General features: G+C 39.2%; 2 protein-coding genes across 2 annotated transcripts; one reads left to right on the forward strand and one right to left on the reverse strand.

The window, feature by feature from the left end:
- Window positions 1-355: 355 nt before the first annotated feature.
- LOC117345324 (cationic amino acid transporter 2-like) lies at window positions 356-61,175 on the reverse strand. Its single transcript, XM_033908391.1, has 9 exons — window positions 61,063-61,175; window positions 59,904-60,103; window positions 34,345-34,467; window positions 29,916-30,035; window positions 26,906-27,101; window positions 16,384-16,498; window positions 15,634-15,771; window positions 5,439-6,603; window positions 356-2,877 (listed from the first exon to the last, which is right to left on the reverse strand). Exons 3-9 carry the CDS (start codon window positions 34,460-34,462, stop codon window positions 2,774-2,776), a joined length of 1,956 nt encoding a protein of 651 aa, XP_033764282.1. The 5' UTR covers window positions 34,463-34,467; window positions 59,904-60,103; window positions 61,063-61,175; the 3' UTR covers window positions 356-2,773.
- A 74,233-nt stretch (window positions 61,176-135,408) lies between these two features.
- On the forward strand, window positions 135,409-136,942 carry LOC117314786. Its single transcript, XM_033868890.1, has one exon. It carries the CDS (start codon window positions 135,420-135,422, stop codon window positions 136,578-136,580), a length of 1,161 nt encoding a protein of 386 aa, XP_033724781.1. The 5' UTR covers window positions 135,409-135,419; the 3' UTR covers window positions 136,581-136,942.
- Window positions 136,943-144,179: the final 7,237 nt, after the last annotated feature.

Genomic DNA, 144,179 nt, shown 5'->3' on the forward strand with positions numbered 1-144,179 from the left:
GTTAAAAAAAGAAGCTTTTAGCTAGTGTACGTTTTGAAACCTTCGAAAAATAACTAACGAGAGTCAAAGAAATACCATATACAACAACCACAAGTTTGTGTGACCTGTTTCTAACACAATCAAAAAAAAATCTATTTCGAGTATGAATTGTGTGTACTATGTCTGTAGAGCCAGGTAAGACGAAAATCATTTGTCACTTTCGGATACTGGAAATCTACGATGTGAGGTCATCGTTAATCAACTCAACCTAGACTTTCCATTCTGCGATGCCGGCCCGATGTAGGGTTTACAGTTGTCTTCTCCTGTTTACAAATTTGTAGGTTTGTGAATTTAAAAATAAAAACAAAACGTAGGATATTAGCTATCATCCGCTATTGTAGATTTTATTCAATGATATAGACAAATGGAATGAACATATTAACAATGTATGAATAGTACAAAGTTCTCGTTAATCCAACCACACCCGAGCATTAACGAATAGCTACGTAATCACCCCACAATGAAGTCTTCATACGCCATGGAATCTGGTTTATACTTAGTATATATGACATTTTTTCCCTCAACAAATTACCCTCGAGTTGCATTGCATTACAGAAAAGAAATAATTCAACGAAATGATATCAATGCATTGTTTTCACTGGAGTACCTTCCAAGTCCGTTAACAAACAGCAAAAAAAAAAGTGTGTTAAACCGCTTGATTTTCATTTAAACTCAACTGGAATAAAAGTTATCGGAGTGCTCTCCCTTTGAACACTTACTATATCATGTAGCAGCTAGTTTTGGTGGTGACAGTTTAACAAGCAATAAATGTCATAGCGTACATCTTGCTTAATTATTGACAGTATATAATAACGTATTGACATTGGTAACGATTGCTGTCGTGTTTACCTCTCCAATAAGACTTCAGGAAAACCAAAGTTACCATCAATTCATGTTTTACAAAATAAAACGATTCATCCTGAGATTTGTTACAGTTAGATTGGAGAGGATGCCAAACGGATATGACGACGTTTTCTGAACTTGTCTCGTCCATGATTATTTACACTGGAAAATAAAACAGAGGATAATGCTATTATTACAAGCTCTTGAAATATAATCATCCGGTAAGTATTGTTTAGAGTTGAACTATGGGATACTTCAGACAAAATTACAAAATTTTGCATGACTGAATAATTGCCGAAATTGTTGTACTTTAAAAGGTGTAATTTCCCTTTTGGATCCAGTATTACATGTTTTAATACATACAGTATGTAAATTCTATATATTCACCTGTAGTAAACGTATATTATGTTACAAAGCTGTCATCAGGTTTAAATACAATAAATATTTTATACGGGAAAAACACGGTGACAAACGTTCTACCCAAAAACAATACAATTAAAATTAGACTTGTAATTTCCGCTCTTCATGTCTAATTTCAATTAGATTGACACAGAAACGTCACGTGACGTCAGATTCGTCGATATTTCATGTTTGAAGTGTATATACATCTTAAACAAATATTCCAACATAAACCTTAGAATGTATTCTAATTGAATAGTGTTACTTTGTAACTATGAATTGTTGCGCCATCATCGCATACAAAAATAGATATATATGTATTTACACATTGTACAAATCACACTAGCCAAGCACAAGGCTGGTCAGTATCAATTTACAGATGAACTAGAAAAAACAAAATAATTAGTTAAACTACGACGTATACCGTCTCATTCTGTATGCAGAGGCCATGTCAAGTAGTCATCGTGACGTCATTATGGTGTTTCAAAAGTTACAAAGCTCATTTGCACGGCATCTGGTTGACACAAAAAGCACAACTCTTGCTCATATAACCCGTACAGGGGCGCGTGAAGAATATGAATGTGCCTGCTGTATCTCGCTGCCTGCTGTCATGTGCATGCACCCCCCCTCCACCCCCTCCCACATCCCAAACCAACTCCACCACACCCCACATCGGGGGTATAATTTCGCTATGTCCTGTTAAGGGGACACTGGACAACCAAATAATAAGGCCTGAATGTTCTAATGGTACAAGGCGATTACAGCAGGGTCGCTTCAGAATCTTATCCTGTGTTATGCAGTGGAATTTACTTAAAAACTTCAACATGACTAAGGCTTATTTCTATTTCTATCACTATGTTATCTAAGTTATTATATAAAAGCAGAGTTATGGTGAAAATAATCTCACAAATTAAACTGAAGTAGAAAACATCCAACCCATTCTCATATATCTTATTGCATATCCTTAAAGGGAACGGATGGTTCTTATAAATTGTCCGACCCATTTCCGATACCATGAACGGATGGTTCTTATAAATTGTCCGACCCTTTTCCGATTCCATTACGTAATTATTTAATTTAATTCTGTTTTCAATTGATGATAATATGATGTATGTAAAGCTAACGTCGTGAATTTTGTTACAAAATGGCACAGAAATAATAATAATAATAATAAAAGCCTGAGTCGAACTTAAAGTTTCTACTTTAGGTATAAAAAGTAAATAGAAGCAAAATACAAGAAATAATAAATTCCTTGAACCAGATCTTTGGCACAAAAATACTGTACTGTTACTGGTAATACCACCACTAAGTCTCTTTATCCATCCAAGTTTCGAAATTCATCAGTGTCTGTACCCTTCTGGAATTGGCCATTGTGGTATACAATACATTCTCTGTCCCCACACCTGCACGGATTGGTGTGATAGCGTATTCCGGTCCAGAATCATACCACGACAGGCGATCTACACTTCTCATCTCTCGTTAAACCAGTGGTTTAATTTTCCTCTTGCTCGCCTATTGCATATAATACTACTTCCTGTTCGTCCGTAATACCCTCCGCACTAGAATGGTAGCCGTGTACAAAGTAGAGAAATAAACCTGGAAATAAAGTAAATACACATATAAACATTGCATCCATTTTGAACAATTTGTACCAATACGATTAGAAAATATCACCATGTATTTCTGACGTACAGGTGTTATGATGTGTCGCACCTGTTGTGTACAGAAACAAAGAACTCAAAGAATGCATTGTCAACTATTCCACAGTGTCATTGCTTGCACGGGATATAAGTCATAGATCGTTTTGTCGTTTTGGTGGCAGTAACTTGAAATTGAAAAATCTCTACCTTCAAAATTCCAGAGGTATATTTTTTGGCATTGGACAGACATGAATTGTAACCATTCTCATGTTTGAATTACTTTAAGATGATATGATAATCTTAAACTATAAAGGTTATATTTTTTATGTAGAGGCAAATCCTGTATATGTACTATTCTATTCAATAGTGTGTTACGAAGTTAATTTCATCTTGCTAGGTACAGCAAAGTCGCCAAATAATTGATATACTGTAAACGTGAACATTTACGCGAGGGGGAATTTACGCTTATTACGTGGATCCCTCTTGATCGCGAACATTTCCACCACGTGTATTATTTTGATATTAATTTGAGTAAACTCGAACTACAAACGAAGGTGTGCCAATCGCGAAAATTACCCCCGCGCGTATAGTTTACGTATCGAAATCGCGAAATTAATCACCCGCGAAAATAACCACGTTTACAGTAAACTTTCCAAATGATTTCATGAATGCCCTTCGGGTTTAGCACTGCAACTTGTGCATCTGAAAAATCTCCCAATATGTTTATGACGTTGGTCTAGTATACCAATGCAATTCACAATTCACACATTAACTAACATGGCACCCAATTAAATATCGCAAGAACTCAGGTGAGTATTACCATATGTATAATCCTCAATATTTGTAAGAAAACGTCGTTCTCTGCGGTTTAACGTGTTTTAATCTTGCGATTATACTGTACATTTGACCTTATATCTTTAATGTATATGTAAATTAGAAATAATTAGTCATTGATAAGTCTTAATAACGCAATATGATGTTTGTCTGCAAATCTGGCATTTAAATCTACTATATGTACCACATCAAGACTGTTTAATGTTTATATTTACGTTCTCAGAGTATCTTTTAAAATGGAGTTATGGTTTAAAATCTCCACCATACCGGCAGCCCAAACATTTCAGTTCAACAAGTGAAACAGTTTGTAGTCTAGAGCAGAATGGGAAATATTACATTAAATGATAAAAATGAAATAAACATGGATAAATTCACTGTACACCGTCGACCCGCCATTTACATACGACCGTGTCGATTTTGGAATTAACAAAGAAACATGGCGATAATGTATTTACTACTACATAGAGACAGGAGTGCAGTTGATACAGGAACGCAATTTTAGACAATAAGTCAGGAACGCTGTACGAATGATCAGGGAGGTAGGCCTAAACGTTGCTAACGGGGCAGAACATGGGTACATCAACCGTATACTGTACATGTAATTCTATCAAATCGTGACATCATTCCACCAACATCCAATGTTTGAATGATCGACATTTCGAGACTCGACACAATACTTATATCCAAATACACACAAATAAATCTTCTCCTCGGCCATATAAGTTCGTATCACTGGGACACTCACTATCGCATGGCTGTAATTAATTATGTCACGATTTGATGGAATGATGTCACGATTGAGTAGCGATTTGATAGAATGATGTCACGATTTGTTAGAATGATTTCACGATTTGATGGAATGATGTCACGATTTGATGGAATGATATCACGATTTAATAAAATGACGTCACGACTTTGATGTCAGTTAGACTGTAGCTTCGCCATCCAAATGTATACAACGGACCATTCAGATATGCCTATTTTTGGGAAGCTGTTGGGAGTATACGATTGTTCATGTCATATTAAGTGTTAGGTTTTTATGGGGAAAAACAGTTGTCCAAAGATATATCTACAAGTCGGCCGTTTTCTTTCGTATCACGTTTGTATGTAACAACAGTTGTCCAAAGATATATCTACAAGTCGGCCGTTTTCTTTTGTATCACGTTTGTATATAACAACAGTTGTCCAAAGATATATCTACAAGTCGGCCGTTTTCTTTTGTATCACGTTTGTATATAACAACAGTTGTCCAAAGATATATCTACAAGTCGGCCGTTTTCTTTCGTATCACGTTTGTATATAACAACAGTTGTCCAAAGATATATCTACAAGTCGGCCGTTTTCTTTTGTATCACGTTTGTATATAACAACAGTTGTCCAAAAATATATCTACTTGTTTATCGCCCGTGTTCTTTCGTATCACGTTTTTAAGTTTCCATTTTCTAACACCAATACCACGTAATCAACTAGAAAGAACCGCAATATTCAGTCAAACATACATCCGGGTCTCGACAGTCATGGCACACTTGTTACCAGTAGGGATTGTCAGACCTGTATATTTCAGGAGGCTTTCTTTGAATATGTCGATATTCAGGCGAATTAGTCTTGATTACCACCATCGTTAATATATTCAGAGGGGCTTTAAGAAAATCAAATTTCAATCTATCATCTTTTCATACTTACCTAAAAGTAACCAGAGTGAAAAACGCATCCACACCGTATATGATAATGACGTCATCATGAAAATATTCAGCAGCAGTGACGTCAGTGGCACAAAGGGAACATAAGGGGCCCGATATATCAGTCGGGTCTGGTTCTGTGGCTGTTTGGTAATTAAAATTGTCGTTGTTATCAAGGAAACTGCACAACAAAGTATTACCATTAAAGCCCACCATGACACATTTGTGACGTAACATCCGGCAAGTTTAACAAACAAGGCTAGCACCAGGCACGATACTATATAAACAACAAGAGCTATGGAGGCTGTCCGTAGCGTCCGACTTGTCGGTTCCAGAGGAATATCGTTGGGAATCTGGAACAGACTACTGATGCTTCCGGACGGCGTTGTCTTGACGACGCTTTCCATTTTTTGATACGTCATACCTCTTTGCACACCGCCTGTGAGTGGCTGAGATTCTGTTCCTTCACATAAATTTTGTGGCGGACGATTTTTACGCTTGGGCGGCGTATCCGTGGAACAACTACCGGAAGTGTACGGTAAATCGTACACGAATTCTGTACACTGCATATATCGGCTGTCGTCCATGGAATCATACTCCTGGTACAAGCCGATATGTCCAGGCTGGTATCGCTGACATAACACACACAGGGACACCATAGAGAATGATAGCAGTGTGCCGATCGCCATCATCTCGATCAGAACTTCCAGACAAAAACACGTGGCGAATGCTGCCGACACTATTCCTCCAAACACTATACCGAAACAGGATATGCCCGTATTCCTTTTACAAACAGGATTGTGTCCGAGACACTTTGATATAACTTTGTCGTTTGACATTGCATAAAGAATTCTGGGAACGGCGAACAAACAGCCAAGTGTAGACGCTATGAGACCACATATCCCGCCTATTCCAATTACGTACTTAGATCCGTCTATGTTTCTAGCCTCAAAGGCCAATGGTAGTGCCACTTCGTCCGTGAGTTTGTTCCATGGGTAGGCCAAGGTCAGGGCGCACGTGACTCCAAAGTATGTGGCGAAGCAGACGGCCATTGTGGTAAATATTGCGCTGACTGTGACCTTGAGAGGTTCCCTTGTGTCCTCTGTGCTGCTCGCCACCACTTCGACGCCCGAGAAGGCCACGAATAGCGTCCCCGCCCCACTCACCACCTAAAAAACAAGAAATTCAAGTTTTGTCAAGACAATATACTAGGAACCATATTGATATACATTGTATCTATAATCTGCTCAGTTTTACTGATACCGTATATGAACGTGAATCGAGAACAATAGATTGATGATCGTGACTGTAACGAGATCTATAAACAGGAAATACATGAATGATAAATAGCGTTTCATTGTCAAATAAAACAATGAAAATTGAAATAAATATTGGAAAACGTTCCTGTCAGAATTACAATATTTCCAGTTTGTTGACAACCATAATGTCTTACGTATTCAGAAAAGAAATAACGACTACTCTTACAATAACTGTATTAGTCACAGACTAGACAATACTGTGTCTGTCTATTTTCAAATCTACTTTACCGCGTCGCGATTCAAAGCCGTTTTGGATGAAATATGGAATCGGAGTAAAATTCCATGTCTCGATGGTGTCATTGAGACGGGGATAAACTTTAACATTAATATGTGGCGCGGAAAATATGACCAGTGTTAACAATACACAAGACAATAGTAAGACACGTTTATCACATGGTAATGGGTTTGATGTTTATATTTAGAATGTCCGCTCCAGCATCATCAGATTGATAGAAGTCAGTAATACTGTACTCCCCGACCTTTATCTATGGTAACCAATGGTTCACGTGATACTAGACTGTACCCCCCCCCCCCCGACCTTTATCTATGGTAACCAATGGTTCACGTGATACTAGACTGTACTCCCCGACCTTTATCTATGGTAACCAATGGTTCACGTGATACTAGACTGTACTCCCCGACCTTTATCTATGGTAACCAATGGTTCACGTGATACTAGACTGTACTCCCCGACCTTTATCTATGGTAACCAATGGTTCACGTGATACTAGACTGTACTCCCCGACCTTTATCTATGGTAACCAATGGTTCACGTGATACTAGACTGTACTCCCCGACCTTTATCTATGGTAACGAATGGTTCACGTGATACTAGACTGTACTCCCCGACCTTTATCTATGGTAACCAATGGTTCACGTGATACTAGACTGTACTCCCCGATCTTTATCTATGGTAACTAATGGTTCACGTGATACTAGACTGTACTCCCCGACCTTTATCTATGGTAACCAATGGTTCACGTGATACTAGACTGTACTCCCCGACCTTTATCTATGGTAACCAATGGTTCACGTGATACTAGACTGTACTCCCCGACCTTTATCTATGGTAACCAATGGTTCACGTGATACTAGACTGTACTCCCCACCTTTATCTATGGTAGTCAGATATAGAATTGATATATTTGTTACTTGTGACTAGAGGAGTATTTGTACATTTTGTATGTAATTATAAGTTTGATGACTGTTAGTTAGAAAAATTCAGACAATCCAATTAGTATACAGTTAAAGTATGGGGTTGAGGGATATACAGCAAGTTTCTCATATTCCGAGACCAGGACTATTTCGTTAAGGAGGGATATTTTAACTCGGGAATATTGCAGATTCCGTCTCTTAGCTCGCAATGGGCTCTTATCTTTTTTTCTTCTTTCCAAACAACTTTATTCTTCTTAATGTCTCCTTTGATAATGTCTTACTTTTTGGCATTTAGTTGAGGGTTCGCCCCTGTGAGAAAGGCTTTGGCTTCTGTCAAAGATGGTAGCTACTACTCCTGCTTAGCGCCCTTAGGTCTATTACAACATACTAGCAATATTTGTTGAGCGAGAACGCTAATTTCTCACAACAAAACATTTTTCGGCATAGCCGTATAATATTCGTTTTGCCCCGGATATGACGCGACATGTGGCGTTACTGGTCAAGATGAAGTATGTGATTGGTCAATGTAGCGGTAAATGCAAAATGCAGATATGCAGTTAAAAAAGATTGAATGCAATAAGTGGATGTATCTTTTTAAATGACACATTAATAAAATTATTTTCCTGATTCAAATGCAGTCTTATTATCACCAAAAATGATTCAAACTGATATAATTTTGTCATCCGTGCTGAAACGCATTAGTTCGTTAATTTACTTCATTAGCAGTTTTACATTATAACCACCAGCATTAAAACTATGCCGTTTATCTTTTTTAAAGATATTTCTTGTTTTGTTATTGTTTAGGACAAGATGATATACAATTGTGTACTCCACTGAATCAGTCATGGGTGATAACTCAGTCTCCGTGAAATAGATGCACGTGTAAACACGACCTTTTGATTTCCGGAGAATTATAGAGACCGTTCAAATCAGAATTATACCATACCATAAATAAACAATAAATATGTGACTTGTTTCAAGTAAATTATCGTTAATAACAAATCCACAAGTCACATTAGCCTTTATATTAACCCGCCTTCACCATAATGCAGGTATCCGCTTCGCCGACTTAAAACATTGAGTCGTGGTCTCGCGTGGTCTCGCGTGGCCAGAACTGATGACCAACTATCTGTCATGTCCACCAGGTCCATGCATCGACTGGGGAAACCCTTTATCAACGTCAAATAAACAACGCCTTCGATTACCCATTGATCTATTTCAATTTCTTTAATTAACAGCAAATGCTCAATCAGCTTTATTGCCGTGATGTCGGGAGAGACGAGACATTTGTATAGCTGTTTGGTCATCAAACTAGTCGCTGTGGCGCCCTATACTGTAGGACTGACAGCTCTTTATACTATTGTAGGCTGGTCAGCTTTGAATCGGGATAAATAAACCGATACACACGTGTCGATTGCCTTTTATCCATCCCAGTGGATTTATCTGCACATGAAATCTGTATACCAGATCATATTAACGAGATTTGGTGAATTAAATTAAATCATCGTTGGTTTTTGAGTGCTAAAAATATGCAAATAAAAAAATGAATTTCAAAAATTAAAATTTCCGAAAAGGAAAGAAATGTACGTAAAATCACAAGTAAACTATTTATTGTACCGAAAATATATCCGAGGAATGAAGAACAGGTCGTATATATAATACGGTGTTTTTATATCACGTCAGCAAAGCGGCCGTATCATTTAGGCCTACTCATGAAAATGTCGTATTGACTGTGAAAATCACACACATCACACATGATTATCTCACTGAGAGAATGCTGCTCAGGGCTTCCGTTATACCGCTGTAAACCGGTCCTGACGGGAATTCTTAAATGACTTCCGGTTGACAGTTGTCACATGTCAGATGTCATAACCATCATTTCTCAGAATGCCTGCTTGATATTTAGTTTCTTGACGTCCCAAAGAAAGATTCCTCATTAGTAATAATTTTGACGATATGAAACATTTTTGCCTCATATTTCAAAGCTTGTGCACTTTTATTGTATCGGGAATCCTAGTTACAGAGAAGGAATACTCACGAGCTTATGATCCCTAGTTACAGAGAAGGAACACTCCCGAGGTTAGGATCCCTAGTTACAGAGAAGGAATACTCCCGAGCTTAGGATCCCTAGTTACAGAGAAGGAATACTCCCAAACTTAGGATCCCTAGTTACAGAGAAGGAATACTTCCCGAGGTTAGGATCCCTAGTTACAGAGAAGGAATACTCCCTAACTTAGGATCCCTAGTTACAGAGAAGGAATACTCCCGAGGTTAGGATCCCTAGTTACAGAGAAGGAATACTTCCCGAGGTTAGGATCCCTAGTTACAGAGAAGGAATACTTCCCGAGGTTAGGATCCCTAGTTACAGAGAAGGAATACTCCCTAACTTAGGATCCGTAGTTACAGAGAAGGAATACTCCCGAACTTAGGATCCGTAGTTACAGAGAAGGAATACTCCCTAACTTAGGATCCCTAGTTACAGAGAAGGAATACTTCCCGAGGTTAGGATCCCTAGTTACAGAGAAGGAATACTCCCGAACTTAGGATCCCTAGTTACAGAGAAAGAATACTCCCGAGCTTAGGATCCCTAGTTACAGAGAAGGAATACTCCCGAGGTTAGGATCCCTAGTTACAGAGAAGGAATACTCCCTAACTTAGGATCCCTAGTTACAGAGAAAGAATACTACCGAACTTAGGATCCGTAGTTACAGAGAAGGAATACTCCCGAACTTAGGATCCCTAGTTACAGAGAAGGAATACTTCCCGAGGTTAGGATCCCTAGTTACAGAGAAGGAATACTTCCCGAGGTTAGGATCCCTAGTTACAGAGAAGGAATACTCCCGAACTTAGGATCCCTAGTTACAGAGAAGGAATACTCCCGAACTTAGGATCCCTAGTTACAGAGAAGGAATACTCCCTAACTTATGATCCCTAGTTACAGAGAAGGAATACTCCCGAGCTTAGGATCCCTAGTTACAGAGAAGGAATACTCCCTAACTTATGATCCCTAGTTACAGAGAAGGAATACTCCGAACTTATGATCCCTAGTTACAGAGAAGGAATACTCCCGAACTTAGGATCCTAGTTACAGAGAAGGAATACTCCCGAACTTATGATCCCTAGTTACAGAGAAGGAATACTCCCGAACTTAGGATCCCTAGTTACAGAGAAGGGAATACTCCCGAGCTTATGATCCCTAGTTACAGAGAAGGAATACCCCCGAGGTTAGGATCCCTAGTTACAGAGAAGGAATACTCCCGAACTTAGGATCCCTAGTTACAGAGAAGGAATACCCCCGAGGTTAGGATCCCTAGTTACAGAGAAGGAATACTCCCGAACTTAGGATCCCTAGTTACAGAGAAGAATACTCCCGAACTTAGGATCCCTAGTTACAGAGAAGGAATACTCCCGAACTTAGGATCCCTAGTTATAGAGAAGGAATACTTCCCGAGGTTAGGATCCCTAGTTACAGAGAAGGAATACTTCCCGAGGTTAGGATCCCTAGTTACAGAGAAGGAATACTTCCCGAGGTTAGGATCCCTAGCTACAGAGAAGGGATACTGCCGAGGTTAGGATCCGTAGTTACAGAGAAGGAATACTCCCGAGGTTAGGATCCCTAGTTACAGAGAAGGAATACTCCCTAACTTAGGATCCCTAGTTACAGAGAAGGAATACTCCCTAACTTAGGATCCGTAGTTACAGAGAAGGAATACTCCCTAACTTAGGATCCCTAGTTACAGAGAAGGAATACTCCCTAACTTAGGATCCCTAGTTACAGAGAAGGAATACTCCCGAGGTTAGGATCCCTAGAAAGCGTTGCAAATGGGACTGTATATTAATTTTCAATATCATCAATGTTCCAGAAGTTATAGACAAGTTATAGAAGAATCCTTCGATCTATGTAGTTTCCGAGGTCTCTTACGATTTAGTCCCATACACAGAACAGGGTACACCTCTATTCGCCTCTTACGACATACTACATCAGATACAACATATATATATATCTACATCAGATAAAACATGTATATCTATTCTCCCGCATGGGCTTCCAATCAAGTCACGTGATCACTATATCATTCCGTATCTAGCTGGTTGAAGTAAAGCATACATCACTACCTTGATTTACAGATTAGTTTACCGATATCCATGACGGCTAAGGCTACAGCCATAACACAGTTAGTGGTAGAATGGGGAAACGATAAAATAACAAAGCTCCCTTTGTCTCCATTAGGTCGGTGTGACGGAGTATATCATATCCACTGAAATATAGAATAATATAACTTTAACTTGATGTAATTATTAAAGACGGGGACTCCTATTCAGCAAACGTATATATCTGAAGATAATTTTTAAAAGCCGATGTACTATTTACGACAGGGACAGCAGCGAAATATTAGCCTCGCGAAAAAAAAACAATCCTACAGTATGTCAGTTTTAACGCTGAAAGTATTTCTAATTCATGGTTACATTAATTGTAAGTTCTCCATTTGTTTCGTCATCATTGAACTTAAGTATTAGATTCAGTTCCGCGCCAAAACAGATAGTCTACTGACATACAACATTCTACCGTCGGTGCTTTAGTTTAAGGCTACGCTTTACTTGATAATCAAGAAGAACACTCCTACATATTACCTAATATTAAGACGAGATACTAACTAATCATGTCTCAGTTATACAGTATCAAAAAACACCTTTTGATGATAAGGATATGGACCTACCTCGTTTGTGTTGGATTCCTAAACTTATGATAAACGTTTTATTGCTTTTTGCAGACGTTGCTCAACTCAGTCTTTATCCAAACTTCTTACTACAATATATATTATTTAATTGTAGTCAGGGATACTTATGTATTGTTCTAGGTTATAGCCCAGATTAGTGGAATGAAAAAGAATCAATCTTAAACTCCCTCTCTTAAAAAATCTCTTCGTTAACAAGTTTAAAATTATATTTTCAAACAATTTATCTCAATACAAAAAAAAAAAAAAAAAAAAATACAAAAAATGTTTTGATGTTTTTATGCCAGTGTAAAATAGTAAAATAATTTTTCGGATTAATTTGAATATCCGTTTAATCTATTAGGTAATGTAACAGAACTTCCTTTTCATAAACCATTCCTGGAAACTATTCACCCTCCCACCCACCCGAAAATAGTTTCTTGCGCCAGTCTTTTTCATTTTGCAGATGAGGTGATTTCACTCTTTACGTCGTGGAGTTTTATTTGGTGATCATGAAGGAATACAGGAGGACTTGCTGGTTAAAGTTTTTCCTGGAGAATGGATTTCAGCTTCAGGACGGTTTGGCATAAATTTCTGATCACCTGTTTTCTTATAACATTTCTATGACAAATTGATGCATATCAATTTGATGAAAGTTTATTTGGGTGATTCTTTGTTCCCACTGTTTACTCCAAATTATTCTGATATTTATATACCACGACAATAATTTGCCAGGAAATTAGTATCAAAGATACATATTAATGGAAATTGTTTTTTGTTGTTGTTGTTATTTTTGGTTATTTGATAAACACAGACTAGCGCTAATGGTGAAAAAGTGAGATGGATTTTCTGGCTAACAACATCTTTTATTCAGATCTTCAAACAGACTATTGGCGTCCCCATAGAAACAATTTGAACCTCTCTTGGCGAACTAAGCTTTTGCAGAAGAGCACCTTGAGACAAAGATCTTACGAACTTTCACCTTTAGATATATTGATGGGTTGGGGTTTTCAGTAACATGTAAGAGATTGAAAACACAACCGGCAGAAAATGTTTCTAAAATAAAAGAAAAATAGTACCGCCGGCACTATTTGACGGTATCATTTGACGGTACTATGAAGGATTACTTAATCTATAATAACTTGTAGCCAATGTCCACTGTGGTATTTCTCCTTGGAAAGCTGACGAAAGAAATTAATCTACATCCGAAATACTAGAGTAATAACAGCTGCCGGAAGTGTCACTCATACACGTAAGGAATGATTTATAGACTCAACATCTTACGGGGAACACGTTTTGGATCAGTTATTTGTGCCGATGATTGAGACGTTGTTAAGATGCTGTTTAATTAGACTGTTATATAATAACAGCACATACATCTTAAGACGTATGATGATCAACGAAGGAAGATACATCCGCTATACCCTGTCAAAACGAATGAAGACTGCTTAGTCATCTTAAATTGTCTAGAACACTATTGTCAATATTCCGGTATTGATTGTTCATATCAATCAATACTTTTTTGAAGAATTTTATAGCGTATAAAAATAAAAACTCCATTTAATTATATCCTTTATATCGTTAACAACAATTGAGATGAATCACTATATATTAGCCATAGTCCACACAGAAACTCTTTTAATTAAGTTGCAGACATTGGCATATGTAGAGATCTGGATATAGATTTGTGTGTATATTTCCTCGAAATGAACATCAACAGTTTCCAGGATTTTTTTTATCAAAATATTGCCTGGTGATTATTAGAGTTTTCCAAACATTAATATCTCACTAGGCTATCACGTCCCGGACATCACGGACCCGTTCTGTAAGGAAGACCAGGTCGGCCTTTGTCTACACGACATACCTAAAGACTTCCATATGCTACTGTTTCTGCTACACCATTCCAGTGCCGGATCATTCTTTTCGTGACAACATAAGGATGTATCATGGTTTTCATTAGTTCTATCAATTTGTCTTTTCATTATTTCGTTTCGTTAGTTTCATCGAATTGTCATTAGTGCGTTTCGTTAGTTCTACCGAATGAATGCGTCTAGCATCAATCGAATAAACACGGAAAGGAGGGCGGATCAATGCGGATGTAAATGAAGTCATTGTGAGGCGACGGCGTAGGTAGACGAACGAGCCGCACCACACCCGCCTTTACTGAGCTACATCCGCCCAGTCTCTATCGCACTGCTAGCTATCGTCAGGTTAATTTGCATACCAGTTATCATTCATTGCACGCTTTGTCCTCGGTTCAATTGAACACACCGTAAATTGAATTTATATATATATAAGATCTCGGCTCCTTTATAGAGAATGTATGTTGGCCACTAGACATTAATTTCAACGTTATTGCAGATATCATTATATTATGATCATACTGCACCACGGATTACGTAACCTCGATTGTATTGTCGTATAAGAGAGCCTTCCGCGAACTACTGTATCGTAAATCATAGGCTTTGTGGTACGGAATTATCAAAGTGTTATATTTGACGTCGCCTAGATTAATCTTTGTAGTAATTTATTGATTCCATCAAATCCGCAGTCGTAACGTCTAAGTGAAGGCTAATTCTAATCTCGTTAATGATAGAGCACGGAGTACAATATGGCGGCGTGCGTAAAATAAAACGTTCTTATTATCAAAATCTATCTGAATTACGTCAGTTTCAAATACCAGGGCACGCGAAAATAATGAACAGGTATTGATTGCATCAGTTACTTCATTTTAAAGTAAGGAATGACCTTGACATTGATATGGTAATGACTTTGGATTGCAGTTACATCATCCCGGTTTGGTTCCGTGACCTTGGTGATATGGTAGGTCTATTGGTCCCGTGACCTTGGTGATATATTAGGTCTATTGGTCCCGTGACCTTGGTGATATGGTAGGTCGTTACGTTTGCGATATGTTATGTGACGTTGGTAATTTGTTAAACAATGTGAATGGCTATCCAACAAAGTGTTAATGTATTTTGAGGAAGAGATAATACCTATGTTAACTTACCCCTGAAAAGCCAAAGGGAAAGAATCCCGGGGGGTCCGTCCAATTCTCGTGTCGTACGTGGAAAAAGCCGACACACATCAAACACAAGATGACGAGTCCGTTAAGGAAGGTAAAGATGCAGCTCACTACAGCGGACACCTGTACGTAAAACATACAATAGGGACATGTAAGGACACCTGTACGTCAAACAAACAATAGAGACATGTAAGGACACCTGTACGTCAAACAAACAATAGAGACATGTAAGGACACCTGTACGTCAAACAAACAATAGAGACATGTAAGGACACCTGTACGTCAAACAAACAATAGAGACATGTAAGATTATCTCACTACAGCGGACACCTCACTACAGCGGACACCTCACTATAGCGGACACATATACGTCAAACAAACCCATGTCACCCTTTGAGAATTAGCATCAATTTGAATTGAATGGGTATCAAATTGACATTTGTTTTAACCTACATCAGAATTAGTATCAAATTGACGTTTGTCCCCCGTTGGAATTGGTATCAGATTGACGTTTGTCCACGTCAGTATTGGTGTTCAGGGAAGCTTGCATGTTTCATTATTTGTTTAATAGTTTGTTTTTAAAGCTCACAGGACCGAAAACGTGCCAAAACATACTGTACATCAGTAATTATTTCATTGTATATGACGGGACATTTAAATGGTTTAAAACAAAAAATGGTGACTACTTTCACATCTATAAAGGTGATGATTATAACATTGCAATGAAACGCTTACCTTGACATCAACAATAACTATACTTAGGGCGACAATGACGAGAGCACAGGCGACAACATCCGGACTATCTGACGCCCCTGGACCCAACGACCAGTGAAGTTGTTCCTCGAAATATCTATAAACAACAATGTTTATATCAAACTATATGAGCCTTACATCTCCGATAGGTATGTCATGTTTGAATGTAAAAGCTATCATATCATTCGGCATTTTTTAAATAATCATGATTCATCATGATGTCTCCAATGTCGTCTGATTCATTGCTGTGTTTGATCCAAACCCAATCTTAAATTTAGTCTGATTCATTGCTGTGTTTGATCCAAACCCAATCTTAAATTTAGTCTGATTCACTGCTGTGTTTGATCCAAACCCAATCTTAAATTTAGTCTGATTCATTGCTGTGTTTGATCCAACACAGTCTTAAATTTAGTCTGATTCACTGCTGTGTTTGATCCACACCGAGTCCCAAATATAGTCTAATTCACTTGTGCGCTTGTTCCACTAGTTCGCTAATCTATTATAAGTTACTTACATTCTGGTTGACCAATATCAGCGTTACACCAGACTTAATTCGACATATTTTAAATTATTAAGGTTCTGAGCTGTGAATCCATTTTGGGTCATATCCTATTAAGTCATTATAGAATGAATCGTTACCGCCTCATCTCCAACGTAATGGTGTTACCATCTTGTCTCCTAACCAGATCTAGGTCGACCTGTCACGCCCTCATCTCCTACCTAACACAGGACTACTCTCCATCCTACTTACCATTAATATACAAATGTTTTTATCGCAATAACGTTCCCAAAATATAAAAGAAAATACCACGAAATTGTAATAGATAAGAGATTGCACACTGAGAAATAGATCGAGTCGATCATGGTTGTGAAAGCAGGAATCGTATGTTGTAGTCCCACTTGTAGCCAAGGTGAAGGTCACAAGCGCATTCCTGCTCTATATTCCAACTTTTTTGCAATGGATTTGGCCAAATGGTAGTCTTTAGAAAGGTATTAGTATGAATATTTTATCTTGTCACAATGGTTCATTGACATTTTACAATATTCAGTGATTTAATTACGGAATAATGTTATGATGTTTGGTAATTTAGGATAAAGAACACGTATTTCTCAACAGGGCCACTGAGTGTTGCAGGATAACGAGATAGTCCATCTTCAGAATTAATTACCATAATAAACCTGTTTAAGTGACGTAGAATTACGTTAAACCTTTAACAAAATAAATGTGACATTTAATTTGGAACATGGTAATTTAAAAGCGACACGTGAGAAGTAGGAGTGTCAGAAGTTCCTTATTGTACACATCACATTCCAAGCGTGAAGGACTAGCTATTCTCTGATCACGTGTTAGAGTTCCACAGATTAACGTCTTTCTTATCATCACACATCATGACACAGTGTGATATGTCTTTAGAGATTCGCTGGACACTGATAGAGTTACGCATGCTCCACGAAGGTTAAACGGCTGTGTGTTAAATGATGTACGTGCGTAATCCCTGGAGCATGTTATCCTAATGTGATATGGTCACGCACTGTCCCCCCGCGTGCTGTGACGTCTACTCGTCCAATTCCATATCTTTGTTGGATTATTTCAATGAACGTGACTGGTGATCCGGTCCAACGTACTAGCGTTCAGCACACCACAACGACACTTCTACTACAGTCAGACAACACCGAGTATAATACCCCCCCCCCCCAAGTCATGTCATGGTACACGACACTTCTACTACAGTCAGACAACACCGAGTATAATACCCCCCCTCCTCCAAGTCATGTCGAGGTACACGACACTTCTACTACAGTCAGACAACACCGAGTATAATACCCCCCCCCCCAAGTCATGTCGAGGTACACGACACTTCTACTACAGTCAGACAACACCGAGTATAATACCCCCCCCCCCCCAAGTCATGTCGAGGTACACGACACTTATACTACAGTCAGACAACACCGAGTATAATACCCCCCCCCCCAAGTCATGTCGAGGTACACGACACTTCTACTACAGTCAGACAACACCGAGTATAATACCCCCCCCCCCAAGTCATGTCATTGTACACGACACTTCTACTACAGTCAGACAACACCGAGTATAATACCCCCCAAGTCATGTCGAGGTACACGACACTTCTACTACAGTCAGACAACACCGAGTATAATACCCACCCCCCCCCCCCCCAAGTCATGTCGAGGTACACGACACTTCTACTACAGTCAGACATCACCGAGTATAATACCCCCTCCCCCAAGTCATGTCGAGGTACACGGCACTTCTACTACAGTCAGACATCACCGAGTATAATACCCCCCCCCCCCCCCCCAAGTCATGTCGAGGTAAACGACGCTTCTACTACAGTCAGACAACACCGAGTATAATACCCCCCCCCAAGTCATGTCGAGGTACACGACACTTCTACTACAGTCAGACAACACCGAGTATAATACCCCCCCCCCCCCCAAGTCATGTCGGGGAAAAACGACCTTCTAAATACAGTCGACAACACCGGGGTTTTCATAACCCCCCCCCCCCCCCCCCCCCCCAATCCTTCGGGTAAAACGACACTTATACTACAGTCACCATCACCAGTATATGCCCCCCCTTTCCCCCCCAAATATGTCGAGGTAAAAACAGTTCTACCACTCCAAAAACACCGAGTATAAAACCCCCCCCCCCCCCCCCCCCCCCCCGGGACCACCCCCCCCCCAGCAAACCGGGAAAAACCCCCCCCCCGCTTTTGGCCCCCCCGAAAAAACAACCCCCCCCCCCCCCCCCCGGCCTTTTTCCCTTTCCCCCCCCGGGAAATTTCCCCCCCCCCCCCCCGCCCTTCCCCCTCCCCCCGCCCCCAGGCCGGGAAAACCAAAATTCCACCCCCCCCCCCCCGAAAAAATACATTTATCCCGAAAAAAACCCCTGTTTCCCCCGGGACGCCCTTCTACTACCCCAACAAACCCCCATATAATACCCCCCCCCCCAAATCCTGGGCAAGGGGAAAAACCCCCACTTCCCACTACCCGCCAACCCAACCCCCGGGGATAAAACCCCCCCCCCCACCACCCCCCCCCCCCCAAATCATGTCAGGTACCCCCTTCCCACCTAAAAAGTAAAAAAATCATCAATCACCGGTTGAAATCCCCAAAAAATAAAACCCCCCCCCCCCCAAATATTCGAGTAAAAGACACTTTCTACTAAAAACCGGTTTCCAAAACCCCCACCCTAAATAACCCCCCCCCCCCCCCAAGTCCTGTCGAGGGACACGACCTTCTACTTTCAGTCAACAAAACCGGGGATAATTACCCCCCCAAAACCAAAAACCCCCCCCCCCCCCCCTTTATGTCATGGTCCCCGACCTTCCAAAACCGTCAACAAAACCGAGTAAATACCCCCCCCCCCAAGGGCATTCAGGTTAAAAGACCTTCTACTACGTCAGACAAAACAACCCGAGTATAAAAACCCCCCCCCCAAGTCATGTCAGGTACCGGGCACTTCTACAAAAGTCAAAAAACAACCCAGTATAATACCCCCCCCCCCCAATTTTGTCGAGTTTAAACCCCTTTTACTACAGTCAGACCCAAACCGGGGTATAATACCCCCCCCCCAAGTCTGTCGAGGGACAAAACACTTTTTACTACAGTCAGAAAACCAAAAACCCAAACCCCCCCCCCCCCCCCCCCCCCAATACCCCCCCCCCCCCCCCCCCCCCAAATCCCTTTTTATGGTAAAAACGGCCCCTTCTCCAACATAAAACAACACCGATTAATACCCCCCCCCCAGTCAGGGCCCAGGTACAAAACACCCTTTTACACAGTCAACAACACCGAGTTAATACCCCCCCCTTAAAAACCCCCCCCCATAATAAACCCCCCCCCCCCCAAATCATGTCGGGGGCCGACCCCCTTTTAAATAAGTCAAAAAACAACCGGAAATTAACCCACCCCCTAACCCCCCCCCCCCCCAAACTGGGCCCAGGTAAACGACGCTTCTACTAAAGTCGACAACCCCGATATAATACCCCCCCCCCCAAATTTCCCTGTGAGGTAAACGAAAACCCTTTTTACTACAGGCAGAAAACCAAAAAAACCCCATTTTAAAACCCCCCCCCCCCCCCCCAAATCGTCGAGGGAAACACCTTTTTACACAGTCAGACAACCAAAACCGGGGTATAATAAACCCCCCCCCCCCCCAAATCCCTGTCGAGGGGAAAAAGGCCCCTTTTACTAAAAAGGGAGACCACCCATTAAAAATAACCCCCCCCCCCCCCAAGTTCCTTTTGAGGGAAACGAAAACCTTTTACTACTCGACAACACCGATATAAAAACCCCCCCCCAAGTCCAGTCAAGGGGGGGCCCCCCCCTTCCCACTACCGTCCAAAAAACCGATTTTTAATAAACCCCCCCCCCCCCCCAAATCATGTCGAGGTAACCACGCTTACAAGTCAACACCCCCGAGTATAATAACCCCCCCCCCAAATCATTCGGTCAAAGACCTTTTAAATACCTCAACCCCCGGTTAAAAAAATAAACCCCCCCCCCCCAAGTCATTTTGAGGACCCGACACCTACTACAGTCAGACAACCCCGATTTTAAAAAACCCCCCCCCCCCCCAAATCATTTCAGGTAAACCCACCCTTCTACTACAAATCCACAACCAGAGTAAAAATCCCCCCTCCCCCCCAAGTCAGGGCGAGGTACACACACTCCACTTTCAGTTTAGACCCAAAACCCAGTAAAAACCCCCCCCCAAAAACCCCCCCCCCCCCCTCCCAAATCATGTCATGGGAAAAACGACACTTCCCCCAATCAGACAACCCCCGAGTATAATACCCCCCGCCCCCCCCAAGTCTGGCGGGTAACGGGAAATTTTTAAATACGTCGACAACACCGGATTATAATAAACCCCCCCCCCCCCCCCCCAAATATGTCAGGGGAAAACCCACACTCTACTACGTCCCAAACACCTTAAATAACCCCCTCCCCCCCCAAGTCATGTCCGGGGACACGACACCTTTTTACTTTCATTTAACAACACCCCAGTATAAAACCCCCCCTCCCGTCAAAGTTTAGGTCCCCGGGCAAATTCCCACTACACAGACAACAAAACCCAGTATAAAAACCCCCCCCCCCCAATTCCCTGTCGGGTAAAACGAAAACTTTACCCACAGTTAGACACAAACCCAAAAATAATACCCCCCCCCCCCAAGTCATTTTCAGGTCCCCACACTTTTTACTACAGTCCCAAAAACAAAGAGTATAATAACCCCCCCCCCCAAATCATGTTCCCAGTACACGCCCCTTCCCCACTACAGTCTACACACCGATATAAACCCCAAACCCCCCCCCCCCCCCCCCCCCCCCCCAAAATATTCCCCCCGTCATTGGGGACAAAGAAAACCCTTTTACACAGTCAGACAAAACCGAGTATAATACCCCCCCCCCCCCCCCAATCAAAGTCATGGTTCAACACACCCCTTTTACAATTCCCGACAAAAACCGGGTATAATACCCCCCCCCCCCTCCCCCCAACCCTGTCGAGGTTCAAAAGGCACTTCTAAATAACCCGCAGACAAAACCCCCAGTTTAAAACCCCCCCCCCAATCATGTCGAGGGGACACCCCAAATTCTACTAAGTTTTTACAAAAAAAACCCAGTTTTAAACCCCCCCCCCCCCCAAGTCATTTCGAGGTAACCCACACTTCTAAATACAGCAGACACAACCGGATAATACCCCCCCCCCCCCCCCCAAATTCCCTGTGAGGTACAAAGACCCTTCACCCTCAGACAACCAAAAAACCCAGTATAAAATACCCCCCCCCCCCCAATCCTGTCAGTACACGACACTTCTCCCACCCGTCAACAACACCGATTTTAATAAACCCCCTCCCCCCAAAGTCATTCGAGGGACCCGGGGACCTTCACAAGTCAGACAACACCGAGGGATAAATACCCCCCCCCCCCCCCCCCCCCCCCCCTCCCCCCTTCCTGTCGGGGAAAACACACTTTTTAAATCAGTCCCGACAACACGGGATAAAACCCCCCCCCCCAAATCAAGGGCGAGGGACCCGGCCCCTTTACTACATCCCAAAAACAACCCAAAATACCCCCCCCCCCAAGTCCCTGTTTGGGTACACACACCCCTTCCCACTACATCAACAAAACCCCCAGTTTTAAAACCCCCCCCCCCAAGTCCTGTTTTGAGGTAAACGACACTCTACTAAAAGTCAACACCCGAGTTTAAAAACCCCCCCCCCCAAATACCCCCCCCCCCCGTCGTTCAGGTACACGGGCCCCTTTTAACCACTAAAAGTCGACAACACCGGTATAATAAAACCCCCCCCCCCCCAATCATGTCGAGGTACACGACACGGGGCTAAATACAATTTAACAACCCCGAGTTAATTAAACCCCCCCCCTTCCCCCAAATCTGTCGAAAGGGAAAACGGCCCCTTCATACATTTAAAACAAAAACCGAGTATAATAAAACCCCCCCCCCCCCCCCCCCCCATGTCGAGGTACACGACACTTCTAATACAGTCAGACACACCGAGGGATAAATACCCCCCCCCCAAATCATTTTGAGGTACAAAAACCCTTCTACTACAGTCAACCCCACCGAGGTTAAAAATACCCCCCCCCCCCAAATCTTTCGAGGACAAAACCACTTTTACTACAGTCAACAAAAACCGATTAATACCCCCCCCCCAAAATCCCCCCCGCATTGGGTACACGCCCTCCCACTACAGTCAACACCCGAGTAAAATACCCCCCCAAAACCCCCCCCCCCCAAACATGTTTAGGGCACGGCCTTTTAAAACAGTCCCAAAAAACACCGAGTTAAAAACCCCCCCCCCCAAGCATGTCGAGGTACACCCCCCCCCCGGACCCCCCTTCTACTTTCAAAAAAAGACCCAAACCCAGTTATAAACCCCCCCCCCCCCCAATTTATTTCAGGGAAAAACACTTCTCCCAAAATCATCCCTCCCCCCAGAAAAAACCCATTTCCGACCCCCCCCCCCCCCCCCTCATTTCGGGGCCCAAAAGACCTTCTTTAATTTAACCCACCCTTTCTCCCTACCCGCCCCCCCCCCCCCCGTCCCTTCCCGGGGACACCCCCCCCCTCCCCCTTCCATCCCCCCACCTTTTCCCTTCCCTCCCCCCCCCAAATCATTTCGATTTCACAAAAACCCTTTTTACTACATCGTAAAAAACACCGGTAAAAACCCCCCCCCAAATCAGGGCAGGTACCGACCCTCTACTACGTCGACAAAACCGAGAAAAAATACCCCCCCCCCCCCCCCAATCATTTCGAGGTCCCCCGGGACTTCTACTACAGTCAACAAAAACCCCCATAAAACCAAAAAACCCCCCCCCCCCCAAGTCCTTCGAGGGACCGAAATTCCCACTCAGTCGACAACCCCCGGTATAATAACCCCCCCCCAAGTTTATTCCCCAGGTACACACCTTCTAAAACAGCAGACACACCGATTTTAAAAAAACCCCCCCCCCCCCCCCAAACCCCCCCCCCCCCCAAATCTTCAGGGACACGACACTCTTACTAAATCAGACAACAACCCAGTATAAAACCCCCCCCCCCCCCTCATGTCAGGTCCAAAAGCCCTTTTACTACAGTCGACAACACCGAGTATAATACCCCAAACCCCCCCCCCCAAGTCAGTCGAGGTACAGCGCCTTCTACACCGTCAGACAAAAACCCAGTTTTAAAACCCCCCCCCCCCCCAAGTCAGTCCCGGGGACACGCCCTTTTCTACCGTCGACAACACCCGGGGTTAAAAATACCCCCTCCCCCCCTCATGTCGGGTCAAAGACAATTTTCTTTCCCACATCCGAAAACACCGAGTTTTAAAACCCCCCCCCCCCAAATCATGTCCCAAATTAAAACCCACACTTCTACTTAAAAGTCCCGAAAACCCCAGTTTTGATCCCCCTTTCCCCCCCCCCAAGTCCCGTCGATTTCAAAGACCTTTTTACTAAAAGTTTAACAACACCGGTATAATAAACCCCCCCCCCAATCCAAAAATTCCCCTTGTAAACGACACTTCTACACAGTCAGACAACCCCGATTTTAATACCACCCCCCCCCCAAGTCATGTTTGAGGTACACGAACCCCCTTTTACTTTCAATTCCCCAACCCCACCGAATAATCCCCCCCCCCCCCCCAAATCATGGGCGAGGGACAAAACCCTTCTACTAAAAAGTAGACAACACCGAGGTAATAACCCCCCCCCCCCCAATTTATTCGAGGTACACGACACTTTTTCCCACAGTCAACAACCCGAGGATAATAAACCCCCCCCCCCCCCCCAATCATGGGCGAGGTACACGAAAAACTTCTACACATCGACAACACCCGGTTTAAAACCCCCCCCCTCCAATTTATTTCGGGTAAAAAGACACTTTAACACAGTCCGGGCAAAACCCCATTTAATAAAAACCACCCCCCCCCCCAATATGTCCCAAGGGAAAAAGACCTTTACTCAAGTCAGACAACACCCGGAAAAAAATAAAACCCCCCCCCCCCCCAATCCTTCGAGGTAAAACGACACTTCTACTACATTCCCCGACCCACCCAGTATAAAACCCCCCCCCCCCCCAATCTTTCGAGGGAAAAAAAAACACACTTCTACTTCGTCAACAAACCAGTATAATACCCCCCCCCCCCCAAAAAAACCCCGGGGGGCCCCCCCCCCCCCAATTTTTTCCCAGGTTCACGACCCTTTTTCTACATTCCAAAAAACACCGAATAATACTACCCCCCCCCCCCCCCCCCCAAATTTTATGGCGAGGTACCACGACACTTCTACTACAGTCAACAACCCCCGAGTATAAAACCCCCCCCCCCAATCAGTCGAGGGACACGACCTTCCTTTAAAAAACCGGAGTTTTTTTAATTTTCCACCAACCCCCAACCCCCCCCTAATTGGTGAGGGGGACCCTAAAACCCCCTTATTGGGCCCAAATTTGAGAAAAAGTTTCAACCCCCCCCCAAGTTTTGGTCCAAGGGTTCCGAAACCCCTGGGCAATTAAACCAAGAAATAATAATTAAAACCCCCCCCCCCCCCCCAAAAAATTTTGGGTCCAAAACCCTTCTTTTTTAAGTTAAAAACCGATAAAAATCCACCCCCCCCCCAAATCAAATTCCCTTGTCCCCCCCCACTTTTAACCCCGAATCAGAAACACCGGTATAAACCCCCGGGGCCCTTTCCCCCCAAAAACATGGGCGGGGCCAAAAAAGGGCCCCTTTTTTCTAGTTATACCCAAAACCCCGGATTATAAATTCCCCCCCCCCCCCAAACCCTTACCCCCCCAAAACCCCCCCCCAACAGTGGGCCCCAGCCCCCCCGAGCACCCGTATTAAAACCCTTTTAAACCCGCCCCCCCCCCCCAACTTTTGGGTAACACAATTCTAAAAATAAAAAATTTTTTTCCCACAAACCGAAAAAAATTAAAAAATTCCCCCCCCAATTATTCCGGTTTTCAGCCCCTTTTTAAAGCCCCAAAAATTTTTTTTTTTTTTTTTTCCCAAAGGGGGGGTTTCGGGGGCCTGGGAAACCAATTTATTTTTGAGGGAGGCCCAAAAGGGAAAAATTGGAAAAATTTTAAACCATTTTGTTTTTTTAAAACCCAAAAATTCCAAAACCCTTTTTTCTTGTTATTTTAAGGGAAAATGTTTAGGGGTTTGGGCCCGCCTTGACATAGCAACTATACCCCCCCCCAAGTCATGTCGAGGTACACGACGCCTCTACTACAGTCAGACAACACCGAGTATAATACCCCCCCCCCCCCCCCAAGTCATGTCGAGGTACACGACACTTCTACTACAGTCAGACAACACCGAGTATAATACCCCCTCCCCCCCCAAGTCATGTCGAGGTACACGACACTTCTACTACAGTCAGACAACACCGAGTATAATACCCCCCCCCCTCCCCCAAGTCATGTCGAGGTACACGACACTTCTGTAAGAATCTCGTTCATTGTTGGATTTATCTATACTATTATCGCAGGACAGGGAGTTCTTAGATCAACATAATGGTGGATAGGAAAGATGGATTGTCTGCAATGGAACAGCATTTATTGGACCCATACTTACAGTATGTACATATTGTTCAGTCGTGTCCACGTGTACAACGTTCATGTAGATAATGTATGGTGGTTGCTCAGTAACCAGTGGACAATAGCAACCAAAGAAGTACAGTACACTCTGTCCAAACCGGATTCTGTCCAATCCGGACATTTGCCAAAACCGGCCAAATAATTTGGTCCTAAAAATTCCCTTCTTTATTTATAGTAAAAAACTCTGCATAATCCGGACTCTGTCTATTCTGTAATCCGGCCATATATTCCGGCCCCATTCCTTCTGTATACTAGTAAATCTACTCTGTATAAACCGGCGTCGGTCCCATTGAAACAAACAAATAAATATACACCTAAATATACAGTGTTACGTCAAAAAACGTACCCACATATCTTACTGTACTATTTACCTACCTATGGACTGTACCGTTCATTAGTACGTTCAGGTATTGGCCCCAAGCCTTGGCTGCAGCGGCTGCACCTATGATGTGTTCCAGAACCATGGTCCACCCAACAGTGAAGGCGCACAGCTCCCCGAGCACGGCGTACGTGTACAGGTAAGAGGCGCCTGCGCGAGGTAGGCGCATGGCGAACTCAGCGTAACAAATGGCTGAAACATGAAAAAATAGTTTACTTTTACGAACATACCTTCAAAACATATTGCAAATAATTACTCTTGCAAACTATTCTCGTTATCAGACAGTATTTTAATGCGACATAATGTTTTGTTTCCAGTTACAGACTGAACATATTTTGAGATGCAAGGGATTGATTGACATCGTGTACTACCAGTAAAACTCTTGTATGGAATGTTAGTTTGTCGCTGTTAATATTTGGTGTTTATTCGTCGTCCATATTCAGAAAAATCTGGAATTGAGGCTCTTCTCAAGAACCTGTTGAGATAATGGTGACTAATATGGGAGCAAACAGTCCGTGGTACAATGAAAATCCTGGCTAGAATTTAGAGTCCGTGAACTTCTTAGCCAGGTGAAACAGTCTCGGGGACAATGAAAATCATCGCTAGGTGAAACAGTCTCGGGGACAATGAAAATCATCGCTAGGTGAAACAGACTCGGTGACAATGAAAATCATCGCTAGGTGAAACAGTCTCGGGGACAATGAAAATCATCGCTAGGTGAAACAGTCTCGGGGACAATGAAAATCATCGCTAGATGAAACAGACTCGCAGACAACGAAAATCATCGCTAGATGAAACAGACTCGCAGACAATGAAAATCATCGCTAGATGAAACAGACTCGGGGACAATGAAAATCATCGCTAGATGAAACAGACTCGGTGACAATCAAAATCATCGCCGGTGAAACAGAATTGTAGACAACGACCATCCCTTGTAAACAAAACAATGTAGATTCAGCCCACCTCTCATTCAGTGTTAGAATGATAGCTGATCGGATAAAGTTGGATTGTGTTGTTCGGACCACGAGAAGGTGAAATCCTTCGGAGCCGTTCTAGTTAAGTCAATCAAATACAGCTATTATATCAGGAATCGAATCAGCACAAACAAACGATTGATGCTATGAACTCAAACTACCGACAATATCTGCCATAGCTGCTGACAACTAATTCGATGGTGAACTTTTGACAAACATCCACCAACAACAAATAGCAAGATCACTTCAATCCCGTTATCGAAATCCTGGGAGCTGAGCCCGCTTTCCACAATTTTACTGAATCAGTGTCTTAAAGCATTGCTCCTTTTAGATATCACATTCCCCGACTGTTTGAGTCAAGGCTCCACTGTGCTTCAAGAAGTCTGATGTTAGACCTCTGTTGAAGTAGCCTGGACCGAATAAAGAGAAATTGGGAACAAGTATCATCCGGTATCATTTCTATCGTTGATTCAATGGAGCAGATCGTGTCCCTGTGTCTAGAGACTTATCTCCATGGAAACAGTCCTTACGACATCCTGCTCTTGTTTACAAATTGTAATTCAGTCACAAAAACCAAGAATTCAGTTTTTTGATCGCTTTCCTCTTCACCGACACAATATCTATGATAATCTAACCATACGTATAGATTTCCATATTCTACACCAGGACACATTTGGTCTATATATACATATATATTTAATAGATTGATGTGTAACCGTATGTTACTGTTGTGTAGGTATATAATACACATGATATACCTGTACCACATATAAAAATAACTTTCGCTTAGTTTCATTATTTTAAACATTATCAGCATGCATCTCTTTGACATCATCACTTATTATGTACATGATACATAAGGGGATTATGTTAATAAGGTATAAGGGGAGATAACTAGACTTCAATAAATTACATCAAAACAATGTACATTTTGATACAATTTTGTTTGATATGCTTCAAACCGCCGGTTTGGTTGTCTGGTATTTTACCAGAATGGGGTTTGTATGGTAAACGAAATTTCCAAACTAATGACGAGAGCCTCTACCTTTTATTGCCATGACTTTTCCTAATCTCACCTAGTTCATTAAAATCTGGTATTGACCATGGCCTGCCACCTATATAAAGTTTACATAACATCACTAATCCATGTGTCTTTGCCTAACACTTTTCTTGACGATTTTCTTGTTTCCCATCCTGTCAACATGTCACCATTGCAAACTTTGTATATCAGCGATCAAGAGCTTTGATCGTGACCAATATTTGGTGGTATGATTGTGTCAGATCTGTATGTAATTTATAATGTTATAATTAATTTTTCTTTGTTTTCATGGTAAATACTCAAATGTGATTGGTCGAAAAATTCTTTTCATTCTTTCATGAAAGAAATTCCGAGAATGGCGCGAAAAATGTGACGTCACAATACGACAATTGACGTTGCGTATTGATTTGAAAAAAAGAATCCCATTTAAAACCAGTAAAATTGAACATAAAACATGTTTTAAATTAGAAAATCATTTTCCAAAAATAATTATAAGCGTTGATATCAATTTTTTTTTAGTTTCATCGGGGTATGAAACAAATTACGCGGATTCATACAGTTTGCAAACAAAATTTGTTTCATACCCCGATGAAACTAAAAAAAAAATGACATCAATGCTTAATAACATTACAAATTGGTTGTGAGAACCCATAATATGACACACTCTAACACCATTATTAGTCTCTAGGTCGTTTTATTCATGTAAGAACGCCAAAGATATCATTGTAGGTAGTACAAGTTCATTTTATCGGAGGTGATACATGTGCAAAAACGGGAGAATAAACGGACATACGGAAAATTCAAGAGCGGATGAAAGTAGGTAAATATAAGGTACACTTCTTACAGATGTGTTACATTTAGATTAAACTTTGAAATGATTTTCTTTCGAGAATAATAAAACAAAAAAAAATAAAAAATTAAAAAACTGAAAAATTGATAAATAAAAAACAAGAAGAAAGTATGATGATTGTTATGTATCATTGTATTCCTTACCTGATAAAAGGGCCGCCACACCGGAAAACAATACAGACAGCACAGTGGAAGGTCCGGTCTGATGTTTGACAACATGTGTGATTATGACGTATACTCCAATACCTAGAGACCCTCCAACGCCTACAACCAATCAAATAACACCCAGTTATAAGGCATCATCATCATCATCATCATCATGCTACAACACAAACAGTATCATCATCATCATCATCATCATCATCATCATCATCATCATCATCATCATCATCTCCCCAATCAGTCACCATATAAACAGACATCTCTCCAATCAGTCACCATATCAACAGACATCTCTCCAATCAGTCATCATATCAACAGACATCTCCCCAATCAGTCATCATATCAACAGACATCTCCCCAATCAGTCATCATATCAACAGACATCTCCCCAATCAGTCACCATATCAACATACATCTCTCCAATCAGTCACCATATCAACAGACATCTCTCCAATCAGTCACCATATAAACAGACATCTCTCCAATCAGTCACCATATAAACAGACATCTCCCCAATCAGTCACCATATAAACAGACATCTCTCCAATCAGTCACCATATCAACATACATCTCTCCAATCAGTCACCATATCAACATACATCTCTCCAATCAGTCACCATATAAACAGACATCTCTCCAATCAGTCACCATATAAACAGACATCTCTCCAATCAGTCACCATATAAACAGACATCTCTCCAATCAGTCACCATATCAACATACATCTCTCCAATCAGTCACCATATCAACAGACATCTCTCCAATCAGTCACCACATCAACAGACATCTCCCCAATCAGTCACCATATAAACAGACATCTCCCCAATCAGTCACCATATAAACAGACATCTCTCCAATCAGTCACCATATAAACAGACATCTCTCCAATCAGTCACCATATCGACAGACATCTCCCCAATCAGTCACCATATAAACAGACATATCCCCAATCAGTCACCATATCAACAAACATCTCTCCAATCAGTCACCATATCAACATACATCTCCCCAATCAGTCACCATATAAACATACATCTCCCCAATCAGTCACCATATAAACAGACATCTCTCCAATCAGTCACCATATAAACAGACATCTCTCCAATCAGTCACCATATCAACAAACATCTCTCCAATCAGTCACCATATAAACATACATCTCCCCAATCAGTCACCATATAAACAGACATCTCTCCAATCAGTCACCATATAAACAGACATCTCCCCAATCAGTCACCATATAAACAGACATCTCCCCAATCAGTCACCATATAAACAGACATCTCTCCAATCATTCACCATATCAACAGACATCTCTCCAATCAGTCACCATATCAACAGACATCTCTCCAATCAGTCACCACATCAACAGACATCTCCCCAATCAGTCACCATATCAATAGACATCTCTCCAATCAGTCATCATATCAACAGACATCTCCCCAATCAGTCACCATATCAACAGACATCTCCCAATCAGTCACCATATCAACAGACATCTCTCCAATCAGTCACCATATCAACAGACATCTCCCCAATCAGTCACCATATCAACAGACATCTCCCCAATCAGTCACCATATCAACAGACATCTCTCCAATCAGTCACCATATAAACAGACATCTCCCCAATCAGTCACCATATCAACAGACATCTCCCCAATCAGTCACCATATCAATAGACATCTCCCCAATCAGTCACCATATCAATAGACATCTCTCCAATCAGTCACCATATAACCAGACATCTCCCCAATCAGTCACCATATAAACAGACATCTCTCCAATCAGTCACCATATCAACAGACATCTCTCCAATCAGTCACCATATTAACAGAAAACTCTCCAATCAGTCACCATATCAACAGACATCTCTCCAATCAGTCACCATATCAACATACATCTCCCCAATCAGTCACCATATAAACATACATCTCCCCAATCAGTCACCATATCAACAGACATCTCCCCAATCAGTCACCATATAAACAGACATCTCTCCAATCAGTCACCATATCAACAGACATCTCCCCAATCAGTCACCATATCAACAGACATCTCTCCAATCAGTCACCATATAAACAGACATCTCCCCAATCAGTCACCATATCAACAGCCATCTCCCCAATCAGTCACCATATCAACAGACATCTCTCCAATCAATCACCATATCAACAGACATCTCTCCAATCAGTCACCATATCAACAGACATCTCCCCAATCAGTCACCATATAAACAGACATCTCCCCAATCAGTCACCATATCAACAGACATCTCCCCAATCAGTCACCATATCAATAGACATCTCCCCAATCAGTCACCATATCAATAGACATCTCTCCAATCAGTCACCATATAACCAGACATCTCCCCAATCAGTCACCATATCAACAGACATCTCTCCAATCAGTCACCATATCAACAGACATCTCTCCAATCAGTCACCATATCAACAGACATCTCCCCAATCAGTCACCATATAAACAGACATCTCCCCAATCAGTCACCATATCAACAGCCATCTCCCCAATCAGTCACCATATCAACAGACATCTCTCCAATCAGTCACCATATAAACAGACATCTCCCCAATCAGTCACCATATCAACATACAACTCCCCAATCAGTCCCCATATCAACAGACAACTCTCCAATCAGTCACCATATCAACAGACATCTCCCCAATCAGTCTCTACAGGACGTTTTTGCTGACTATTGACGATGTCAGTCTATAGAAATTCCAGTGACAGTCTGTATTATCAGCCGGTGATAAATATCGTGTGTTATACAACTGGACAAACAACATCACACAAGCAAAACGAACATCAGAAACTAATTACAAACCACTCTTCAATTCCATCGTTTAATGAAATTATCCAAGGGAGCAAAATCTAAATTTGATTATTGCGAATTTTGAATTACAACAATCGTGCACTCCAGCGCACGTAATCATATTACCGCTACCTAATTAGTGAATATCACGTGCAGTATACGTCACATGACAAACACCGGCAGTGTCGGGTAACGTCACTTAAGCAATTGCTGTCATACATGGACAAGGCCTGCCGAGTGTCGAGAGCAATCTACACTGAACATTTCTTCAGTATCACCAAAACCACATATGACCAGACAAAGGTTCTAGGTGTCTGATATATATGTGTGTTTGCGTGCCTCTCGGGACTTTCACGACCCTGACCCTTGCTAACGAGGCTTAATGGTAAAAATATCGACACATGCGTTTGGTTTATTTTGTTTAACGTCCTATTAACAGTCAGGGTCATTTAAGGACGAGCCAGGTTTTGGAGGTGGAGGAAAGCCGGAGTACCCGGAGATTTTTCCAGCGGCCTACGGTCAGTACCTGGCAACTGCCCCACGTAGGTTTCGAACTCGCAACCCAGTGGTGGAGGGCTAGTGATAAAGTGTCGGGACACCTTAACCACTTGGCCACCGCGGCCCCTCGACACATGCGGCGCCCTGTGTGTTCAATAATGATGGACCTCGTTATAGCGAGTCTGGGTCACGTCATACTTAAACTAAACTTGTACACAAATCACATTTTCGTTAAAAACTGCGTCCATGCACGTTCATCTTGTCATACTACAAAGCGTGTATGATATTTGTGATCACGGTTATCCTCCTAGACACAATCAACGAGTGACCTAAGTATTGATCGGACTGGTCTTTACTGACCGAGCTTTGCTCACCGTTTTGTGCCTTCAGGAATCTCGTAACTCAATTAGCGCGAGACCTTTACAGCGTTAGGCATATTTGTTTCACATCCGAACGGCTATAAAGATTGCATTAAGTTACTTTTATCGTGTATGCATGGTAAAATAGACCAACAAGTCACTGTACTCTTCAATGGACCATTCCAGGCTCGTCTTAAGACTTTTATTGAGAGTTTGTTGACGTTCAGAAATTCTATGAATACAGTCACGATGAAATCTTACCCAATGTTTCCTAATAAGATACTGTCACCTGAGATTAGGGAAATTACAACTAGCTCGTCCTACTTAGGTTTGGTTTGGTTTGTTTTTGTTTAACGTCCTATTAACTTGTCTGTTTAAGGACGTGCCAGGTTTTTGAGGTGGAGGAAAGCCGGAGTACCCGGAGAAAAACCACCGGCCTACAGTCCGTACCTGGCAACTGCCCCACGTAGGTTTCGAACTCGCAACCAAGAGGTGGAGGGCTAGTGATAAAGTGTCGGGACACCTTAACTACTCTGCCACCGCGGCCCCTAGCTCGTCCTACAGGTTGGTGACAAGCGACACATAACCACGCTTAATAAAGGTATTAGGTATTATTGTTAGCCATGAGAGAGTCTGTATATTATCAGTGATTATTTATACGATATATCGTGATACATTTCATTTTTATATCCTGTTGAATCACAAGTTGATCTCGTACTTACCTATCCCAACCAGGTCGAAGATGTTCAGTCCCCTTTTGAGTCGTGAATCTTTCAGGGTTTTGTTATCAATGGTTTTCCTCCTGACGATCGCGCGACAGAACCGGCCCAACATCTCCATGTTATCTGTAACACATACAGAAAGACATCAACACACTACAGAATTACCAAGACAAGCATTAGACACCAAACTTTCATTACCATTGGTGACAAAGTTCAAACAACTGTGGTTCACAAGGTCAAACAGTTGTGGTTCACAAGGTCAAACAGTTGTGGTTCACAAGGTCAACCAGTTACGATGACATGGCCGATCAAATAGTTGCGGTTCACAAGGTCAAACAGTTTTGGTTCACAAGGTCAAACAGTTGTGGTTCACAAGGTCAAACCGTTTTGGTTCACTTGATAAACTGTGTATATACGGATATGCGTTTTATTTGTTGCTATATTTGTCACACTATTACCACGTGATGTAATGGGTGTATTTAATGTATTACGTTATTTGATCTGTCCTGCAGGAAGGGCGTAAGAATTGTACCTACTGCCCCCATTGCATAATCGTAATGGGCGAAATAAGAGATTTTCTCTTCTCTCTAGTAACTATATTCTTCCTAATGTATCCCATAACACTGCCTCACTTTTGGCCTTAGTTGAGCGTTAGCCCCTCTGGGGAAGGATTTGGCCCCTGGCCCCTGGCCCCTGACCGAGACACAAAGGAGTCGATAAAAATGGCATTCGCAACTCCTGCTTAGCGCTCCGTATATTTGAGAGTGGGACGCTTGGTTTGCCCATCGTCAATATAATGTGACCAGAGGAGTGTCCTGCTGTGTGTATTCGGCAGTATGTTTCAGTGAGATAACACTATAAAGTCGACATCAGCTCCGCCCTATCACAAGGAGACATCACACATCACATACTTCACGCATGCATCTTGCACATAAGTGATGCTGTCCTTAAATGACCTTAGCTGTTGATAGGACGTTATAAACAATATCAAACCAAACAAAATGTCAAAAATTGACACTCATTTTGACATCATTTTGCATATGATCTTCATTGTGATTATGTATAAATTATTCACAAACGAAGGCAATACTGCTGATGTATACAACTTGTGACGGCCGAAGAAATTACGTTTTTGGCAAATCGCATTTCTCTTGGTACCAGAAAAAGTGATGTTTTGAGTTAAAAAAAAAAAAATAAAAAAAAATAGAGATTGTGTTTGATAGGTTAGATAGTTCTACGTTTATCTATCTAAATAAGGATTTTTTTTATTGCTAAAATTTTAATTTAAAAAAATCCCTTCATCTTCCCTAAATCATAATAAAAACAGTCATGGTTTTATGTCTTAAGGACCCTCTTCTCAGTGAACACAACAGACTGACGATAACAGGGATAGATATTGTCGTAAAAAAAAGAAATTCACTCAGTGTGACAGTCTTCGCCGTCCATTTATTATCAATCTCTGTAACATGAAATTGAAACCTGTTCAAAGTTTGGTATGGTGTGTATAATATAAGATCTCGTAACATCAAACACTTATGTAACATTTTTGTGAACTCGCGGTTAACTCTACCTCATGTTGGTACCCAAGTGATCCATTTTCGCATAACTCCGATCTGGACAGTTGCACAAAAAGTGTCGGATTCATTAATTGTTCATGAACCAAATCCATTAATCTGATTGGTTCCGACGGAATTTTATCGGAAAATCTTACCAACAAGAACGCCGTTTAAGCGCTCTGTGTTAATTTTGTTTGGAAAAATGGCGAAAATACACACTCTTTTGCCGTTATGTGGGCGCGGTCATTTTTGTTAGATTGTCTACCATTGTCAGTACCGTCATCTCGTTGGATGAGTTCCATTGAATAAAAAGCATTTTGATTGGTCGATAAAAATATTAATATTCATGTCAAACTGATAGTTTTCAAGACACTTCCCCCACGGGTTAATGCAGACTCAGCGTATCTATGTACAATCCAAAAATTCGAACAGACAGGTGATGTGTATTGTACACAGATATAACAATGTCACCGTATATACCACAGTTAACGAGAGGACGATACCGACAATGACTTGTGGTTAACGCTGGTCAGTTATTATAACCAGATTCAGTTATACATTAATTTGACTTATTCCATATTAATAAGTATTCAATACCAATAAGTATTCCATATCAATAAGTATTCCATATCAATAAGTATTCAATACCAATAAGTATTCCATATCAATAAGTATTCAATACCAATAAGTATTCCATATCAATAAGTATTCCATATCAATAAGTATTCCATATCAATAAGTATGCCATACCAATAAGTGTTCCATATCAATAAGTATTCCATATCAATAAGTATTCAATATCAATAAGTATTCAATATCAATAAGTATTCCATATCAATAAGTATTCAATACCAATAAGTATTCAATATCAATAAGTATTCCATATCAATAAGTATTCCATATCAATAAGTATTCAATACCAATAAGTATTCCATATCAATAAGTATTCCATATCAATAAGTATTTAATACCAATAAGTATTCCATATCAATAAGTATTCAATACCAATAAGTGTTCCATATCAATAAGTATTCCATATCAATAAGTATTCCATATCAATAAGTATTCCATATCAATAAGTATTCAATACCAATAAGTATTCCATATCAATAAGTATTCAATACCAATATGTATTCCATATCAATAAGTATCCCATACCAATAAGTGTTCCATATCAATAAGTATTCCATATCAATAAGTATTCAATACCAATAAGTATTCAATACCAATAAGTATTCCATATCAATAAGTATTCCATATCAATAAGTATCCCATACCAATAAGTGTTCCATATCAATAAGTATTCCATATCAATAAGTATTCAATACCAATAAGTATTCCATATCAATAAGTATTCCATATCAATAAGTATTCCATATCAATAAGTATTCAATTCCAATAAGTATTCCATATCAATAAGTATTCAATACCAATAAGTATTCCATATCAATAAGTATCCCATACCAATAAGTGTTCCATATCAATAAGTATCCCATACGAATAATTAGGTGTTCCAATTACTCGATCTGCATCTGGGCCCAGTTGTTCAAAAGGTGATTAGGCTAATCACATTTTAACAACGTTTTTCAAATCCTGATATAATAATTTCTGGTAGAACTAACTTGACAAAACTTAATGAAATTCTGTATTCTTAATTCTCTTCCAACTGGCATAATTTAAAGATGATATACTCACAGGTTTTGCAACAAATGAGAAATGATTTTTTCACTAATCAAGTGATTAAGCTAATCACCTTTTGAACAACTGGGTCCTGATGTCAGTCTGTATAATATCTGATTAAATTCTTTATTTCCTACCAGATGATACGAGTAGACTATCTAGTTATATTTCTCCAATGTCACACACAAACTTTGTATCTATATTTAGACATTGTGGCTACCATTGTTACCCACCTAGTCTATATACATACACGGTAACCCGTTGTTTAGTTTATTTTAAAATCTACGGAGACGTTCGGGCAAGCAGGTGAATTCTGTATAACGCCATATGAATGCCTAGTCGTAACTTTGCCCAAATCTTTACGCCATGTGTTGCTAGACAGCAGTAAGGATGAAGATGTGAGGATTTGACCTAATTAAGGACGACGTAGAGAAGATGATGCTGTGAATAGCTCCCGTCACCCATGGAAATATCTCGCATTCCCCACGGAGCTGGAGAAGATTTTATCATTCACCATCCGGTCACTGTGTCCCAGTCCATCACGTGACGTGATATATTACAAACTGTTGTCACGTGACATTCGCCATACCATGCCGACTCATTCACCAGGGAGGAGTTGTCTGGTCGCGGAGAACTAGATATGTAGTGACCAAATCTCATCCCTATCATTATGACATTTTACAGGATGTTGCACGGAGAAAAATTCAGCCGGCGCGGCAGATGTCGTAAGGTAGAGGACAAGTCTGTTCCTATGTCAATCGATATGCTATCAATTATTCATCTGTTGAGAGAATTATGTTTTCGCGCAAACGGATTTAGTGTGAATTCAATTTCTGACTAAAAGGACAATTCACAATGAAGAAATTAAGTGGTAAAAAAGATAAAAAGTAAAAAAAAAGTTATACAGCGAGACGGGAATCTCGGTAACGACACTTGTCCTTCTTTGCCCAATTACTGGGATCTTTTAACAGCCTTCTTAGCGATAATATCATGACTGTTATTGCCATGTTTGTACCATAAAACATTTAAACGTGGATGTTTGATAACCATTCCGCATAAAAATAAAACGAAGACGTCGTCAACATTCCACAAACAACAATACTCTCGATGGTGACAAAGCTACCTACCTGGAAGTGTAGCGTATTGTAAAACTGGCTACCATCCAGTTGTACATGATTTACAATCCGTTATATCGACAAATCATTCGATGATTATTTGTCTGTGACAATGATTCTGATGTTGATGACTGTCATTGACCCCTACATCGCGTCTCCTCGACATAATTGGTCATTTCCACCTACTTAAAGCGATCATAACTGTAAAAATCGTGTTGTAATATATTACATTGGTAATATTCTTCTACAATGTATAATAAAACTAAGACTTTCTCTTAATTACGAAAGTTCAGTGTCCGTAACCAAGTTTTGTAAATTAATGCGATACAATAACATTACATACCGCTCGTAGGACGAACGCTACGCACTGCGCATGCTTAAAAGCAGAATATTACCCCTCTTGGGCCCCGCAAAGCTTAAGGTTATCACATTTCGTTGAAGTGAACGAAACTTACAGCCCATTGCTATGTTATATTGTAAAACCCAATATTGATTACACAAAATACAATTATATTCTCCAATTAGAAATACATAGCAAGGCGGAAAAGCGAGTAGAATCTTCAAAACGTGTCTTTGTTAACACATTTATTAACCTCTTAATCCATTTCCATTTTTGAAAACTAACGGCGCGCGGACTCGTGATGGACCGCGGTGGCCGAGTGGTTAAGGTGTCCCGATACTTTATCACTAGCCCTCCACCTCTGGTTTGCGAGTTCGAAACCTACGTGGGGCAGTTGCGTGGTACTGACTAAAGGTCGGTGTTTTTCTCCGGGTATTCCGGCTTTCATCCACCTCCAAAACCAGACACGTCCTTAAATGACCATCGCCTTTCCAACTAATGACCTGTGGCTTATTTCATATTTCAATCCCAAGAACTGTTACATTATATAGTTTATTTATCTATGTCATAACGGAATTTACCAAATTTGTCTGTTTCCTATAATAGATGTGTAGAGGGGATTTAAAACTCCCCTCAAATTGATGAGCGGCAGCTGTGTGCTAATATATCAAATACGTTGACGATAAAAAGTAAACATCATATTATGCAATTACGGAAATGTGCTGAGTTAGCAGTTTTAATTCAGGCATGTTCACGTCCAATCAAGACAACAGCACTGCTTTCTTGTGTCGCAGTACGGTTGGGAATGGTGATAAGGTTGTCCTCAAATACAATTGTCAGAGACTTGATGCAAACACGAACAACACGGTTTGATATAGCGACTCATTATAAATGTTATAGTTATTTATAAATCTGTTAACCAATACAATAGTCTCTAACTTTGACAGCGCCATGTTCGTTCGGAAGCAGGTGTATTTTATACAGATACCATGGTTAGAGTAAGTTCTGATTGGAGTTTCTCCCATAAGCTTTGCCCTGTTGCACATTTTCTGTTGCTAATCAGACGTGCTATTTTTTAATCGTGGTTTCCATGGGTGGTGGACAACCTTCCATATGGTTGTTAACAGCCTGGGTATGTTCTCTAAATGACAACGACAGTGTCATTTTAAACAATGATGATTAATATGTTTAAATTCCAGTTGACAAGGTGGCATTTGGAACGAACTGTGCCCTTCTGTTGGCTACTGAACCAAACTCATCAGAGAATACCGGCATTTTAATGACACCGCAATTATTAATCACAGCCGATCAAAACAATGCAAAAGTACAAGCAATACTATAGATATGAAAGAAAACACAAAAGGAAAAGTAGACCAGGTGTCCCAAAGAGGAAGCGTCTTCTGCCTCATCGACGACAGCCGTCATACAGATATAGGTCACGACGACACCCGCAATACAGATCTAGGTCAAATCGACGACACCCGTCATGCAAATCTAGGTCACGACGACAGCCATCATACAGATCTAGGTCAAATCTGGGTTAGGCCACATTCTCAAAATAAGAAATAGGTTGGTGGCAAATATAGCGAATAGCTTTCGAGAACTGATGAAGACCCTGCCAAATAGTTTCATTTCTCTCTCAGACATAATATATTTTTAATTTAATGTATTAAAGAACAGTCAGCTATTCATCATTTTGATCGTGGATACACTTCTGAAATTGTAATCATAAGCACTGCTCTTCTACATCTTTGGTAGTAGGTGTCCATCACAACACTACGGTTCTCCTCGCATGAGGTTACCGTACTAGTGTCTCCGTATGTCGGGAAGACTTTGGTCAAAGTTTTAGTCATAAATACAAAAAAATATAGAAGTAAATTTCTAATGAAAAGATTTAAAAGGTGTATGAACAGTTGATTTATTCCTCAAAAGACAGCAAACCGTGTTTTACATCGCTACCATACATTTGCGAATTAACGAGATGCCATGAGAATAGAAGCCGACGAATGGGGAATATGAGCGACCAATGATCTTTCTCGTTCATCTTTTCTTAGAAATAAAGGGAGATCGCATTAGTATAGGTGATTGTACCGACCTGTTGACGGTGTATAAGTGTATCGAGTTCATAGTAATCGTCTTCCCGTAATCCTGTAAGATTAATGGTCCGTTCAATGTGATATGAAATGCAAGTGATTTCGGGAACAAAAAAACAAAAAAAACAAAAACAAAAAGACTAAAAAAACCCCAAAAAAACCCACATCGTTGCGCGGCACTAGTGGCACGCATTTACAGACCATTATGATTTGTTTTCACCGTAATAAAGTTTACAATGACTCGATCTCTGGGTCACAAACTTTACGAATTAACTGATTTCAGTGGCTGCAATGCTGAAGCTTTATGTTCCTCAATTTGTACAATGTAATAAACATTTAAGTTATAAAACATTGATTATGATTTATTTACATTCCATAATTGGTAAAAGCAATGTTTATAACATGGGATTTGTGAAGAAGTGATTGCATTAATGGGACATAGGACCAGGTAAAATCCAGACACAATGAATTGGACATGGGACAAGGTCAAATCCAGACACAATGATTGGGACATGGAACCAAGTCAAATCCAGACAAAATGATTGGGACATGGGACGAGGTCAAATCCAGACACAATGAATGGGACATGGGACAAGGTAAAATCCAGACACAATAATTGGGACATGGGACAAGGTCAAATCAAGACACAATGATTGGGACATGGGACGAGGTCAAATCCAGACACAATGATTGGGACATGGGACTAGGTCAAATCCAGACACAATGATTGGGACATGGGACGAGGTCAAATCCAGACACAATGATTGGGACATGGGACAAGGTCAAATCCATATACAATCCATTGGGACATGGGACCAGGTCAAATCCAGACACAATCCATTGAGACATGGGACAAGGTCAAATAGACACAATGATTGGGACATGGGACGAGGTCAAATCCAGACACAATGATTGGGACATGGGACTAGGTCAAATCCAGACACAATGATTGGGACATGGGACAAGGTCAAATCCAGACACAATCCATTGGGACATGGGACCAGGTCAAATCCAGACACAATCCATTGGGACATGGGACCAGGTCAAATCCAGACACAATCCATTGAGACACGGGACAAGGTCAAATCCAGACACAATGAATTGGACATGGGACAAGGTCAAATCTAGACACAATGATTGGGACATGGAACCAGGTCAAATCCAGGCACAGTGATTGGGACATGGGACCAGGTCAAACTAGACATAATTAATAGCTATAGCCTGATTGGAATTTGGGACCATGCCAAATTTAGAAACAGGGAATACCCTGATGGGCCATGGTACCAGGTCAATGACTATATAATTAGAGTGACTGGTTACATTTACTCTTATTGTTTAAATCATTTAACGCCCCGTCGTGGTGTTCTCCCGAGAGTTGGTGTGCAACAATGTACTTTTCCGTGAGCGATATCAAGGTTGTCCGTTCTAAAGAATATTATCAGTTGAGCACAACTTTTCCCTCGTTACAAGCACCGAAGTATATCCATATGTACACGCCATAAACGATTAAATAATGCACAATTCCTTACCTATTATGGCTCATTGAGCCATTTACATATCTTCCTAGTTAGAAACCTTGTTGGTGGTACAATGGACGAACAAAGACCCATTGTTTTAGGACACATATGCAATGATGAGTGAAACTAGATTTACAAGAGTTCAGATATATCGGCCGAAATAGGAAACAAACGGAACGAATCAATCAATCATAGCTGAAAACAAAGAACGACGACAGCGGAAAACAATGAAGGACGAACAAAGGAATTGTAGTTGAAAACAAAAACAAATAAGGCCGGGATTCGCTTGATTGAAATTTGACTTCCGATCAACAACTGCAGTCATTTACATCTATTACACAGTAACCCATGTATGTGATTTGTATTTGTCTCTCCTAGCGAGGACACGAAGAAATGGAGTGAATATATACATTTTATACAACAAAAAGGCGACCGCCACAGGAAATGGAGAGAATATATACATTTTATACTACAAAACACGAGCGCCACAGGAAATGGAGAGAATATATACATTTTATACTACAAAACACGAGCGCCACAGGAAATGGAGAGAATATATACATTTTATACTACAAAACACGAGAGCCACAGGAAATGGAGAGAATATATACATTTTATACTACAAAACACGAGCGCCACAGGAAATGGAGAGAATATATACATTTTATACTACAAAACACGAGCGCCACAGGAAATGGAGAGAATATATACATTTTATACTACAAAACACGACCGCCACAGGAAATGGAGAGAATATATACATTTTATACTACAAAACACGAGCGCCACAGGAAATGGAGAGAATATATACATTTTATACTACAAAAGACGAGAGCCACAGGAAATGGAGAAAACATATACATTTTATACTACAAAAGACGAGCGCCACAGGAAATGGAGAGAATATATACATTTTATACTACAAAAGACGAGAGTCACAGGAAATGGAGAGAATATATACATTTTATACTACAAAAGACGAGAGCCACAGGAAATGGAGAGAATATATACATTTTATACTACAAAAGACGAGCGCCACAGGAAATGGAGAGAATATATACATTTTATACTACAAAAGACGAGAGCCACAGGAAATGGAGAAAACATATACATTTTATACTACAAAACACGAGAGTCCCAGGAAATGGAGAAAACATATACATTTTATACTACAAAACACGAGAGTCACAGGAAATGGAGAGAATATATACATTTTATACTACAAAAGACGAGAGTCACAGGAAATGGAGTGAATATATACATTTTATACTACAAAAGACGAGAGCCACAGGAAATGGAGAGAATATATACATTTTATACTACAAAAGACGAGAGTCACAGGAAATGCAGTAAACATATACATTTTATACTACAAAGGACGAGAGTCATAGGAAATGGAGTGAACATATACATTTTATACTACAAAAGACGAGCGCCACAGGAAATGGAGGGAACATATACATTTTATACTACAAAACACGAGCGCCACAGGAAATGGAGTGAACATATACATTTTATACTACAAAACACGAGCGCCACAGGAAATGGAGGGAACATATACATTTTATACTACAAAAGACAAGCGCCACAGGAAATGGACGGATGGATTATAGACTGCCATCGAGATGAAGAAAAAAGCTGAACTATTGAAAACGTAATGTGATAGAGAAAACAGAAAACCCGACATATAAGAAGGACGTTGTAATGGATAATGGGAAAATAACGATATACTACGATACCTCAGTATTGGGCTATTGGAGAGTATACAATGTAATATCCGTGATAAGAGACAATTAAAATGTATTGAAATCCGTGACGTCAAATAGGTACCAACCTTGGCTCTGTGGCAATTCGTTATCCTGTTCGGTATCATAGATATGTAATATTGCCAGCCTAAGCAGTATTACCAACAAAGAGGTAACCTCCTCTGATATATCTGTGATAACGATAACACAATGTCCTTACCTTCGCTCCAAACCGGCCCGGTATGGATAGCACATCATACTTTGATGTTTTACAATGGTCCTGGAGTGACCACTAAGTTGAGCAGTACCTACAATAACCATATTACTTTGGTGATTGCGTGCATGCCTATAAGTCACGTGATCACGTGACCTTTACTTCACCGTCTAATTATCCCCAAAGTTCTAGTTGTGAGTCCGACATGCACTTGCAATTTTCCGATCCACATGTACTACCATTTTATACGTACATCGATAGAATCACATTTCCTTAAAATCTGTATCAAACCGTAACGATACAGTGGTAGTGTAGCGAGTCAGTACGAAGTATGTGTTCATCTATGTGGGAATACATGGTATTGGTACATGTGTGTGACACGAGGTATTGGTACATGTGTGTGAGACACGAGGTATTGGTACATGTGTGTGTGAGACACGAGGTATTGGTACATGTGTGTGTGTGAGACACGAGGTATTGGTACATGTGTGTGACACGAGGTATTGGTACATGGGTGTGACACGAGGTATTGATGTGTGAGTGAGACACGAGGTATTGGTACATGTGTGTGTGAGACACGAGGTATTGGTACATGTGTGTGTGTGTGAGACACGAGGTATTGGTACATGTGTGTGAGACACGAGGTATTGGTACATGTGTGAGACACGAGGTATTGGTACATGTGTGTGACACGAGGTATTTGTACATGTGTGAGACACGAGGTATTGGTACATGTGTGTGAGACACGAGGTATTGGTACAAGTGTGTGAGACACGAGGTATCGGTACATGTGTGTGTGTCACGAGGTATTGGTACATGTGTGTGAGACACGAGGTATTTGTACATGTGTGTGAGACACGAGGTATTGGTACATGTGTGTGAGACACGAGGTATTGGTACATGTGTGTGTGAGACACGAGGTATTGGTACATGTGTGTGAGACACGAGGTATTGGTACATGTGTGTGAGACACGAGGTATTGGTACATGTGTGTGTGAGACACGAGGTATTGGTACATGTGTGTGTGTGAGACATGAGGAATTGATACATGTGTGTGAGACACGAGGTATTGGTACATGTGTGTGAGACACGAGGTATTGGTACATGTCTGTGTGAGACACGAGGTATTGGTACATGTGTGTGTGTGAGACACGTGGTATTGGTACATGTGTGTATGACACGAGGTATTGGTACATGTGTGTGTGTGTGAGACACGTGGTATTGGTACATGTGTGTGTGTGAGACACGAGGTATTGGTACATGTGTGTGAGACGCGAGGTATTGGTACATGTGTGTGTGTGTGGGACACGTGGTATTGGTACATGTGTGTGTGTGAGACACGAGGTATTGGTACATGTGTGTGTGTGTGAGACACGTGGTATTGGTACATGTGTGTGTGTGAGACACGTGTATTGGTACATGTGTGTGTGTGACACGAGGTATCGGTTCATGTGTGTGTGTGAGACACGAGGTATTGGTACATGTTTGTGTGTGACACGAGGTATTGGTACAGGTGTGAGTGAGACACGTGGTATTGGTACATGTGTGTATGACACGAGGTATTGGTACAAGTGTGTGAGACACGAGGTATTGGTACAAGTGTGTGAGACACGAGGTATTGGTACATGTGTGTGTGTCACGAGGTATTGGTACATATGTGTGTGAGACACGAGGTATCGGTACATGTGTGTGACACGAGGTATTGGTACATGTGTGTGAGACACGAGGTATTTGTACATGTGTGTGAGACACGAGGTATTGGTACATGTGTGTGAGACACGAGGTATTGGTACATGTGTGTGTGAGACACGAGGTATTGGTACATGTGTGTGAGACACGAGGTATTGGTACATGTGTGTGAGACACGAGGTATTTGTACATGTGTGTATGACACGAGGTATTGGTACATGTGTGTGTGTGTGAGACACGAGGTATTGGTACATGTGTGTGAGACACGAGGTATTGGTACATGTGTGTGTGTGTGAGACACGAGGTTTTGGTCGATAGGCCAGGAACAAAACATGTAAGTCTGGGCTAGAGATTATGAGACATGGAATGCGTGTGAACTCTACACTGCATGTTACGTGTTATAAATAAATCAACTACTCCATTGATTGATGCCCATGGGTATCCCCTTGTTCATCAACAAGTCAACGAGTGTGTTTATACCTAATTAATAAGGTTAGTTTTAATCAATATCGGTGGAATAGTTAACAAAACTATCTCGGTATTATTTCAGGAAATTGCTCGTTTTAACTGCGTATTTATGAATTTTGTATGTGAAAATTGATCACCTTATATGATGGTAGGTACGATAATGTTACTCTGTCTATGGAATCGATATTGAAATGGCTCTATTAAACCTGACCTATACGGTGTTGTTATTTCTAACATAGATGTAAAACGAGAAATATGCCCTGAACTCAGATTTAAACAGAAATGTTCTCCGCTTTCGGACGCTAAAACGGCTATCCAATCTAGGATAAGTCACAAACAATTCGTGTTTGTGTCACGGGTTTAAGACGACATTACGTCATATTGTGGCTTCATCCGCTCGGTAAATGGATTGTAGAGTACAGTAAGGGGTTTACACTGCCTACCTCTATATATATAACTCTTAATACACAAGCTTGTGAATTGTATTAACGTCGCGTAAAACGCCACCAGGTATGAAAGACCGAATTCCAGTAATCCTCTCTGGGTACAGTGGTAGGCTAATCACTAAATACTATTCTTAGGTAGGAAGTTCGGATTCCCATATAAAACTGTGCATTTTGTGATATGATGAAGATCAATTTTGATATAACCAAATGTAATTAATCAATGTTACGTGGTATATAAAATAGATACTTACACCGGTCAGTGGTTGTTAAGGTAACACGGCGTGTTTGGTTGTCTGACCAGTGGTTATGAAGTTAACACGGCGTGTTTGGTTGTCTGACTAGTGGTTGTGAAGGTTACACGGCGTGATGGGTTGTCTGACTAGTGGTTGTGAAGGTTACACGACGTGGTGGGTTGTCTGACTAGTGTTTGTGAAGGTTACACGACGTGGTGGGTTGTCTGACTAGTGGTTGTGAAGGTAACACGGCGTGGTGGGTTGTCTGACTAGTGGTTGTGAAGGTTACACGGCGTGATGGGTTGTCTGACTAGTGGTTGTGAAGGTTACACGGCGTGATGGGTTGTCTGACTAGTGGTTGTGAAGGTTACACGGCGTGGTGGGTTGTCTGACTAGTGGTTGTGAAGGTTACACGGCGTGATGGGTTGTCTGACTAGTGTTGTGACGGTTACACGGCGTGATGGGTTGTCTGACTAGTGGTTGTGAAGGTTACACGACGTGATGGGTTGTTTGACTAGTGTTTGTGAAGGTAACACGGCGTGGTGGGTTGTCTGACCAATGGTTGTGAAGGTTACACGACGTGATGGGTTGTTTGACTAGTGTTTGTGAAGGTAACACGGCGTGGTGGGTTGTCTGACCAATGGTTGTGAAGGTAACACGGCGTGATGGGTTGTCTGACTAGTGGTTGTGAAGGTTACACGGCGTGATGGGTTGTCTGACTAGTGGTTGTGAAGGTAACACGGCGTGATGGGCTGTCTGACTAGTGGTTGTGAAGGTTACACGGCGTGATGGGTTGTCTGACTAGTGGTTGTGAAGGTTACACGACGTGATGGGTTGTCTGACTAGTGGTTGTGAAGGTTACACGACGTGATGGGTTGTTTGACTAGTGGTTGTGAAGGTAACACGGCGTGGTGGGTTGTCTGACCAATGGTTGTGAAGGTAACACGGCGTGATGGGTTGTCTGACTAGTGGTTGTGAAGGTTACACGGCGTGATGGGTTGTCTGACTAGTGGTTGTGATGGTTACACGGCGTGGTGGGTTCTCTGGCTAGTGGTTGTGAAGGTTACACGGCGTGATGGGTTGTCTGACTAGTGGTTGTGAACATTCTGTACTGTGCACATATTCTAAATTAACATCAACATTCCGCACAGGGGACATATTCTAAGTCAATGTGTTATTTTAAAGATTCATATCCGGATAATGTAGAAACATTGTTGGAAAAATGCAAAAAGAAAATGAAAGAAAGGTTAAATTACTTTGAGACTGTTAACACGTGTAACGATATATTTATCGGCCATCCAGTACTACCGCCGGAACATTTACACTGTTTTTCTGCTTTTACATGCAATAAGGTATTGCACAATCACTTTAACAAAACAAACTGGTAATGTAATCCAAAACACGGGAAGGAAAACCGTAATTCCCAGGATTTGATAGAATAAAGATAGAATTTTTTAATGAAATATTTAATTGACTTTTACAAAACCTATTTTAAGTCATAATCGTTTATAACACGCATTTATTTAGTGGCTGGTAACAGGGAAAGCCACACAGTTCCATCGGTATTACTGCTAGCTTTCAAGTCTTAATGAGGCAACTCCTTGAAGGGGAAATGTAAACAATTTAATGGGTTGTAGTCAGATGCAAGTTATTATTTCTAAAATCGACAGATCAATTACTTTACGAAACAATGAATATTGAAATAAGGCTCAATCTTCGTACAAGTGTCTAGAGAAACACTCCATTTTTTAATAATTAGTTTTCAGGGAGAATATCTGCTCTCATTGCTAGTCTATTGTATACCCAGCGGGCCTTTCTCGTAGCGATTATAAAAATGCCAGCCACATCGTGGCCGTAAATACAGACTCCAATTACCGTTATGTCAACTACGCCCGTCGATCTCACACCTGTAGTCTTCCGTGGCGTGTTTCAGCCTATACACAAATACTTAAATCTTACGCCATGTTCTCAATTAATGCCCGTAATTAGGCCTCTCGAGAAAAACAAAGAACGCGTTAAGCATTCTTTATAAGTAAATAGTAAATTACTTCTTTAGGGCCCCATCACAACGTTCCGAGCAGGGCGTACATGCTTTTTGCATGGAACAATGTTTGCTAACTGGAGCAAGAATCTCGCTCTGACTTGGCTGCAGGTGCGCATGGAAGTCTAATATGCTGGCGCCAATTTTTGAACATGCCCAAAACCTGTTCCGGGTAAGTCTCGCGAGTTTGCCTGCAGATGTCCATGCAGAACAACAGCAAGAGCACTTATTGGGCCTAAGTCACAGGCAGTAATTACCTGCCTGAAGAAAGTCGGTTGGTCGTGGCCATTCATCATCGGCCAACATGGAGTCTTCTCTACATTCCATTTTGACCCGTGGGGGCACTGCCTTGAAAACCTTCGATTTGACATGAATATTTATATCAACCAATCAAAATGCTTCTTATTGATGAAGCTTTTCTTCTTCTGGAAAATAGAATCGGTATACCGAGTTGGTGGCGCCCGTATGTCGGCATTGTTTGGGTCCTGACATATTGCCATACGCACCAAAGAACATATAAAACGACGTTTCTGATTGGTCAGATTTTCCGTAGCCAATTTCTACGGAACCTATCAGATTACCGGATTTAGTTCATGAATAAATATGAGGCACGAACACGTGCCAATGTTTCCAAAGGATCGATCGGTGTTGCGCAGGTAAAGAACTGTGTTGGTACTGCCAACCTGCTGTAGCCTCTCATTTTTGCGGGCATGGAATGATGTATAAGAGGGAAATGAAGGCATGTTTGGGGGCCAGTAACTGCCTTACATTGATTTTGTCGGCGGTAAGGAGAAGACGCTTACCATCCCGGAACATGTGGTTCTATTCTCCTTGTACTTTTTAAAGGGTCTCTATACAATTATCAGTTTTGAGTCAGAGTTACGGTTTTGTCCTGATGTCGGTATTCTTTAATGTTTTATAGCGATAACTCAGCTTTAGATTTCTACTCACTGGTTTTTAGGATCATCAATGCTTAATGAAATATCTCAAATTACTTATTCGACATCTTTCGTATGGCAACCACAGATTTTTTTTTTCTGTCACCAAACTCTATAGTGATTTGTATAAATCTGAGAATGTGTGATCTTGTAACACTGTTTCGGTAGTTCGTTGTTGCAGCTGACTTTGAAAAGTCGACAAAAATATGTTTCTCAACTAAATTACACATTGGAAATTTTTACTGAAAACAACAACTAACTGAAAAAAAATTGTAATTGTAATTTACAATTAAAATCGCGGAATTTGAAAGTCGATTTTCAACCCTCTAGCTCATCAGTTTCTGTTAAGCAATTTCCTTGAAAAACCGAAATAGAAACTTGATCTTGGAGCAGGGTTATTTTTGTTGATTGTTTCCCGTTCTGTATTCCGAGCCTAAAGAGGTCTTTAAATAGCGTGTTTGATTATAACCGTTGTAATGAATGCCCTTTAGACGATCTATTTATTGTGTTCGAAAGTCCAAATAACAACGGCCAACCATATGGCGTGGACAACGAAATCCTCAATGGTCTAGTTAATAAGTAACTTTAAATGATAGTCTATCGCAATGGTTGCTGAATTGGTTGTTCTGTCCGATACTTCGTCACAATGTGGGAGCCGACTTTAAGTGGATTGTGCAATGCCACATAATTTAATATGAGATTTCCCGGTTGTTTTTGTAATAATTCCTATTTTCGAATCGACCCTCCTAAATTAACGCTCTAGTGTCTGTCATCTCGTTGAAGCCGCGGAATCCGCGAGAGTTCGCAATTAAGATTATTCACTGAAACCTTGATATACGCAGTCACATACTTCAGGTATCATTGTTTGGCTGGCAGTTTTATCATCTGGTCATATGTCCAAGAACTTTCAGTTTTGGCCACTACTCAGATGTGTGAGTGTTTAAAAAGAATCGCTCTGACTCAAATGTGTCGTTAACAAAGTAATATTTACAAAATTATTCATGTTTACAACAGGTTAAGATGAAATATATTAATTTACATGTCATAGATATTTGGAGAATGAAGGCGTGCTGGTATGCAAGACCAGATAAAATACAGACATTGGATTATTTTCATATTTTATATGTGAAATGGAAATTGACATGCCACTGTCTTTTGTATTCTGGACAGGTGAAACGGCTTATAGTTCGTTTATCGAGATTATTGATCTGTTTGTTGTAGGAAAAAATAATTCAGTATAACAAATCCTCAAGTGCAGTCAACAAAGGAGGTGGGAACCATTCATTTGGATAACGCTATCCTTCCCTACAATGTTCACTGTACAAATTCATGAATTTAATTTTGGCACCTGTCGATATTTCCACCCTCGTTTTCAGTATTTCATGGACATTGACTACATACATCATTAAATGTTCACTCTTTAAATGATGTTACTTAAGCAAGCAAGATTTCAAGAACAACCAATGGTCATAAAGTACATTTCCAAATATAGACACTTCACTTTTTTTTTTCTTCTAGATTATCAATCCATTTACATCTCTGTACAAACAATTCATTGATTCAGATTTTATCACTCATTTCAGTAAACAATAGCCTCTATATAAACCAGTTAAAACACAAAAGGGGATGTTATGTTATACAATAGATCATTCATGTCACAGCTACATGTACCATGCTGCGACCATGAGGATTGTGCTCGTCTTCTGACGTCATGCACCATTAAACATCCGGGTACGAACATCTGAGAGAGGCTCAAGGCCAGTATAACTCCCATGAATAAATAAAGGTACTCGCAGATGATCAACAACAATGATAAACATTTAGATGAACACAGCATTATGGAAGTGTGAATAATAAATGTATCAATACTACCAACGTTTTGAAGAGTAGGGTTTGCATATGGGTCATATCAACAGGAAGTAGAAAGGGGGCATTTAAACAGAAACAGGAAGTAGAAAGGGACAAATTGAATAGAAACATGAAGTAGAAAGGGGCCAGTTAGACAGAAACAGGAAGTAGAAAGGGGTCAGTATGACAGAAACAGGAAGTAGAAAGTGACAAATAATATATCAACAGGAAGTAGAAAGGGGGCATTTAAACAGAAACATGAAGTAGAAAGGGACAAATGGAATAGAAACATGAAGTAGAAAGGGGCCAGTTAGACAGAAACAGGAAGTAGAAAGGGGTTAGTTAGACAGAAACAGGAAGTAGACAGTGACAAATTAAATATAAACAGGAAGTAGAAAGTGACAAATTAAATATAAACAGGAAGTAGAAAGGGACCAGTTTAACAGGAACAGGAAGTAAAAAGGCACCAGTTAAACAGAAACAGGAAGAAGAAAGGGACCAGTTTAACAGAAACAGGAAGTAGAAAGGGACCAGTTTAACAGGAACAGGAAGAAGAAAGAGACTATTTAAATAGCCACAGGAAGTAGAAAGGACCAGTTTAGGTCCCATTATCACAAGTTCTCTAACTGATGTCGACTTATGACTAAAAAACGAATGACTCCTGATTTCGAGTGATCGTGATTCCGGTTAAATGAGACTATTGGCAGTGCCATGGTCGACATAATGTTGTTATTTTCGAACACCTGGTCTTATTCTCCTGATGATTTTGGACGGACGTTTTTTTTGTTTTTTTTTTTATTTATGTCTGTGTTTTGTCCTCGGTTTGTCGATTTGGAGTAAGAATTACGGTTCAATTCTATCATTTGTTTTTTCTGTTGTTCTCAAGCATGTTTCGGTATTTGCTAAAGGAGCAAAGAAGAAGAAAATGATATTGTGATGTTTTTGTAGACTCGACAGTGATATCCACTGTTAATGAAATATACCGATAAGTATATTACATGTATCTATTCACTCTGAGCGCATCTTATATGCTGATTTCTGAACATCTGATTTGGTGTCAGTTAGTCCTTATTGTCAAAGACGTGGATACATTGTTATGGGAGCTTGGACACAGTTTCCCGAATAACTGTTTCACTAAACAAATATTTGAGCTATTGGGTTGTCTGCAATGCAGTTAGCCAAGTTCCCAAGGTTGATTGATTGTATAATGAGATTTGTAGACAGATTTTTAGTCTTTACCTGACTACGCAGATTTGAAACCAATTTCAAAAGAAGAATAATATAAATAACCGGCTAGTTTTTGATTCCGATCATCGGTTGCACTGGATAGCCCCCCCATAATGGACGACATGTATCCATGACCTCCATTTCGAGATGACACACAGTGATAGCGACTTTTAATCTGCCTGATCAATTTTCTATGGAGGTTCGCTCACCAGAGAATGTGTATCACTCTTTTTCCCGCCCGCGATTGAGAACTCCGCTGACAAGATTTCTGTCTGCTCGCTAGGCACATCACCTGCTTACACTTGTACTCATAGTGTTTGTCTATCGGCTCCAGTGACACAGTAACCAAGGAGAGAAATTGGTCATCAGTCTCATAAAAGGACAAAAACGCATTTAAATATTATATAAATTTAAAGAAAGCTTTGAAAACAAAGCATGGACATTTAAGACCCTAGCCAGTAACCTAAAAGACCATTCATTCTTAGCAATAAATGAAAGGGGTAATTGACTCTTTGGAATTATCCACTATTTCATACGCTCGCATTAATTCAATTAACTTTTAGATAGACTCAATAAATTGTTAGTTGATGTACGGCACATGACCCCTTTGATTGCCCTCCATTATCTGCTACAGTGGTATGTCATTCCAGTGTTTTGAGTAACAGGGCAGGTATATTCTCTATGTCAAAATTATAAACCAGAAATTTAATTTTAAAGTTTCTGATTATGTGACAGAATCAATCGTCTGATCAATTATCTGAAACAGCCGTCTGATCAAATATATAAAGACGTTTTCTAAAATATCTTAAACAGTCGTTTTTTAAAATCTCTTTAACAGTCGTCTGATTCAATATCGAAAACAGTCGTCTAATGAAATATTGAAAACAGTTGTCTGACAAATTATCTTAAACAGTCGTTTTATAAATTATCTTAAACAGTTTTCTGACAAAGCATCTTAAACAGTCGTCTGATAAAATGTCTTAAACAGTCGCCTGATAAAATCTCTTAAACTGTTGCCTTTTTACACAACTTTCTCTCTTTATCAATTGATAGAGTATCCAGATACTCTGGGTGGTAATAGTTTGATATATAACTGCCATGACATAACGAGCTGATCTTAATTTGCAGTGGTGTCGGGTATTGATCGCTGGTTTTCTACTCGATCAGTTTAACAGCATTTCAGTTTAACTACTACCATACTCACTGTAATAGCTGACAAAAAACGTATCGTTATGTAAGGAAATAACCCAATATATCACTGACATTCTTACTACATGTACTTATGTAAGGAAATAACCCAATATATCACTGACATTCTTACTACATGTACTTATGTAAGGAAATAACCCAATATATCACTGAGATTCTTACTAATTCCATTGTGTAGAAATAAACTCCACTATTTTGCTAAACAGTCCTTCCTTTTCTCTGATTACTGATATGCAAAACTTGCATTGCTGTCATCATCAATGTATTGTAATAAGGGGGTATTTCAGCAGACTTCCGGTGTTCTAGTTGTAAATAATCCTGTTTATAAATAGTGAATCATTTCCCCATATGTTTTAGTAAGAACTTAACAGCTAGGTAAAGTCCCTGCAGACGGATCACGTTGAATATATCACCTTGGCGAAGTTTCTGTATAAAGGGAATCTCTCTTGTTTGGGCAGCTCAAATGATCTCAGAGAATGCAAACATAATAATCACATTGTTATATATAATGAACAATTAAATATGTTTGGCGCGCATACTCAATAACAGTACAAGTTGGTGTTTATTCGCTAGTTAAAAAGGAATATTACATTTCTCTTAAATTGTCAGTAATATACATCAAATATCAAATAATGATGTTTTGTGTTTTCCTATGTATTGATTCAGTTTATATATAACACTATCATACATTATTTGTATTTTAACATGTGTTCTCGTATTGATTCAGTTTATATATAACACTATCATACATTATTTGTATTTTAACATGTGTTCTCGTATTGATTCAGTTTATATATAACACTATCATACATTATTTGTATTTTAACATGTGTTTTCTTTTATACGCTGATCTATTTCAGTGTAACTTTGTTTTCCGTTTTAACTGTTTTCCCGGTTTACAAAAGCAATGAATCAGTAGATATAAGACATACACTTTACTGGCCATTGTTTTCATCACCTACATCACAAATCAGCTTTGAATGGCTTCTATCGTCTCTGTCCTTGAATGCCATATACTTCATTTAATTTCGTTTCAACACTTCATTTCTACCCTTCGTTTCAATTCTTCGTTTCTACCCTTCGTTTCAATTCTTCATTTCTACCCTACATTGCATTTCATTTCATTTCTATTCTACACTTAATTTCTACACTTCATTTCATTTCTTTTCTACGCTTCATTTTTACATTTCATTTCATTTCTCTTCTACACTTCATTTCTACACTTCATTTTTACAGTTCATTTCATTTCTATTCCACACTTTATTTCATTTCTATTGTACAATTCATTTCGATACTTCATTTAATTCTTTTATCTGTAACTTTTTCGTAAAACTCGCATTGCTGATATGATCTTTGTATTGTAATACAGGAGTATATCAGTAGACTTTCGGTGTTCTAGTTATAAATAATCCTGTTTCTAAAAGTTTATAAATAGTGAATCTTTTAACATGTTTTCAGAAGAACTTATCAGCTGACGAAAGTCCCTGTAGACGGGTCACGTTGAATATGTCGCCTGGCGAAATCTTTGTATAAGGCGAATCTCTCGTGTTTGGGCTGCTCACAAGATCTCGGAGAGTGCAAAATTTAATTCCATTGTTATATTTAATGAACAATAACAATATGTTTGGCCCACATACTTAATAACAGTGTAACCCACGAAATCAAAACAAATTATTCCATGTACCAAACACTGTTCCAACCAAATAAATAGTGAAAGTATCTAATAATGATGTTTTGTGGTACCGTATGGATTCAGTTTGAATTCATTATTTATATGGCAATAAGTATTGATCAAACGCAGATCTCTTTTAATGTAACCGTGCTTTCCAGTTTTAACATCTTTTCACACAAACCAATGATAAGCAATCGGTTATATAACACACACCCTGTACTGACCATCATCTTGTTATACAAATGTATTTTGGATAAACTTCAAAATCCCTTTATAACTCTTGTCATTGACTTTGAACGCCATATTTTACTCTTTATTGCCACATTTCATTGCTACAATTCATTTTTAAGCTTCGTCGGACATTTAAAACGAATTATCAACTTTAAACACATCGTCTTGTTGGTAGACCTTCTTTACAACAGAAGGTTAACAGTACACGGGCCGCATCATATCACTTTATGTATGATGTTTTAGACAGATTTTAGGGTGTCGTTTTGTTAACATTTATACATATATCTCAGATTTTAGAATGTCGTTTTGTTAACATTTATACATATATCTCAGATTTTAGAATGTCGTTTTGTTAACATTTATACATATATCTCAGATTTTAGTATGTCGTTTTGTTAACATTTATACATATATCTCAGATTTTAGAATGTCGTTTTGTTAACATTTATACATATATCTCAGATTTTAGGGTGTCGTTTTGTTAACATTTATACATATATCTCAGATTTTAGGGTGTCGTTTTGTGAACGTTTATACATATATCTCAGATTTTAGGGTGTCGTTTTGTTAACGTTTATACATATATCTCAGATTTTAGGGTGTCGTTTTGTTAACATTTATACATATATCTCAGATTTTAGGGTGTCGTTTTGTTAACATTTATACATATATCTCAGATTTTAGGGTGTCGTTTTGTTAACATTTATACATATATCTCAGATTTTAGGGTGTCGTTTTGTTAACATTTATATTTCAGTTAAGGTTTACAAAAGAACATTTTAACAGTGCGCGCATGTATACCAAGCAAGTCGCACGTTTGACTGTTTTTCGTGAATAATGATGTCGTTCCTTGGTTTTTGTAAATTTTGGCCATTTTGATATGTTTCTTAGACTTGAATTCTCTTCCAGCATGATCATTGAATGTGTTTCCTGGAGATGATATTATACAATAAGAAAAATATAAAATGTTCATCAATAAATTTGGACCAAACAAGATAAACGATTGAGCGATGACGTTACACAAACTCATGTTTACTATTTTGAGGAAATTTACTGTTGTTCTATATTAATGCTAAAAAGAAAGAATTTCTACACATGGGTTGCTATGTAGGTATATTTATTCAACTTCATATTTAGACTACGCCATTTTAAACCATGTTGTATATTTTTGGATTTCTGGATTGCAAATTTCTGCTTTTTAAGGATAGAAAATTGGCTGCTTGGGATGCTCACCATTGATTTTCATAAAAAGTTTTTTCCCCCGGAATTTGCTGTTGTAAACTGATCGTAATAACATGATTGAATCCTTCCAAATCAATAATAACATAAACTTGGCATATAACACCACTGTTTCTAGTACACAAATCTCGTTATATGTGATAAAAACTATCACAGATAAAACCAGAGTCTGATATTTACAGTAATGGACGTATTTACTCAGAACATCAAGGTAAACAAATTACCCAATGGTTTTATGATTGTCATAAGCTTCTAATCAAAGGAATACAGACTGACACGGCAGACCCACAAGTTAGTAAATACATATTGAATTACTACTTAACTAATCGAACAAAGCCACAACATGTATGGAACATGTCCTCGTGGATGTCCTTATATAGAAATAGGGACATGATGGAGACTGTCGTCTGATAACATCCATTAGCTGAATATTACCTCCAATCCATCCGTAATTAGTGTCGTTACGTGGAACAGGAGACCCGGCTATTGTATAGTACCCGTAATTAGTGTAGTTACCTGGGACCTGTGACCCGGCTATTGTATAGTACCCGTAATTAGTGTCGTTACGTGGGACATGAGACCCGGCTATTGTATAGTACCCGTAATTAGTGTAGTTACCTGGGACAGGAGACCCGGCTATTGTATAGTACCCGTAATTAGTGTAGTTACCTGGGACAGGAGACCCGGCTATTGTATAGTACCCGTAATGAGTGTAGTTACCTGGGACCTGTGACCCGGCTATTGTATAGGACCCGTAATTAGTGTCGTTACCTGGGACCTGTGACCCGGCTATTGTAGACAGGGTAATAGGTTTTAAAGCCTGACGAAGCCAGTTTGGGGTATAATGATGAGAACTAAGAGAGACACGGAGCTGTAGTAGGTACCCCGGTGACAGGATCCGTTTACTACAACACAAGTGTGTTTTATATATCTCAGTAAAGGTAACGGTAAATAGTCCTTATTTTATTACAATGCATTTTATGTAGCTGTAGTAGGTACAAATCAAATGCATTAGATTCCCTAGCAGAGTGTTTAGACATGCGTTTTCGCATATCTTATTTCCTTTCCCAAACCTTGAAAATGTTAAAGATTTACATTGCCTAACCTAGCTGAGTCTTTTTTCTTTTTTTCTTTTCTTTTTTTACATTTGGTCATTCCTGTGGAGTTTAGCCAATCATAGATAGAGGATTCAATTCTTCAGATATGTTTATATCAGGGTTTACGGGAAGGACTCGCAGAATTGGTAAAGTGGATATATTTTCCTGATATTTCTGACACTCTCATACACTAGGAAACCAAGATGAAGAATAATTGTATAAAGTATACGTACGAATTTGTGGAATTAATTAACATTTTCATTAATGTTCGTTGGTGTTAATTGACCGGTAAATTGGTGTTGATTAACCGGTGTTAAACCTATCTATTTCAAATATATAGGTTTAAAAAGGTTCGAGTGTCCAGAAATCCATGTCACTGACACAAAAACATACTAGAGCATTATAGGGTGAACAAAAGACACACATTAGCAATCAAATAAAATAGGAAGAGATTCAACAGAGCCGGAAATTAATTTTAACTTCATCGTACAACTGTTTTGTCATCCTGTGACTTGTCAGTGATGTTAGGGACATCATACAGCTATTTTGTCATTCTAGACCTCCTCAGTGACGTTAGGAAAACCATACCACTGTTTCGTCTCTTTAAGACTGGTCTGTGACGTTAGGGACAGCATACAACTGTTTTGTCCTTCTATGATACGTCGTGTTAGGGACATCATACAGCTATTTTGTCATTCTAGGACTCGTCAGTGATGTTAGGGACATTATAGGTTATGCCATTCTGTGACTCGTCAGTGATGTTAGCAGTGATGTTGATAAAAAGCAGGGACATTTCTGAGAATTTTGGTTTCCTACCGTACTAGATGATTTTTGTCTACCTCTACGGCAATTAGTGATGTAAGATGAAATACATGTACCGTACCTTACCATTGTCAACCATTACTGAAAATTTACCATTGTGTTATGGATCCCCACATCAACACTTGTGCCAGCTACTTACCTTTAACGGGAGAAACGTTTCCTGTTACTCCTGGCGATGTATCATTCCAATATTCGGACACACTGTTTTAATGAAGCGGTATTTTCACTTGGTTAGTCGTACCAGATATACCATACACACCATATCCTATTGATTAGTACACATGCCGTTTTGTTTTCTTCTCCTGTCGAGAATTACCAATCCGCAATGACTATTACAACCTGAAACATTCAAAGTTACAAACAAACTAGCTTGGATTCGATATAATCTTACATTAACAAGCTATAAAATCTCGTTTTTCAGTATTATTGCCCTGTACTAACATGAGATAGAAGTTTCATTGTGTATCAGCCCCGGCCTATACTTATCACAGTGATTGTCTTTATATAGATATATTGTGTGTCTTAGTACAATGTGTGTACTGAAAACTTAAGATATCTGTTGGATCACTCTGCCAGAATACAAAATGCAAACATTTCGATATTTCCTTGAACATCACGAGGAAATCTGCTCGTGACATTATGCTAATTCATTTTCTATCCTTAAACAAGCACTAAGATAAAACGATCATGAATCTCATAAGTATGTATACTGAGATAAGATAGAAACAGATGTCTTTATCAATACCCAAGGACAGAGAAACAAAATCTCTGACGCTAACAATCACAGATAAGGAAGGAAAATAGATACAGTTGTTTATATCGATACTATTTATATGCAGCAGCGGAGCTTATCGTCAAGTTAATTTTAACCGATATCAAATTCTACGTTCTCCATCTGAATTTTATTTCAATATGTAACCACTCTGGGTTTTCTGACAAAGTATGACAGAATATGTAAGTCCTGATCATGAAGACAAAGCATGTAAAAATATTTAAAAAATGAAAATTCCGATACAATCTGCCTTATTGATGACGAAGATCAAGATTATAAAGAAAAGGCCACATGTCTTCATTAGCACTCTCGATATTTAAACTATACGTTAGCTATATATATGTTCTTCAAACAGCGCCAGGTATTACCCTCTAACAGGTTGTATCGCGCTCCACCGAAACTTTCTCAGTAAAAGTAAGCCTTTGACCCTCCAATAAAGCCTATTTCACCATATAGTTACCTAAAGCCAAAGTATGCACTGTGCCCTCGGCTCAAAATCGTTTTAAACACACGGTTCCAAACTCACCAGAGAAAGTGACGGACTGTTGAGAGGTTACATCCTGATAAGCGTATGACTATCCTACTCTGGTCACCTGCAGCCTGTCACCGTGTGTACTGCCTCTCCATCCTCTGATTGACTGGCGGATCGCTGAACGCTCAGCTGACTATGGCGAACAGTAGAACTTGGGTATCAGAGAGAGTAGGCCACTTTAGAGCGATGCGGCCACTTTATTGAACACGGTATCGGAGCTATCTAGCTCGTATTTGTCTTATTGTAACAATGTCAGCGGGTAGATTCTCATTATAGAAAGTCTGAATTCCCACGGCGTCTTAAAGTCATACTATTGACTTAAAAGTCAAGTTTTGCTTCATGCAGACTAAAGGTATAATTACGCTCATTGATTCATTCGCATGTTTGATTTCCGGACCCCTAAACACATCTCGTAATGAGTACACCATGATATCTCGAATTCTTTGGTTAATTTTGTCATATTGTAAACACTTTCATGATAATACAGTCTCTATGCTCTGTATTTATGACCCTGATTTGCGAATTCTCAAATAGGTTAGGAGATAGTTCGCTACATCAAATTGACACGAAATCGTCTACATGTAACTGCTATGTTAGACGATGTTAGCAACTTACAAATCCAAATGAGAAAATATCGTTACTTTATTATAAACAACAACGATGGTTGAGTTAAAGATGTAGTGTCAATATTTGGTGAACGTGGTACATACGAACTCAGAACACGAATAGGGTAGCCTATGTGTTGCACCATCTATCATTGATGACGGAAATGCCATTGTCCATATCATGACGTCACAATCGATTTCTGACTGGCTCTTCCAATGAAAATCGTTCAAAGGTATGCTACACTGTGACACATATAAAACTATACATGGGCGAATTCACTGGATAAATGATGATTATAGGAGAATTGTCTTTAATATTCATCTTTGATTACAAATGGGTTAAAATAGTAAACCGGAGAAACCGGAGTACCCGGGGAAAACCCACGTGGTTTTCTCAATAATTCCGTTGTAAATCATTGGGGTTCTCATTTTGAGAACGTGACATTGCGTTTAGATGACGGATGTCTTCAAAGAAAGAGAATACGATTACATACTGGAACACTGAGTCTGACTTCCTTATATGGTAAAGCTATATGTTGTTTTTCTGGATATTGATATATTATATATTATCTATCATTACGTCAGTATAGTAGTGACTGTCTATATTTGACACCGCCCACTTTTTGTTACTCATGTGGTCGCGTTGTATCGTCAGCACTAACGAGGACAATATGTAAGAGAGAATACAATGAGGAGACAATAAGGAGACACCAAGTCTGTTCTCAATTCAATAAGGGATAATGTAATGTTTGCCTGCAAGGGTGACAAATCTATATGAAATGCACTTTCTTGATTTGATTATTATTCCGATTACTATTTTCTTTGTTTGTTTTTGTATGTTGTTTATTGCAAGAAAGTAGCAACTCTTTCGTTCTTCTGACTTGATATACATCCGGGTTGGTATAACCCTTCACACACATATATAAGACATGTAAATGACCGCTTTATATGTTTCTATATTTACAATGTGTGGGACAGTTGCTGTATCAGATTTAGATCATGCATCATCTTTATCTGGGATAATTAAGACTGGACAACGTTAATTGGGTGTTCTTGGTTCCTCTCTCATTTCACGTCAGATATCCTCAGTGTACCCCTAGGGGAATTCTGGTTATTTCTGTGCCGGAACTATACGAAAGGGTGAGAAATATCATTTACGTGCTTCACGTGAACATGAACGTTGTCCTTGAAGGCCAATATCTCCAACATATAAATCAGTGTTAAATCATCCCTGATACAGATAACTTGTTAAGTCAGGTAACAGAAGTTGTTCATGTAAATTATTCAATGCATTATGAAGAGGTTTAAGTTCTACAAATCGTCTCTCGATTACCAAGTTGCGTGTTACAAACAACGAAACAGGACCCGAGTTATCAGCGTTACCTTCAGAGAATTCCTAAACTTTATAGTTTCCTTAGAAGAGCATTCTTGAATATAAGGAAACATCTCACTTAGAGAACTTTCCTAATGCTGTGTGATGTTTTCCTCTGGAGAAAACATAAGTTAAGGAATTGATTTAATTAATGATTTAAATGCCGGCACAGCTCAGATGTACTTAACGTTATGTATGAAATCCAGTATTGAAAATTATAAAATCTATTAAATCATGGATCACCCAGACATTTCTTTAGGCCTGTTATCAGTTTTGGATTTGTTGTCTCCTTCATAAAGGTAAAAACACGGGTAGTATTAAACGTGTTACATGTATACTCTCTACCCAAGAAAAAGTCGAGTTGATGGATGTCAATATGGGCAACGGAGCAACTGTAAGGATAAATGCCTTCAATGCTTCCTACATATCATTTAACACATCATGTTACTGTCTCATACCTCTGCGGGGAATCGAACCCGTAATCGCTGGTTTACTAAAACGCATCCTCTCGATCTAAAGCCATCCCGGTAGAAAATATTCACCGGATGTTCATGGTTTTTAATTTTGTAGTATGTTTGTTATGGAAAGTGGGTTTTGAAAAAAAAAGGCTCTGAATATTTTTTGATTAATGTTGAACATCTGCAACTAAAGACCATTTCTTCCACCAGAACGTTTGAATTTACTTACTCTTTACACTATCATTCTCCATTATAATCTAAGGGAACGTCTTCGGTTTTCAAGAAAGGCGAACACAGCGTGACAAGTACATGGTTATGATCTTTACGGGAGCATATCGTCAAACATATGACTATAGCTAATAGAAAAGGAACGGAAGATGACATGGTATGTGTAATTGAATTTCCTCTCAGCATTGTTGTTCTTAGTGACCAGATCTTCCAACAGACTAGTGCCATACTTATAGGAACACACTTTTCCCTTCTGTTGACTTTTCATACGAGACTGATTATACAGAAGAGCTTGTCAGAACAAGTAATATAGACCTTGTAAAGTCATATAGGTGTATTGACGATATGTTTTCTTTAAATAACAAAAACTTTATAAATTCCTGTATATTCAACATCAGCCGCTTCCTTTGATCTTTACTTACGACGTGACTAACAGAGACAACTTACAACCCCACATCCCCTTATATTTACATTTACACTGCAGCTAGCGCGCTTCATTAAATTTGCCTTTGTTCAGTTGGCATTCATCAGCCCATAACTTCCAAGTGAAAGCAGTTCAATGCTTAAATATCTACATTTACACTGCAGCCCCACTATATACCATTACCAAGCTCACTTGGAAGTTATGAGTCCATAACTTCCAAATCTTTATTATGACGTCATTATTATAGTGACGTCATAATTGTCATGTCGGCGATAACGAAAGATGGCTGTTGAAAAGGCTGTTCCGTCTTTGACGATAATAATTTGTTCATTCATTATCAGAGTAAAATTCCTGGATATAGTCTTTCAAATTCGTTGTCAAATGTAAATATAAGCATTGAACTGCTTTCATTTGGAAGTTATGGGCTGATGAATGCCAACTGGACAAAGGCAAATTCAACATGAAGCGCGCCATAACTTCCAAATGAAAGCAGTTCAATGCTTAAGTGCCTCACTTGATTCGATATTCAATGGCTTGTTCTCAATATCACGATTTCCGTGACAGATCTCGACTACTGACAGCAAACTTAACAGCACAAGGTTTCGAGAGATGCAGATAGACAGAGATCATGGGAAAAAGTAGGGTCGACTTCATCATCTCTAGTGGTTACATTGTCAAGACCCTTACTCTGAAGGGGCCGCGGTGGCCGAGTGGTTAAGGTGTCCCGACACTTTAACACTAGCCCTCCACCTCTGGGTTGCGAGTTCGAAACATACGTTGGGCAGTTGCCAGGTACTGACCATAGGTCGGTGGTTTTTCTCCGGGTACTACGGCTTTCCTCCACCGCCAAAACCTGGCACGTCCTTAAAAATGACCCTGGCTGTTAATAGGACGTTAAACAAAAACAAACCAAACCAAACCCTTACTCTGATATAAGATTGTGACTTAAACCGGATTTGCCCTAGAGTTTCTAGTGTTTCGTTGATGACGTAAAAGATGTGCTTACTCTTCCGGAACACCTGGTTTTATTCCCTTGTACATGCTTAGACCCTCCACGCGATTTTTGTTCATATTTTGTCTTCATTTAATTGATTTCGAGTTTTATTTATAGTTTGGTTATTCTGTCGGAATTCTTTGTTGATTTTTATGATTTGGTCGTTGTATAATTGCATTTAGTTAACAGAAGGGATATTATTTTGACAATATGATTCAATTAACAACGTATTCTCGTTCTTATATCCTAAATACCCTGAAGCATACGGAGGTTGGCAATGTGTGTGAGGATTGTCCTGTCGTCCTGCCACACGATAACCTAATTTTCTATACAATTAGCTACATATTAGTATAGTCTCAGACATACCACATGGCGCTCCAGGTCCTTGTGTTAAAAACAAATAATCAAGTTAAACTGGTAGACATTATTTCAAATAAAATACACAATATACCATGTTGGCGAATAAGTACACAGTAAGACAGGAAAATAAACAGCTCTTATAGGAAAAAGTAGCGAGGATATATGGACTAAAGTGAGTCTAAACGAAGTCTGTTTGATATAAGAAGCATCCGGTGGCCGAGTGGTTAAGGTGTCCCGACACTTCATCACTAGTCCTCCACCTCTGGGTCGCGAGTTCGAAACCCAGGTGGGGCAGTTGCCTGGTACTGACCATAGGCCGGTGGTTTTTCTCCAGGTACTTCGGCTTTCCTCCAACTCCGAAACCTGGCACGTCCTTAAATGACCCTGGCTGTTAATAGGACGTTTAAAAAGTTTTATTATAACGATATTCATTATAGCATTATCAGGATATTATAAAAAAAAAACAACAACATATTTACAACAATCGTTCGAGGAAAAAATATGAATTATACCAAATAAAGAAGATAAATGTTTCGGGAAACTGGGTGATATAAATTGATCTTGTGTACCTTGCGGTAGTTTGAAAACCTGTACGAATGCTATGCTGCTCTTGACTTACTCTGCTAGATAAACCATGATCGATTCAGTGTTACCGTTTACTGAAGTCCCTTGATCACACCTAGATAGAGATATATACCCTCGTCATCAATATGCCTGTGATACAGAGCGTGCCTCGCTCACCTGCTCGAACCTTATCAAGATTACTTCCGATTTCCTGCTGTATCCGGCGGAAGTCACGTGGTGGCAGGTCTATAGTACACGTGACTTCACGAGACATTCCGCGACTAACTTGTGGTAACTTGATTTAACGTATAGATACTTTGTCTTAATTTATTCTGACTTCCTGTTCAACTTAAGTTTCATGTCTAAATGGTAACAATTAAGCATTCAGACGTCACGTGAATATGCTGCTCAGGAAATCCACGGCGTTGTCATGTGTGGCTTGATACTGTCATCACCACAGAAGATCTACAGTTGTACATTTATTGTATTGACAGTCTACTTGATTGTCACGTGGATATGTTTGGGCCTTTATAATCCAAAATGTAGTAAATTAGATATCAGTATATCCGACTGGATAGATAAAATTAAGATCGAGAATTATTTTCAAAAAATAATTCGTTACACTATAAATATAAATAATGTAAAGTTTCTTACGTTTAATTAGCGGTATGTTAACATGGCTCGACCGATCAACTACATCCTGAGTTACTTAACCGGAGATAAAATGAAAATGTTCTCCAGAACTTCTAAACCAGTACGCAATGTTGATATTGTAATACTTCCCGAGAGCAGACATCATTTGCTGGCCTCTATACTTCCCCAGAGACAGGCAACAAAACATCGGAAGAGAAGAGAATTTACCCCACAGAGAAACTCGAGTTAATTAGCTTTAAACCTCACAATCGTGGAATAAATCTGGAACCACTAAACATGGTAACGTGATCAATAAGGCCGACAATTCAATTTGCTGTTTAAACGTTATATAGATCAGCTGATCATGCGTGCTGCTGGTGATCCTGTGGTCATGGCTGGTGATCTCACTAACCGTTTAAGTGTCGTATCGGTGATATAAATTTGCCTTATAGAATCCCAGAAGGCGCATGACATATCACATGGTTTTAACTTCCGGCAATAATTCTTTATTTAATGCAGATACATATCTATCTCCGCAGAGCGGAAATCGGCTGAATATGGAAGGCACTCAAGGGAGTGCTGTTCACGGTTCGAACGGCACCGAATTTTGGTGATGAAAACTACTCAGTTCGCACAAAGAGTCACCGTACGGTATTGGTCGAGGGATTATATCGGTAGCGTGATTTGGAGCGGACAACATGGGCCCATGACGGACATTATTGTAGATTGTCGGCAGCAGGGACTGAAGTTTATAGCGTTAAAAGAAATATAGGTTAATACGATGAGTGTAACCTTACCACGGGCACCAGTAGTTGATCACTGATGTAAAATGAAATGATCAAAGGTACGAGTCGGAACTACCAAAACGTAAAATGGACAAAATCACTTTGTACAGAAGGTCTAGTGCTGCTTCAGCCACATTTGATAGTAGTGGTTTTGTCAGGTGTGTGTTCGATGAGACCGACATGTGATTGATATGTCTCTGTCAGAGGCGGAGTTTGATGAGACCGACGTGTGATTTGAGTGTCTCTGTCAGAGGCGGAGTTTGATGAGACCGTCGTGTGATTTGAGTGTCTCTGTCAGAGGCGGAGTTTGATGAGACCGACGTGTGATTGGTGTGTCTCTGTCAGAGGCGGAGTTTGAGGAGACCATCGTGTTATTGACGTGTCTCTGTCAGAGGCGGAGTTTGATGAGACCGTCGTGTGATTTGAGTGTCTCTGTCAGAGGCGGAGTTTGATGAGACCGACGTGTGATTGGTGTGTCTCTGTCAGAGGCGGAGTTTGAGGAGACCATCGTGTTATTGACGTGTCTCTGTCAGAGGCGGAGTTTGATGAGACCGACGTGTGATTTGAGTGTCTCTGTCAGAGGCGGAGTTTGATGAGACCGTCGTGTGATTGGTGTGTCTCTGTCAGAGGCGGAGTTTGATGAGACCGTAGTGTGATTGAGGTGTCTCTGTCAGAGGCGGAGTTTGACGAAACCGACGTGTGATTGACGTGTCTCTGTCAGAGGCGGAGTTTGATGAGACCGTCGTGTGATTGAGTTGTCTCTGTCAGAGGCGGAGTTTGATGAAACCGACGTGTGATTGATATGTCTCTGTCAGAGGCGGAGTTTGACGAAACCGACGTGTGATTTGAGTATCTCTGTCAGAGGCGGAGTTTGATGAGACCGACGTGTGATTTGAGTGTCTCTGTCAGAGGCGCAGTTTGATGAGACCGACGTGTGATTTGAGTGTCTCTGTCAGAGGCGGAGTTTGATGAGACCGACGTGTGATTTGAGTGTCTCTGTCAGAGGCGGAGTTTGATGAGACCGACGTGTGATTTGAGTGTCTCTGTCAGAGGCGGAGTTTGATGAGACCGTCGTGTGATTGGTGTGTCTCTGTCAGAGGCGGAGTTTGATGAGACCGTCGTGTGATTTGAGTGTCTCTGTCAGAGGCAGAGTTTGATGAGACCGACGTGTGATTTGAGTGTCTCTGTCAGAGGCAGAGTTTGATGAGACCGACGTGTGATTTGAGTGTCTCTGTCAGAGGCAGAGTTTGATGAGACCGACGTGTGATTTGAGTGTCTCTGTCAGAGGCAGAGTTTGATGAGACCGTCGTGTGATTGGTGTGTTTCTGTCAGAGGCGGAGTTTGATGAGACCGACTCGTGATTTGAGTGTCTCTGTCAGAGGCGGAGTTTGATGAGACCGACGTGTGATTGGTGTGTCTCTGTCAGAGGCGGAGTTTGATGAGACCGACGTGTGATTTGAGTGTCTCTGTCAGAGGCGGAGTTTGATGAGACCGTCGTGTGATTGAGGTGTCTCTGTCAGAGGCGGAGTTTGATGAAACCGACGTGTGATTGAGGTGTCTCTGTCAGAGGCAGAGTTTGATGAGACCGTCGTGTGATTTGAGTGTCTCTGTCAGAGGCGGAGTTTGATGAGATCGATTTGTGATTGGAGTGTTTCTGTTAGGGGCGGAGTTTAATGAGACCGACGTGCGATTTGAGTGTCTCTGGAGTTTGATGGGACCGACGTTTGACTGATGTGTCTGTGTCCAAGGCAAAGTTTCTGCTGCAAAGTAAATATCCTATCAAACCCAGGATGCTTTCTCAAATCAAAATGGTATATGAAGTTGATTTGGAGTTATTGCATTATTTACTTGAACCTGTAACCGTGGTTAAACGGACGTTGTAAATGTTTTATAGATGAATCAAGACGCGTCAACAAAGTCGTAACTCTAAATCAATGAAACGGGGAAACTATCTGAATAAAGGAAAAAGGTCAAATGGTGGATAAAACATGTCTCCGACCTCTCCACTGTTTTATTATTATTTTTTTTTTTAGATATTTCTTTCACCACAATACATAACCACCAGTTACCTGTTAATATCTCTAGTATAGTCGCCTGTTGGAGTTACTGGTGTACAACACTTCCGGTCTGATAGTTAAGTTCATGGCGTTTGTTAACACATTATTTTCCGGAGGAAACAAAAACCAAATTGGAGATTTCTTAAGGCGATTCTCGGATGGAATCAAGTTACGTGGACACGTGACATTTGCTAGAAAGGTCCTTATACGAAGTAAGGTAATTACAGGCTCGCCACAGATAAACCAGTAATAGTTGGCAGTATATGTAACTACACTAGATTTCATTAGGGCCGATCCTTCCCCAAACTAAGTAAGTAAGGAAACCCATTATTCCTGATATCGGGACAGTCATTATGTCACCGACCCCATCCCAGTAGAGCGTGGCGGGCCTCTGGCCTAACACATGGCTTTGTCCATTATAACATCAAACTGTCTCTATCTCTGATAATTCATACTTTTATCAATAAATTATTCAGTATTGTTACAAAAACATATGAATATAACACAATATAATGTAATATCAGCTGCTATATTTACCAGTGCAGTGATCGTGACATTTAAATGTCGGCCGAATCACGAAATAAGCTAACCAAAGAAAGTAACATACATGTATATTTTTAAATGATATTTATCCGTTTCCTTTACATATCTGACCTGGAAATCAGTGTCTCCTGGTTACGTTTTTCAATACTTAATTAAGTTTGTTATGTAACTAAAAAAAAAAAAAAAAAGGAAAAAAAGAAGAAAAAACATTATAGCAAAATAAGGATAAAACCATGCCGGAACTAAATCTAAATGTTAAATGGTTATAAGGAGAATCAGCTGGGAAACTTACAAGTAAGAATTATAACTAGTTTTTGGTTATAAGGAGAATCAGCTGGGACACTTCACTTACAAGTAAGAATTATAACTAGTTTTTGGTTTTAAATGTGTATCTGGCTTTCGATTGGAACTCTTTTTCTTTGGAGATAGCATTTGATGAGTGTTTCATATCCCTTTGCTTAATCTAGAAACGTGTATTGCCCAACATTCTTCGTGTAGATATATTAAGTCTTGCATTTGTAAATGCCTTGTGTAAATGGACAAAAAGTAAATGAAAAAAAGTAAACTTAATAAAAGAATGAACACCCTAAAATAGGTTTAAACTGCTTTTAACTAATGGTAACCGTGATAAGACTAGCGGTGTTAGGGTGGGGAAGGTGAAGAATAACGATTAGTTGTATAGACAATCTCCTATTTTATTCATGTGATCTTGCTATGAAAACCCCACAAATAAATTGTAACGAAGAATAACTTGTGTCCTGTGTATTTGGAACTGTATTTACAGCTCACGGCAGTATTACCCAGACATCATCGTTAGACATTAACGCTGCCATGCTAAACGCGTCCAAGAGTGAATCCAGTATGTAAGTCATTGTTTTGCCAACTCCCGCGAGAGGTCAATCACGGATTGTTTTCCGTGTTTCAATTAAGAGATGTCCGAAATTAAGAATGGTGCGCCCACGGGAACCTTGGGAAGAGATCAATCAGACATGGGTTGGATTTTTCGTGTTCTAATGTCACGTTTGCTTATTTGTTTGGGGCTTTACAACTCCACAACAGCCAAGTTCTTATCAAAGCGTTGTTCACAAATGACGAGGCCACGCACTGGCAACTTTAATTTACTCTGAAATAATAGAGGATGGAATAGAAGCCCGCCTTTTAACTAGGTCACATGGTACTGATCACGAGTTACAAGTGCTTACTGTCCTGGTTTAAGTTAAACTTCTTGCAGAGTGTAAAGTGTTTTTGTTCAGATGGCAGAGCCGCCGATCACATTCAACATACAAAATTGTGGACGCAAATTAGAGAGAAAGAAAGTCAGGTTTTGCCAAGAGAAGCGCGAAGAAAAGGGAAGGAAAGAAAAGATTAGGAAGGAAGTCGAAACTGTAGATCACAGCTGCCGCAGCTGGTGCTACAGTTTTTGTTCGTATTTCTGTGCGATTTCAGGATCTGGTAAAATGGCGATATCTCTTTATGACAAAGTAAACCCATAGCTACAAATATCAACATCGCGGGTTCCATTCGTGTTCGTAATAATGACTTAAAAAGGCCAGGCTCGAGTCATTAACTCAGGGAAATCATTTGACATAATATTTTCCATAGAAAAGCATTACAGAACTACAGGGGAACATCTCAGTTTGTGATGCTTTCTTATGGGAAATTTAAGCTTATGAATTTTAAAGAAATGTTGATGAAACTGGCCCCAGTTCAAGATCTGCACAAACATGCTGAAGTAGAATTTCATTTATTACATTTTTACCAGTGAAATATCAAAAATTATTCATTCTATAAAAGTGATATTTTTCACTAGTGAAAAATATCACTTTTGCTGATTTGACCAATCAAATTAATGATTAGAAAATACAAAAATAATTGACCCATCAGAAAGCCCGACATATATGTCAGCACCTGGACAGGGGGAACTACTTTTTTTGTTTACAAGTTATCGCTGTAGGCCTAGTTAGCATACGGGGTAGGTTTTTCGTTGATAAAAAATGTAATAAACAGAATATCTAACAGTGTCTTCAGTAATACCAAATATATTTCACTCGTGTGGCTAATATTTTGATATTTTTCACTCGTGCTGCGCACTCGTGAAAAATATCAAAATATTAGCCCCACTCGTGAAATATATTTGGTATTAATGAAGACACTGTTAGATATCCTCTATTTCTTTGTAGTGATGGATACTTTCAAGCGGCATCTTTCCATTAAATAGATTGTTCTGTAATGCGGAAACTAAAACACTGTCGTTTTTGAAAGAAATATGCCGTTTTCAATTAAAACTATTCAATCACCTTCAAATCGATTATACCTTTACGATTTTTCTCTCTCTATAAAATCTATGTGATAATTTGACTATCAGCCTCGAGAGGATTGCGTATGTGTTTCCAGAACTATCACACCGTGTGACAGTTCGAAAAAACTGTCACACGGCGAACTGTCACATCCCTGCTGTAACGTCGTCGGAACGTTTAAAAGACACAACGACAAGCAGGCGCTTAATTGACACAGATTGTTTGTTGTTGCAGACGGTAGCCTAACATTTTGTTTTCTCTCACGAAACTGTCAAACATGGATCAACGCACGCGTTTTCAAAACGCCACAGACGTAGAGATTGAGTCATTATTAAGAGTCATTATTAACGGACAAAGATAGCCAAAACACTAAAAGGGTCATACAAACGTCTGACCAGATGAACTGTTTCCCCGAGACCTCGACCTTCGGTCTCGGGAAACAGTTCACCTGGTCAGTACCAACACCTCGTGAAAACAGTTTTGACTGTTGACTGATGAGTCATGAAACGGTGTGTTCTCCTTTCTCCCACTTTTTAGAAATAACAAAGGGACAGGTATGTTGTGACAGTCATTGTAGTCTGCTTCATATATACCTTACCTGGATTTTACCTGTGTTCTCCCACATTACATGGAATTTACCTGTATTCTCCCACATTACATGGTTTTTGCCTCTATTTTTCGCAAACTTTGTATTCATCTCATTTCGTTACCATTTAATCAATTTTTACATACCATACACCATTTTCATCAACTAGATTTGCAGAAGACAGCTATAGTACAACAACGTGTATATATTATAGATATTTTACTGTTTTAAATGATTAAAAATGCGAAACAAAATCTCATCAGGCCATTTACTACTATCAGATAACCCTTATCAACATGGCTAATTATCGCTGATACTTTTCTTGGTACTAATTAACTTAACTGATGTTAAATCATATATATATATAGGATTGGAAAACAAGCTAAAAACTTATACTTATTAGTAAGCTGCTCGTCAGGCAACCGTCGTCCGGGTGGTAAATCTAGAGCGAAGCCTTACTGGAATACGGAGTTACAGCAACAGTGGGATATAGTGTGTAAATGTGAAAAGGAATGGCTTTGTTGTAAACATAGCAATTCTAATAAAAGGCGGCTAAAGGAAGTGTATTGTAGTGAAAGATCAACATTTGATCGTTTAAATAGAAAAGCCAAACGTCGGTACCAACTAAGTGAGCAAGCAAAACTACATGATTTACATAAAACCAACTCCGGTGAAATGTGGCGGGAAATAGGAAAGCTTGGCATGGCCAATAATAGAATGTCTAAAATTCCAATGGAAGTGGTCAATGACGGAAGTGTAATTTGTGACGTTCCGGGTGTCCTCCGATGTTGGAAGTCTAAATATGAGTCGCTCTACAATGCGACGCCTGTTGATTCTGGTTTTGATGATGTACATTTGGATAACGTAAATCGTCAGTTACAGGAGCATAATTTTCAAAGTAATATTGATATATCTATGTTAAACATTCCAATTAATTATGAGGAAGTTCGAAGTGCGGTTTTTCGAGCAAACCTCAGGAAATCCATCGGTGCAGATTGTATCCCAGCGGAGGTCCTTCGTAACAAAGCCTGTGTTGATATGTTGTTCAAAATATTTTCATATTGTTTTGAGCGCAGTGTTATTCCTTCGGAATGGTCAAAGTCTATTATTAATCCAATCCCGAAACCGGATACGCAGGATGTCAGGGATCCATTGAGCTACAGAGGATTATCGATATTGTCTATTCCCAGTAAAATTTACACCGATATTCTTGGAGTACGGCTCAACAATTGGTTAGAGCGAAATAACGTCATTTCCGATGAACAAAATGGTTTTAGAAGAAAGCGGAGCTGTTTGGATCATTTACACTCCTTGTATAGTATCGTCAATAACCGTAAATTATCTAAACGTTCGACATTCCTGTGTTTTGTCGACGCGAGGAAAGCTTTTGACACTGTAAACCAAAAATGTCTTTGGTTCAAGCTGCTATCCATTGGTGTTTCCGGGAAAATGTTGGGAGCAGTACAAGCCTTGTATCGTGATGTTAAATGTGCAGTGAGACTTAATAACCACCTATCGGAATGGTTCACTGTGTCACAAGGGGTAAAACAGGGCTGTAATATCTCCCCGACACTTTTTTCTATATACATCAATGACCTTGTGCATGACATAAATGGTCTGAACTGTGGCATACCGGTAGATAACATTTACATTTCACTCCTCCTATACGCCGATGATATCGCGCTGATGGCCCCGGATGAACACTCTCTCCAACGTATGTTAGACAGTCTCGGCGAGTGGTGTAGAAAGTGGCGCTTACAGGTTAATCAGTCAAAAACCAAAGTGATTCACTTCAGAAACCCGTCGGTGCCTCAATCTCTCGTGAGCTTTACCTGTGGCGACCTTGACATTTCGACCGTGGACCGTTATAGGTACCTAGGACTATGGTTCACTGAACACCTTGATATGACTATTACTGCACGTGAACTCTCAAAATCAGCGGGTAGAGCTTTATGTGCCCTATATACTAAATTTATACTAGCTGGTGGAATGACATATTCAGTTTTTAAATCATTGTATGAATCGCTAGTTGAGCCTGTTTTATTTTACGGCGCGGGTATATGGGGCCTAAATACGTACAAGTTTATACAAACTGTTCAAAACAGAGCATGTAGATACTTTCTTGGCTGTGGAAAAAACGCATCAAATATCGCAACGCGTGGCGACATGGGCTGGGATTCCTGTATGGTGAAACAAAAACTTGAAGTGTGTAGATTGTGGCTAAGACTTCGTAGTACAGATATGGACAGAATAACGTATAAGATACATGCATGGTCTCTGTCTACTCCAAAGAGTTGGGAAACCAAAACTAAGAAATTTCTCCAGGATCGTGATCTTACAGACTTTTTAATACATGATGTTGATAAAATTCATTGTTTAAATATTGCTAAAATAGTATTAAGTAATGAGGATAGAGGAAACTGGTATATAGATTTATGGAATGATATTGGTAATGATAACGGAAACAAACTTAGAACTTACAGAAAGTATAAATATTGTGTTACACCTGAATATTATGTCACCACGATTATCAGTAGGCACCACCGTAAATGTTTAGCGAAATTTCGCTGTGGTAACTTAAAATTGAATATAGAGACCGGTCGGTACACTGTTCCAAAAACTCCATTACAAGAACGAGTTTGTCGATTATGTAGTTCAAACCATATTGAAGATGAAACTCACTTCCTGATTGATTGTGATTTTTACGATGATTTAAGAAATACTTTGTTGGAGCAAGCAGGAGTGTTTAATCCTACTTTTTTTGAGCTTGACTCCCAACATAAACTTATATATTTAATGAATAATAATGCACTACAGTGCTCATTATCATCTGTTTTATATAAAATGTACAGAAGACGGCAATGCTTTTAAGGGTGAGATATTTTAGAAATTGTGTCAGATTTATCTGATTTTATCATAGTTGAATATTTTATGAATTGGATCAGGTTTATTGTACATTTTAAAATTGTAATATATTGTAAGCAAATGTGACAATACTTTAGAATATTTTAGCATGTATTTCTTAAATTTAGTTAATGCATAGCTCTTATTAGATGATGATATGACAGTGTCTCATAGGTCGAAATCGGCCGGGTGTTTTAATAACTCAATGATGAAAGCTGTATTTTATGTATTGTATTGAAACATGTGACACTTGAATAAACTATTTTTACTTTTACTTTTTTACTACTTATTCCTGTTTCCTTTCCTAAAATACGATTACGGCGTTAAATCATGGACATTTACACACAAAAATGAGATGGACAAATTAAGTTATCAACAAAATACTTCACCTAATTACATATTTGATACTTTAAATTCTGGAAAATATAAATAGCCTCAGTGGTGTTTGAAAACTAATCAAGATGTGAACAATATTAAAATCTTTTACTGTTACAAATGAAATTATGAACAGAAATTAATATTTCTTCATTTTCCTTAGTGTTTAGCGATTGATCATCCCATAAATGAATATCTGTAAAGTTGTCATTATTATCATACTTCGTCATTACATTTGATAAATATCATTGTTGGATTAAACTATTGAGATCGGTGTTTAAACTGTCTGATTTGTAAGTACATTAATAAGGATGGCTATGTCTATCATTATTTCCTGTCTACCAATAACAAGGCAAATGCAGATTTGGATGGAATTTCTTCGGTACAAGAACATCGCCTACATTGAATACATACAGAACCCCAGGATAAAATTACTACGGCTATTTTATTAGATGTGTAACTGCTAATTACTATTAGATAATTGTATGTTTCATTTAATTTTTAATCAGCCAATGTCTAGTGTTAACTATTCTAAGTTTGCTTTTTTACTTTAACATTTACACTTCAGGCACATATCACGTACAATGATGTAAATGTTCTGTACTGGTGTATTCTCTGTATACATGCAAGTATTGTAATGTAATATCTTTTTTTCTCCTAATATAAATTGCCACATGCTTCAGAATTTCTGTATTATGTATAATGCTCTGAAATTGATCTTGGTTAGTGGAATCTGGAAAATATTATAATTAAAAAAAATAAATAAATAAAAAATGGAAATAATAAAAAAAAATTAAAAAAAATATAAAAAGTAAGATAAAATATAATAAACGGATATAATGTTATCTATCTTGTAGTATGACCTGATAATTTGATAAAACAGGTAAATATCTACCTGTATATATGCACATTCCCAGAACAGACTATAATTGGCGTGTCATTGTTCTCAAGTGTTTATATAATTCTTTTGATCCACAAAAAGTGGGAGAAAGGAGAACAAACCCATACAACAATTATTTTATTCCGTATGCAAATAGCATATAGGATCACAATATACATACACATGACAACAATTTACATTTGCGCAAGACGGCGGAGAACACAGCCAATGTAACACCAAGTATTATACATTTCAATAAAGCATGTGTTAATATATATATATATTTTTTTTTTTTTGCCATCACAAAAAGTGTATATCATACAATTACAATATGACACAACTGTAAACTGTAGCCCTCGTGCAACAGTTGCTGCTTCGGGGCTGACATAATTACTATCGCCCTCATACCCATTTGATAACTGTATACTGTGATGACTATTTTGCTTCTGCTGAATGAAATTATAAAATATATTTCGTGCACATATAACGTTTTCCGATCTCCTGTAGAATGCATACAAATTGCGGTTCCTTATTGAAATGAAATAATGGATGGCTTCGAAACCTCTTTACAAGCCCCTTTATTTAATAATGCTACTGTAAAACAATGATGATGAATATAACAAAGAAGATAAATTTACTGCCGGCTAGCGGCGAAAGTTTGAAAGCATCCGTAGACATGGGACATTAAACCAACACGGTGTTTGATATTTGGCTATGCTTTTAAACTGTTATTACACAATATGTGATTGAAGTATCATAAAATAAAAAGGATTTGAGACAGACAGCTAAGTACAAAAATTTACGTCAAGCATAATTAAATTTTGACACATATTAATGTTGTTGTTTCGTAATAAAGGGACTGATGATAAGCCACATACTGGTAATTTCTTGTCCGTTACCATAGTTACGCTTCTTAGCAATGGATTTGTTTTTTGAAATACAAAAATCAAAAAAGGGAAAGAAAGAAAGAAATACGACGTACACATATTGCTTTTACGGTAGTATGAACACAATGAGACAGAAATACACTATAAATATAGCGCGTGTATTGCGTTCATACCACTGATAACTATATATATATTAGAGGGCTGAAGTTAGCAGCGGATTCGTTATTCGTTATTGGGGATTCAGTTTTTTTTATGTTTAAATGATATTTCTTTAAATTGACATTTTGACGATTGGATTCAAATAACAAAACCTCTGGAGCAGTGAATTGGGGATTCAGTTACATCTAAGTATTTTGTCTTATAAAATGTGATTGGGATTCAGTTTTTTTTATGTTTAAATAATGTTTGATGATGATTGATGATTGATGATGATGATGATGATGATGGTGGTGGTGGTGGTGGTGGTGGTGGTGGTGGTGAGGACGAGAATGATTATTGCAGATGAGGATGATGACATGATGATGATGGTGATGATGATGATGATGATGATGATGGTGATGATGATGATGCTTGGAGATGATGATGATGATGATGATGATGATAAATAATATATGATTGGGGATTCGAATAACGAATCCGCTGCGGATTTGGGATTCAGTTTTTTTTTTATGTTTCTAAGATATATTTGTTGTTGTTGACATTTTTACATTTGGATTCAAATAACGAATCCGCTGCAGCAGTGGATTTAGGCTTCATTTACATATAAGTAATTTTTCTTATAATATATGATTGTGGATTCGATTGGGGATTCGAATCCCCAATAACGAATCCGCTGCTAACTTCAGCCCGCTATATATATTGTTATCTTCTGAAATAGCGATAGTGTTCGTTTTGTTACTCGCGTTGTACTCAGAAACGTCATGTTTCTAAAGCTTAGCCCATATTGTACCTGTTAATGTTGTAAAACAACATCAGCTCGGCAGCTGAAAGCGATAGTAATTACAGTATATAATCTTTTTAATTAAGCATATTATTGTGTGTCAAATTTTGCGAGATGCTCGATAAACTAGTCGAATGGAAACGCGATCACGACTTAGGCCGATAAACGTCTACATATTAAGATGATTTACAAGTGTTTGGTACAATCAGAAGTAGTGTGATAAAGAGGATAGTCAATTACTATATGTAAATTCAGCGTTTCCAATTACAGCAAATAGCCTAGGAGCTGGGGTCGGGACTTTTGATTCCGGATGTAAACCCAGTCGTTGTCTACGACAGCGACACATGATGCCTACAGAGACAATTCATCGGGAAGCCAAAAGTCAAACTAATGAAAATCTGTCTCCCGTGGGCAACTTCTTCATCGATCGCAGGCGATGATACTTATGATGTATAAGATGATATACTCAAGATTTAATTAAAGTACGTGATAGGTTCTTAAGATACCTCAGCTATGCTGAAGGGTGCCAGGTACATCGATGGGGTCTGAGATTGCATAATTAGTCTAATTCACCGTAACAGACAAAACCGGAAATTGAAAATCTCTAATATTTCCGGCTGCCGAGACATTTGAAGCGACAAATGAACGACGGCGGCCAAGGGCTTGCGTTCCCTGTAGTAATGGCGTCAATTGAGTCTGTGTCATCAGCCGCCTGAGCATGCGCAGACGTCAGTCCGGAACATCACTTTCTGAAGTTGTGGTTGCTAAAGTGAACATTTCGCAAATTGTTTGCCGTTCGGGTTTTTTAAAAGCAAATCCTGAACATCTCGTCATATACACACGCGACAAAGACAAAACCCCGTCTTTAGAACCCTCGGTTGATTGTCGTCGTTAAGTACGTATCGATGACAATGGTCGACGTGTCATAGTGTTGTCCGGTTTTCCGAAGTCTCCCTTGAACACTCTTACACGACAGCACTACAAAATAGTAGGCGAAATTCTGCCATATCGGTTCCTACAAAAAAAAAATACTAACATAGAAACTGCGTCTTACGTGTCTACAGATCTATACAAGTCATCGTCACCTGAAGATTTCCATAATTTCAAAACGAAAAATATATATTAGAACAGGGGTTAAGAAAAGCATTAAATTTTTAATTGTGCGAATCCGCGTGATTTCTTCTTCAATATCATATATTCAGTAAGATTAAATTGCAAATTGAGAAATAAGTGTGTCCCACGATAGTCATACTCGCTCGGAGTTGTGTCCTTCGTGTTAATGATGCGGAATGTTAAAGGTTATGAACACTTACTGTTATATACACAGATATGCGATCTCTACTTTGATGTAATGGATGAATTTTTTTTAGAAGAAACAAATTCGGAAAAATGATAGTACATACTCAGAGATTTCTGACGTCATGTCTCGTTTTTAGACGACAGTCGTCGTGACTGGTGTCAGGGTGGTATGCCCATCCGGAACTCCTCATTTTTTTTCTCAGAATACAGCCAACCCGAGGGTGATCCGAATGGGTGGTATGTCATGCTGTTCACGGTATGTGAATTATCATAACGATTTCAAAAGTACATTGTCAGAGTCTTGATACAGATCTTTATTTTTGTTCGTATTTACCTTGTTTTATCGATTCTGACTTAGAACAGCGACTGCCTTATCATGTCGGTATTCTCTGTTGCTTTTACATCAATATCACATCTTAAACAGGAAGAAAAAATTAAAGTAAATTATACTGGAGATTTCTTCGTGATTCTATTTAGATAATATATCAAACTGCCGCCAATACACAGAGAATCTGGTCTTAGTTTTTGTGTGTGCGTCGTCAGGCCAAATTGTGGTTTGGCAGCTACATGCATTTTTGATATTCTCATGCGTTTTAATCAGACGGTTAACACTTTAAATATAAATTATCCATTTTTTTAATGTGTTTGCGTTCAATAAAGATGCACATTGAATGGAGTATATGGTCAATGTCTCGAAATATCCGCTTTATTTGGTTCGAGACTCAAAGAAAAAAAATGACACTCCATTTCATCTTACTTTACCATCGTCAAAATAAAACTGATATTCTAATACCGTGTCCATGTTTACAATACATTTCCAAATAACTGAGAAAGGAAGGTACCTGTACAAATGTTTACCTGTCAAATTACAAAAAACATTTCTTAATTACAATATTATACATTATTACAGGTAGAACTGGGTCATGTCTGACACGATGTAGCAATGTTCATTGACCTCTAAAGTGTGACCTGGTGTATAGAAATACAATTAGGCGGGAAACAATATGAATTCTTCACGAGCACCAAACAGCCATGACACCTATAAACGTCCTCAGTGTGTTACCGGTAATGGTTGTGATACCATAGGACTCCTTTCCCTTCTGACGAGTGGGCTTATAAGTGTAGCATCATTAGCACTTCCGGTACAGGGTTTACAGCTAACCCAATAACATGTGTCCGGTATAGTGTGTCGATTATCGTTAATCCAGACGGACACGTGAAGTGTCTTACGTCACAAGACGTATCGCGGTGTCGGACGGTATATGATGGATGTGTACAAGTTTGTCTACATGTCTGACGGGCAGTGAATCTTACAACTCTCTTTCACAGCCGCGCTATTAATTACATCTCGCAGAACTCCGCGAAAACTCCTGGTACGCTTGTTACACATATAAAAGTTGTTGTTGTGAATTGTATAAGAATAATCTCTAATGTCATTTCAAATTTCCACTTACGGTTTAGACTGTTATTTTGATGACTATGACCCAAGAATCCGTAATATTATATTAGGATGTAAAGTATGAAATTCAAACGGTCAGTTTGAGGGATTAAGCGCGCCATCCTTCCTTTTACATAACATGGTGCTGCCCGCGATTGGCTGTAGGACGGCTGTGATGGATGAGGGGCTTTGTTCCCTTCCAGAATTTAATTCCGCCTGCTTGTCAGCTCATCCTTATGAAGAAATGTAAACATTGGTCATATCAAATAAAGTTTTGATTTAGGTCAGAGGTTCTGCTTTCTCTGACAGCAGTGAAGCCTAGTAAGCATTGGTCTGTTGTTGTGGAGATCTGGGTGAAAATGGACGATGAGTCGGTACCGAGGGGCGCGAAGAAAGCATACGAACGGGCCAGTGCAGAACCACAGAGATATGTCTAGTCTTATAAAAAATTTAGCCAGAAATACCGATATATAAAGACATGGTAATCAATGATCGCCATTGCAATTCTTACCTATTTTTTCAAATTTCTCCTTTTCCGTACAAAATCTCCACCTACCTACATAATTCGACTACTGATCTCTTCAGAAGACTTAAATCTTTTCGTCCATACACAGTTTAGATATGCACCTTTCATTGTAGTGGTAAAAACCCAACCTTCAATCGGGACATGAGACAAATTTTCAGCCACGCCGAATGACTACAGGACAGATTATGTATGGAAAAAAGAAGTTTGATAAAAAAAAAAAAAAAAAAAACAGTTAAGAATTTCAATAGCGATTGTTTGTTACTCTTTATATATAGGTATTTCTAGCTATGTTTTATAATATAAGACTAGACATGTCCTTGCGGTAGAACTAAAAGCAAATTTAAGCTCATTGCGCCAACAAAGGTGTATCGTATGACACTTTATAATTCAGAATTGATACGCATGTGTAGCACTTAAATGACAACAAAAGAGTATTAGTAAGTGGTTCTTACACCTGTAACCGAGAGTACGGCCAGGCTTATCGATCATAACTCCATACACCGACCTTCATATCTTGGGTCTTAGTCTGTTGGTTAATCAGAGAAAATCGTTTGTGTGTACAACCAAATTAACCACTTGACCTTGAATATGGGTGAAGGTCATTTCCTTTCGCAGCCTCTATCAGGCGTTATCACAGAAACCTACCAACTAAATGTTATGATTCTAGGCTTCTTGGTTTGTTAGAAGAAGTCGTTTGAGTGTTTTAACAAATTGATCCTTGCTTACTCATACATTGAGTGTGGATCAAAGTGGATTAAAAGAAAGATGGCTACGAATCGGAAGACAGTTTTCATGGAAAGTACCGATACATTGTTGAAATTTTCCCATCTTAGGGGATAAATAAAGCACATGAACTCGCCGTATTGGCAATTCATTGACGCTACCCTGTATTGTCCCATTTGTTTACAAGCAGTGTGAGTATAAAATATAACAATAGTTTCCGATAAACATTTGTCGGGCGTGAGTGTTTTAAAATGTCAAGGATTAGAGAAATAAAATGTTTATCTCAAAGTACTGGCAGATAAGAACATCAGGACGGAATTGTTCATTCTATTGTTAATACATTAAACATTTTTACAGTTAGCACCAAGTGACCATGTGTGGTGAACAATACAAATACATTAAGTCGGTTATAAAATTAATTAAATGTCTACAAAGCTCATAGGAACAGACATGCAGCCATTACTCCGTATCACTCATCGTTTCCAGCTTCCCCATCCAATATTTGTATTAATAAAATGGCTCGTCCTACATTACGAAAATCAGGCCGAGTAATACAGCCACGTTCAACTGATGAGTCTTGTGTAATTAAAACAGATAAGTGCACTATTGAAACATGCGGCATCCAAGTTATAAAAGCATTAAATTGTATTGATTGTGGAACTAGGAATCGAACACACAAAGAAATCGGATGGCAGGTTTGAACGCATAAAAGCAAAGTAAAATTAACAAGAAATATCTTTAAAAAAGGTAAACGGCGTAGTTTTAATGCTGGTGGTTATAATGTAAAACTGCTGGTGAAATAAATTAACGAACTAATGCGTTTCAGCACGGATAACAAAATAAGATCAGTTTGAATAATTTTTGGTGATAATAAGACTGCATTTGAATCAGGAATATAATTTTATAAATGTGTCATTTGAAAAGATACATCCACTTATTCAGCTTGCATTCAATCTTAACTTTGTTTCGTTTTTAACTACATTTCTGCATTTTGCATTTACCGATACATTGACCAATCACATACTTCATCTTGACCAGCAACGCCACTTGTCGCGTCATATCCGGGGCCAAAAGAATATTATACGGCTATGCCGAAAAACTTCTAAAATCGTACCGCAAATCTAATAAAAACTCATTATGGATATGAAATATAACCGAGTAATATTTTATTTTGTCGATGATTTTCGAAATTCATAACTCGAAATTATGTTTTAATTGCGCAAAACATTTTCTATATACAAGATGTAGCGTAGACTCGGGCCGTTTTCGTTTTTGCGGTCCAAACGGACGGACCAGTTGGACCGGTGTTATTCGTTTTTAAAATAAAGACGGACCTGGTGATTTTATATTGTTTTCGGACGAGCCTTGACAAAGATTCCCTAGGCCTGTATTAATATTTGCAGGTCCGTCAAGATATATGCGTGAAATATTACATTTAACAAGAAATATCTTTAAAAAAGATAAACGGCATAGTTTTAATGCTGGTGGTTATCATGTAAAACTGCTGGTGAAATAAATTAACGAACTAATTAATAAATGCGTAGTTTCATCACGGATAACAAAATTATATCAGTTTGAATCATTTTTGGTGATAGTAAGAGTGCATTTGAATGAGGAATATGATTTTATTAATGTGTCATTTGAAAAGATACATCCACTTATTCAGCTTGCCTTCAATCTTAGCTTTGTTTCGTTTTTAACTACATTTCTGCATTTTGCATTTACCGATACATTGACCAATCACATACTTCATCTTGACCAGCAACGCCACCTGTCGCGTCATATCAGGGGCCAAAAGAATATTAGACGGCTATGCCGAAAAACTTCTAAAATCGTACCGCAAATCTAATAAAAACTCATTACGGATATGAAATATAACCGAGTAATATTTTATTTTATCGATGATTTGAGAAATTCATTCCTCGAAAATATGTTTTACTCGCGATTTTTTAGTCGCGCAAACATGGGCCGTTTTCGTTTTTGCGGTCCAAACGGACGGACCAGTTGGACCGGTGTTATTCGTTTATGAAATAAAGACGGACCTGGTGATATTATATTGTTTTCGGACGAGCCATGGCAAAGACTTCCAAGGCAGGTATAAACATTTGCAGGTCCGTCAAGAAATATATTTGAAATATTTACATTTAAAAACTGACGAATTGGTTTATCGCATAAACGGACAGGCCCAAGGAGACCTTGTCCTCGGCCCAATGTAATGTTTAACCACACAATACCTCCTTGAATGAAGTCGACCTGGTTTGGCTACTGAATTGTGACCTTTACCTATTCGTCAGATAGACGGAGAGGATTGTCAGGGATGGTTTGTGGAGCGAGGACTGCCGATGTTATAATTAAACGTAACATATTGTCACATTTATTGTCGATAAGAAATAAACACAAGCACAGGTCTACGAGAGATATATTCCTTTAATTCGCTCTAGATGTATCTCAATCTTTACAGGTTACTTATAAATTACAATTTAGTTACAGTTAATCTGTTTTAACGTCGAGGTGGAAACAGACTTTTACGCAATAAATCCTGGTCTTAAAACGAAGGAATTGCTTCCGAGTCTATACAAGTCCACCATGTTGATCAGACGGTTTTCGAATACCATTCAAATTCAATTCCAAATCCTCGACGATAGACTTATTCAAACAGCGCTGTTCTAACGCGGAGTGATCGAAAACTCTAACTGGGAAATATATATCAGGATGGAAATAAAATGTGTTAAACCCTAATCATTCGTGACAGGACCTTACCGATACATTTTCGAACTTAATACTTGTTAATACAAAGTAAGAAGTTTACGCCCGATGGCGTTCAGACACGAAGATTTTTTTTATTTTAATGATATCTATTTCACAAACAAAAGTTCTCCGGAGACATTTTTCGGGAGATATAAGAAAAATCTGTCATCGCTAAATATCATTGTAAGAGGCGGCCGAAGTAGCACCTTAAAAGATGCTTATATTCCGTACTCATTGAAAGTTTTTTGTTTAACCTTCGTAAGTGTGGTGGGTCTGAACAGCGATGGAAGCAGACGATCGGTTCGTTTAGTGGTGTTGGCCTTAGTTAATGGTCCAGCCAGCGTTTTTTTTTTCATCCGTGACTAGAGCTGAAGTATTCATTAAATCAGATTCCAGAGACAATGCAATCTATGTATTTTACTCATTTAAAACATGCGTAGAATTGATTCCCGTCTGCTTTGTTTTCCGGTATTAAAAACATTTGATTTGATATTTCCGGCTTAGTAAAAACACGTCAGACAGTCCTTATCGACATGATTACAGTTGAAGCTGGTCTTTATGAGATCAGAATCATGTTTCACTAAAGGCTGATATTGATGACTAATTAAAATGATTGAATGGTATGTTCGTAAAATCAGTTATCTAATCAATTTCTGGCTTCAGACATAATGACAACCTCAATTTCTCGTCACGATCATCAATACCATCAAATAATCCAACAGATATCCTTCTCGGGATCTCAAAACACAAACCAACAGTCGTCCTACCAAATACTGTTACTACAAACCAACAGACGTCCTACCAAACATTGTTACTACAAACCAACAGTCGTCCTACCAAACATTGTTGCTACAAACCAACAGACGTCCTACCAAACACTGTTACTACAAACCAACAGACGTCCTACCAAACATTGTTACTACAAACCAACAGTCGTCCTACCAAACACTGTTACTACAAACCAAGAGACGTCCTACCAAACACTGTTACTACAAACCAAGAGACGTCCTACCAAACACTGTTACTACAAACCAACAGTCGTTCTACCAAACATTATTACTCCAAACCAACAGTCGTCCTACCAAACATTGTTACTACAAACCAACAGACGTCCTATCAAACATTGTAACTACAAACCAACAGTCGTCCTACCAAACACTGTTACTACAAACCAACAGTCGTCCTACCAAACATTGTTACTACAAACCAACAGTCGTCCTACCAAACACTGTTACTACAAACCAACAGACGTCCTACCAAACATTGTTACTACAAACCAACAGTCGTCCTACAAAACATTGTTACTACAAACCAACAGTCGTCCTACCAAACATAGTAACTACAAACCAACAGTCGTCCTATCAAACACTGTTACTACAAACCAACAGTCGTCCTACCAAACATTGTTACTACAAACCAACAGTCGTCCTACCAAACACTGTTACTACAAACCAACAGTCGTCCTACCAAACATTGTTACTACAAACCAACAGACGTCCTACCAAACACTGTTACTACAAACCAACAGACGTCCTACCAAACATTGTTACTACAAACCAACAGACGTCCTACCAAACATTGTTACTACAAACCAACAGACGTCCTACCAAATATTGTTACTACAAACCAACAGACGTCCTGCCAAATATTGTTACTACAAACCAACAGTCGTCCTACCAAACATTGTTACTACAAACCAACAGACGTCCTACCAAACACTGTTACTTCAAACCAACAGTCGTCCTACCAAACATTGTTACTACAAATCAACAGTCGTCCTACCAAACATTGTTACTACAAACCAACAGACGTCTTATCAAACATTGTAACTACAAACCAACAGTCGTCCTACCAAGCATTGTTACTACAAACCAACAGACATCCTACCAAACATTGTTACTACAAACCAACAGACATCCTACCAAACATTGTTGCTACAAACCAACAGACGTCCTATCAAATACTGTTACTACAAACCAACAGTCGTCCTACCAAACATTGTTGCTACAAACCAACAGTCGTCCTACCAAACATTGTTACTACAAACCAACAGTCGTCCTACCAAGCATTGTTACTACAAACCAACAGACGTCCTACCAAGCATTGTTACTACAAACCAACAGACGTCCTATCAAACATTGTTGCTACAAACCAACAGACGCCCTACCAAACACTGTTACTACAAACCAACAGACGTCCTACCAAACACTGTTACTACAAACCAACAGTCGTCCTACCAAACATTGTAACTACAAACCAACAGTCGTCCTACCAAACACTGTTACTACAAACCAACAGTCGTCCTACCAAACACTGTTACTACAAACCAACCGTCGTCCTACCAAACACTGTTACTACAAACCAACAGTCGTCCTACCAAACATTGTTACTACAAACCAACAGTCGTCCTACCAAGCATTGTTGCTACAAACCAACAGTCGTCCTAGCAAACATTGGTACTACAAACCAACAGACGTCCTACCAAACACTGTTACTACAAACCAACAGTCGTCCTACCAAACAATGTTACTACAAACCAACAGTCGTCCTACCAAACATTGTTACTACAAACCAACAGTCGTCCTACCAAGCATTGTTGCTACAAACCAACAGTCGTCCTAGCAAACATTGGTACTACAAACCAACAGACGTCCTACCAAACACTGTTACTACAAACCAACAGACGTCCTACCAAACATTGTTACTACAAACCAACAGACGTCCTACCAAACATTGTTGCTACAAACCAACAGACGTCCTACCAAACATTGTTACTACAAACCAACAGTCGTCCTACCAAACATTGTTACTCCAAACCAACAGTCGTCCTACCAAACATAGTAACTACAAACCAACAGTCGTCCTATCAAACACTGTAACTACAAACCAACAGACGTCCTACCAAACATTGTTACTACAAACCAACAGACGTCTTATCAAACATTGTAACTACAAACCAACAGTCGTCCTACCAAGCATTGTTACTACAAACCAACAGACATCCTACCAAACATTGTTACTACAAACCAACAGACATCCTACCAAACATTGTTGCTACAAACCAACAGACGTCCTATCAAACACTGTTACTACAAACCAACAGTCGTCCTACCAAACATTGTTGCTACAAACCAACAGTCGTCCTACCAAACATTGTTACTACAAACCAACAGCGTCCTACCAAGCATTGTTACTACAAACCAACAGACGTCCTACCACGCATTGTTGCTACAAACCAACAGACGTCCTATCAAACATTGTTGCTACAAACCAACAGACGCCCTACCAAACACTGTTACTACAAACCAACAGACGTCCTACCAAACACTGTTACTACAAACCAACAGTCGTCCTACCAAACATTGTAACTACAAACCAACAGTCGTCCTACCAAACACTGTTACTACAAACCAACAGTCGTCCTACCAAACACTGTTACTACAAACCAACAGTCGTCCTACCAAACACTGTTACTACAAACCAACAGTCGTCCTACCAAACATTGTTACTACAAACCAACAGTCGTCCTACCAAGCATTGTTGCTACAAACCAACAGTCGTCCTAGCAAACATTGGTACTACAAACCAACAGACGTCCTACCAAACACTGTTACTACAAACCAACAGTCGTCCTACCAAACACTGTTACTACAAACCAACAGTCGTCCTACCAAACATTGTTACTACAAACCAACAGTCGTCCTACCAAGCATTGTTGCTACAAACCAACAGTCGTCCTAGCAACCATTGGTACTACAAACCAACAGACGTCCTACCAAACACTGTTACTACAAACCAACAGACGTCCTACCAAACATTGTTACTACAAACCAACAGACGTCCTACCAAACATTGTTGCTACAAACCAACAGACGTCCTACCAAACATTGTTACTACAAACCAACAGTCGTCCTACCAAACATTGTTACTCCAAACCAACAGTCGTACTACCAAACATTGTTACTACAAACCAACAGTCGTCCTACCAAACATTGTTACTACAAATCAACAGTCGTCCTATCAAACACTGTTACTACAAACCAACAGTCGTCCTACCAAACATTGTTACTACAAACCAACAGTCGTCCTACCAAACATTGTTGTTACTACACACCAACAGACGTCCTACCAAACATTGTTACTAAAAACCAACAGACGTCCTACCAAACATTGTTACTACAAACCAACAGACGTCCTTCCAAACATTGTTACTACAAACCAACAGACGTCCTACCAAACATTGTTACTAAAAACCAACAGACGTCCTACCAAACACTGTTACTACAAACCAACAGTCGTCCTACCAAACATTGGTACTACAAACCAACAGTCGTCCTAGCAAACATTGGTACTACAAACCAACAGACGTCCTACCAAACACTGTTACTACAAACCAACAGTCGTCCTACCAAACATTGTTACTACAAACCAACAGACATCCTACCAAACACTGTTACTACAAACCAACAGTCGTCCTACCAAACATTGTTACTACAAACCAACAGTCGTCCTACCAAACATTGTTACTACAAACCAACAGTCGTCCTACCAAACTCTGTCACCATGACCGTCCCCTCCAATGGGAAGTCTATCAGCTGTAGATATACATCATTTTTGTAATTGTTTACCCTCAGTGGCGCACGTGGCGTTCCGGCGACATAGCCATTTGATAATGTCTCTTGCCAGGGAGATTGCTGCAGATCTAGGTTTTGCCAATTGTTGATCTGGAGTTCGATAAGGGGTGAAGCAATGGTGTATTACAAATGTAGCAACATCGCTGTTTTTGACATAAAGTATCGGCGATTACATGACAGGTATGGGTTTCACAAACGAAGTAGACATGATAAGTCTCTATTAACGTCGAACAGCCGGCCGAGTTCCGTAAGATCGTAGATTCACGAAACATCCAACGTTACCCCTACACTCGAAGTAATTGCATGGCGACACGCAAACACGAGTTAAGGATGTCATCTTTAATGCTCCTTATATATATTTCTCTGTGCCAGACAGCTAACCAGAAAATTCAAGAACGAATAAGAATGCATATCTCATTCAGCACTCTGGGCCCATGTTCGCGAAGCCCAGGGGAAGGCAACGCATTATTGATATTTGTAGTAATAACATATTGCCACCAACACAGAATGCGTCAGGTTTTCACTTAATTCTACATTTGCACGTTCTATGGATGAGGATGTAAAAGGCCTTTCCGTTACAGGATTTAATCTAACGTAGTAGAAACCAATAGACACGTAACAAAGCAGATAGGATTGCTTCTGTCTGCTGCAATGCACGTGCCTTCAGGCTACACGTGATGCTCATCACAAAAAAGGGAAAGACCAGCCGTTATATCTGAGATACCACCATGCTTGAACAAAAACAAAAGTCATGCATAAAATCATGTTAGGAGTTAGGCATTAACTTAATTTGAGTTTCTGAGGCAAACCACGTAGATTCCCAGGGGGATTTCATGGCAAATTGTACATGTTCCCGGGGAAATAGGTTTGGTATTAGAGTACTATGTTAACAGTGGTATAATGCTCAATGTGTGTCAAAAGGGGTCCAGGAAAGACAGGCAATGTACCTGTAAAGTCTACTGTGTGTATCTAAAGGGGTCCAGGAAAGACAGGCGATGTACCTGTAAAGTCTACTGTGTGTATCTCAAGGGGTCCAGGAAAGACAGCGATGTACTTGTATATTCGCCTTTTTGTACAAAAATGTTCCTTTAAGTTTAGTAATTAGATAATAGTAAGTCATTTAGGACATACTCTAGTTTTTATGACCAACTTCGACATTATACTCTGAGTATACATATTGTGTTTTAGAACTTTTAAAGTGTATATACAATTTTAAGATAATTAAGTGTGTGTGCAACCGGAAGGAAGTCGCGAAAGATAAATTCTAGTTATGGGAAAACGCCACGATACATCAAAGAAGTCAAATAAGACTGATATCGATGTCATCCAGTGATTCCAGTGAAGAGTGATTTTTTGAAGACAAAGAATTAAACTGTAGAGTTTGGGTATTTTTTCAGAAATAAATATCTCAAACTCAGTGGATGAATAATTTCTTCCTAAAAACAATCTTCTTGTAATGTTCAGAGAGTTCTTAATAGTTTCTGATAAGAGCATTTTGATGTTTGAAATTCCTTCCTAAATATCATATTGGTGCAATATTCACAACAGTCATATGCATTTCAATGTCAAAATAGAATTAGTGTTTATACGTATATAAAATAAATCTGGTCAAACAATTGTATTCTTCTGAAACATGCCTATTCCGCATGCTTTTGTCGAAACACACCTTAACAACCTGCATGTTAACAGCAAAACCCACTGATAGCCATCATACATACTATCACACCACCACGTTACATGTACCTCCGTGAAATAGCATCTTAGCAGTAATTATATATATAGGCTTGTTAAATATCACTGAATCAGATATTTGAATGAACCTTAAAACAGCATAGCGCTATTCATCACATGAAGTGCGACATTTTGCCCACTGAAACATAAACCCGTCCTGACAATCAACCTAAATCCTGATATTGACATCCAAGTATCACTAAATGGTTAGGCTGTGTTCTTGTTTCAGTAGTCAAGTGGTTTAAATTTTTTGATATCCACCAAGTACTACATTATTTATACCTTACAGTAGTCAAGTGGTTTAAATTTTTTGATACCCATCAAGTACTATATTATTTATACCATACAGTAAAGATATCACATTATAAGTATACTCTGCAATGTTTTACGCTCTCATCATTAATATTTATGGCACACACGTAAAATCACTGTTCACGGTCGTCTCCGAAGTGCAAAAACGTACCATCAGATTCGAGGAATTTCTTAGAAAATCAGCTTCGATGATTCTCTTCATTTACACGGACATTACTTATTTAGCAGATGTTATCTTACGCCCATACCCCGTGCTTATTTTGATTTATTTTGAACTCTCTTATTAAATTCCATGGCCACATATATACAATCCACTTGATACGAAACCCGAAGTGTATATCAGTAAGATGTCGTTTAGTAACTTGTCTTCGTTGTATATTCAAACGTGTTCCAAACCAACGACAGCTTGTGACAGTATTCAGGGTACATATGGTTCAAATCCTCCTAGTCACTGTATAAACAGTGGTGACCGTAATATATACTGCGGTCATCAGAGATGGATGCAGGCGAAATCGGTGAGTTTCGGTTTTTTACCGAATTGTCTAGTTTATGATAACAACGAGAGTTACCCAGGCGAGCTGTAGGAAGATTTTAACATGCTGTTTCGAAATATCATATAATATATTCGTGACAATAACCCATTTTAACGTAAGAAGTGTTTCAGAACGTTGGCTAAGTGAGAATGAACCCATCATACAGCTACGATATGCTTACATACCTTATATCTTGTATCAAACTGAAATGTGAAGAGGTTTGATTAATAGTTGACCCCTAATTACCTAGTCCGGATCCACATGTACATGTACAACTACATGTATACACATCTCTTTAGATATGATGATATTATCGATAATTTCCGAGTAAGATGATTTATGAAAGGCCGTCCGGTACGAACCGTTAAAGACGTCGTCATTTCTCGTCTAAGGATATCATTAAACAAGTCTATGTTACCGGTGGTGACGAATCTCTGCTTCGCCACAGATAAAACAGCTTGGTAGACTAATACAAGAGCTCCCCTGAGTGAGACGTGGTCATTCCTGTAGACTTATCTACACCCAACGCTTCATCTTATGACGTCAGTGGTGGGATTATTTTCCAGTTCTGTCCCACGTGCACGCAGTTATGGACCAGAGGAAACATCTTCGATTTTTGTCATCAATATGATTGCATATTGAAGTAGAGGGCGAATGATGTTTGGCCTTTGTATAATCGTAGACAACCTTCTGAGTCTTCTACTGACACATGCCCCCCTCCCCCTTCCCGGTACTTGCCTCCTCCCAGTCTGTCTCCTAACCACCAGTGGTGAATGTAGACCTTCTCACTATCACCAGCTTTGCTATATTTCTGACCGATTCTAGCGCTATTTTGTGCCATTTGACTTATTATCGATAGGCCTTATAACAATAAAGTTCGTGTATCATTATCCTCAGGGGAGGAATTGGTCCAAATTTTATTTTTGAAGATATTATCAAAAAGGTGCAACCGATTTAATTAACAACCTATATTTTCTTTCGTTTCATTGCTGTGTCTGGTTTCCGTAACGCTTCTATAACTTTGGGGACATTCTATTGGCTTTAAGGTGGGACTTCATAGTTAATGAACACGTTAAAGTAAGGAGTCATGAGGTTAAACATTTCACTTTATCTTTCATTTCTGTACATCAACACTATACCTGTCGTAAACAGGTAAGGCCAGACTGCAGATCGAGCCAGGTCCAGTAAAGCATATATGAGTCATATAAATGGTTAATGCTATTTACTGGAAGCTTAACAGTGTTCAGAACACGAGTACCACTAACGAACTGTGAATACCGAGAGAACGCCATACAACCGTCTGATTAAAACACAGTCAAGGTAGTAATGTTGATTCAAGGTCACGTGATTGTTGTGTCTGTGTGTCGTGTATAACGGTCTCTGTAATCAGTATTTGTACAGACCATCTCTCTCACTCTGGAACAAATGTTAGCATTGGAGCGTTATCTTAAAAAACAGTCTAGAGTGTAATTTTAGATGCAAATCAGAACCGAAGAACAGCACCAGTTTTACCTCCTCAGAGCTTTGTCAATACAAGAATGTGTTTAAAATGAGTCCAGGGAGCTTAGCGATTCAAAATGGCTCTACCATAACATCGATCACAGTACGATATATATATATACGGATAAGACAATCACATGCAAGGTCCTATAGTTTGAACCTTTAATTTCTATAATGTGTTTTTATAATCACGTGACAGATAACAAGTGTTCACAACGACCTCTATTTAACAGTTTGAAGGAATTTATTAAGATAATGTTCTTAGAGCCACAAACCTATAATGGCACGTGGTATCCTCGATCTTACACGTGTAGAATGGTTGAGAACGAAGTATGGGGTGCCTGCAATGAAATTGACATTAAAAAGATACAACTTGTATTTTGTAAAAGGATATTACATGTTAAAAAACTACATACGCTGTTATGGTTTATCCTGAACTCGGGAGATATCCAATTGCATATACCAAGCTTTATAATTTAATTAAGTATTGGGTAAAGTTATTAAATACTAAGAACGGTATTCTCAAAAGCTGCTTACGAGGAACTAATGTATATGCCAAAATGTAATAATGTTTTTAATTGGTGACTTTTTACAAAGATAAACTTTTTTTCACTTAGATTCGGTGAAATTTGATTAAATCAAGCAATCTTATAATACTTCTATTGGTTTGCAATGTATTAAACAAAGGGTTTTTTTCATATTGCAAGACAAGATATGTATGAATTATGAGATAGTTCCTCAAAATGTAATCTGTATAAACATTAAGTATATGATTGAATCTCACTACAACACTATTTATGTAAATATATCCCAAAACGTAATAGAATTTCTTTGACTGGAATTCGTCTATCGGCACATACCCTTCATATTGAAATAGGACGTTATCGAACTATTGCAAGAAGTCTGGCAACATAGAAGACGAGTATCACATTCTGTTAATTTGCCAATGTTTTCAAACCCTAAGATCAAGATATATTAAAAAGTAGTGCTGGGAAAAACCATCTGTATAACAGTTGACCCTATTACTTTATAACTAATTTAAATAATTTAACAATGCTGAACTAATATATATATAAATGATGCTACACAACTACGGAAAATTATGATATAATGTCTATTGTCTAACTTGATTTGTCCATTCTCTATACAATTTATTTTCGTCTGCTCTGCACTGCTATTACGCAGTGCCCGCCAAGTGTACGATATATGAACTGGTGTATGTACTGAAGACATTTAAAGCTCAAAGTTAATAAACAAATTGTAAAATTGTAAATAGTATCTATTTAAATACTTACTCAAAATTTTCTGGATGGACACTCTCATCTGTACATGATATGACGAATGAGTTTCCATTGTAGCCAGGACCGGAAACATATCCCAGTAGACTTTACACTTCATGTATAATTTTTAATGTGATTTCTTTGAAATTCCAAATTTTGGTCAGGCGTTTTTGAAAAAAAAATTAAGTATAATTCTAAAAGACAAATGTCTACTCCTACAAAAAAAGGACCAAAACATAATCAAATTAGAAATTGACCTACATCTGCATATCATCAGTATACAACTACCTATATTCTGTATATGTATCCGTTACAGGGTAAATGAGGGGAAGCGAACGTATGATGCAATTGAAAGGCGGTCGAGAGTAATACGCCTCGACCATGACGTCGAAGAGGGCATCAAAATGATAAAGGACCTAGGACAGAGCCTTGGAGGATCAGCACCATATAATTTAATAAACAAAATACATTTCGTCGTCTTTGACCTATATCAGACCCAATACATCTGCGTTCGTTTTATAGGAGCTCAACTATATATGCACATTGAGCAAAACTATATTTTCGAACATAAAAATGTCAATTATCGAAGGTGTTCTATGTTTTTTTAATATTTGATTTACAACAAAACCGTTATAGATATGTTTTTTTCGTTAAAACATTTCAAACAGTAGAAAAGGAAGACATGTTCGATATGTTTGTGTAAAACGTGTTGCTGGTTAGTTACCGTTACTGGAAGTGTAAATAACCGAGGCTTTCCGAGTAAAATTTTCAAGATGACCTTCAGCTACGCGTACTGTAGGCGCCTTTCTGATTCAATACAAGTTTGGTTTGTTTTTGTTTAACGTCCTATTAACAGCCAGGGTCATTTAAGGACTTGCCAGGTTTGGGAGGTGGAGGAATGCCAGAGTAACCCGGAGAAAAACCACCGGCCTACGGTCAGTACCTGGCAACTGTCCAACGTAGGTTTCGAACTCGCAACCCAGAGGTGGAGGGCTAGTGATAAAGTGTCAGGACACCTTAACCACTCGTTCAAAAGAAGAAATTGTCGCTACGTGTACGAGAGGGAGAATTGTTATAAGAACAATGGAGACGTAATCCTCGAAGCGACAGGAGAACTTTTACCATTTTCACGACAATATGGCACCAAAATGACCTAAAACGTTCGTAAAAGTTTATCTACACAATTGACAAGACAAGTTTGATATCGGTATTAAGGATGATTAAAATTTTTGACAATGTTTGATTCATTTGGTTCGGGATAACACAAAGAGTCAGGGTACTGGAGTCTATCTTGTATCACGAAATTGTAACTGATATAACGCAAAATTATTCGGCATGGTTATTGGATATCGTGTTAAATATATATACATATGTATATATTTACATTCTGAGCTGCATTTGCCTATATGTCGTTAGTAAACCAAATTGTATTCATGAGACCGTATACTACAATTTACAGTGATTTGGTCACTGTAGGAATACAGTACAGCCTCAGGTGTTGTAGGTTAAACAATGGCCGCCACTTAATTTCGGTCTAGAGAGCTTTCGTATGCTAGCATTTATTTACAGAAGCCACAACAAAAAATATAGCAACTTCACAAGTTATGAGAGTTATATTTTACAACCAAAAAAATGTAGTCAACACAAAATTACTGTAAGTGCCATTCTTGATCTATAGAAGGAAATTATCAAATTGTCAATGTCGTCACACTCGCAGGGGCTCGTTTCTGAATTTTCAAAAAATGCAAGACACGACAACATAAAAGTTCAGTATTTATAAAAAAATCCTGTAAAAAAAATCCTGTAAAAAAAATCCTGTAAAAGATCGACAGTATTAACATGATTTCCGATTGTGTATGTATACTGGATTTTAGTTCTGTGGTTATTCAATGATGTCAAAGGCCTACCTTACAAAATCGAGCCCCTGTAAAGTTGAACATCGTCTGCTAAGTTAGCGAATCTGTTTTGAACGAAATATCATTGGAATCACCTACTGTCAAGACAACTTTCATTTAGTATTTAAGAGCTGATATTCTCAAAACAACGTAAACCCAGTCGAAACATAAGTGTTTCCAAGGAATCGAGTCTGTCTGGTGCAATACCCGTTCAACACCACTTTACTTCTAAATATTAACCGTAAATCTTTGCGCAGAAAAACAGCTTTGATTTTAAATAATCAGAAATAAGTAATGGTGAACAATTTAACGATATCTACAAACGTATGGAATAAAAAATAAAGCCAAATTTGTACAAAAATCATTTTGTGTTTGCTATTGATAACGACACGAGTGACTATATTATTTCTTCTGGAAATTCCGCTGTTCTGGTAGTTGAACTTGATGACGTCAGTGACAGGGAAAGCGGCAAATTCAAGCAATAGAAAAAATACGTATCCAGATGAGAGAACTTATCATCAGTGATTATCTACCACGTGGCAAATATCCGAATGTTACGCCATCTGCCGGGAATAAAATTGTTTCTGAACAAATCCGAACACAGTGATAGAGTCTTTCTCTTGTTTTTGATTTAACAAAATGCGTGGCAAAGCAATTGTGATAAGTATCACAATTAATAGAACTAAAATGATGAATTGTTGTTTTGATGATTCAAATCGACCGTACACAGCGTTTATTTACACATTAAGGGCACGTGAAGGGAATTCATGTTCATGGAAAGGCGTACCAGCCGAGGCATAACGTATAAATTGTGTATCTTAGTTTGATCTGACGCAGAAAATACGATTCAATTTTTTTTAACAACAGGAATCGAACATTAATTTTTTAAACTATACAAGAACACAGGTTTATGGCAAATAGGTATTAACTAGCCATTGGCTTACAGTTCTTGATTTAAATTAAGCTTGAAATATGCACAGACAGATGTTATTTTCGCGACTTTTATCCCGCGACACAAATCAAAATAGACTCCAGGTTACAAAATTATAAGTAAGTGAACGTTTGCCGTTCCATAAAATTATGTACAATATTCACGATCCTATCTACAACGATAACTATACACCCTCGCTTTAACACCTTCCCAGACATTAAAATTGTATGATCCAGTCTGGGGCTCCGACATCTAATGTCTGGACCCTTACGATATCCACGGTAAAGACAAGTGCTTGTTCTCTTGTTTTTTCTCTCTCTTTTGATATAACAGACGTCAAGTATTTTTTGTTTCCTACAATACATATATAATGAAACTAGTTGGAATGCCTCACCACAGACACTGACTTTCTGCCAATGTTGGCGTGAATTTCGAAGTATGGACCAACAACACATTGTCTATTCTAACACAGATATTATTCTAAAAGCCAATACGTAGGACAAGGGACTACACAAGTCCTCCCCTTCACCCACCCTCACTATGTACTTTCCCCAGCAATATTTTCGACAAATCAAAGTGTCATAATTTGATAAGTTATTGTAATGTAAGAATAACTGGTGAGGATGGTCATTAGTTTGTAGATGTGTATTGTAACTGGACTGGGATGAGGTCCTGGTTACCAGGTATCTCAAATGGTTAGAGCGTCCGTCCATAGATTGGAGGTCACGGGTTCGAATCCCGGTATGTTCGTGTGTATTTTCCTGTCCTGTTACATTTGGAGCCCAACTCATTTCACACAACAGATGTGGTATAGGGTGTCGTATGTGTCTACGGGGATCGAAGACATCGCTGATGGAAGGATGAATGCAGCGGAATTGGACTGGGCTGGGCGACGGTGGCAAGGTATCTCCAATGGTTAGAGCATCTGTCTAGAGTTCGGAGGTTCCGGGTTTGAGTCCCGGTCTGGTTGTTTTATCCTCTCCTGGTACAGGTGTCAATGTTCTATCGTACGCTTTAATGTCCTACCGTAAATAACACAAAGAAATATTACATAATGTGTATATCCCTTACATATTTTATCACAAGGACTGGTCCTCACTTTACGTGTTAAGAACATCATCGGACAGCATCTACCCATCAGAAGTCACACTACGCAGTCATACTGCTAAATCAGGTAATGGAAGTTATTGGATACCATTTAAAATTTGGCCAATCGGACACCAGATCAGGAAAAAAATGTCACAGAAGAGTCCGAAATGTCATGCTAGTAGTATATTTGCATACCCTAGCAAAGAGAATTGAGAAATTGGATGAGATCAACAAAACCTACCCATTCCAACAATAAAGTAATTGGTTACATGGCTAGTAACTGACAGTATATCTACTAAATTAAGGTGGTCAGAAACACTGACAGGGGTCGAGGTGACGCGAATTAAGACTTTAAAACTGAATAACTTTCTTTTTATCGTTTCGTTTTTTATCATGGACGGGTGTCATTTTTCTTACTAACATCAATTAACACACCAGTAGTTTTAAGGGCGTAAAGTTATTGACAAATTGCAATGAAAACCTAATTTCAGACCTTTCTACTGATATATCGTGCTGCTGCCTATACCCAATACATTCTAATTATATGTCACCCACATTGTATTCATACTAGCATCTGGTAACAATGGTTAAATAAATTAATCACGTGACGTCAACTATCCCATGGGATCATCAGATTTATTTCGACCCCCCACAGATCCTAGATCATGAACTTCACAATTTTACAAAAGAAACATCGGATTCCTTCATATTTTGCATGCATGTGTATATTAGTTTGAAACTGAGCCACCGACATCACGTGTGCGTGTCACCAGTAATATGTATTGGTGTTTTGGGAACCTTGTGTGCCATGCCCCTTCTGACAAAAATAACGAATTAAAAATATGTTATGACAAATAACGGATGTTTATGTTCGGTCCGCTCTATATTTGAAATAAATGCCCAGATCTGCATTCGATCAACTTCGGTAAATTAACCCCCAAACAGACATTTTGAAGAGGAATTCTTTTTTTTTTTCTAGATCCACTAGCAAAGATAACGGGCAAACGTGTATATGATTTCTGATGCCATCTCTGCAGTGGTCATATTTTTTATCAAAGTTTCTGTGTATGTATGTGTGGGATGTGAATGTGTTCCTACCATCAACACGGTCAGTTCTTAATCAACCTAGTTCCATGAAGCACAGACATGTTAAATCCCTTAGTCAAGAGTGAGTAATTTATTGAAGAGTCATGATAACCAGGATTTAAAAGTTTAAAACATACTGATGACTTAGATCATCCGGATCAAACTGAAGGATACATCACAAGTTTAACCAATCTCCATTGGTTTCCCCCACGGAGTCTTTTCTACGTTGCCCTCTTTTGACCCGTAGGAGCACTGGAGCACATTTCGGGTTTACATGAATATTCATATTTTTATCCCCCAATCAAAATTCGTCTTTATGCTGTAAGATAGAAACAGTACACCAAGAAGGCTGCCCCATGTGACGGCATGGTTTATTAGCTGACAGTTTGCCAAATAAACCAATGAACATGTTAAACGCTGTTTCTGATTGGTCATATTTTCCATAGCCATTTTCGACGGAACCAATCAGATTGCTTGACTTGGTTAATGAATAATTCACGAATATGACATGTTTTTACCAGTGCCGCCGAGGGATCGATCGGAACTTTGCGAAGACAGGTGACGTGGGTACCAATAATGACCAATCCAGATAAATATAAGTCGGGAACTTCGTCGAATCCTCCAGTCATTGAAAACTAACCCGGGACCTTTATTTGATTCTGACCTTCATCTTGTGTCCGTTTCGTGTTTCTCGGCCATCCCTCGTCTGGGAGCCAGACTTGTTGTGTACAGATGTTATTATTTCTTACATCAACACACTACATGCACGAAACACGGCATGTTCACCGGATATTGATTAAATATAATCACGTTTAACAGGGAGATGACCCCCTACCATCTCACGGTACGACCACTGTAATCACACGGCAGGATAACAATACGGAATTCAGTAATACCGATATACACTCAGTATAGAACAATAGGTCGTGCAATATGTCGCACAATAAACAACTGTTATTAATATTAATTATTCAATTAGTCCGGAAAATTAGCATTAAAACCAATTCTGTGTGAACAGGATCCAATACTAGCACGTGTGTATCAGGACTATTAGACCTTTTTGATGTCATGATTAATTATATCACCTAACTTGTAAATTCATTATTGTGATATTGACATCACCGGCGTGGTTACTTTTGTGACATCAGACCTTTTTACAGTATGTCGATCTTTTCTATGGGTATGTGGAATACACTAGTATAAAAATGGCCCTTGGGAGGTCAGGAAATAAACAGCACTCACTTGTTTAAGGTGGGGTTTCAAAAACCATCCCTAGTCCGCTTTCTTTCACATGTGGGATTTCAAAATCCGTCCACACTCCGATTTTGTTTTTCAAAAGTGGGGCTTCAAAACTCATTCACACTCCGACCTCTTTGACAGGTGCGGTTTTCCAAATCCATCTACCCTCCGATTTCGCTCAAACATTGTAGTATTATAGTACACATTGTATCATCACTACATTTAAAACGGACAAGAAGGGTCCGCTATCCCACAATCTACCAAATAACCAATTTACCAATAAGAATTTTTGAATTCCCAAATTACCACGTAAATTAAGCATAACAACAACAAATGAAATATTCTTGTAAAATAAACTATACATTGTAGGTTATTAACCCTAAATACAATTACACTTTCCTATTCCCAACCTTTTTATTTTAGATGGTATAATAGGCCTACTGTAAACATTGCGGTTATCATTGAGTAAGTAATTGAGAAAGTGAACTTTGATTTCTTATCAGACCCATTAACAATTAGTATCAAAGTGTCTTAAAATTTAATCACTTTTCACAAGATACACATAATAAGAGGCTCATGGGCCTTAACGGTCACCTGAGTTATGAAATATAAGCCGATGTTTTTGGTTATAATTTAAGAATTTAAGAAATTTGACACCTGTGATCTTGAAGGTAGGTCAAGGTTGTTCACATTTAGTAAACTTTTTGTCAAAGCATGCCACTGTCCGGATACCATGACCTTGGTTAATGAGAACAAGATTTAAACACAATTGACACTGGTGACCTTGAAAGTAGATGAAGGTTATTCATTTGAACATACTTGGTAGTACTTCATTCCAGCATGCTATTGGCCAAATATCATGACCATGGTCATTTGGAAAATAGGCGATCGCAGTAATATATAGTGTAGATGAAAACAGGAATTTGGGAAGAACGACGGACGAAACTGGGCAAAAAGGCGATCGCAGAATAGATGAAAACAACAATTTCCGAAACAAGTAGACACAGTCTTGTTCCGCATTTAATGAGACGAACAATATAATTGTCTTACAGCTTTATAAATGTGTGTGTGAGGCCGCTATAGAGTAACACCAGAGGTAGGCGGGGATATAGGTCAAGGGGTCATATAGGTATTATATTTACACCTCGTGTTAATTGTGTCGCGCCCCTATCGACCAGGCTACTGTATGTAACGAAAAAATGTGTAAAACAATTTATTTAGTCAATACTCTACTCAGATTAACAGCATACATTGAACCAATTCGGCCACCTTCTTGCCACACAACTCAAAACTGAAATAATACCGACGTAAGTTTACATAATAAGTTCCAATGTACTACTTCACTGGTACCAGCACGGGTCAGATTCTCCATGTTAGATTAGAATGTAGTTCCCTGCAGTTTTATCTTCACCGAAGAAATATTATTGGTAGTCCTTTGCGTCCTTGTATGGAATCAAAATCTCTTTCATTGTCGTCTTTTTCCAGAAATCCGCCTGCGTATATTTAATGACATAAACCATCCCTTAACAACTATCTTACTTTTGTTCGGGAATGATGAACTTTCCGATGATGAAAATGATACACGATTTTTACGTGTACAGTCTTTTATTATTAACTCCAAACGATTTAACAGAGGTCGTTCTTTCATCCATTTTTATTCTATGCCAGTTATTTTCTATTCTCCTTGGCACGGGAAATCCTGCGTCTTCCACATCCATCCAACCATACCCCTTCCCACATACCCCTCCCCTCTTATTCTTCCACACCCTCCTCATCCTAATCCCGCATTCCGTTCATACTCAACGTAAACTGCATTTGAAAATAATTTGAAGCGTTCCAAACCTATGCCATCATGTCTAAGTTAAGTATTTACTATTGGAAATGGAGTAATATAAGTTTTAAAAATGTGTTTCCGGATCCTATACTTGTATATTTTGTCTGTACTGTTGTAATCATTTGTTATATAAATATTGTACTGAAATAAAGTATATGGTATTCATCTATCAATAATTAATGTTTCTTTGTTTTCATGGTAAATACTCAAATGTGATTGTTCGAAAAATTCTTTTCATTCTTCTATGAAAGAAATTTCGAGAATGGCGCGAAAAATGTGACGTCACAATACGACAATTGACGTTGCGTATTGATTTGAGAAAAAGAATCCCATTTAAGCGTTGATGTGCGTAGCGGATTCTTACAGAAGTTTGCAAACAAAATTTGTTTCATACCCCGATGAAAAATGACATCAATGCTTAAAGATAAGGTAAAGTATGGTCATTGATTAATGTATACACGAAAGTTATAGTGTATCTGATTAAAGCAATTTTGGTGCAAAACAGTTTTCAAGTGTAACACAATATGTCGTAATAACTACATACTTGTCCTCCAGTAGTTCCGTGCATCGATTTAGTGAGATTAGTACGTAAATTGTGTAGAAATGTTTCCATTGCATTAATGTGCCATAAATGATGACATCTTTTCAATGAATACAAATTAATTTCTGAAGCATGACGTCATGAAGAATGACTGAAGGTTGTTCTATTAATGATCGAGTTATACCCATCACTTTGTGGACTCAACAATGTACTACAGGCGCCTATGGAAGAAATATATCAAAAAATGTGTTGTTTGGGTTTCATTCCCCTGTGGTTGTAAGCTATAATAGAAGATTTGTCGTTTGGGTTACAGTCCCCTGTGGTTGTAAGCTATAATAGAAGATGTGTTGTTTGGGTTACAGTCCCCTGTGGTTGTAAGCTATAATAGAAGATGTGTCGTTTGGGTTACAGTCCCCTGTGGTTGTAATCTATAATAGAAGATGTGTTGTTTGGACTACAGTCCCCTGTGGTTGTAAGCTATAATAGAAGATGTGTCGTTTGGGTTACAGTCCCCTGTGGTTGTAAGCTATAATAGAAGATGTGTTGTTTGGACTACAGTCCCCTGTGGTTGTAAGCTATAATAGAAGATGTGTCGTTTGGGTTACAGTCCCCTGTGGTTGTAAGCTATAATAGAAGATGTGTTGTTTGGGTTACAGTCCCCTGTGGTTGTAAGCTATAATAGAAGATTTGTCGTTTGGGTTACAGTCCCCTGTGGTTGTAATCTATAATAGAAGATGTGTTGTTTGGACTACAGTCCCCTGTGGTTGTAAGCTATAATAGAAGATGTGTCGTTTGGGTTACAGTCCCCTGTGGTTGTAAGCTATAATAGAAGATGTGTTGTTTGGGTTACAGTCCCCTATGGTTGTAAGCTATAATAGAAGATTTGTCGTTTGGGTTACAGTCCCCTGTGGTTGTAAGCTATAATAGAAGATTTGTCGTTTGGGTTACAGTCCCCTGTGGTTGTAAGCTATAATAGAAGATGTGTTGTTTGGACTACAGTCCCCTGTGGTTGTAAGCTATAATAGAAGATGTGTCGTTTGGGTTACAGTTCCCTGTGGTTGTAAGCTATAATAGAAGATGTGTTGTTTGGACTACAGTCCCCTGTGGTTGTAATCTATAATAGAAGATGTGTCGTTTGGGTTACAGTCCCCTGTGGTTGTAATCTATAATAGAAGATGTGTTGTTTGGACTACAGTCCCCTGTGGTTGTAAGCTATAATAGAAGATTTGTCGTTTGGGTTACAGTCCCCTGTGGTTGTAAGCTATAATAGAAGATGTGTTGTTTGGACTACAGTCCCCTGTGGTTGTAAGCTATAATAGAAGATGTGTTGTTTGGACTACAGTCCCCTGTGGTTGTAATCTATAATAGAAGATGTGTTGTTTGGACTACAGTCCCCTGTGGTTGTAAGCTATAATAGAAGATGTGTTGTTTGGACTACAGTCCCCTGTGGTTGTAATCTATAATAGAAGATGTGTTGTTTGGACTACAGTCCCCTGTGGTTGTAAGCTATAATAGAAGATGTGTCGTTTGGACTACAGTCCCCTGTGGTTGTAAGCTATAATAGAAGATGTGTTGTTTGGACTACAGTCCCCTGTGGTTGTAAGCTATAATAGAAGACGTGTTGTTTGGACTACAGTCCCCTGTGGTTGTAATCTATAATAGAAGATGTGTCGTTTGGGTTACAGTCCCCTGTGGTTGTAAGCTATAATAGAAGACGTGTTGTTTGGGTTACAGTCCCCTGTGGTTGTAAGCTATAATAGAAGATGTGTTGTTTGGACTACAGTCCCCTGTGGTTGTAATCTATAATAGAAGATGTGTCGTTTGGGTTACAGTCCCCTGTGGTTGTAAGCTATAATAGAAGACGTGTTGTTTGGGTTACAGTCCCCTGTGGTTGTAATCTATAATAGAAGATGTGTTGTTTGGACTACAGTCCCCTGTGGTTGTAAGCTATAATAGAAGACGTGTTGTTTGGACTACAGTCCCCTGTGGTTGTAATCTATAATAGAAGATGTGTCGTTTGGGTTACAGTCCCCTGTGGTTGTAAGCTATAATAGAAGATGTGTTGTTTGGGTTACAGTCCCCTGTGGTTGTAAGCTATAATAGAAGATGTGTTGTTTGGGTTACAGTCCCCTGTGGTTGTAAGCTATAATAGAAGACGTGTTGTTTGGACTACAGTCCCCTGTGGTTGTAATCTATAATAGAAGATGTGTCGTTTGGGTTACAGTCCCCTGTGGTTGTAAGCTATAATAGAAGACGTGTTGTTTGGGTTACAGTCCCCTGTGGTTGTAAGCTATAATAGAAGATGTGTCGTTTGGGTTACAGTCCCCTGTGGTTGTAAGCTATAATAAAAGATGTGTCGTTTGGACTACAGTCCCCTGTGGTTGTAAGCTATAATAGAAGACGTGTTGTTTGGACTACAGTCCCCTGTGGTTGTAAGCTATAATAGAAGATGTGTCGTTTGGGTTACAGTCCCCTGTGGTTGTAAGCTATAATAGAAGATGTGTCGTTTGGGTTACAGTCCCCTGTGGTTGTAAGCTATACTATAAGATGTGTCGTTTGGGTTACAGTCCCCTGTGGTTGTAAGCTATACTATAAGATGTGTCGTTTGGACTACAGTCCCCTGTGGTTGTAAGCTATAATAGAAGATGTGTCGTTTGGGTTACAGTCCCCTGTGGTTGTAAGCTATAATAGAAGATGTGTTGTTTGGACTACAGTCCCCTGTGGTTGTAATCTATAATAGAAGATGTGTTGTTTGGACTACAGTCCCCTGTGGTTGTAAGCTATAATAGAAGATGTGTCGTTTGGACTACAGTCCCCTGTGGTTGTAAGCTATAATAGAAGATGTGTCGTTTGGGTTACAGTCCCCTGTGGTTGTAAGCTATAATAGAAGATGTGTTGTTTGGACTACAGTCCCCTGTGGTTGTAAGCTATAATAGAAGATGTGTTGTTTGGACTACAGTCCCCTGTGGTTGTAATCTATAATAGAAGATGTGTCGTTTGGGTTACAGTCCCCTGTGGTTGTAAGCTATAATAGAAGATGTGTTGTTTGGGTTACAGTCCCCTATGGTTGTAAGCTATAATAGAAGATGTGTCGTTTGGGTTACAGTCCCCTGTGGTTGTAAGCTATAATAGAAGATGTGTTGTTTGGTTACAGTCCCCTGTGGTTGTAAGCTATAATAGAAGATGTGTCGTTTGGGTTACAGTCCCCTGTGGTTGTAAGCTATAATAGAAGATGTGTTGTTTGGACTACAGTCCCCTGTGGTTGTAAGCTATAATAGAAGATGTGTCGTTTGGACTACAGTCCCCTGTGGTTGTAAGCTATAATAGAAGATGTGTTGTTTGGACTACAGTCCCCTGTGGTTGTAAGCTATAATAGAAGATGTGTCGTTTGGGTTACAGTCCCCTGTGGTTGTAAGCTATAATAGAATATGTGTTGTTTGGACTACAGTCCCCTGTGGTTGTAATCTATAATAGAAGATGTGTCGTTTGGACTACAGTCCCCTGTGGTTGTAAGCTATAATAGAAGATGTGTTGTTTGGGTTACAGTCCCCTGTGGTTGTAATCTATAATAGATGATGTGTCGTTTGGGTTACAGTCCCCTTTGGTTGTAAGCTATAATAGAAGATGTGTTGTTATGACTACAGTCCCCTGTGGTTGTAAGCTATAATAGAAGATGTGTTGTTTGGACTACAGTCCCCTGTGGTTGTAAGCTATAATAGAAGATGTGTTGTTTGGACTACAGTCCCCTGTGGTTGTAAGCTATAATAGAAGATGTGTCGTTTGGGTTACAGTCCCCTGTGGTTGTAAGCTATAATAGAAGATGTGTTGTTATGACTACAGTCCCCTGTGGTTGTAAGCTATAATAGAAGATGTGTCGTTTGGACTACAGTCCCCTGTGGTTGTAAGCTATAATAGAAGATGTGTTGTTTGGACTACAGTCCCCTGTGGTTGTAAGCTATAATAGAAGATGTGTCGTTTGGACTACAGTCCCCTGTGGTTGTAAGCTATAATAGAAGATGTGTTGTTTGGGTTACAGTCCCCTGTGGTTGTAAGCTATAATAGAAGATGTGTTGTTTGGGTTACAGTCCCCTGTGGTTGTAATCTATAATAGAAGATGTGTTGTTTGGGTTACAGTCCCCTGTGGTTGTAAGCTATAATAGAAGATGTGTCGTTTGGGTTACAGTCCCCTGTGGTTGTAAGCTATAATAGAAGATGTGTTGTTATGACTACAGTCCCCTGTGGTTGTAAGCTATAATAGAAGATGTGTTGTTTGGGTTACAGTCCCCTGTGGTTGTAATCTATAATAGAAGATGTGTCGTTTGGGTTACAGTCCCCTGTGGTTGTAATCTATAATAGAAGATGTGTCGTTTGGGTTACAGTCCCCTGTGGTTGTAAGCTATAATAGAAGATGTGTCGTTTGGGTTACAGTCCCCTGTGGTTGTAAGCTATAATAGAAGATGTGTTGTTTGGGTTACAGTCCCCTGTGGTTGTAAGCTATAATAGAAGATGTGTCGTTTGGGTTACAGTCCCCTGTGGTTGTAAGCTATAATAGAAGATGTGTTGTTTGGACTACAGTCCCCTGTGGTTGTAAGCTATAATAGAAGATGTGTTGTTTGGACTACAGTCCCCTGTGGTTGTAAGCTATAATAGAAGATGTGTTGTTTGGGTTACAGTCCCCTGTGGTTGTAAGCTATAATAGAAGATGTGTCGTTTGGACTACAGTCCCCTGTGGTTGTAAGCTATAATAGAAGATGTGTTGTTTGGGTTACAGTCCCCTGTGGTTGTAAGCTATAATAGAAGATGTGTCGTTTGGGTTACAGTCCCCTGTGGTTGTAAGCTATAATAGAAGATGTGTCGTTTGGACTACAGTCCCCTGTGGTTGTAAGCTATAATAGAAGATGTGTTGTTTGGACTACAGTCCCCTGTGGTTGTAAGCTATAATAGAAGATGTGTCGTTTGGGTTACAGTCCCCTGTGGTTGTAAGCTATAATAGAAGATGTGTTGTTTGGACTACAGTCCCCTGTGGTTGTAAGCTATAATAGAAGATGTGTTGTTTGGACTACAGTCCCCTGTGGTTGTAAGCTATAATAGAAGATGTGTTGTTTGGGTTACAGTCCCCTGTGGTTGTAAGCTATAATAGAAGATGTGTCGTTTGGGTTACAGTCCCCTGTGGTTGTAAGCTATAATAGAAGATGTGTCGTTTGGGTTACAGTCCCCTGTGGTTGTAAGCTATAATAGAAGATGTTTTGTTTGGACTACAGTCCCCTGTGGTTGTAAGCTATAATAGAAGATGTGTTGTTTGGACTACAGTCCCCTGTGGTTGTAATCTATAATAGAAGATGTGTCGTTTGGGTTACAGTCCCCTGTGGTTGTAATCTATAATAGAAGATGTGTTGTTTGGGTTACAGTCCCCTGTGGTTGTAAGCTATAATAGAAGATGTGTTGTTTGGACTACAGTCCCCTGTGGTTGTAAGCTATAATAGAAGATGTGTTGTTTGGGTTACAGTCCCCTGTGGTTGTAAGCTATAATAGAAGATGTGTCGTTTGGGTTACAGTCCCCTGTGGTTGTAAGCTATAATAGAAGATGTGTTGTTTTGGTTACAGTCCCCTGTGGTTGTAAGCTATAATAGAAGATGTGTCGTTTGGGTTACAGTCCCCTGTGGTTGTAAGCTATAATAGAAGATGTGTTGTTTGGGTTACAGTCCCCTGTGGTTGTAAGCTATAATAGAAGATGTGTCGTTTGGGTTACAGTCCCCTGTGGTTGTAAGCTATAATAGAAGATGTGTTGTTTGGACTACAGTCCCCTGTGGTTGTAAGCTATAATAGAAGATGTGTTGTTTGGACTACAGTCCCCTGTGGTTGTAAGCTATAATAGAAGATGTGTTGTTTGGGTTACAGTCCCCTGTGGTTGTAAGCTATAATAGAAGATGTGTCGTTTGGACTACAGTCCCCTGTGGTTGTAAGCTATAATAGAAGATGTGTAGTTTGGACTACAGTCCCCTGTGGTTGTAAGCTATAATAGAAGATGTGTTGTTTGGACTACAGTCCTCTGTGGTTGTAAGCTATAATAGAATATGTGTTGTTTGGACTACAGTCCCCTGTGGTTGTAAGCTATAATAGAAGATGTGTCGTTTGGGTTACAGTCCCCTGTGGTTGTAAGCTATAATAGAAGATGTGTCGTTTGGACTACAGTCCCCTGTGGTTGTAAGCTATAATAGAAGATGTGTCGTTTGGACTACAGTCCCCTGTGGTTGTAAGCTATAATAGAAGATGTGTCGTTTGGACTACAGTCCCCTGTGGTTGTAAGCTATAATAGAAGATGTGTCGTTTGGGTTACAGTCCCCTGTGGTTGTAAGCTATAATAGAAGATGTGTCGTTTGGACTACAGTCCCCTGTGGTTGTAAGCTATAATAGAAGATGTGTCGTTTGGACTACAGTCCCCTGTGGTTGTAAGCTATAATAGAAGATGTGTCGTTTGGGTTACAGTCCCCTGTGGTTGTAAGCTATAATAGAAGATGTGTCGTTTGGGTTACAGTCCCCTGTGGTTGTAAGCTATTATAGAAGATGTGTTGTTTGGACTACAGTCCCCTGTGGTTGTAAGCTATAATAGAAGATGTGTTGTTTGGACTACAGTCCCCTGTGGTTGTAAGCTATAATAGAAGATGTGTTGTTTGGACTACAGTCCCCTGTGGTTGTAAGCTATAATAGAAGATGTTTCGTTTGGGTTACAGTCCCCTGTGGTTGTAAGCTATAATAGAAGATGTGTTGTTTGGACTACAGTTCCCTGTGGTTGTAAGCTATAATAGAAGATGTGTTGTTTTGGTTACAGTCCCCTGTGGTTGTAAGCTATAATAGAAGATGTGTTGTTTTGGTTACAGTCCCCTGTGGTTGTAAGCTATAATAGAAGATGTGTTGTTTAGGTTACAGTCCCCTGTGGTTGTAAGCTATAATAAAAGATGTGTAGTTTGGACTACAGTCCCCTGTGGTTGTAAGCTATAATAGAAGATGTGTTGTTTGGACTACAGTCCCCTGTGGTTGTAAGCTATAATAGAATATGTGTTGTTTGGACTACAGTCCCCTGTGGTTGTAAGCTATAATAGAAGACGTGTTGTTTGGACTACAGTCCCCTGTGGTTGTAATCTATAATAGAAGATGTGTCGTTTGGGTTACAGTCCCCTGTGGTTGTAAGCTATAATAGAAGACGTGTTGTTTGGGTTACAGTCCCCTGTGGTTGTAAGCTATAATAGAAGATGTGTCGTTTGGGTTACAGTCCCCTGTGGTTGTAAGCTATAATAAAAGATGTGTCGTTTGGACTACAGTCCCCTGTGGTTGTAAGCTATAATAGAAGACGTGTTGTTTGGACTACAGTCCCCTGTGGTTGTAAGCTATAATAGAAGATGTGTCGTTTGGGTTACAGTCCCCTGTGGTTGTAAGCTATAATAGAAGATGTGTCGTTTGGGTTACAGTCCCCTGTGGTTGTAAGCTATACTATAAGATGTGTCGTTTGGGTTACAGTCCCCTGTGGTTGTAAGCTATACTATAAGATGTGTCGTTTGGACTACAGTCCCCTGTGGTTGTAAGCTATAATAGAAGATGTGTCGTTTGGGTTACAGTCCCCTGTGGTTGTAAGCTATAATAGAAGATGTGTTGTTTGGACTACAGTCCCCTGTGGTTGTAATCTATAATAGAAGATGTGTTGTTTGGACTACAGTCCCCTGTGGTTGTAAGCTAGAATAGAAGATGTGTCGTTTGGACTACAGTCCCCTGTGGTTGTAAGCTAGAATAGAAGATGTGTCGTTTGGACTACAGTCCCCTGTGGTTGTAAGCTATAATAGAAGATGTGTCGTTTGGGTTACAGTCCCCTGTGGTTGTAAGCTATAATAGAAGATGTGTTGTTTGGACTACAGTCCCCTGTGGTTGTAAGCTATAATAGAAGATGTGTTGTTTGGACTACAGTCCCCTGTGGTTGTAATCTATAATAGAAGATGTGTCGTTTGGGTTACAGTCCCCTGTGGTTGTAAGCTATAATAGAAGATGTGTTGTTTGGGTTACAGTCCCCTATGGTTGTAAGCTATAATAGAAGATGTGTCGTTTGGGTTACAGTCCCCTGTGGTTGTAAGCTATAATAGAAGATGTGTTGTTTGGTTACAGTCCCCTGTGGTTGTAAGCTATAATAGAAGATGTGTCGTTTGGGTTACAGTCCCCTGTGGTTGTAAGCTATAATAGAAGATGTGTTGTTTGGACTACAGTCCCCTGTGGTTGTAAGCTATAATAGAAGATGTGTCGTTTGGACTACAGTCCCCTGTGGTTGTAAGCTATAATAGAAGATGTGTTGTTTGGACTACAGTCCCCTGTGGTTGTAAGCTATAATAGAAGATGTGTCGTTTGGGTTACAGTCCCCTGTGGTTGTAAGCTATAATAGAATATGTGTTGTTTGGACTACAGTCCCCTGTGGTTGTAATCTATAATAGAAGATGTGTCGTTTGGACTACAGTCCCCTGTGGTTGTAAGCTATAATAGAAGATGTGTTGTTTGGGTTACAGTCCCCTGTGGTTGTAATCTATAATAGAAGATGTGTCGTTTGGGTTACAGTCCCCTTTGGTTGTAAGCTATAATAGAAGATGTGTTGTTATGACTACAGTCCCCTGTGGTTGTAAGCTATAATAGAAGATGTGTTGTTTGGACTACAGTCCCCTGTGGTTGTAAGCTATAATAGAAGATGTGTCGTTTGGGTTACAGTCCCCTGTGGTTGTAAGCTATCATAGAAGATGTGTTGTTATGACTACAGTCCCCTGTGGTTGTAAGCTATAATAGAAGATGTGTCGTTTGGACTACAGTCCCCTGTGGTTGTAAGCTATAATAGAAGATGTGTTGTTTGGACTACAGTCCCCTGTGGTTGTAAGCTATAATAGAAGATGTGTCGTTTGGACTACAGTCCCCTGTGGTTGTAAGCTATAATAGAAGATGTGTTGTTTGGGTTACAGTCCCCTGTGGTTGTAAGCTATAATAGAAGATGTGTTGTTTGGGTTACAGTCCCCTGTGGTTGTAATCTATAATAGAAGATGTGTTGTTTGGGTTACAGTCCCCTGTGGTTGTAAGCTATAATAGAAGATGTGTCGTTTGGGTTACAGTCCCCTGTGGTTGTAAGCTATAATAGAAGATGTGTTGTTATGACTACAGTCCCCTGTGGTTGTAAGCTATAATAGAAGATGTGTTGTTTGGGTTACAGTCCCCTGTGGTTGTAATCTATAATAGAAGATGTGTCGTTTGGGTTACAGTCCCCTGTGGTTGTAATCTATAATAGAAGATGTGTCGTTTGGGTTACAGTCCCCTGTGGTTGTAAGCTATAATAGAAGATGTGTCGTTTGGGTTACAGTCCCCTGTGGTTGTAAGCTATAATAGAAGATGTGTTGTTTGGGTTACAGTCCCCTGTGGTTGTAAGCTATAATAGAAGATGTGTCGTTTGGGTTACAGTCCCCTGTGGTTGTAAGCTATAATAGAAGATGTGTTGTTTGGACTACAGTCCCCTGTGGTTGTAAGCTATAATAGAAGATGTGTTGTTTGGACTACAGTCCCCTGTGGTTGTAAGCTATAATAGAAGATGTGTTGTTTGGGTTACAGTCCCCTGTGGTTGTAAGCTATAATAGAAGATGTGTCGTTTGGACTACAGTCCCCTGTGGTTGTAAGCTATAATAGAAGATGTGTTGTTTGGGTTACAGTCCCCTGTGGTTGTAAGCTATAATAGAAGATGTGTCGTTTGGGTTACAGTCCCCTGTGGTTGTAAGCTATAATAGAAGATGTGTCGTTTGGACTACAGTCCCCTGTGGTTGTAAGCTATAATAGAAGATGTGTTGTTTGGACTACAGTCCCCTGTGGTTGTAAGCTATAATAGAAGATGTGTCGTTTGGGTTACAGTCCCCTGTGGTTGTAAGCTATAATAGAAAATGTGTTGTTTGGACTACAGTCCCCTGTGGTTGTAAGCTATAATAGAAGATGTGTTGTTTGGACTACAGTCCCCTGTGGTTGTAAGCTATAATAGAAGATGTGTTGTTTGGGTTACAGTCCCCTGTGGTTGTAAGCTATAATAGAAGATGTGTCGTTTGGGTTACAGTCCCCTGTGGTTGTAAGCTATAATAGAAGATGTTTTGTTTGGACTACAGTCCCCTGTGGTTGTAAGCTATAATAGAAGATGTGTTGTTTGGACTACAGTCCCCTGTGGTTGTAATCTATAATAGAAGATGTGTCGTTTGGGTTACAGTCCCCTGTGGTTGTAATCTATAATAGAAGATGTGTTGTTTGGGTTACAGTCCCCTGTGGTTGTAAGCTATAATAGAAGATGTGTTGTTTGGACTACAGTCCCCTGTGGTTGTAAGCTATAATAGAAGATGTGTTGTTTGGGTTACAGTCCCCTGTGGTTGTAAGCTATAATAGAAGATGTGTCGTTTGGGTTACAGTCCCCTGTGGTTGTAAGCTATAATAGAAGATGTGTTGTTTTGGTTACAGTCCCCTGTGGTTGTAAGCTATAATAGAAGATGTGTCGTTTGGGTTACAGTCCCCTGTGGTTGTAAGCTATAATAGAAGATGTGTTGTTTGGGTTACAGTCCCCTGTGGTTGTAAGCTATAATAGAAGATGTGTCGTTTGGGTTACAGTCCCCTGTGGTTGTAAGCTATAATAGAAGATGTGTTGTTTGGACTACAGTCCCCTGTGGTTGTAAGCTATACTAGAAGATGTGTTGTTTGGACTACAGTCCCCTGTGGTTGTAAGCTATAATAGAAGATGTGTTGTTTGGGTTACAGTCCCCTGTGGTTGTAAGCTATAATAGAAGATGCGTCGTTTGGACTACAGTCCCCTGTGGTTGTAAGCTATAATAGAAGATGTGTAGTTTGGACTACAGTCCCCTGTGGTTGTAAGCTATAATAGAAGATGTGTTGTTTGGACTACAGTCCTCTGTGGTTGTAAGCTATAATAGAATATGTGTTGTTTGGACTACAGTCCCCTGTGGTTGTAAGCTATAATAGAAGATGTGTCGTTTGGGTTACAGTCCCCTGTGGTTGTAAGCTATAATAGAAGATGTGTCGTTTGGACTACAGTCCCCTGTGGTTGTAAGCTATAATAGAAGATGTGTTGTTTGGACTACAGTCCCCTGTGGTTGTAAGCTATAATAGAAGATGTGTCGTTTGGACTACAGTCCCCTGTGGTTGTAAGCTATAATAGAAGATGTGTCGTTTGGGTTACAGTCCCCTGTGGTTGTAAGCTATAATAGAAGATGTGTCGTTTGGACTACAGTCCCCTGTGGTTGTAAGCTATAATAGAAGATGTGTTGTTTGGACTACAGTCCCCTGTGGTTGTAAGCTATAATAGAAGATGTGTCGTTTGGGTTACAGTCCCCTGTGGTTGTAAGCTATAATAGAAGATGTGTCGTTTGGGTTACAGTCCCCTGTGGTTGTAAGCTATTATAGAAGATGTGTTGTTTGGACTACAGTCCCCTGTGGTTGTAAGCTATAATAGAAGATGTGTTGTTTGGACTACAGTCCCCTGTGGTTGTAAGCTATAATAGAAGATGTGTTGTTTGGACTACAGTCCCCTGTGGTTGTAAGCTATAATAGAAGATGTATCGTTTGGGTTACAGTCCCCTGTGGTTGTAAGCTATAATAGAAGATGTGTTGTTTGGACTACAGTCCCCTGTGGTTGTAAGCTATAATAGAAGATGTGTTGTTTTGGTTACAGTCCCCTGTGGTTGTAAGCTATAATAGAAGATGTGTTGTTTTGGTTACAGTCCCCTGTGGTTGTAAGCTATAATAGAAGATGTGTTGTTTAGGTTACAGTCCCCTGTGGTTGTAAGCTATAATAGAAGATGTGTAGTTTGGACTACAGTCCCCTGTGGTTGTAAGCTATAATAGAAGATGTGTTGTTTGGACTACAGTCCCCTGTGGTTGTAAGCTATAATAGAATATGTGTTGTTTGGACTACAGTCCCCTGTGGTTGTAAGCTATAATAGAAGATGTGTTGTTTGGACTACAGTCCCCTGTGGTTGTAAGCTATAATAGAAGATGTGTCGTTTGGACTACAGTCCCCTGTGGTTGTAAGCTATAATAGAAGATGTGTCGTTTGGGTTACAGTCCCCTGTGGTTGTAAGCTATAATAGAAGATGTGTCGTTTGGACTACAGTCCCCTGTGGTTGTAAGCTATAATAGAAGATGTGTTGTTTGGACTACAGTCCCCTGTGGTTGTAAGCTATAATAGAAGATGTGTCGTTTGGGTTACAGTCCCCTGTGGTTGTAAGCTATAATAGAAGATGTGTCGTTTGGGTTACAGTCCCCTGTGGTTGTAAGCTATTATAGAAGATGTGTTGTTTGGACTACAGTCCCCTGTGGTTGTAAGCTATAATAGAAGATGTGTTGTTTGGACTACAGTCCCCTGTGGTTGTAAGCTATAATAGAAGATGTGTTGTTTGGACTACAGTCCCCTGTGGTTGTAAGCTATAATAGAAGATGTATCGTTTGGGTTACAGTCCCCTGTGGTTGTAAGCTATAATAGAAGATGTGTTGTTTGGACTACAGTCCCCTGTGGTTGTAAGCTATAATAGAAGATGTGTTGTTTTGGTTACAGTCCCCTGTGGTTGTAAGCTATAATAGAAGATGTGTTGTTTTGGTTACAGTCCCCTGTGGTTGTAAGCTATAATAGAAGATGTGTTGTTTAGGTTACAGTCCCCTGTGGTTGTAAGCTATAATAGAAGATGTGTAGTTTGGACTACAGTCCCCTGTGGTTGTAAGCTATAATAGAAGATGTGTTGTTTGGACTACAGTCCCCTGTGGTTGTAAGCTATAATAGAATATGTGTTGTTTGGACTACAGTCCCCTGTGGTTGTAAGCTATAATAGAAGATGTGTTGTTTGGGTTACAATCCCCTGTGGTTGTAAGCTATAATAGAAGATGTGTTGTTTGGACTACAGTCCCCTGTGGTTGTAAGCTATAATAGAAGATGTGTTGTTTGGACTACAGTCCCCTGTGGTTGTAAGCTATAATAGAAGATGTGTTGTTTGGACTACAGTCCCCTGTGGTTGTAAGCTATAATAGAAGATGTGTAGTTTGGACTACAGTCCCCTGTGGTTGTAAGCTATAATAGAAGATGTGTTGTTTGGACAAAGTCCCCTGTGGTTGTAAGCTATAATAGAAGATGTGTTGTTTGGACTACAGTCCCCTGTGGTTGTAAGCTATAATAGAAGATGTGTCGTTTGGACTACAGTCCCCTGTGGTTGTAAGCTATAATAGAAGATGTGTTGTTTGGACTACAGTCCCCTGTGGTTGTAAGCTATAATAGAAGATGTGTTGTTTGGGTAACAGTCCCCTGTGGTTGTAAGCTATAATAGAATATGTGTTGTTTGGGTCACAGTCCCCTGTGGTTGTAAGCTATAATAGAATATGTGTTGTTTGGGTCACAGTCCCCTGTGGTTGTAAGCTATAATAGAAGATGTGTCGTTTGGGTTACAATCCCCTGTGGTTGTAATCTATAATAGAAGATGTGTTGTTTGGACTACAGTCCCCTGTGGTTGTAAGCTATAATAGAAGATGTGTCGTTTGGGTCACAGTCCCCTGTGGTTGTAAGCTATAATAGAAGATGTGTTGTTTGGACTACAGTCCCCTGTGGTTGTAAGCTATAATAGAAGATGTGTTGTTTGGACTACAGTCCCCTGTGGTTGTAATCTATAATAGAAGATGTGTTGTTTGGACTACAGTCCCCTGTGGTTGTAAGCTATAATAGAAGATGTGTTGTTTGGACTACAGTCCCCTGTGGTTGTAAGCTATAATAGAAGATGTGTCGTTTGGGTTACAATCCCCTTTGGTTGTAATCTATAACAGAAAATCTGTCATCTAGGTCATCTTGTTAGCTTTCGTGTATATAAGGAGGAGGAAGATGGTAACAGTCCCCTGTGCTATCACTTGTTGGGAATATTGTCTTGTGATAACCATTGCTGCTTTGAATATTTACCCAATAAAGAATTAAACTAAAACTACCTACCCTTTATTCACCCAAAGAAACGATAAAGACATATAAACCAGTCCTTACGTTTCCGTTGGGATTAATTTAATACAATATATCCAGAATACAACAGAATATATTTCGTTGGAATGGCTACAAGCTTAATAACATTCTCCTGATTACAGTCTAACGTAATATAAAACCTTCCGTAACAAAAATTGATTTTATTTTTATATGAAATAATGAAATCGTATCAATTCTGTTATGTAACAAAACATTAAAGTGTAAGTATTCAATGATGTGTAATCGAAGCTCGTCTAACTACTGAATATAGATATTAGTCAGGAACGTTCTGTAGCTCAGCTGATTTGATAAAAACAGAAGGCCAAAAATCTTATTGGAGGGTCCTTGCCATGGAAGATCTCATAAGACTAGATAATGCATGTACTACGAAAATATCTGATTGAAGGTCCTTGGCATGGTAGGTCTCCTTTGACTGGACTCTACGTGTACTAAAATGCTACAGTATACCTGTGTATGACCTATGAGTATTTATTGTCTTTTGATCTTCACATATAGAACACAAGTTGTTACTCTCCGATTTAATATCTTATTGACAAACATCCATAACATATTGTATTTCATAAACATTGTGATAATTTTCCAACGAACTGGTATACTAGATTACCCATATATATACAGGGGAACTTCGTTAACTCGAAGTCGACGGGACCACGAAAAACTTCGAGTTATCGAGTGTTCGAATTAAGCGAGTTATCATTTTTGGTGAAAAGTTTGGTCAATATTTGTCAATATTCGATTATTTCAAATAGGATTTTTATTGTTGGGACCAAATTTTCACTTCGTATTATCCGAGTTTTCCGAGTTCGAGTTTTCCGAGTTTCCTTTACTAAGATAAAGAGAGAATTCGGCCGGGACTGAGGAGGTACTTCGAGTTAAGCGGGGTATTCGAGTTTTCCGAGTTCGAGTTAACGTAGGTCGCCTCTGAAACACGTGCAGTGGATTTCAACAGGTAATGGTTTCTCAACAGGTAATGGTTTCTCAACAGGTAATGGTTTCTCAACAGGTAATGGTTTTCTCAACAGGTAATGATTTCTCAACAGGTAATGATTTCTCAACAGGTAATAGTTTCTCATCAGGTAATGGTTTCTCAACAGGTAATGGTTTCTCAGTCACGGACGTGCAAGGCTGATAAAAACATGGAGGTATAGTATTTTGAGGTGAAATAATTATCAATAAAACTTTACAACGAGTCCACAGAATACGGCGGGCTGTCACGATCAGTAATCAATTCGCCATGTCTTTGATTAGCTACATTGATTTCCCCACATTACCAATCTCGGCAGACATATTCTTTATTGCTTGATTTCCAAGTATCGACCAGGAGAATTACCACGTGCACATACATACACATGCTCTCTGACTTGCCGACATGCTGTAGACGCAGGCCACGAGATGTGGGTCGTGTCAATATCTACAGCACAAGACCGGGGTTAGACCTACTTATTGGCTAATCCGATGTCAAAGCCAGGTAAACCACCGCGCGACATTTTGACAGCAGAGTAAGCATGTAATTCACACTGTTACCGTCCGTATCAGCAGCCAATGTTGGTACAGATATCGTCCGAAATCAGCACCAATCAGATACGCAGGCAATACATGTACTTTGACTCGTTCTGGTTTATAAAACATCACGTGGAACGTGATAGGTAAATATTGTGATAATTAGCATGTTTAAGGGGTAATTGATCGATAAAAATCCGCTTGTCAATCAAAACGCGTTAAGATGTAGGAGATGGGTGGGATGTTCGCGGGAACGTGCTTCAACGATTAGTCGGATTAGGAGTTAGGTGGAATTCCAGATATGATCTGTTATTTTGCTGTAAACAGTCCACAAACAAGGAATATCCACAAAGAGATACACGGTTTAATACATAACAGTGACTAAAAGGTTTAATCTACAGCTTTATAATCAATGGCGTACCAGAAACATAACTTTTTAATTTCTGATCCTTTTGCAGGGATTAATAATATTTTACGGGCACGTAGTTTGAAATATTTTATTGTATGTTATAATGATTATCTTGATTTGGTCTGTTAAGGAAATAGAGTAGATCTGGACGTGAAACTTCCTTTTATTAATAGTAGCAGTCCTGCGTCCCTAGTTCTCATCTCGAGGACAAGGCATTGTCTTAGGTTTGCATTGTGTTAGATCACGTGATCTTATTCTCCCTTGTCATTTACAATGATATCGGGTAAATTCATTTATGTTTGCTTTCTTTTATCGATTTCAAGTTGGATTAGGGTTTGGTGTACACGTGCAATTGTTTCGGTCATATCCAAGAGGACCTTTAAGGTCTAAGAATCAAGAACCCAAAAGATTTAAAAGTTAAATCTACATATATTGGAAATGATCAATGAAAATGGGCTTAATTGAATTTTGAATCTAAACGATTTAAAAGTTAAATCTACATTTATTGTAAATGATCAGTGAAAATGAACTTTTTTTAAAAATTCTATCTCGCGTCAATAAAATTCCTGGAAACAGTAAACAATATCAAACAATGTTTTTATTATCATGCACGGTAAGATTATTGTCTCGAATCTGCCTAAAATCTGAAGAATTGATGAGTACATATGAACGACGACGACAGACGACAATGTTGCGCTGCTTGGTAAGTTTTATGTTATAACGCAAGGTTTCTAATCAGAACGAGGCTTTTATTCATGATCTGGCTGAAGTCATGTCGCCTAATTCATTGAGGTTGTTATGACCTGTGTGAAGCCATACGAGGACAGCGCCATCTTACGGTGATATCGAGCAAGGGGATCGTATATATGTTACCATGGTTACGTCACTGCCTTGTTTGTTTGTAGTGTAACAGGCTGTAACTTGATACTGGAGCCGTCAGTAAGAACAGCAACAGGATGTCGCGAGGAAATAAGCTTGTCAAGACCAACCCTTGACGAACAATTGTAGCACCGACGATTTCTCAGTATTAAAACACATGCATTATACCCCTTACAAGTGAAGTTTTTAGTCATCTGTCAGAGATGTGACGTGTGATATATCACAATATGTAAGTCCCACGGCTAGGAATCATCAAGGGGTAGGCCGATAGGTCACGTGATGCGAGCTTTAATTACGGATGTGTGCATACTCTATCATTACATGCAATTTAGAAAGTTATAAATAACATGAAACGAAGGCTGAAGAAAGCGGATATTTTAATCAATCAGGTTTGCGCCATTTTGCTGACAGTTCAATACTTCTATATTCATCCTAATTAGAATTTTCTTTTAAAATCAAACATGAGATGATGGCATCCTTCACTGTATTTAAAAAAAAACCCTACACAATGTCAGTTTTGTTCGTGGCTCAATGTCCAACGGTCAGGGACATGCGAGCCCACAATAGAGGAAAACAAGACGAGCAAGAGACATTGGGTTGTATTAAGACACCAAACCTCTAACTACAAAATTGAAATCCCGATGGCGCTGGGACAACTTGTTGGTGGCCTGTTTGATATCATGGACATGTGCAAGGCCTTGTTGGACTTGAAGTACAATGTAAGACGCTCAGGTTACAAAAGTTTGATAATCACAGGCAGAGCAGAAGTTAATCATCTACAGCAAAGATCACTGATGTCACGTGTGTTCCGTACCACTGATGTCACGTGTGTTCCTACCTGATAGTTAACATTAGAGACCACTGATGTCACGTGTGTTCCTACCTGACAGTTAACACTAGAGACCACTGATGTCACGTGTGTTCCGTACCTGACAGTTAACACTAGAGACCACTGATGTCACGTGTGTTCCTACCTGATAGTTAACATTAGAGACCACTGATGTCACGTGTGTTCCGTACCTGACAGTTAACACTAGAGACCACTGATGTCACGTGTGTTCCGTACCTGATAGGTAACACTAGAGACCACTGATGTCACGTGTGTTCCGTACCTGACAGATAACACTAGAGACCACTGATGTCACGTGTGTTCCGTACCACTGATGTCACGTGTGTTCCGTACCACTGATGTCACGTGTGTTCCGTACCTGATAATTAACACTAGAGACCACTGATGTCACGTGTGTTCCTACCTGACAGTTAACACTAGAGACCACTGATGTCACGTGTGTTCCGTACCTGATAGGTAATACTAGAGACCACTGATGTCACGTGTGTTCCGTACCTGATAGGTAATACTAGAGACCACTGATGTCACGTGTGTTCCGTACCACTGATGTCACGTGTGTTCCGTACCACTGATGTCACGTGTGTTCCGTACCACTGATGTCACGTGTGTTCCGTACCTGATAGTTAACACTAGAGACCACCGATGTCACGTGTGTTCCGTACCTGATAGTTAACACTAGAGACCACTGATGTCACGTGTGTTCCGTACCTGATAGTTAACACTAGATATCACTGTGTCACGTGTGTTCCGTACCTGATAGTTAACACTAGAGACCACTAATATCGCGTTCGTAAGATATAAACCCATTTTATAATCCTAGTTTACTGATTTGACATGGTATGTCTCGAGTTTCACTTCTTTCCAAGCAAGGTGCAGTACCTGCCATGTTTTTCATGATTTTGAGATATCATTGTTTCCTAACATTGGCGAGCTCCGAGCCCACAGGCAAGTCCATAGTTTCAATGAGAACGAGATCGCTTCTTACGAATTATATAATGCGGCAGCTTGTAGTTCTTACACCCCACTTCAAAGGTCCACTGGTTCTGTAGAGGCTGAATCGTGTAATGAAATCCAGCATGGACATCGCGTATGTTGTAATAATTGAGCTCCATCCACATTAAAACACCAACATACACGAGGGCAACAAATATTGTTTAGTGGAAACAATAAAGAGTCTTAGTGACGTCACTCAATATGTCTGTGTTGTAAATTGTCATTGCTGCTTAAATAACGTTAGAGAGTTTGTTTGACATTACACTACACTAAACATGGCCGTTAGAAAATTCAATTCCTGTGAACAAGAACAAGAAAATATTCTTAAATCTTAGCAAATGAGAATCAGATGAATGCTGTGTTGATGTTTTCTATTTTGTCGAAAAAAGGGTCCAGCTTTATCCTTGTCATAACAGTTTAACCGTATAAGTCAAGGTCACTAGATAAACGGTCAAGGTCAAATTTTAAATCTTTTATTAAATAATAGTATAGTCAGTTGTCAAGGTTACTAGTGCAAAGGTCAAGGTCACAGTTCTATCTCTGAAATCAGTGAATATTTTATCAGCACAATACTACATAGCAGTATTTGGTATTATAGCTTAATAGTAGGCTTCAGAGAAAGAACTTCCTATAATACTGCAGTTGGCCCCAGGACATGTTGGTATGATGTAGTGAAATACATCAGGCCTTTTACCCTGTTACTGAAAACTTAGTTGTTTCATGTTTAAATGCTTTCACACGGTATTATCTAAGTTTATCCAACATCTGCAAAGAAGCATCTTCACAAAAAAGTACACAAACGCAGCTAATGAACAAATCGGAAGTCATAAAAGTAGCGATGTCCTTCCTGATAAAAAATGGCATTCAAATTTTAGGACACACTTGGCGGATATGTGTCTATTTCTGATACGATCTTACAAAGAGTCTTTGATATCAATGACTTTAAAGTGTTCATATTTAAAAGCAAACAAAGTCATCATCAGTTATTTGACGTTGTATGATATAAATCTTTAAACGTCGTTAATGGGCAATTAAACATTAACAGGAATACTACATACACGCTGGTAACATGATTGTGTAAAACTCTTCTGGCTTTCACTTCCGGCATCATCGAATATCGTTAACCACGTGATCACGTCAAAGACTGCGCATGACTTGTATGATCGCGTGAAAACGTTCCTAACACCCGCTGTGTAGATGCTAAAGTGTTCTTTGTTATATTCCTATGTTCAGGAAATGTTTAAACATCTATGCCAGACCTGTTTACTACAAAGTGTGGACGTATCCGGGGTTACCCGTTCAATTACTTAGTAATATGTATGGGGTAGGAAGTACAGCAAAATGTTGGATCGAGTCGGATTAATTAAACATGTTGACAAACATATAATTGAAATAAACATTCCATGCAGTGGTCCAATTATTTCTTTGTAGGGTTTAAAACAGAACTATAACGTTGTGCCATGACAGTGTCATTAAGGCCTGTATATCAGTGTTTGGCGAGGTACAAAGCGACCACACCGGCATTAACAACCAGCGGGGACCGTTAATAGCCTTTAACGAGTATCCATCATTAATTGATATGAACTAATTCAAACGAGAGATAAAAGTTTTACAAAGACCGTTAAAGTCTCGTCGGTCTGACTCCTCGCACCGACAAACTGACTTCAATGTCAAATATGAACTTTGCTGAGTAGGGCGCCACCCCCCGGAGATCGTCACAGTGCACCGATATATATTGTTACAAAACGTGTACGTGATTTGCACATTGGTAATCTGATGACGTCACGGTGACTTGGTGCGAAATGTCGGAGATGGTTTGGTTTAGTTTGGTTTATTTTGTTTAACGTCCTATTAACAGCCAGGGTCATTTAAGGACGTGCTAGGTTTGGAGGTACAGGAAAGCCGGAGCACCCGGAGAAAAACCACCGGCCTACAGTCAGTACCTTGCAACTGCCCCACGTAGGTTTCGAACTCGCAACCCAGAGGTGGTAAGAACCATTTCGTTTTACAAGGAAAGTCACGGCGGGCATGTTATTCGTTATATAATGTACCAGTCGATAAGGGAGTATAGACTGATGTCATATAATATACAAAGCGATGTCTGGAAACAAACACTGACGACTTGGTCTAAATGGATTTGTTTGGTTCGATGTCCCTACAACAGTTGCAGGGTCCAACAATGTAAGGGGGCAAAGATATTGACAGATCAGCCGGGGTACTACATTGTAGGGGGGCAAAGACATTAACAGATCAGCCGGGGTACTACATTGTAGGGGGCAAAGACATTGACAGATCAGCCGGGGTACTACATTGTAGGGGGGCAAAGACATTAACAGATCAGCCGGGGTACTACATTGTAGGGGGCGGAGACATTGACAGATCAGCCGGGGTACTACATTGTAGGGGGGCAAAGACATTGACAGATCAGCCGGGGTACTACATTGTAGGGGGGGGGGGGGGGGGGGGGGAGGCAACGACATTGACAGATCCGCCGGGTACTACATTGTAGGGGGGCAAAGACATTGACAGATCAGCCGGGTACTACATTGTAGGGGGACGTCAGCTTGTTAACGGAATCCAGTACATAAATTAAAACATGTTAATATTCACAAGCATATCTTTTAAAGTATCTGTAACATAATTAGTACAGAATTTATTGATTTTTAATTATCTAGTAAAGTGCGATGACCTTCAGAGAAATAGTTATATACCGCAGTACGCAATATCCACATTTATATCTACCTAACTCTAAATCCTCTGAAAATCCAGCAAAGAGCAAAGGCTTGTTGTAATTGTATGGTAAGTAAATTAGGTCGCCATTAGTTCGTGTGTAACGAGACGACTCAGCCTCCATCTGGTTTACATCCAGGACACTACTAATTAATTGATTTTTCTAAAAGAGAGATCATGTACAATTACTTAACAACCCATATCTCCAGTATAAGTCAGTAGGTTTTTTTTTACCTAGTATACCCATAAACTTTAGTCCTGACATGACTATGGCTGTTGGTTTTTCCATGACTTTCGTCCTGACATGACTTTGGCTGTTGGCTTATCATCAACACCTGTCCTCACATTGCCGTGGCTGTTGGTCTTTTTTATGACTTCCGTCCTGACATGACTGGCTGTTGGTGTTTCTTTGACTCATTGACTCATGATGAACAGTCATGTCCATAAACGTACAGAGACAAATTTGTATTACGGGGGTTGATTGATATGTCGTGAGCCTCGTATTGAACGAGGTTCTTTTTAAGTCCTATTATTCTCTGACTATATAGGGCCGTGTACCCAAGAACTGGTCTCATTTCGTTAGTTTATATCAACGAGGTAACAATCTAAAGTAAACTAGACAAGCGGCTTTTGCAAATTGGACAAAATCAGTTAGGGTTAGGATGAAAGAGTCTGTCATTGCCATGGCTGCCATTCATGATTGTGGCTTTAAATTGATTGAGCATCCGCCTTATTCACCTGATCTCGCTCCATCAGACTTTCATTTATTTCCAAAATGAAAAAAACTATTTCAGGCACCCTAACCCTAACATGCAGTGGATGACTTTCTGAACAGCCAAGAAAAGGAGTTCTATAAAAGTTGCATTGAGTACCTTAAACACCACTGGCAAAAGTGTATAGATACTTAAGGAGAGTTCGATGAAGAAAATAATACAATATGTCCGGCAAAATTCAATACGAGGTTCACAACTTATCAATCAGCCCTCGAAGTATGATTGCTTCCTTAATATTTTCTCTCATAGTTGGGCTGGTTTATAATTTTTGGTTTCACCTTTCACTATTGGGCTCGTTAAACATTTCTGATATGGTTATTTTCCCCTGTTTTATTAGTAGATATTTGTGACGTAGGACAACAATGAATTATCAAAGCGTAAACTGGAGGGAACTTCTTTCTTTATGGGGTGTGGCAGAACACAAAGCCTCCTCACAGGGGCGAACGTGAGGCAGTAACATCTATTCCACATTTAGTCGCCTCTTACGAATTGGAGCAGCAGGTATAACTATATTAGTTAAAAGTCTTGAAGATGATTATTCTCCTCAACTTTAGAATAATTGGTATGTATAAGTGTCTAGGCGAGAAATTCTAAAATGTAAATGTTAGATCGCGAAACAAATACATGACATTGCAATATATCGGGCTTGCTGCTGAAACCCCAAGTTTGCTGTCAAAGCACTAATAGTGCTTCCATAACAACTGCAGACTTTGAAAATCAAAAACAATTTATTCATGTCAAAATACTGCATCGAATTTTACATATATAGGCTTTGATAAGAAATAAATATCAAATTTAATTAATTTCCGAGAATGTCATCGTAATTTGCATCACGTGATCTAGTAATCGTAACAGGATTTTCACCGTAACCTCGTTTAACTGTGTGCATGTTCTACCCGGTGCCGAAAAACGTATCAATTGTCGTCTGTTTTGCCTTCAACCAAACAAACTGACAAAACAAAGTATTGAAGAGATAAACATTGCTGAATGTCTGATTCAGCTGTAGAATGCTTATGCTTTAGAAATTTGACAACGTGTTATCATGAACTCGCGCGAGTCCGTCCGTTCTGAATAAATTTATGGCGATAAGCGAGTTTGGTATAATGGGTGGCAATATAACGGGGTTTTACTGTAGTGGAATTTCAATTTCAGTTTAAAGTTAATGTCATATGCGATGAAATGTTGAAAAGGGTTCAATATAGATGGAGTGAAAACAAGCTGATTTGCTCAACTTTCTAGATAAGGTTTTATCTCTGCAAATTGTAGAAGTAGTGTTTTTCTTTTTCAGCTGGTGGTGGTTGATTTGCTTCAAAATAAAGGCTTGTGATGATGATGTGCGAAGAGACAGACGACGTCTCTGACTCTGAATTGTGTAAAGAATTAGCATTTTATGGTCCCATTATAAAGTTAATATGTATATATATATCTACTCACGTATACAGTATATTGTATACATTCACGTGCCCAATGTTACCGTGATCTGACATGATATGAGTTAACATGTTCATGGTTCCATAGAGGGAATCCCTGTATATCCAACCAAATTGAACGAATGTTTTAATTATCTATATTTTTTCTTCATAGGTGACAGAGTTCCTGACCGCCGATAAATAGAAATGTAAAGTCTGGCACAGTCTGACGGATATAAGCATAGCGCGGTAGGTGTGTCACGCGCAGTCATCGCGTGCAAGCAAACAATATTTCATTTTTGTAAAAAAATAATTATACGGATTGAATATTGCTTATAATGAAACCGGTTTTCGAGCCGAACCATCTAAAGCTGGCTGTTCTGTTGTTCCGGGTTCGGGCTCATAAAACAGTCTGCAGCGTGACTGTTGACGCATGAGGCATTGTGCTGGATACAGAAAGTTATCATTTATTTACGTCCCTGATATAACAATAGAAAGGCGTCATACCATTGTTTGAAATGATAACAAGTTTGGTTTGATGGGCCACTCCATGGACAAGAGAAAAGCTTCTATTTTAAAGGTAAATCGGCATTTCTATAGACCGTGTTTTTATTTTGTTATTGCAGATGGCATTTAGTTGACTCTATTAATCCAAAGTGGATTTATAACTGTCAGATTTTTCTGAAACACAGGCACCTGAGAATATAAAAGAGTATATGCGTTATTGGACTTTCCTTAGGGTGAATAGCACATTTTGAGACGTTTTTGGTGGCTCGGATCCCTGTGCTGTTTAATGGCACTGTCAGGTCACCGTTTCGTTTGGTCTATCCAAGAACCGCTCGTCCTTAAATTTACCGAGCCGCTAATATCGCTCTTTTTTTCCTATCAGCAGGATACAACATGCATTCCTTATTGAATTTTTCTTGTATGGCAAAAATTGTTAGCTTTAAGTTAAAACCACATCCAGGATATTGAAAATGTTAAAGATTTTACCTAAAAGGAAATCAAAGTCCATTCCCCTCCGTCTGGATAAAATTCGGCGATTCTACGCAATGTGGCGCATGGGCAAATACATTTTCTACAACGTGTAGGGAGTTCTGAAGCGCGACCAAGCAGACAGACAAAATCGACAAGAAAATGAAAACCCGGAAGGAACTATACAGCGCAATACAGATTCATGATTCCAAGATTTGTTTATTAACACTAAGACACAAAATCAATGTATATCTGATAGAATGGACATTTTCTATTAGAACCGATATGATATTATATGATAAATGGAGATGTGTTAAAAATAGTTACAATCTTATACAATTAAATACACTGTATTAGGTAAGTATTTACATCTTTACATATTACAAACTCTCCAAACCGAACCCTCTGTAAACCGAACAAATATCCATGTCCAATGCATGTTCGGTTTATAGAGGTTCCACTGTATACAAATATATCACGGGTGTCTGTTCAATAGTCCAGAATATTTGACACGAAGTACTGATTATCGACCGCTGTTCTATTGCACGAGGCCGAAGGCCGATTGCCCAGACACCAATGATATACTTGTTCTATTACATAATCACTAAAACACACTTAGAATCACTGAAATCTCGAATGAATTTTCTCTAGACCTAGAAGTCGCCATGACTGCCATCTGGCAGTGCCTGACAATTGAGTGGCTTATACGCTTGAAAGAGTAGGACTAAATTCCGAAAAGTCATACGTGTCCAATAGTGCTCACGTGACCGTGCAATAGTTCATAGTATACCTTATGCGTATAGTTAAGGAAAATCAAATGCATTATGTAAAAGCTATAAGTAGTGAACTATATAATGATATTCATCCTGCAACTTGCATCCGCATTGTCAGAATACATCCACCGCATATATTTTTGCTGTCTTCAACGGTGACGGAAAACAGCTGTATTTTAGGATCTTAGAACTACTTCCGAGCGAAGCAACGATTAAAAGGCGAACATTTTTGGAACATTGTTTATACCGTTTCACTTAAAAGTGCTTAGTTTTGATGACTGTTGCAGGATAAATAGAATATATGGTTAGTGTCTTCAAATATAAGCTGTATTTTCGGCTCGAGACAGAAAGACAAAAGTGGCTCGCCAAGGCTTGCCGTTTTTGTCTTTCTTTACCTTCGCCAAAAACACCTTATATGTCAAGATACTAACGATGTATATCCATACCTTATATCATACACCTATATTTTGATGTAACTGGCTTATTATATAAACAAATTAAATCTAATTACAAAAGAGGAGTTATTTTGGTTCGGAAAATAGACAAACATGTCAGAATTTGTCGATTACATATAGTGATAAGGAACCTTTTTACTTATCAATACTTTATTTATATAATGGCGCTGAAGATAGGCTGCTTACATCATAGCTCAATGTTCATTTGATTAACTAGATTGTAACGATGGATATCTCTAATATAGTCAAACTTGCCTGGTAACAGGCGATATAACTTTATGGTTACAGGACGTTACACAATTAAATTATCAAATATAAACACAATTATTTAACAAAGTATGTCACATTTTATCACACACACAGAGAATTTCGTCGGTTGATTAGGCTAGCCAGCTCATGAAAACACCTAACGTCATCAGGTTTTGTTTTAAGTGTGAAAACCAAACTATATCCCATGTTTAATGGCATCGATAAACAAATCCAAAATATCACAATGCCATATCAGCAGTTGTAATCAAAGGTAAAGCAATGCAATTGTATATGTTATTTAAATGTCCGAATTTATATCATAGATAAACATATTAGAGTTTTGTAGTTAAGATTTATGTCAGAGTTTGGTGTATCTATAAGGAAGTAAACTAAGAAGCAAAGCGTCACGCGTGAATTTATATTTCTTATAGCAGATTCTGAATGGCTGTTGAAATACCAGCTACAAATAGGGCTAAAACCAGCCAGCACAGACGGAACCGATCTCGGCAGATTTCAGGTCTATAGAAATAAGATCATCATCAGAGTATTTCACCGGCCTGGAGCGAAGCGTCGGTATAAAACAGAAAAAAATGAAACACGGAAATATCAGTCTTCATAGAAAAACCGATAAAACCAGAATATTTACGGGGATAAAAGGAAATACATCAATGACACAAATTGAGATATGGTTCGGCAAGCTCTTCACATGTACATTTAACCGACTAAAAGATCGCCGAGAATTAGGTACAAATTCCACTGGACTGTAACTACACAAAGCAAGAACTAGTTTTTACATCCTATAAGATTGTCACAGTTATAGAATAAACAAATAAATAAATAAACAAATACAGTAAACACATACAATAAACAAATAAATAAATATAATAAATAAACAAATACAATAAATAAATGAATACAATAAATAAACAAATACAATTAATAAACAAATAAATAAATAAACACATTCAATAAACAAATAAATAAACAAACAAATTAATAAACACATTCAATAAACAAATAAATTAATAAACACATACAATAAACAAATAAATAAACAAATAAATAAATAAATCAATAAATACAGTAAACAAATAAAATTAACATCCTCCGTCTCCCTTATTGTAGTTTCCATGCTACAACTATTTCAGATGCGTAAACCTATTTGTGTTGTTGTATGCGGAGTAACACACAATGGACATACGTTATGTGTCCTATTGTCGGTTTGATTGTCATCAGTTTGGTCTATTGTTTGGATAAACTACAGTAGACTCTACGTTACAGTAGTGTTTAAATGCAGTGTATGGGGTTCTGCCCGACTGGATACCAAAGGCAGGACCCAGAGGGTTTCCGTTACAATAGTATCTATAATGTATAGTACACTTGGGAAGGGTATGCATATACTATCAGCTTTATAACAAAAACGGGACATTCATAGAGCCGTTATCTACCATCAATCGTTGATACTTATATCTGTCATTGTTTTGTGAGAATAAAAATTAGTTTGTAAAACGCATGTACCCTTCTCTACAAACCACGTCTAAAACACGATACCAAATTATCTTCATAGTTAGAACAAGACAAACTGCTAAAACATTACCTGAATGGCCTCATTTGTAAACTATTCAATTAGCCGTTTAGCTGAACGATCAGCAATTGTGAAGAGCTTTATGAATAATACATATTTTATGTTTATAAGGTTTTGTCTGTGACTTACAGGAGTTATGGCCAGTAGGGCGATGGCGACGGAAACGTCTCTCTGACAAAGCAGCTTCTCGACTGTTAACTCAGGTACTTCATTTTTATTTCATGTGTTCAAAGGAAATATCATTATTAATGATATATGTAGATATAATGATATTTGAAATCATCATAACGACAGTGAGTTAATGTTGATACACAGGATAATATTGTTGGTGGGCAATTAACAGTTAATTATAACGATATGATCAATCTCCCTTCAGGTTTAACTGTTCTTCTAACTTACTGAACCAACAGATGAATATGTACTCGTTTTATAGATTGTAAAGTTACGTTCTTGTTCGAGATCAATATGTCACTTATTCTTCAGATTAAAAAACCCCCAAAACATACTCTCTACCATTACTTTGGCATTTCAATTTCACACTGTTAAAATGTCATATTGTGTTGTACCGGGCATGGAACTGTTTCAGAAATACACAATTGAAAATCATGTCTGATATGTTTGGTGCTAATCTGTCACTATGAAGTGATAATATTGTCTGCGTGTGTGTATACATTGATATGAAATATCTAATAGTTCACCTATACCGTGATTTACGTCATAAGTAAAGTAAATTCCAGACGTTGTTTTTTTTATTTCAAATTAATTCTGGCTCGTGCGTCAATATATCTTGTATTGGATCTCGTGATTCCGGCTTGATTAGCAAATAAATCACAAGGAAGTGCAGTCAAATCGGCAGTCTGCTTTTCCTATGGGTTTGTCTGCAGAACAGACCACGCGCCATTTTTAGGGTTGTCTACGGAACAGACACCCGCGCCATCCTTGGGTTAGTCTACAGAACAGACGACCACGCCATTCTTGGGTTAGTCTACGGAACAGACACCCGCGCCATCCTTGGGTTAGTCTACGGCACAAACCACGCGCCATTCTTGGGTTGTCTACGGAACAGACGACCGGGACATTAATGGCAGTGTTATATCATCCAAATTGTCTCGTGCATATGATACATTACAACCATATGCAGCTTCAGTGATGCTCCTGGATTAATTTTGTTATACAAACCATACTTTCATATAAAAGTGTAGCAGCCACGATCCCTCTCATAGACCGTGTTCCCTGGCACTTGATATATGTCACAGAGAATAGGTTATTGAGCCAATTTTGAAGGGAAACTATTTCAAATCACTTTCATAGTCTAGACCGTACGTTCGATTGTTTTATCCATTCCAGCAGTCTTTTTTGTTGTTTTTCCCGTCGAAAACCGGAAAATGCACAATTAATAATCTAAATCGTACGTGTACAAGTGTTTGTACAGCAATTAAGTTGTACATGCTTATATAATCAGATATCACACACAGTGCCCGTTATAGTTGTTTTGTTGACGATTCCTGGTCTTTAACTTTTAAGAACCTTCCTTATACACTACTCTAACCCGGAAGGGCCGTATAGCGATAGGCTTCCTTGTCCAACAGAATCAATGGTCGACCAATTTATCTGTGTTTACAGGGATGGTGTACACCGACAGAATTGATCGCCCTTCCAAGTCGTGCTCTAGACCAATGAAATGTACAATTTGGTGTGTTTATAAATAGACATTCGGATTTAGACATGACCGCTGATAGAAAAACTAGATAATGAGGGACATTATATTTACTCCAGTTACATGACTCAGAGTAGAGATATTTGGCTTGGTCGCTTTACCGAAAGGTCTTACGAAATTGTTTCTAATGCCTCGCTACTCCAGTTACATGGTCGCTTTACGAAATCGTTTCTAATGCCTCACTACTCCAGTTACATGACTCAGAGTATAAAAAGTGAGCTTGGTTGCTTTACAGCAACGTCTTGGTTGGTCAGGTGTACATTCAAGCGATTTACCGATTTACTACTGTCCTTGTAGACTCATAGTAAATTAATAAAATGAATGAATTGAATGCCCTCTAAGGCACGAAAAACCTCCGAATCTGCAAGAACGCCACTTTTTGTCGCCCCTACGATCAACATTTAGGTAGAACCTGTCTCATTCATGGACTCTCCTTGCTCACAGATCGAAGGATTTCACGTTCAGTCGCCTCTTACTCCGGTCTGTGGAAGGTCCGGATTTGACAGAATGCTAAAAATTAAACACTTTTCTCATGACGGTCTTTAGAAATATCGGCATTCATTGGTAATTTAAACTATACTGGGTAAAACGTCTTTACTATAAATGTTTTTTGTTGATTTTTTTTTTTTGTGTGTTTAACGTCCTATTAACAGCCAGGGTCATTTAAGTACATTGTACGTGCTAGGTTTTGGAGGTGGAGGAAAGCCTGAATTTAAACAAGATGTCATTTCTAGGCTACATTGTACACGTTTTTACAATTTTGACAAATCAGTGTATGAGTAAATGGTAACCTACTATAGATGTGTATTATGGATTTATATGGAATTAGTTGCTTCTTTTATTTACAGTTACAACGGATTAAACAGGTGGTGAATTTGTGACGTCACAATGAAGAAAGAGATGACAAATATCGTCGAGCCTCGTTCTGAGATGAATGCATCTGAGAGAACATGTTCAAGTCACCCGGAACGCATCGTTATGATGGAGTGTACCACGTGCGGAGGCGTGTCCGTGTGCCTCACGTGCATCAGCTCGTCACATAAAGGTCATATGTTTCTAGAGATAGAGGGCCTTACAGACGGAACCTCGTGGACAATGCTGTTGAAAAATGCACGTGGAAAATTTGCGGCTATTGCAAAAAGGTAAATTTTGCTTGCACATACCTGTATATAGCTAATTATGTCCCCTTAAAACATGCATTTTCCCTATGTTTTGTTGAAATTTACAAACAGCTTAACAAATTACATGTCAACAGCAAGTTCCACGGTTTGCCATGGTACATACTAAAAGTTCATAATGCTACTTCTGTGAAATTGAACCATAGTAGGAATTTATGGGCATGTAAAATATCGCTGTTTTGACTGGATTTGCTGTTTAGATGCCCCTTAAAGTCGGGTGCGAAATATGTTTTCTAAACTCGACAACTTACCAGATGTACATATAGTCAACATATCCCATGTGTGGTCATTCATATACAAATTCCAATGAAAAATTTTGTGAAATAAATGACATCTCAATACCAGTTAATCGAATTTGCATTCCCTGTTTTACAGAATCGAGCAGCTTAAGAAACTGAAGGAGCAAAACGAAAAATTAGCGGTTCTCGCCATAAGTGACATTCACCGCCAAGGGGAGGTAATGAAGCGCGAGATAGATGAGAATTGTGAACACTTTGTTCTCCAATGTAAGTCTATCAGAACAACGAACCAGACCCTGCTCCAGGAGTCGGAGGACAAACTACAGGAGACCTTGTCCGATATGAAAGCTATAATCTCTAAATCAAAGACGCGAACTCCCTCCGGAACGAAAACGGGATCACAGCAACTTAAAAATAGATTGAAGCTGGAAATCGACCGCCCATTTGACCGACTTCCGGACCTACAGACCCAAACTTTCTGTCCGTCTCAGAGATCCGACACGTCCATACACTCCATAGGATTAATCCAATCCAAGACATGGGTACTGGAAAACTCGGCAAAGGGAGATAATACAAATCATTTCCTTGGGAACATGACATCGATATCGCGCGCAACCGAGATACTAAATGTCAAAATCATGGCCACTTTCCGGTTCTCAGTAGACCGCGAGATCGAGTCCGTTTTCCCTGGGTTTGACGGACGTTCCTGGGTAGTGTGTACCGGAAGTACCGAGGCACGGTTGGTGGACCACGCCGGTGATTTTGATCAGAGACGTTCTATAACTCTAGATAGGTATGTTTACATCAATGACCTCGTCACTACGGCCGACAAGACGAAGACGCTGGTGTGCTGTTCAGACCAGACCATTCGCCAGGTCCACCATGGAAAAGGACACTGTGACGTCATGTTTCGAACACGTCATTACGCCACAAGCTTGTGCGAGTCACGCGATGCTGGCTGTATACTCGTATCACATTATCGCGATGGAATGCTGATTAAGTACAACCAAAATGGCCGGGCACTCCGCACGATTGACCATGACTGTGACGGCAAACGCCTGTTCCATTCGCCGACAAGCGTTAGAGTGAACACGACCAATGGAGACATTGCCGTGATAGAGAGCTCCTGTCCACGTCACGTGGTTGTTATAGACAGGAAACTGCAAGTTCTATGTCGATACGGCGGATATGAGTTTCCGACCTCAGCCGATGGAGAACACAAAGGCGGAAAGTTTGTACCGAGTGATATCTGCTTCGACAAGCATGACAACATCGTGATAGCAGACTCTGGTAACAAGATGCTGGTATTAGCTGACCGTCAAGGAACGAGTACCCGGATAATAACCACGTGCTCGCTGGAGCCTCGCCGGGTAGGTGTGGAACCTATGGGGCACGTTTGGACAGGCTATCAGGACGGAACTGTCAAAATTATCAGATACAAACTACCAAAACGACAAGAAAAGGACACGAGCAAGAGTATTGATACGGAACAGGACACGTGACATACTTAACTAGTTACAATTGGTACAGAGCAGGTCATGTGACCTACTGTGAACCTAGTTGCCATTGATACAGAGCAGATCATGTGACGTACTGTGTAACTAGTTACCATTGGTACATAACATGTCACGTGACGTATGTTGTAACTAGTTACCATTGATACAGAACAGGTCACGTGACATACTGTGTAACTAGTTACCATTGATACAGAACAGGTCACGTGACGTACTGTGGAACTAATTGTCATTGATACAGAACAGGTCACGTGACGTATTGTATAACAAGTTACTATTGTTTTGATACAGAAAAAAGTATATATACGTGGTGTTTTGACATTGCTATTATAAATTCTAACACGATTCGTTTGCAACGCGTGTTTTGATTGGTTGCGGACCGACTTCTAATCTGCGATAGAACCATGACATAGCGTGTTAAGCCACGCCCCGTTTCTAATCAAAACAATATGGCGTCAAGTTCGACTCGTAGCGAAATTCAACACTCTGCACCATTTATGATTGATGACCCGTGATATCGGAATCGAAAGTGAAGAAATCGAATAGAATGAATTAACTTAATAAATTTAACAAAAATCGTTAACTTCATTCTTACCGTCATTTATTGATTGAAACGTTCATTTCGTCCGTGTGTAAGCATCTAAGGTCAAGTAAAATCCGAAATGAAATGGAACAAGTGCACACAACTTCACATAACGGTTGAGCCTGTAGAAACACATCAACCCTGACTTTGTTAAAATGCACATGTCGTTAAGCATGCTGCGTAAATCCAAATATATCTTTAAATCTTCGGAAACAGGACTTTCACAACAATCCAAATACCCCGCTTCGTTAACATACAGACCGAGCTCTCGCCAGTATGGGCGTGGCCAATTGACCGACTTTGATAGCTTCTCTCTGATTGGTCAATCCGCCACAATATGACACGCCACTAGGGGAGGTCACAGAGTACTTAACAGCGTACTTGTAGCGCTGTAAAACAATGTTTCTAAATATGTGCGATAGTAAGTTTACGTGTTAGAATGGGGATAGTACGTTGTTCTTCGTGGCTATACTGGCGATTAGAACATGAAATTTGGTTTAAACTCTCGCCCTATCGACATTGCTATTATAAAGTAAATGGGTATCTTCTGATGATTTGTGATTATTGTTGGCAATAAAGTTATTTTAGGTTTGATTTTTTTGATTTGCCTCTCTTCTGTATCTACGTATTGTGTAAAATGCTGTCAATCAATATCGTCTCTATAACGATAAATATTTTATTCTTAGCATCCAAGATAAAACGTTATTAACGAAAAGCCCAAAAAAATGTAAAACATGCAATCTAAGATCAAACGCTTTCTGACAGTTTTTTTCTCTAAATTTAGATCTAGCTCTTGCCATCTGGTAGCGTTGAAGATAAGGAATTGAATGATTTAATTGATCCTAGAGACATTTTTAGGTTGATTCACTTTATCACTGGAAAGCATCGCGATAATTCAAATGCAAAAGAAAGCCCTGTTTTTTCCCTTTTCTCCGACAAAATCCTGTAGATTGTCGGGTCCATGCTATTCTATAAAACCTTCCGAGATGACCCGGGTAATTGCTGCGGCTTTTTCTGCCTTGTTTCCCGGATGTTAACAACTTTAGAAATACTAATATTGAAATCGCACCAGGTAACCTAGATTCCGGATACGTACTGGTCGTTGGTTGTCGATTATACAGTTTTACCTTAATATAATTGTTTTTCAATTGAACCTCACATCATTTAATAACTATTCCGAACACCACAAATTTTTTGTCCTGGGTACTTGCATGTATTCGGATCAGTGTGATTGGAGTGCCATGCTACGGCGCCCTGGCTTTAACAGCGAGATGGAATTCTAGCGTCCATTCTGTGTAGAACTCATATAACATTATAATAATAAAAAATGAAGATCATGGTTTGGTTTGTTTGTTTTTGTTTTACGTCCTATTAACAGCCAGGGTCATTTAAGGACACGCCAGGTATGGAATTTGGAGGTGGAGGAAAGCCGGAGTACCCGGAGAAAAACCACCGGCCTACGGTCAGTACCTGGCAACTGTCCCACGTAGGCTTCGAACTCGCAACCCAGAGGTGGTGGGCTAGTGATAAAGTGTCGGGACTTAACCACTCGGCCACCGTTTCCCCTGCCCGAATATTATGGGCCACCCCGAGTAAATGTTGAGTTAATGCATTTAACTTAATGAAAGGCACCGTTAAATAGTTTAGTGTTATGGTTGTCGGTGTACAAACAGATATCTGATATCTTTGTCTGCTGTTTATTTTTCTGAGTAAACATTGGTATAACGGCATTGTAAACAGTAACAATGGCCACAGTGATAGCACACATCCATCACATCATTGATTTAAAATCAGTCCAGATTCAGTCAAGGATTCAATATGATTTCGTTCTGTCTGGTGTTTTAACATTATGTCAGACACTGTAATCGAACCCGTTGTTTTTCGTTTGAAGGCGGATATTATAAAAGGTGCATTTTCTTTGATACTTTGTTGAAAGAAACACGTTTGTCTACGTAATGTATGATGTGACGAGGCACCGCTTGTCTGGGATTCCAAATATAATCTAATTAAAGTTATCGTGGTACGAGATCTGTGTAAATCATGTCAATATCATGATTGATCGCGTTTGTATATACTCGTTACCAGGAATGACGTGGGCGGGTTGTTTCCACTATGACGTCATTAGAAATGTACTTTTGTGGCAGATAATTAGCGACACAGTAATATTCACATGAGAGTTGTAAGTAAGAATAGGTAATAACCATACCGACAAGTAACTCAATATCCATGTTTATAACGTATATCATCAATACGTCAATATTTAACTATAGGAAAGTAACACCCGAAGTGTGTGACGTGAAAACTTCTCCACGTCACACCTTTATTGTGAAGTCATTAATCATACGATAACCAATTATACATTTCATACAGATTTAAAGGTAAAACGATGAACCACATATCTACCTTTTGAAACCTTCCTTTCAATATTCGCATATATAACACTTATCTCTTCTACACGAGGAAACAAAAAGTAAGCAACAATGGATGGCGTCACTTCCGGAAGGTAGGGATGTCCCAGTTAAAGTCGTGTGTCTATGGAAAATGGTACATTTGAAGCTTCTAACATTACTAAACGAGAGTCGTAAAATGAAGTAAAATATGATTGTATAAACTTTCGGCTGCGAGATCTAGATCATTTGTCGTCGATTTCGATATGTTGTGTTATGTTTAAGGTCATTGGGTACTTTGACTTTCCCATGGTATAATTCATGGTATGTATCAAGGTTATACATGTATATCAAAACTACAAACTATGTTTATTATACAGAATATTCCATTTCCCATAAGTGTCCCACGAGTACTACAAACGTTGCTCTGTCCGCAACAGAATGCAAAGTCCTGAACGAAACGACGCGGTGAGTACCATAGCAACATTCATGACCTGCAATGTACTTCAGTTACATGTACAGTGCTACTGAAAATCATGGTTTGTAGAAATCGTTAGCTGTCATACAGTAAAGTTAATTAAATCTCAGAGGAATCAAATATTGTCAGAGTACTCAACTTTAATGGAGATTTAATGAGGTCTCTATATCGGAGTAGACCAATCAACATGACAGTCGGAGGACCATTGTTTCGGAAAGTTAACGGAAACAAAAATGACAGCGGAGTGTCGTAATTCAATGATTAAAGTACATGTCGGAAAATCTGTAATTGTATTCAAAACAATGGCATTCAAAAAGATCTAGGAAAATGGGTTTTAAATGAACTTTCACGTACAGTTATAAATGTATCGAATAAATATTCATATTCAAATAAAATTAACTGTATAATTTGATTCAGAGAGGTATATCAAAGATAGATAATTGAATTTATGGGGAAAATGTAACATATGTATTGAAATCGATTTAGAAAACTCCATTGGAAGATATGCACATGTGATATTGTTGTAGGTCCCGATTAAAATGAATTCGATTGGTATGAGCCAAAGGACAACTCTAATTTCATAAACAAGTCTTAACTTTAAGAAACTCAAATAAGGAAAGGAAATATCTCATTTCAGAAATGTTGATAAAAACAGGACCGAGAATCCGAATCATTCCTTGCCTGGGCGGACAATCAACATTCAGGCCAAAAGAAAGTTATTGCTTTAGTTCGGCGTTTAGAAAAAAAAAAGAAAATTAGAAAACAAAGATCTAGTATGTTGTCTGCCAATTACCCCACAACACGTTTGGACGGATAGATGTGCGTTACCTAAAATCATAAAGACAAGTTGTCTACCAATGATATGATGCTAATTTCAGAAACGCAAATTGCAAATAGATATTTGGCACAAAACAATTACCACTGGTAGTTTCAGTTTATCCTGACCAATAACAATTCTTGCCGACCAATTCCATAATTGTGTTTCCTGGCGTGTTCTTATCTAAAAGTAGGGAGCTATTTTTCAAAATTAAATAAATAAGAGTTACAAAACATCATGACCTTTATGGCAGAGCCTCAGTTGCCATAAGAATATGTCGATATTCGCCACATTTGGACATCCATCTCACCCAAAAACGTAATTAAGAAAGCATGGCGTGGTTAGCTAATTGGTTTTAGAGCTATTAGTAAAAGAGTCTTTGATCATTACAAATCTCTACACCCTACGAAATCTATTCCACCGTCAGTTCGACTGTTCGTAATCCCTGCGTGTACATGGGAGTACATGTGAGTGTTCAGCTAGAATGTATATGTTCCTGCCTTTGAAAAAATATTGGCAACTGCGCAACATATGAAAGATTTAGCGTCAATAATATAATCCGAACGTTAAATTTAAATTCATTCAATAAAATCAGGTGTGGAAAATCGGTTTCTGGTGGTGGTCGGACGTTTAGTAAGAACTTTTAATTTTCTAAAGGGGTAGCTCACTCGATCTCGCGAGAATATGACAAAGGAGAATTTCTACTCCGAGTTACTCCTAATAACGAGATAACGTAACTTGTAATAACGAGGTTGTTGTTCATGTGACACTAATAGACTTTCATTCATCTCCAGGTGGTACACAATGGCGATGTCGATTTCTGTTTGACGTACATGTGTAGTTGATGTGACGTATACGTAGGGACCACATACATGAAGTTCGTGTGACGTAACTACAGTTCTTCAACTGCTCAGTTTTGAATCAATCATTGTTGTTATTTTTCAATTGATTTGACTTTTAAATGCATTTACTTTGCATGAATATTTTTTTTTTTACCTTCTGATTGATTAAAATTGTTGTTTTGGTTTGGTTTTTCACATAGAACTCATAATCTTCAGTTTGGTTGAGTATTTTATACATCATCCGTTCGAGGAATGGACGGGTCTGTGGTCAAGGGATACTCCTGGTAGTGATATCGAACGCGCCTGTTTTGACATGGTTAACACGCATTCGGAACCCCTCGTCATTTTCTTTGAAACTAGAACACTCGCAGACGGAGGCGAGGTGTTCCGATTGGTTTAACACGGAAATGGGTAACACATTGTAATGAAGATTGGTCAAATAAGAGGTTATCCCAAACAGGCCAACTAGTAACAGTTACCCAAGTCCATTAAAATATTAATATACATACGTAGTCTACATCTGAACGGCAGGCCTGATATATGGACTTGTAACTTTGCTGACTGGGGAGAGGTGTGACATTTTTCAATATTTCACAAGACACACCTTTAGCTACTTGGCCAGCTGGTACAGTATGATGAAATAGAACAATGTACCTTTTATACTTCTTTAATTCTTAAGTTTGTGATTTAGTCATAGTAATATACAGTGTAGTTATTGAATAGGGAAAAACAAAAACAAAAAACAAGCAAACCAGCATAAAACAAACAAAAACAAAACAAACAAGCTTTTCATTATTGAACTCCAAAATAATTTTTCATGTTGATCAATTTCTAAACAAAATTTTGACATCATTTTGTGACAACAAACGATATATGTTAGAATTTCGGCGATATTACAGCCGATTAACTTCACCAAACTTGGCAATGCCATATCCTGCTTCAATCACGAAAATAACTTTATGTTACTTTTGCCTTCAGCTTGTAGTTATATATGACTTAGTTTACACAGCAGGAAATCCAACAGGGCTTTTATATACTACCGGACAACAGAAGTTATCAATTTTCTATTAAATACAGCATCAATAGCGCAAATACTTCAAAGTTCTAACAATTTTGGCATATGTAACTTTAATATAATATTTTTAAAAAAGATCAATAATATCTTCCTGGTGTAACAAGGTGTATATCTGCACTCGATGCAGAGTCAGCATGTCCATTACATATGTGTTGTCTTATGAACTCGTGCTCGATCGAGAGATTGCGAATGCGCGAATATTCAACCCCGGGTGACGTGTACGTACACGTGTACGTATGCGCACCCGGGACCTTCCAGCCTCATTTTGGCCTGCGCTGCCGTCAGAGCAGGACGGACCTTCCTAGGTCTCTGGTAAGTGGCCATCGAATTAAATAGTGATAACATACAATTTTATAATAAATATCGTATTTGTACATTCAGTCATTTCCACAATGCGATATCTATATTACGTAATAGTCTAAAGTGAAATTAGGTTTAACAAGAACTATTTACACTAAGTTTTGAATACATGACCTAGTTTCACATTTTTGTGTTTCATTTCAGGTTTATCCCCGAGGAAAACAATACTAGGTGGCGTTGCATCAATACTGCACTAGGAAATGGCGATCATTCTCATTAAAAAGATGTCAATGTTTATTTCTTTCTGTCGAGATGCTTGTTAGGATTTTTACTCTTGACTTGCTGGAGGGGGGTCATTAAAACATATTGGTGATGTTGGATGGCAAGGCAGTGTGGTGCACGTCCCTGGTCAAGGTCACGCCAGGATTCAATGTCAAATGCATTTCCGGGAAATTATGTCACTGACGGTGGAGCATCATGGTACATGTTACAACACACTTGCCTTTCACCTAGACGGCCTAGGTTCGATTCACCGATCGGGCGTGGGCGTGGGTCATCTGTCCGACCACGTGGGTTTTCCCCGGTAACTAGTACTCCAGTTTCCTCCCACTGAGAGCCCTCACGACCTTCTACCCGGGCCACGTGGGTTTTCCCCGGTAACTAGTACTCCAGTTTCCTCCCACTGAGAGCCCTCACGACCTTCTACCCGGGCCACGTGGGTTTTCCCCGGTAACCAGTACTCCAGTTTCCTCCCACTGAGAGCCCTCACGACCTTCTACCCGGGCCACGTGGGTTTTTCCCGGTAACCAGTACTCCAGTTTCCTCCCACTGAGAGCCCTCACGACCTTCTACCCGGACCTCGTGGGTTTTCCCCGGTAACTAGTACTCCAGTTTCCTCCCACTGAGAGCCCTCACGACCTTCTACCCGGGCCACGTGGGTTTTCCCCGGTAACTAGTACTCCAGTTTCCTCCCACTGAGAGCCCTCACGACCTTCTACCCGGGCCACGTGGGTTTTCCCCGGTAACCAGTACTCCAGTTTCCTCCCACTGAGAGCCCTCACGACCTTCTACCCGGGCCACGTGGGTTTTCCCCGGTAACCAGTAC

The sequence above is a fragment of the Pecten maximus genome, chromosome 16 (assembly GCF_902652985.1).
Source record: "Pecten maximus chromosome 16, xPecMax1.1, whole genome shotgun sequence".
NCBI classification, from domain to species: Eukaryota; Metazoa; Mollusca; class Bivalvia; order Pectinida; family Pectinidae; genus Pecten; species Pecten maximus.

Bases quoted from the DNA above. Each gene is read 5' to 3' on its own strand.
- LOC117345324 (XM_033908391.1), bottom strand. From the start codon at position 34,462: ATGGAGATGTTGGGCCGGTTCTGTCGCGCGATCGTCAGGAGGAAAACC. The intron at 27,102-29,915 runs GTAAGGAATACA...TTCATGTTTCAG, and splicing joins TGTGGCGGCCCTTTTATCAG to CCATTTGTTACGCTGAGTTC. The intron at 16,499-26,905 runs GTAGGTAAATAG...TGTTGTTTATAG, and splicing joins ATGAACGGTACAGTCCATAG to ATATTTCGAGGAACAACTTC.
- LOC117314786 (XM_033868890.1), top strand. From the start codon at position 135,420: ATGAAAGCTATAATCTCTAAATCAAAGACGCGAACTCCCTCCGGAACG.